The 144179-nt window shown below is 38.2% G+C and overlaps 2 protein-coding genes and 1 long non-coding RNA gene across 3 annotated transcripts; 2 read left to right on the top strand and 1 right to left on the bottom strand.

Moving 5' to 3' along the window:
- Positions 1 to 55549: 55549 nt before the first annotated feature.
- On the top strand, positions 55550 to 59146 carry fgf19 (fibroblast growth factor 19). Its single transcript, XM_028792404.2, has 3 exons — positions 55550 to 55876; positions 56230 to 56333; positions 57567 to 59146. The coding sequence occupies exons 1-3, from the start codon at positions 55636 to 55638 to the stop codon at positions 57897 to 57899; spliced, it is 678 nt and encodes a 225-aa protein (XP_028648237.1). The 5' UTR covers positions 55550 to 55635; the 3' UTR covers positions 57900 to 59146.
- Positions 59147 to 59262: 116 nt separating this feature from the next.
- Positions 59263 to 103356, bottom strand: LOC114645894 (uncharacterized). The gene is made up of 3 exons (XR_003715219.2): positions 103258 to 103356; positions 85765 to 85917; positions 59263 to 59344 (listed from the first exon to the last, which is right to left on the bottom strand). It is a non-coding gene; the product is annotated as an uncharacterized LOC114645894 (long non-coding RNA).
- lto1 (LTO1 maturation factor of ABCE1) lies at positions 82852 to 91173 on the top strand. The gene is made up of 5 exons (XM_028793795.2): positions 82852 to 83048; positions 87189 to 87294; positions 87818 to 87888; positions 88431 to 88548; positions 90283 to 91173. Exons 1-5 carry the CDS (start codon positions 82990 to 82992, stop codon positions 90349 to 90351), a joined length of 423 nt encoding a protein of 140 aa, XP_028649628.1. The 5' UTR covers positions 82852 to 82989; the 3' UTR covers positions 90352 to 91173.
- Positions 103357 to 144179: the final 40823 nt, after the last annotated feature.

Below are 144179 nucleotides of genomic sequence, written 5' to 3'. Positions count from 1 at the left end.
TACTTTGTCTATGACTTCTTATGGATACTCATCCCATTGTACAACATAACATGCTGCTACCCTCCACCTTCTAATTCACATAGCCATCATACATGGCACTGTCAAGTAAAGAAAGTCTAATATTTAGTATATTTCATTGAATAGAGGAAATACAATTCAGAAGACAAGAAAATCAATATTTAACTGCACTTGATTTGATTGTTATTTTTAAAATTTAAGACTTATTAGGGCATAATATAACTCCATCCATCCATCCATTGTCTCCCGCTTATCCGAGGTTGGGTCGCGGGGGCAGCAGCTTGAGCAGAGATGCCCAGACTTCCCTCTCCCCGGCCACTTCTTCTAGCTCTTCCGGGAGAATCCCAAGGCGTTCCCAAGCCAGTCGAGAGACATAGTCCCTCCAGCGTGTCCTGGGTCTTCCCCGGGGCCTCCTCCCGGTTAGACGTGCCCGGAACACCTCACCAGGGAGGTGACCAGGAGGCATCCTGATCAGATGCCCGAGCCACATCTTCTGACTCCTCTCAATGCGGAGGAGCAGCGGCTCTACTCTGAGCCCCTCCCGGATGACTGAGCTTCTCACCCTATCTTTAAGGGAAAGCCCAAACACCCTGCGGAGGAAACTCATTTCAGCCACTTGTATTCGCGATCTCGTTCTTTTGGTCACTACCCATAGCTCATGACCATAGGTGAGGGTAGGAACATAGATCGACTGGTAAATTGAGAGCTTCGCCTTGTGGCTCAGCTCCTTTTTCACCACGACAGACCGATGCAGCGCCCGCATTACTGCGACTGTCGATCTCACGCTCCATTCTTCCCTCACTCGTGAACAAGACCCCGAGATACTTGAACTCCTTCACTTGGGGCAGGATCTCGTTACCAACCCTGAGAGGGCACTCCACCCTTTTCCGGCTGAGGACCATGGTCTTGGATTTGGAGGTGCTGATTCCCATCCCAGCCGCTTCACACCTGGCTGCGAACCGATCCAGAGAGAGCTGAAGATCACGGCCTGATGAAGCAAACAGGACAACATCATCTCCAAAAAGCAGTGACCCAATCCTGAGCCCACCAAACCGGACCCCCTCAACGCCCTGGCTGCACCTAGAAATTCTGTCCATAAAAGTTATGAACAGAATCGGTGACAAAGGGCAGCCCTGGCGGAGTCCAACTCTCACTGGAAACGGGTTCAACTTACTGCCGGCAATGCGGACCAAGCTCTGGCACCGATCGTACAGGGACCGAACAGCCCTTATCAGGGGGGCCGGTACCCCATACTCTCGGAGTACCCCCCACAGGATTCCCCAAGGGACACGGTCGAATGCCTTTTCCAAGTCCACAAAACACATGTAGACTGGTTGGGCAAACTCCCATGCACCCTCCATGACCCTGCTAAGGGTACAGAGCTGGTCCACTGTTCCACGGCCAGGACGAAAACCACACTGTTCCTCCTGAATCCGAGGCTCGACTATCCGACGGACCCTCCTCTCCAGGACCCCCGAATAGACTTTTCCAGGGAGTCTGAGGAGTGTGATCCCTCTGTAGTTGGAACACACCCTCCGGTCCCAATTTTTAAAGAGGGGGACCACCACCCAGGTCTGCCAATCCAGAGGCACTGTCCCTGATGTCCATGCGATGTTGCAGAGGCGTGTCAACCAAGACAGTCCTACAACATCCAGAGCCTTGAGGAACTCCGGGTGTATCTCATCCACCCCCGGGGCCCTGCCACCAAGGAGTTTTTTGAAAAAAACTCCTTATATATTGGTTTACATTATTTTCTCATTCTTGCAAGATCTGGTCTTGTCATCATATTGACACTCCATTTAGGGTCGCCTTCAAAATCCGGGGTCATGGGGGTCTGCTGGAGCCAATTCCAGCCTGCATAGTGTAGTGAAACAGGACAGTGAGGAGAACCCTGCCCAGCTCCCCCCCGGGGCCCTGCCACCAAGGAGTTTTTTGACCACCTCGGTGACCTCAGTCCCAGAGATGGGGGAGCCCACCTCTGAGTCCCCAGGCTCTGCTTCCTCATTGGAAGGCATGTTAATGGGATTGAGGAGGTCTTCGAAGTACTCCCCCCACCGACCCACAACGTCCCGAGTCGAGGTCAGCAGCGCACCATCCCCACCATATACAGTGTTGACACTGCACTGCTTCCCCTTCCTGAGACGCCGGATGGTAGACCAGAATCCCCTCGAAGCCGTCCGAAAGTCGTTCTCCATGGCCTCCCCAAACTCCTCCCACGCCCGAGTTTTTGCCTCAGCAACCACCAAAGCCGCATTCTGCTTGGCCTGCCGGTACCTATCAGCTGCTTCCAGGGTCCCACAGGACAAAAGGGTCCTGTAGGACTCCTTCTTCAGCTTGACGGCATCCTTCACCGCCGGTGTCCACCAACGGGTTCGGGGATTGCCGCCACGACAGACACCGACCACCTTACGGCCACAGCTCCTGTCAGCTGCCTCAACAATAGAGGCACGGAACATGGCCCCTTCGGACTCAATGTCCCCCACCTCCCTCGGGATGTGGTCGAAGTTCTGCCAGAGGTGGGAGTTGAAGCTACTTCTGACAGGGGGCTCTGCCAGACGTTCCCAGCAGACCCTCACAACACGTTAGGGCCTACCACGTCTGACCGGCATCCTCCCCCACCATCGAAGCCAACTCACCACCAGGTGGTGATCAGTTGACAGCTCCGCCCCTCTCTTCACCCAAGTGTCCAAGACATGTGGCCGCAAGTCCGATGACACGACCACAAAGTCGATCATCGAACTCAAGCCTAGGGTGTCCTGGTGCCAAGTGCACATATGAACACCCCTATGCTTGAACATGGTGTTCGTTATGGACAATCCGTGACGAGCACAAAAGTCCAATAACAAAACACCGCTCGGGTTCAGATCGGGGGGGCCATTCCTCCCAATCATGCCCTTCCAGGTCTCACTGTCATTGCCCACGTGAGCATTGAAGTCTCCCAGCAGAACGAGGGAGTCCCCAGAAGGTATGCCCTCTAGCACCCCCTCCAGGGCCTCCAAAAAGGGTGAGTACTCCGAACTGCTGTTCGGTGCATACGCACAAACAACATTTAGGACCCGTCCCCCCACCCGAAGGCGAAGGGAGGCTACCCTCTCGTCCACCGGGGTAAACCCCAATGTACAGGCTCCAAGTCGGGGGGCAATAAGTATACCCACACCTGCTCGGCGCCTCTCACCGGGGGCAACTCCAGAGTGGTACAGAGTCCAGCCCCTCTCAAGGAGATTGGTTCCAGAGTCCAAGCTGTGCGTCGAGGTGAGTCCGACTATATCTAGCCGGAACCTCTCAACTTCGCGCACTAGCTCAGGCTCCTTCCCCTTCAGAGAGGTGACATTCCACGTCCCAAGAGCCAGCTTCTGTAGCCGAGGATCGGACTGCCAAGGTCCCTGCCTTCGGCCACCACCCAACTCACACTGCACCCGACCTCCTTGGCTCCTCCCATAGGTGGTGAGCCCATGGGAAGGGGGACCCACGTTGCCTCTTCGGGCTGTGCCCGGCCGAGCCCCATGGGTGCAGGCCCGGCCACCAGGCGCTCGCCATCGAGCCCCACCTCCAGGCCTGGCTCCAGAGTGGGGCCCCGGTGACCCGCGTCCGGGCGAGGGAAAACGCCGTTCAAAATTGTTTTTCTTCATAGGAGGTTTGTTTAATATAACTCAGCTTATCTCAACTTCAACTGCACTAGTTAACCAATTGAACCAGAGTGGCTTGTTGTTTTTTTTAATTTGACCATTCATGATTATTAAGATCAAGACAAATGAACATCACAATAACAGTGTTATAAGACTTTAAAGTATGAATTGCCAAATTACAAATACAATTACAAAAATGTTGAAGGAAAGTGGCCTCTACAGTAGGCAAATAACAAAAACGGGGTTAGTTGTCAAAGCTAATAGTAAACTAATTGGAGCAGGATATTTACAGTATGTCAGTTTAAAATTCTCATGCAATACTTCAGTAATTGAATTATATTTGGTGCCCCGCATGCGCATTAGAGGACCTCCTCACAGGCTCAGTTGAGGTATGTAGTAACCCACCAAAATTACTGGGGGGCACTTCCAGTAACCTTGTCATTGCCTTCTTTCCCCACAGGTCATCCCAGAAGGAGGCATCATTATTGACCTGCTGGATGGAGGTCTGTTAGCAGCAAAAGCAAACTCTGCGACTCTACTTTTGTTAAGTTCCCGCCCTTAGGATAACTCCAAACACTGCTATTTTCTTTTTGTTTATTTCATTTGTCTAAAGGCAATAAAAGGGATGACCCAGTTGGCACTCCAAACTTTCATTTTGCTTTCCTGTAGACCTGTTTTTCTCGCACCCAGCCACATTGGTAATGTATAATGCAACGTCATGAACTGCTTTTACGACAAATTGAAGGACACTAATAGATGACCCTTAATCAAATGCAACTACTTCAAGACTGTATTGCAGAAAAGACCAAAATGACAAGTAGGTAGGAAAGGTAATGAATCCTAATGGAAAAAAGATAAGGATTTGGAGAAGAATAAGGAAAACATCTGCACAAGGTGTTACTTTATTATCCTTTATTGTAGCCCAGTGAGATGTAGGAATGCTTTTGTTTTGATGATTCCCTCTCATTGTCCTCCCTCTCTGTGCTGCCCATCTGGCTTTCATTTTGTGAGAGCCGACTGACTTGTCAGATATTTTATCCAATGACTATTGAAAATGGGTTCTTTTTTCCACATGGGTAAATAATCAGTCTAATTATGGTGTGAATGTAAAATATAAGGAAACTCTGGCTAATGAACATTAATTTGACATTTTATAAATGTCATAGCCGTAGAGCTTGAAACCTTGTGTATTCTTATGTACAGTATTTCTTAATTAATCAATAATCCTATCAAAAAATCTAAATCCTATCAAAACAACTTTTATTGACACTAATTCCTGTGGTGTTATTTAGTGACAAGCAGGTAGCACTGTTCTCTCACCACTCTTTCGTTCTGGTCTCAAATCTCAGCCTAGACACTGTTTGAGTGGACTTTCCATATCTTGTTGATGTGGTCATAGAATTTTATTCAGGCCCTATGTTTTTCCTCCAATATCCCAAAGATGTAATTAAGTTACATAAGAAATTAGTTAAGTTATGCATATGTGGTTGTGCTAGCCAGTTTTGGTTCAAAGTTTGTAACCAAAGCTCTGAGGGTAACTTCTAGCAACTCACAACTGGCTGAGAAAGGAGGAAAACAAATGATTATTATTTAATAATTTGATTAACTGGACAGAAAACAATAAAACCTTGAACATTTTGTGAGTGAACACCAGTGGTGGAATACTATTAACTGGGAAGTCAGGCATTTGTGTAGCTCTAGAAAGGTTTGTCAAACCAATGTACATTACTGATTTTGGCATCATGTTCTCAACATAGATAAAACGTAAAACGTATCTAAAACTGAACTAAACGGGTGAGCACATTGACACAGTGGTAAGTGCTACATCCCCACAGCTTAAGCAACATAGATGAATTTTCCAACATGCTCTATCCCTGGGTTTTGCACATTCTTACTGCAGGGCAACTCCAGGTGCTGATGTGTTCTACCACATGGTAAACTCTAAATTGGCAAATATGAATGAGAATTGGTGGCTGTGTGCATAAATAATGGCTGAATATGAAATGGCATCCAATCCAGACTTGGTTTCCACCAATGCTGTTATGGTATGTTAAACCAATTTTTGCACTGTGAAAGAAAAAGGCGATTTCATAAAATGGATGCATGGAGCTATGGGAAAAAGGGTTAAATTTAATTTATAATAAGGAGAAGTGATGTAGTTAGCAAGTGATGGCATTCACTCAACCCATTTTATATTTGTAACTTTTCAAAATGGCAGAAATGCAACAAGGAAAAGTAACTCAAGGATTATCTTTTCTTAAATGTGAAAGTATGTTTCCATTTTTCCTCACTATGGCGAAAACCTCTGCACCTTTGATTTGAATTTCTTTGTTCAGATGTACAAAAGGGCCATGAATATTCTAAACATTTGGATTTTTTTTTTAAATTTTATTAATTTTTATCATTCCATACAAATAGATCAGTTTTTACAAAAAAAGTATTGGAAACAGATCGACCCCCACACCAGAGAAAGAGAGCATGGCCAATGCGGTAAACCTTAAATACTTGTAAACATAACTAAATTGATTAGTTTAATAGGGCAATAGAGATGAATGAAGAAGAGAAAAGAATGCGGACATAATTGCTTACTCGATGCTTTAAGAGCTTATTCTAAAATATTATTGATTAGATCCTGCCAGGTTTTGAAAAAGTTCTGTACAGATCCTCTAACTGAGAATTTGATGTTTTCCAATTTCAAATAGTATAAAACATCAGTTTCCCACTACCTTTAAAGAGGAGAATTAGGATTCTTCCAGTTTAGCAAAATAAGTCTGCGTGCCAAAAGTGTAGTGAATGCAATCACAGTTTGTTTGTCCTTCTCCAATTCAAACCCATCTGGAAGAACACCTAACACAGCTGTTAATGGGTTAGGAGGGATTGTGACCCCAAAGCTGTCTGAGAGGCATTTAAAAATTTTGGTCCAAAATTATGTTAATTTGGCGCAGGCCCAACACATGTGACCCAGTGAGGCTGGGACTTGATTGCAGCGTTCGCAGGTTGGCTCTTGCCCTGGAAACATTTTGGACAGTTTTAAGTGAGACAGATGAGCTCGATATATAATTTTGAATTGAATAATTCTATGCTTTGCGCATATGGAGGTTGAGTGAATTCTCTGTATTGCTATTTTCCACTCCTTTTCTGATATATTGATTAAAAGATCTTTTTCCCAATGTCCTCTTGGATCTTTGAAAGGGAGGGACTGTAAAATAGTTTTATATGTTGCAGAGATGGTGTCTAAGTCCTTGAAATTGAGCAATATTTTTTCCGGCATGGAGGAGGGTGCAAGATGAGGAAAATCGGGCAGGTTCTGTTTAACAAAGTTCCTAATTTGAAGATAGTGAAAGAAATGTGTAGCTGGAAAGTTAAATTTGGAATGTAATTGTTCATAGGATGCAAAGATGTTGTCTATATAAAGATCTCTAAGCAATTTAATCCCAAATTTTTTCCAGATATTAAAACATTTGGAAATTTAACGAGCTCCACGAAAATGTTCATGGTCAGGCATCTGAGACTACTGATATCAGAACCTCTAAAGAAAAGCAGGAAGCTGTGTTACACTTAGCATTCTTCAACAGCCAAATGTCCCAAAATACAACTATCAAATATAAAGTTCAACAACAAATTTTCAGTGTCCGGACTGGCGTTAGGAAACAGCACTTTTGCTTCTGTGATAAATATGATGTTAACAAGAAAACTAAGGTAATGTATGAAGCCATTATGTAATCTAATGTAGCAAGACTGAGGTTACCACTCATTATACCCCAAAAAACTCATAAGAGATTTCATGAGCACTACATACAAAGATTCTCTGCATCAGCTGGAAGGACTATTACACCAATGGGATTGTTCTCACCAAATGTCAAAAAGAAAACCCTTCTTGGGTATCTAAGGGAAAATCTTATTGTGTGAATTTGTGCTTGAAACTTTTATGATTTTTTTTTTTATTTTGTTCTCTGATAATAATTTAACATGAGAAGTGTTGTTATATGAGCCAGATATTTATCCAAGACTTTAAATCTGAATCTTTTACTGAGGAGAGGCTTCTGTTTGGCCACTCTGTCATAAAGACCACATTAGTAGCATGTTGCAGTGATAATTACTCTTTTGGAAGTTTCTCCCATGTCCTCACAGGTTTTTTGAAGCTCTAACAGAGTGATGTATAGGTTCTTGATTACCTCTCTTACCAAGACCTTTCTCCCCTAATTGTTCAGTTTGGCTGGGAGGCCACCTCTAGAAAGAGCTGTGCTTATTCCAAACTTCTGTCATTTAAGAATTGTGAAGGCCACTGGACTCCTAGGAATGTAATGCTGAAGAAAGGTTTTCATAGCCTTCCCCAGATCTGTGCCTCAACAGAATCCTGTTTCAAATCTCTATAGGCAAACCCTTCAGCCTCAGCGCTTGGTGTTGCTGTGGGATATTATATAGAATAGTCCAATCAACTGAATTGACCACAAGTGGACTCCAAACAAGGTCTAGAAAAATCACAATAGAACAGAATACGCCTGGGCCAAATTTAAAGGATCATAGCAAAAGCTCCAAATACTTATGTCTATTTTACTTGTGTGCGGCTGAAGGTCGCGGAGGTAAGGGCACTGACTGCCATATGTGCCTATGCACCAAATGTCACCTTGGAGCACCAGACCTTCTTGGGGTCACTGGAGGGGATCTAGGAAAGGATCCCAGCTTAGGACTCCATAGTTCGGCTGGGAGACTTCAGTGCTTGCGCAGTTAATGAGCACTGATGATTGTTTTGTGCTTCTCTGTTTCTGCTGCTGAGTATGGTTTTTATTTTATATTTATGATTAAACCCAATTATTAATTTCTATATTGAAAGATGAAAATAGTTACATAGAAAAACATTGTACAAGGAAAAAAAGGAAAACTAGAAAAAGGAAATATGTCACACCTTCACTTTCTATTTCTACAATCTAAGTGAAGCAATCTTGAATGACTGCAATGCCATTTTTGTTCTGCAAAAGGTCATTCATTTTCAACTGCATTCCTTTGAAATGTTTGCAAATTCGCCAATCTGATGAATCAAAAGTCCTCATTATTTAAATTTGGCAAATAGACAAACAAGGAATTGTACATAATGCGTTCAGAAGTTCTGACACAAAGATTCAATCTTAAACAAAGTTTCCCAACATAACTACACCATGTAATCAAAATGAAAACACAAGAAACTGACAGTATATAAACACCACAAATTATTTAATTATTAGGAGTTGGGACACTTGCACAAAGCCATTGATTTTGTGTACATTTTAGCCAGAAATGCAGGAAAAGTACTTAATCACAGGAGTGCAGAGTCTGATAATTTAAACGTTTGTTACGATAGAGCATGTTAACAATGCACATCTTATAATGATAAAGACAATCACAGTTTTGTCTTATAAATATTTTAATTGGGAAAGATTTCATTTTCAGAGTAACTCATGATATCTCATATTTTATATGCAAATACAGTGCTTCAGGGGCTATCCCAGCAGTAACAGTACTCAAAAATAACTGAGTGTACTAATAGTACTAGGGTGCTGTACCGTGTTAGCCATTATGAATGTAGAGAAAAGCCAAGCAAAATGACACCTTTTATTGGCTAACTAGAAAGATTACAATATGCAAGCTTTCGAGGCAACTCAGGCCCCTTCTTCAGGCAAGAAACCCTGCCAAATTAATAAGAGCTGTTTGTCATAATCTCTGTTTTTCACCAGCCACCAATGTGGTATTTTATTCTCATTTTTAAAAACTCTACTATGAGTCAACTAAAATATGTTTAAGATAAGCAGGCATCCGTTTAATAAATGGTGTTAGTACTAACCAGGAGATACAGCCTACACTGGCAATCATAATAAGAAGGTAGGAAACAGACCCCCAAGTTCATATGAGACCATCGCAGAGCACACATTAAACAGCCACACAGCTCGCTCACTCACTCACTCACTCACTCACTCACTCACTCACTCACTCACTCACTCACTCACTCACTCACTCACTCACTCACTCACTCACTCACTCACTCACTCACTCACTCACTCACTCACTCACTCACTCAGACTGGTTCAACTGAGAGGCAGCAGTCATCCTACCTGGATATTTCCAAAGTGTTAGAGAATGGCTGAATCCTTAGAAAAATCCATATGAATACAGCAAGAACATGCAAAGGCTTATACTCGAGACAAGAATTTAAGTGGGCACCAGTTTTGCAGACCTACAGTATATTATTCCTTATTCATGACTTTCTGCATGCCTAATTAATGACAGGGTAGAAGAAGGACAAGTAAAATAAAAAAAGAGTGTACCACAGTAGAAATGGAGTAATCGATTTAAAGCAATATGGGAAGCTTTGATATTTGTCACTATCCAAGAATGATCAAAAACAAATGGAGGAAGTTAAGCATATAAAAAGTTGTTCTGCAGATGTGACTGTGCATTAACATAGTAAACTGGCAAAAGTGTGTCCCATGTGCACAAACAATGCACAAGTAAAGGCAATGGAGGGACTAAAATAAAGAAAAGGTGAAGTGTTGCTCCTAAAATGACCACAGAAGATGCAAATCTACTGTATGTGCAAGTCCTACTGTTTAGATGCACTTCAAATGGTGTAAGAAATGCCCTCTCAATCGTGTCTGGGTTAAAAAGGATGGAAAAGAAAAGACTCAACGGGAAATCAAGAATTATCAAGGTTAAATGTAATTGAAAAAGAAATACTAGTTGTTTACAGGTCTTAGGAAGTTCAACTTTTAACAAACATTTTCTGTGAATGAGGGAACGCTATAAATACCCAAGGAGATCCTCTAGTTTACAGCTTACATACACACTGTTATAAATGCTGCATATTTCAAATATCAGTGTACTAAATGGCTCAGGCACAGCAAGCAGATTGACTGGTAACTCCTAGTGGAATACAGGAACTGCATTTGTGGTAGGTGTGCTAAGTTAGGCTCTGAAAGAAGACAGAACTATATATACATTAACCAAGTCAAATACATTTAGGAGTCTAACAAAGCTCAAATATCTAAGGAACTCAATTAACACAACATGACTTCACATTCTCAGACACTTTAAATTTAATTGTGTGCTGCAGGGACATCTATGTGTGTCACAACAACACTAGACATGGTGCCAGACCATTGCAACACATACTTACTGTATGTACTCACCCATGCCCATTTTGGAGTCACAGTTTATCCTAACCTTTATGTCTTTCAGACTGTGATAGGAAAATGTGGGCAGCAGGAGAAAAAAGAATGTAATCATGGGAGGAATGGGCAGACTCTCTGTAGACAACAACTGGGTATAGGATTTGAATCCAGGACCCTAGATCCTTGAGGTAGAAGAGTTAACCACTGTGTTATGTGACTGACCTCTGTTCAGTTAGTAGGGGCTAAATCGTATACCAACAAACCAGATTGTTACAATTTGGAATGGGCCATTTCCCTACTACTAAAAGAAGGTGGGAGTACTTTAGGATTTACAAGCTATTAAACCACTTTGTCACCAGTTTTTCCACTATTATCACACCTTTGTGGCATGTATCACATAGATACTATAGACTTGAGGTAAATTGAGCATTTGCTAGTATAAAAGAGGTGCTGCCCCCAAGCCTAGTAATGAAGTTTTAAGATTTTTGGCTTTTTTTTGAGGGATAGAACTGTTAAATATTTTCATATTCTGAAATGCATGCCTGAGGAGAATGTATGTACCATACAGAAATGGTCTTTGAAGACATCTACATATTGGTATACATTTTATATTTCTTTAATATTTGGCATTTTAGGTTTACTGTGAAAACTGCAAATCTCTGTATTAAATCCCTAAACCAGTCTTGTGAACATTAAAATAAATGTACATGACTAGGAAGCATGCTGAATCTGAATAATTGTGCACACCACATAAGAATTATGTGAAATAAAAACTTCTCATTCTTTTGAGGTGCTATGAAGATTGTAATTATATTAACCGTCTAATATTTAAGAAAATGAATAAAGGAAAATGAAAAAAGCTACCACTTGGCACATCTTTCATGTAGTTTTTCAGATATTCTTATTCCAATGTAGCGTCTCAGGAAGCTTTTATCAATCCAATAACAGGAGCAGAGAAGATAAAATTACTGGATGGGATAATAATCCATCCAAGGACACTCTCAGTCATTCATAACAGAAAACTCTGTAATAGTCAGTCTGTCCTGTATGGGTATAAGATTTTGGAAAACATTAAAGTACCTGGGGAACAGATAGGTCATGGGAAGAACATGACAACATCACACAGACAGTGCCTGGTCCGGGATTCAGATCCAAGTCTCTAAAGCTATGAGACAACGGTTATGATTTTTTTTTTAGTGTGAAATTAAATGTTATGTTTTTTTAAATTTGCAGATACTTTTTTATTGCTTCGTCTCTCTTAATGTGTATACATTATGTTTAAACTACTTTGTCCACAATGAATAAATTATGTTGGCTATAAAAGGGTTAAACCTATTGTCATGTGCTGTAAACTGCATATTAAATATGAATGGCAGAAAAATGTTATCTGCTTAATTTAGCCAAGAATAAATGGTAAGCCCCTGTTCACATTGTTTTTATAAATACTGTCAAGTTGGGGGTCTGCTGGAGCCAATCCCAGCCCACACAGGGTGCAAGGCAGGAAACAAACCCCAGGCATGGCGCCAGCCCACTGCAGAGTTTCCAAAGTCCTGCTGTCTATTGCCATGCTTGATAACTTTTTGCATATGTGTATTTTTACTTGGCCTGAAGAAATACTTTATACAAAGTGGAAAATTTAACTTTAACAAATTTCCAGCTTTGTATAAATTTGCAAAATTTAGTTTGAACACTTGCATATCTTAGTTATTTTGAAAACCAAGATAAATAAAACAAATAATATAGTTTGCAATTGAAGAAAGTATGTTTTGTTTTATACAATTAAAGCATATTACTGAAACTCAGTAACTTTTTGTGACTCCATGTTAACTGTTTGATAATACTCTAATAATTACTGCACACTTTTATCTTTAAAATTTATTTCTGTTAGATTTCCTGTAATTAGGATTGGTTTAGTAACCTTTACAATTATTGATAACTATGCTGTATAGGCTTTCCTTATAACATATGCACCGATCAGCCAGAACATTGAAACCATGGACAGGGGAGGTGAATCACATTGATTATCTCGTTACAATGGCATCTGTCAAGAAGCATGATATATTTTTTAAAATTCATATTGAAATATCTGCACAATATTTATTTATTTATCGATTGATATGAGTATAAATAGTTGCTTTTATGTTTCTGCTGCTGTATGCATCTAAATTTCCCCATGGGATTAATAAAGTTTATCTAATCTAATCTAATCTGATCTAATCTAAATCAGATCAAATTAGGCAGCAAGTGAATAGTCAGTTCTTGAAGGTTATTTGTTAGAAGTAGGAAACACAGGCAAGCATAAGGATCTGAGTGACTTTGGTAAGGGACAGACTGTGATGGCTAGAGGACTGGATCAGAGTATCTCCAAAATGGCAGGTCTTGGGTGGTGTATGCAGTGGTTAGGAAGGACAACCAGAGAACTTGTAACATGGTCATGGGAGCCCAAGGCTCATTGTTGAATGTGTAAAGTGAAGGCTAGCCTGTCTGGTCTGTTCCCAAACAAGAGCTACTATAGCACAGATTGCTAAAAAATGTGATGTTGGTCATCAGAGAAAGGTGTCAGAACACACGGTATAACCAGCTTGCTGTGAATGGGGCCAGGTAGCTGTATACCAGTCATGTGCCCATGCTGACCCCCGTCCTTCACCAAAATCACCCACAATAGGCAGGTGACCATTAGAACTGATCCATGGAGCAATGGAAGAATGCTGGCTAGTCTGATGTAGCAAACATTTTTTATGAATGGTATGAGAGGCAAAGAGTTCAAGGTATTAACTTGGTCTCCAAATTCCACACATTTCAATCCAATCAAACATCTGTGGGATGTGCTGGAAGAACAAGTCTGATCCATGGAGACCCAACCTCACAACTTACTTTACTTAAAGGATCTGTTGCTAATGTCTTGGTGCCAGATACCACAGGACACCTTCAGACGTCTTGTGGAAACCATGCCTCAACATGTCAGAGGTGTTTTTGCGGCTCTAGTGGGATTTACATAATATTAGGCAGGTGTTTTTAATGTTGTAGCTGATTGGTATAAATAGTATATACAACGTTGTAGGTGAACAATATAGTGAAGTTCACAGTTACATGTGCTCATCAACTTGCAATATGACCTTATACCTAAAGGATATTGTGTATCACACAGTTTGGTCCATCACCTTTTCTTCCTAGCTTTTTTCACACTTTCATGCAGGGTCAACTGTGGAACATGCCAGTCACCACTTGTTCCAGTCAAGAGAATCACTGGAATGTTGACTTGCAGCATATAGTCTTTGATTTGGTTGAGCCAGTGTTTTTTCGGGCTTCCTCATTGTCGCTTGTCCCGTGGGCTCAGGCATAAACCTGTCTTCGCCACCGAACTGTCATCACTTCGGATGATGTGTCCATACCATTGGAGCCATGCATTACGTAGCTTCTCATTAATACGCACCATGCACATGAGTTTCCGGACGTCTTCATTCATAACATGTTCGAATCTGATAAGACTGAGTACCCATCACAGCATTCGCATCTACATGACATGCAACACTTGCTCATGCTTGGTGGAGGCAGGCCAGCATTCAACCCCATACATGACCACTGGGCAGACGACCTCTTTATAGATCTTCCCCTTGAGATAGTTCAGAATCTTGTGGTCACCGAGGACACCAGTGACCTGGCGCCACTTCAGCTATCGTGTGTTGAATTGAACTTGAGCATCTGGGAGGATGTCACTATCTGTACAGACTTTCTTAAGCTCTTGTCCATCAACTTGGATGGTCCCATCGGTCTGCAAGCCACACTTTATGTGTTCCGTTTTCTTGATATTCAATCAGAGAACATATTTCGAGTTGTGTTTCCCATCACTGCATAAGATCTTCTAAGGCCTGTCTGTTTGCCTCTGTAAGCAAGACATTATTGACGTACAGGACTGTCTGTAGATGCAGCATCTGGAAATCCACAGTGGTTGTGTCCATGCATAGGTTGAAAAGCATGGACTAAAGTGTCGATCCATGGTGGACACCCATGTTGATTGTGAAGGGTGGTGAGATGCCGGCTGGACACGAGACGATGCTAGTGGTTTCAGCATAAAACTGTTCTTTTGATGTATGCTTCTGTTACATCATGAGTTCAGAGGGCTCACCATATGAGGTCTCGGGGCACTTTGTTGAATGCCTTCTTCAGATCTAGGAAGGTCACATGGAGCTGTTTGTTCTTTTCCTGGTGTCTCTCCATCAGGAGTTGAAGGGCATGTATGGTGTCCTTCGTGCCCCGCCTACTGACGAATCTGCATTGATTGGTTGAGAGAGCCACAATATTTTATAATCTTCTATCCAGCAAGCATCCAAAAATCTTCATGGTATGACAAAGTCTCCATTGTCTTTCCATATCGAGATCATAATGCTAGTGGACTAGGCATAGGGGGGTCTTGCCTTCTGCAAAGATGTGATTGAAGAGTGTTGCCAGCAGATTGGCACCACTATAGGCGAGTAACTTCCAGACCTCCGCTGATCTATTGTCTGGTCCTGTGGCTTTCCCGTTCTTCATCTTTCTGACTGCCTGTTCAACTTCCTTGGTAGTTATCTGGGGAATTGGGCACTCAATCAGGTTGGCAGGTGTGGGAATTCTTCTTCGGAGATCTTTGAGAAGTAGGCATTCCAGTGCTGTAAGATATCGATTGGGTCCCATAGGATTCTCTGGTCTTCTGTCTTAATATTCTTAACTTGTCTGATATCTTGGGTTAATTGGTGATGTGCGTTGGTAAGACAACATAGTTTGTTGGCACTTTCAGGTTCATCCAGCTGGGTATACAGTTCTTTCTAATGTTTGGCCTTTGCTTTGGCCATAGCTTGTTTTGCTGCTGATTTGAGCATTTTATATAATTGTCGATCGTCACCAGATCGCAATTTATGCCATTTCTTAAGCACTATTTTTTTCTCTTTGATTGCCACTTGTACTTGTTCTTCTGACCACCAGGCCTGTTTGTTGATGAATCGCCTACCAGGCTTAATTTTCCCCAGTGTCTGGGTGGCCAGTTCTTGGATCTGATTAATGAGGCCTTCTACGATTTCTACGTGATTACCTTGGTATCCCATTACCAGCCTGAAGTCACAATGCCAGATGATGCAGTCATCAATTTCAGTGGAGCTCCCACCACTATTGTATGTTACCAAGTGTGATGTTCTCTTTCTGTAGAAACTATTGGTGATGACGAGGTCGTGGGCCACTGCACAGTCTAATATCTGGTGTCCGTCGTTGTTTTGGGTGCCGAAACATTGGCCGCCGTGTTGCTTCATGTAACCATCTCTGGTCAATCCAATGTGTCTGTTCTGATTGCCACAGATAAGTAGGTGGTTGTTATTGGGTATAGATTGCAGGAGTGCAGGATTGCAGGAGTGTATCAACACTTTCCCAGAATTCCTCCTTCTTGACTTCTGAGCAGTTGGTTTGGGGCACGTGGCATGAAATAATTCAGAGTGTGGATGTTCTGCAATCAAGTTTGATGGTGATGAGACAGTCAGAGATTTGTTTCACTTCCACCATGCTGCCCCTGAGTTTTTCACTGACTATGATTGCCAATCTATTTCAGGTGGCAATTTGGCCATGGTAATAAAACTTGTAACCGTCTCTGATCTCCCTTGCTTTGGAGCCTTTCCATTTTGTTTCTTGGACGCAGACTATGTCCACTCTTTGTTTCTTCAGTACTTCAGTCAGCTCACAGCTGCGGCTGGTGAACGATCTGATATTGATGGTAGTCATTCAAAACCAGTGATGATGTTGCTGTTGTCGGTGTTGTCTATGGTCCTGGACTAGCTTCTTTAGCCTGCCCCATCCATGGGCAGGTAGCCTTACGGGGAACACCCTAGCATGACCAGATAAATGACGACTGTACGATTCCATAACATGCAATGAAATGCTTCCAGATGTTGTGTCGCAGCACCTGATCTCAGACCCCCACCGTTAGTCAAGTCCCTATAGGGTCTTGTTACCAGCACTGCAAAAGGGTGGTCATGGGATTTCACTGGCCTGAGGAGCTAATACAAAAAACATTTTCCCTAATGTGAATGCCACACAGAAGTGATGTCAAGCATCTACTGAGGACTTCTCCTCCATTTAAGGAATAGAAACATAAAAGAATTTAGCAACAGCGTCACACCGATGTTCTTACCCCTCCATGTGTATGACATTATACAAGAGGAAATGTGTCATTAGATTTAAAACACAAGAACAGTAATGATTAAGTGTGACAGGAGACGCTTTTGATTATTAAATTCTAATTATGTAATATTGCCATTCTCCAAATTATCATATTTAAATAAGTCACTATAAAACAAAGGAGATAAACACATGGATAGAAAATGATAATATCTTAAAGTTATGTATTATTAAAATGCAAGATTATTTGAGCAAACTGAAAGTGCAAAAAGATTTATTAATTGGAAACTCTTGTCTAGAAACAAATTAAAATTATGTCCCAATAAAATAATTTGTAAAGCCAACTATGTTTAATAAGTGAAGACAGAAGGAAAGTAAACTGAATTGTTGGCTTGCAAGAACAAAAGCTTTACAAGAGCAGACAAAGCATTTACCAATTGCAAAGAAACTGTAAACCCTATCTGCCCCCCTTCGTTTTTTGAATTAGGTACTGTATATTCATCTGCCAAAATTTTACAACACATTGTTCTAAGAGATAAAACAAACTGAAACACTGCAGAGATGTTTATGCCATCCTAAACTACTGTGTGAAAAAATACATTACTAGGACTTCAAAGACTCACTAGTATGTGTGAAATACTACACACAACACAGAGTACTTTTAACATAAATGTGTAAGTCAACACCTTGGTGTCGATATGCATATAATCAAAGTGTTCTTTCTGGCAGGTGTATCTCTTGCACCTGGATTTTATATCTCATTTTCAATAACTTTTATTTTGCATTTGGTGACATGGTGGTGCAATGTTTTACACTCCTGCTTCATGGATCCAGCAGCCTAAGGTTGAATATCGTAATAATTTGTTGTTTGTGTGGAGTTTGCATGTTTATTCTGTGTGTCTGTGCTTTTTCTGTGCACTCTGTTTTTCCTCTTATATCCCATATATGCATGTGTCAGGTTAATTTGGAAATTCTAAGCTGAGCCCAAGTGGACTGGCACCTTATCAATAGTGGGTTCCTGTCTTGCACCTGGTGCTGCTGGGAATTGGTCTAGATCCTATATTAGATTAATCCAGTATGAAAATGTGATTCAATGTAATGTTAATAAGAAAAGGTAAGATAATGCGTGGAAAGAGAAGTTCCATAGAGAATAGCAAAATTTGTGAATGTCCCTCATAATTTAAAAAGAAGATTTTTACTTAAAAGCCCAGCACATTATACAATAATTACAAAAATGGAAAGTCCTAAATACAGTATGTGCAGCCTAAACTTAAAATAACCCATTTAAGCAACAGTTAATACACTGCACTTTCTCCTGAGACCCTGAATTGAATTTAAAAAGTTTCTAAATGTTATTTTACTTTTATTATGGCGTTCAGAGTACTGGACAAAAACATTCACAGCTGATGTAGTAAATGGTAAAACAGCAATTCGTTTGAATTTTATGCTTTTGGCATATTTTTGCCATTTAATATGAAGCAATATTTTATACATTCCAAATCAAGGACAAAGGTAATTGTCTTTCAAATAATGCTAACTGGAGTGATTCTGATTTTCACAGAATAAAATGAGCCATTTTATTAAAATATTCTGGTGTTCACAGTGCAGCAATAACAACACTGATGAATATGCTACAAGAAGCTACTCCGGAGAGGCTACGGCACTAATAAGCTTAAAGGAATTGTAGGACTTACTGGCGTTAATTGCCTTCTCCCTGTATGTTTTAACCATTTTGTGCATTTTGAAAGGTTTTTCATTGGAAAAGAACATTCAATCCTTTGTAAATTTTAGAAGAAGATCCATTCTGTCTCTCAGAATAATGTGGGAAAAATGTCTTAGGATTTGCTGAGAGCAAGGTCAAAATTTTTGCTCTTAATTCTAAAAAAATTCTTTTACAGCAGGTCATTACCTAAAAAACAGCAAACCTAATTTTAAGTATGGTGGTGGCAGCATCATGCTGTGGGGTGGATTTTAATTGATTGGGATATGGACTATGGTCAGCATATCAGTGTTTTTTGTGTTAAAACCTGCTTCTCTGCCAGAAAGCTGAAGCTCAAAAAGAATTTTATCTTTAAAGATAATAACAACCTCAAGTAGAGGAGGAGAGGAGCAATGTCCTGGACTGGCTCTGTCAGGGTCTTCACTTGGTTTAATATATTTTGCTGCTGTTGAATGAGTTTGTTGGCTTTTTTAATTAAACTTATTATTAATTGTTTTCATTTTTTGCTTGCTGATTCCTTGTTGTCTTCCTGTTATGCTTTATTTTGCATTTCTAAGAACATGTTCTTGTTCTAGAATGCCTAGAAGGGGCTGGGTGGTCTCGTGGCCTGGAACCCCTGCAGATTTTTTTTTTCACCAGACATCTGGAGTTTTTTTTTTGTATTTTCTGTCCCCCCTGGCCATTGGACCTTACTATTCTATGTTAATTAGTGTTCCCTAATTCTATTTTTTTTATGTATTTTGTCTTTTTTCTCTTTCTTCATCATGTAAAGCACTTTCAGCTACATTATTTATATGAAAATGTGCTACAGAAATAAATGTTGTTGTTCTTGTTCAAATGCGCTGCTGCGCATGCATCTAATGATGACATGTCCAACCTATTTAAGATCCAGGGGTTGCAGTTCAAACTCTGTCTGTACTTTACTTTAAAAAGTAAATAAAAGATGAGATTCAAAAAGAATAAAAAAAGGAATTTGTTTAAAAACTAAAAGGTTAAAACTAACATTTCACACTATGAGTTCTACTTTTCCTGTTTTAACAATCTTTGCTCAATCACTTGATTTTTTCTTGTCCCAAGTCTGTGTCTGCAGTTTATCATTTTCAGATGTCTGTCACTACAAAAAAAATAAGTAGCACTTTGCTTTTTTATATGGAAATGCACTCTTATTCCTTACAGATCCAAGCACAGAGTGGACTTCAAATGTGTAGAAGGAGAATGCTGAACACTGGAAAATCTCTCACAATTTGATTTAACTTGAATTCTTTTCAGAGATGACTGGGTCACAATCCAACTGGGCTGAGTAGAAGGAGTCCTATCGAAAGAAATCTATTTCTATAAGCAAAACAAAAAGGACCTCCGTCCTTTGTGTTAAACGGTGAGCACAGTTATGCTACAGATGGTACTCTGTTCTTAAATATTTTTCTAAAAATGATCTGCTTGCTTTTCAGTTAAGGATCATTGACAATATGATTTTTATTAAACGTGGAATGAGGTCTTATACCATTTGTTTTGGTGTCAGCCTTTACACTAGCAAAAGCTGAAATTTCCATAAGGTTATGCAGACTTATAATATCCGGTACATGTAAAAAGGTATGCTATAGATTTGTACCAAAAGATGTTGAGTATAGCAAAGAAGATCTAAAAATAAAATGCATAATTCAAGTAATGAAAATGATTCATTTGTCCATCTCTGACACATGGAAGAAAGAGCCTGTACAAAGGAGTTGTTGATATCGGTGATAGTGAGGATGTGCAATCCTCAATTACACTGCTTCACTTCCTGCTGCACCCTTAGTCAGTCTTAGTCAGGACCTCACCTCTGACCTTGCTACTATGGGTGGCCCTACCAGGAGGACACAATGGCATCACTCAGGGGATCATTGATCATGCAAACCACTCAGCCACATTAAGGCTCTAACTCAATGGAGGGAATACATAATTACTGTGACATTTTGTATACAGTTATGTTTTCATGGCTAGAGTTTGCTCTGCCTTCTCAGAAGGCAAATGCCAAGATCATGGGGGAATCCCTAAGCAAAAGGGAGAGGAAGTCCATATGTCTCTGAGTGCACTCTTCTCCCTTTAGGTAAGGAATAGAAGCATGTCTAGTGAGATTTAAGAAATTATCCAGAAGGTAGTCTGGTTCAAATAGCCCAAAATAAGAATATGGACCTCATCTTCCACTCAACTGACTTCCACAGTGCCATTTAAAATGAGCTCATCTCAAAGGTTCCTGCTGTTCAATTTCAGTGCCACAAGGGAGAATAACTCTGTTCTGAACCATGTCAAGTGCACATGGAGCTGAAGAAGAAAAGCCAAAAGAAAAGATGGAGACCTCATTGTTTTTCCTGAATGGATTGCTATAAAGATTAGTCGACCAGACCCAAAACTCTGATAATGCAGAGGAGGTGGACTGTTTTGTATGTAATGTTGTATGTTTTGGATTTTTCCAAAGATAAAGGAATTTCTGAGGCACAGAGGTGGAATATCTGTTTAAAGAGTTTGTGTAATAGTCAGGGAAGTGGTCACATCATATACAGTTTTTCATAGCGATATAAAGCAGGCATGCGGTGTGGTGTAGTGGTAAGGGTCTAACCCTGAGGTCATGGGTTCAAATCCTGCTAGTGACACTGTGTGTCCATAAGCAAGACACTTGACTTGCCTGTCCTCCAGTTGGAAAACCCAACAAAATGTAACCAATTGTATCATAAATGTTGTAAGCTCCCTTGGATAAAGGTGTCAGGAAAATGTAAACCTTTTAGAATGATTAGCCCATAAAAAGAAGTGCCTGCAATGATCAATAGCTCTCAAAATATAGAATATATTTTCCAACAATCACAAACAGTGTCCCAATTTCAGGTAGTCTGACCTATATCTTTCACTTTTTCTATTTTGTTGCGGTATTACCAACTTGAGAAAAATTGGTCAGACATGTCTCTGTTTTGTTAGCATAGTCCAGACCACCATTGTGGCCACATTGTATGCATTGTAATTCCATCTGAGTGCTCATTGGTTGTCAGTTCTCATACTGACAAGTGACCAACACTGAAGGCTGAGATTTTGTCTTTGCGAGTCACATGCAACTATTAATGAATTTCTGTGAATTTCTCACAACATGACTTGTATTCAAAACTCACAAAGATTATGTAAATAAAGCGTCATGATCAAAAAAACAAAAATTACTAGTATGATGTTGACCTGAGATATTGAAACTACAACATAAAACTCTTCCTAATAGAAACAGCAACAATTTTATTTATTGACTTAACAATAAACTGCATAGGATAAGACCATTCCATCTGCACTACTGCAGAGCTTCTATTATGTCATTTTTGACCCAGGACTCTACATCTACATGGCTAATTGGCATGCCTATCTGGTAGTCTGCAGATGCTTCTTATACAGTTCTCGGTGGGGTTTACATACTCAAAAGTCACCCAACCTGCACTCCTTACTGTGTATCTCAAGTGACAAAACTCACTTAATGTACATCCTTTACCTGCTAGTCATCTGTCTTACTATCAGCTGAGGGGTCAGGGTACTGGCTGCTACAATACTGATATCCATTTCCAAGGCAAAATGTTTGATGAATGTCCTGAACAGAAGAAAATTGTGTGCCAGTAATATTCTGTGCAAACTGTACCACTCTCTGCAGTGGTTTGTGGTCCTAAGGTAAGCAGATGGCATACCAGGATGTTATGTAGCCAGTGATGATAGATAGCGTGTAGTCTGCCTTCCCTTCTTGAAGTCAGTGATCAGCTATTTGTGGTCACTAAGGGAAATACTGTTGTCTTAACACCTAGCTGTCTCATCATTGTTTGCAATCAGGCCAACAGTGGTGATGTCATCTGCAAAGTTAATGGTGGACTTGGAGCTGTGTCTGCTCACAAGGAGCTGCAGGCTCAACATGAAAGAAGTGATGCTGCCAGTTGGTACACACTTGCAGTCATAAAGTCCAAAATCCAGTTAGTAGTAGTGGGTGGCACAAAGTACCTTGTCCAAGAGCATGAAAAATCTGATGCTGATAAAAGTCTGACAAAAGAAGATGTAAATGCCCCATTCTATATTTTTGAATATGCCACAAGTTGTAAATGTTAAATCTTTGCTGCACTCAGCGCTCTTTGTAGTGTACAAATTTTTAATTTTGTTAGTTTTTTGATGCATTTTCTATGTAAATAGAGCATATGACTAGACCTTCATTTTAAAATTTTAATCTCAAACAATGAAGATTAATTCGACCACATTTCCTATACTGGTTCCTTTCAACTATGAAAATAATAAGAATATATAATGTGATGTGATAAAATGGAAAAGAAATTTCCACCAGAGGGCTGCACAGAAATTTGTATTAACTGTTTAGACTTTATATAAGTGGAATAACAAAATTATTTTCTTTGTTTGATTGTTTTTTATACATTCAATTAAGATTTAGTAATTCTTGTTTGCCAATTTATTTAAGATATTAAGCTATCCACCTTAATAAAAGGACAAGTGTCTGTGTGTCTATCCAGTTGCTATGTGTCTGTCTATACAGTTTAAGCAAAAGATGATTAAGAGGTGGCATGATTGAACTGTTTAAAATTATGAAGGGAATTAGTACAGTGGATTTAAAATGAGTTCATCAAGAACACGGGGACACAGTTGGAAACTTGTTAAGGGTAAATTTCGCACAAACATTAGGAAGTTTTTCTTTACACAAAGAACAATAGACACTTGGAATAAGTTACCAAGTAGTGAGGTATACAGTAATACGTTAGGGACTTTCAAAACTCGACTGTTTTTTTGAAAGAAATAAGTGGATAGGACCGGCGAGCTTTGTTGGGCTGAATGGCCTGTTCTCGTCTAGAGTGTTCTAATGTTCTAATGTCATTCCAACAGATGATGCATCGCAAAACATTAACATTTCTGTTACGATATTGCTGCTACTTCTTTGTCTTGTCTTTGCACAATGTCTTTTCTTGTTTGTGTTTTAATTTTAATTAAAATTTAAAATTTTAATTTAAATTTTAATTCTATTTTTAAATTATTATTTGCACGTCATGTTGTTACACTGTGGACCCTGAGCTTCGCAATTTCGCCTATCTGTATACTTGTATATGGTTGAGATGACAATACAGTTCACTTTGACTTTGACTTTGAATTCCATACCAAATGTCATATAACAGAGATATATGCTTTGCATTTGTCATTCCAACAGATGGCACATTGCATACATTTGTAATAATCCATTTTATTACTACAAATGTTTGTGGAGTGCTGTGTGATGGAATGACAAATGTAATGCATTTTATTACTGCATGCTTTACAAAATGCATTCCAATTGATGGTGCACTGCAAATGCTGACACAGGTTGATTACTTAGATTTCAACCATCTTAGACAGGTAGCACAGCTAGTTTACTTATAAATAGACATGGTCATTTTTGTTTTGTGTTAAATTTGTTACATTTGTAAATGTGTGCATGACTCTAGGTTTTTCAAAGGAGAAATATGTTTTATTAAATATAAATTATTTTAATACTGAAATGGGCATGTTTCACTTTTTTTCCTTAAACTGGACATAACCCTTTGAAATCTGGTAATCCAATTCAAGGGGACAGATGATGGAGTCATTTCCAACAGGATCAACCATAAGGCAGAAACCAATCCTGGACAGGGCACCAGCCCATTGCAGAACTGACCTTCACAAACACCCACATTCTCCAGTTTACAGTCACCAATTCATTTATTACATATATCTTTGGGATGTAGGAGGAAAACTGAAGTACTTGAAGAAAAAATCACAGACACGGGTAGAACATGTCACCTGTGCACAAACAATGGTTGGGAGCCAGATTTACACTTAGGGTTCAGGATATATGCAGCATCAACTCTAAATACTGTGCCACCATGCCACACATATTTAAAATGTGTTAATGTAATGTGTGAATCGCTCATACTGTAAACTGTCTTGAAATAGAATGTATAAAAGGAAAAACAAATCTTAAATTTACTTTGATTTTATTATATTTTTTGAATTGTGTCTTCTATTTTAGATGTTTGAATTATAAAAATGCAATTTTATTGAATGTTTTTTTTTAAATTATAAAGTAGTTAATGTAGTAAAAACTATTTACTGAGTTTTAAAAACATATTCATTTCGTTACTTAAATTGCTTATTTCCTTTCAGACTTTTTTCTGTTTGTAAAAATTCAGGAAATAATAAATGAAAATGTGCCTAAATTAAGTAACAATATCTTAAAAGCTGATGATATGTTAAACAATAATTTATAGTTCAAAATAAATCTATTGGAGGGTGGCACGGTGGCACAGTGGTAGCGTTTCAGGTTCGCTTCCCAGGTCCTCCCTGCGTGGAGGTTGCATGTTCTCCCCATGTCTGCGTGAGTTTCCTCCCATAATCCAAAGACATGCAGGTTAGGTGCATTGGCGATCCTAAATTGTGCTTGGTGTGTGTGCCCTGCATTGGGCTAGCGCCCTGCCCAGGATTTGTTCCTGCCTTGCGCCCTGTGCTGGCTTGGGAATGGCTCCAGCAGATCCCCGTGATCCTGTGTTAGGATATAGCGGGTTGGATAATGGATGGATAAATCTATTGACGAATGAACCTGAATTAAATAACAAATATACCATTTGATATAACTGAGCATCCGAAATTATTGGCAATACAAAGGATAAATTAATAAATATTCTCAATAAATTGACAAATCTGTGATTTGTGACTTTTCTAACACACACAACAGATAGGGGGGCACGGTGGCACATTGGGTAGCGCTGCTGTCTCACAGTTAGGAGACCGGGTTTTGCTTCCCGGATCCTCTCTGTGTGGAGTTTGCATGTTCTCCCCGTGTCTGCGTGGGTTCCCTCCGGGTACTCCAGTTTCTTCCCACAGTCCAAAGACATGCAGGTTAAGTGCATTGGCGATTCTAAATTGTCCCTGGTGTGTGGGTGTGTGTGTGTGTGCGCCCTGCTGTGGGCTGGTACCCTGCCCTGGGTTTGTTTCCTGCCTTGAACCCTGTGTTGGCTGGGATTGGCTCCAGAAGACCACCGTGACCCTGTAGTTAGGATATAGCGGGTTGGATGATGGATGCATGGACACAACAGATATTAGATCAATGGTAAAAAATAAATTAATAAAAAATAATAACAGTGCTGTGGTGGGTTGGCGCCCTGCCCAGGATTGGTTCCCTGCCTTGTGCCCTGTGTTGGCTGGGATTGGCTCCAGAAGACCACCGTGACCCTGTAGTTAGGATATAGTGGGTTGGATGATGGATGGATGGATGGATAATAACAGTGGGTAATAAATTATTCCCCTAATTAACCAGAGACAACAGAAACTGAGGTCTTACATTTGTGTTATTTAGAACCATAGCTAGTGTCATTCAGAATTAGATGAATGACCAGATGAGAACAGTCCTAAGTAACAGAATGTTTTGTTTGCCTCATTGTTGACCACTGGTTCAGTGTTCCAGTGTTGAGACTTGTTCTTTACTGCAGATCCACTATCCCAGCCCAGTCACATGTGGAGTCTGCAGGCTCTCATGATTTTAATAATAATAATAATAATAATAATAATAATAATGTTTTATTCATGTAGCACTTTTCATATACTCAGGGATACTTTACAATTCAATAAACACATTAACAAGACAATAGAAATTACATACAAGAAAATGAATAATACTAATTGATAAGATGTGAGTTTAACAGGAGTTTGAAATGAATAATAGATTTTTCCTCACTAAGGCTGAGAGGAAGAGCATTCCAAATTATAGGGGCTATCACACCGGAAGCTCTGCCACCCATAGTTACTAACCTGTATTTAGGTACAGTCAGTAAGTTAGCATCCGATGATCTTAATGCACGAGCAGGAATGTAAGGAAGCAGCAGCTCAGACAAATAATGAAGGGATAAACCATGAAGGGCTTTAAAGGTGAGAAGAATAATTTTATACTTGATTCTTGAATAGACTGGTAACCAATGCAAATCATAAAGTACAGCAGTGAAGTGAGCAGATTTTTTTAGTGTGTGTAAGTAGACAAGCAGCAGAATTCTGAACATATTGTAATCTATTGATATATTTTGCTGGGAGGCCATAAAACAATGTGTTGCATCGGTTTTCACTTGATATTTCATATTACGACCCCATGCTAAATATTACTGATTAGGTTAAATAACATCTCTTAATTTCCAGGTAATGAGGGTATCCATGGTAAGTTCTTGTCATGAATCTAGTGCTGGAATCCATCTCCCCACAACTCTAAAAATGAAAAAGAAGGTTAGATGTTTGGACTGATTATAAATGAAAGTCTTCTAAAACTGTAATTTAGGATGAAGAGGATAAACTGAAAATTATAAACATGCATTTTCTCAAGTTTACAAAGTGAACTAATTTGTAATTTTCAGCAAAGATGCAGAATACACCATTTTGTGATCGTTTACAGAACCGTTGCACCTCCTAGTGGTGAGGTGGTGGGCAAGGACATTCAAAGTTAAGACATAATAACAGAACTAACTGATTGAGAGTGGGGAAATGGCTCCCTCGTGTGCTTAACAGCAAGAACTGAGAGTGAGAGAAAACAGTTGTTGGCTACGAAAGGCATTTTTGCAAAGCTTGTTTCTTTAATTTTACTTTAATTCAGGTCATAAAGAAGCCACCATGTAGAACTCGGGTCAAATTATTTCAACTTTTGACCTGTCTATCATGCTTGACGTTGAGTTAATTTTACCATTTAAACTAGAGCATATGTAAATAGAGCCTATGACTAGACCTTCATTTTAAAATTTTAATCTTAAACAATGAAGATTAATTCTACCACATTTCCTATACTGGTTCCTTTCAACTATGAAAATTGTAAGAATATAGAATGTTGTGATGTGATAAAATAGAAAAAAAATTTCCACCAAAGGGCTGCAGAGAAATTTGTATTAACTGTTTAGACTGTATTTAAGTGGAATAACAAAATTATTTTCTTTGTTTGATTGTTTATTATGCATTTAATTAAGATTTAGTAAATTATTTTTGCCAATTTATTTAAGATATTAAGCTACCCACCTTAATAAAAGGACAAGTGTCTGTGTGTCTATCCAGTTGCTATGTGTCTGTCTATACAGTTTAAGCAAAAGAAGATTAAGAGGTGAAATTATTGAACTGTTTAAAATTATGAAGGGAATCAGTACAGTGGATTTAAAATGAGTTCATCAAGAACACAGGGACACAGTTGGAAACTTGTTAAGGGTAAATTTCGCACAAACATCAGGAAGTTGTTCTTTACACAAAGAACGATAGACACTTGGAATAAGCTACCAAGTATTGCGGTAGACAGTAAGACGTTTGGGACTTTCAAAACTCGACTTGATGTTTTTTTGGAAGAAATAAGTGGATAGGACTGGCGAGCTTTGTTGGGCTGAATGGCCTGTTCTCGTCTAGAGTATTCTAATGTTCTAATGTCATTCCAACAGATGAAGCATCACAAACATTAACATTTCTATTATGAATCCCATACCAAATGTCATATAACAGAGATATATGCTTTGCAGTTGTCATTCTAACAGTTGGCACATTACATACATTTGTAATAATGCATTTTATTACTAAAAATGTTTGTGGAGTGCTATGTGATAGAATGACAAATGTAATGCATTTTATTACTGCATGCTTTACAAAATGCATTCCAATTGATGGTGCACTGCAAATGCTGACACAGGTTTATGTTGATTACTTAGATTTCAACCATATTAGACAGGTAGCACAGCTAGTTTACTTATAAATAGACATGGCCATTTTTGTTTTGTGTTAAATTTGTTACATTTGTAAATGCGTGCATGGCTCTAGGTTTTTCAAAGGAGAAATATGTTTTTATTAAATATAAATTATTTTAAAACTGAAATGGGCATGTTTCACTTTTGTGAAACAGTGATAGAAAACAGTTGTTGGCTATGAAAGACATTTTTGCAAAGCTTGTTTCTCTTATTTTACTTTAGGTTAGGTCATAAAGAAACCACTATGTAGAACTCGGGTCAAGACAGAGAGAAATTACTTTGAGAAATTATTTCAACTTTTGACCTGTCTATCATGCTTGATGTTGAGTTTAATTTTACCATTTAAACAGGTTTGCCAGTCTGTCATCATTAGTATTTCAACCACTGCTTTAGTTTGACTACTCCTTTGATGATGTCACATCTGTCTTGATCATTCCACTCTTAGTGAAATGGTCATGGCACATATAAATGTAATGAATTATTATTATTATTATTATTATTATTAGTGCAGTGCTGGCAGCTCTGCAAGAAGTGTACTTGACTGTCACAGTGAAGTGGGAACTACAGCAAGTTTTCAAAAGAAACATTCCCTTTACCATTCAGTCTAAACCCTCATGCCTGTTCATATGGACAAACGCTTAGAGTATTGACTGAATGAATGAAATTGCAGGTAATAGCAGTCTAAATTTGCTTCTGGTTTAGAATTGGTTGTTGAGATCAGTCTTTATGACAAAGTGAAAAGCTTTCCTATACAGGAGGTCTTTGGAGTAGAATTGCTCCTTCTCAGGATGGATGGCAGCCAATTGAGGTGTCTCAGGAAAAATGTCTTGTTGATGTTTCACAATGGCAGAGCCCACTAACAGACGGATATATCTCTTCAGTGTCTAATGAGTGCCAGGAAATATCTCAAATGCACCTGGAAAGTTTTGGTAAGGATACAGTTACCTGGTATGTCTAACCCAAAGTGTCACCATCCTGAAAAATACAAATGGATAAAAAAAGAAAGTGAGCAGCAATCAATTAATAATATTTCCCTTACACTTGTTCTCTAGTAACACAAGGCTATGATTTTTGCTCAGAGTAATGAGCGTAGACAGAATTAGGAATAAGTACATTAGAGGGAAAATACAGGTATGCCATTTTGGTGTCAAGCGAGATAAACTAGACTGACATGGTTTCATGCAGAGGAGAGATGAGGGGTACATCGGGAAAAGAATCCTGAGGATGGAATTTTCAGGCAAAAGGAAAAGAGGAAGGCCAAAGAGGAGATTTATGGATGTGATGAGGAAGGACATGAAGGCAATTGATGTGTCAGAAAATGATGTAAAAGACAAGAATAGAAAGAAACGAATGATCCGCTGTCGCGAACCCTAAATGGAAGTAGACAAAAGAAGAAGAAGACGAAATCAATGTATGAAACAAAGCTAATGTGGCTACGCAATTGGTAGTGCCATTTTTGTTTTTGAATATGTTCAGTGCAAAGGTTTGTGTAACATTGAATCACTCTTGCACAAAAGTAGAACTATACAGAAAAATGATGCATGTGTTCCAGATAGTTCTTGTATTTTCTACATTGCCATATATGTCACTTTGTCCTTATTCAAAGTGATAGAGTGATAGCATAGCGAGTTAAAGTAACACATCAGGTATTGCTGTTACCTCAGAATGCTTGAACTTCAGTTTGATTCTGGCTTAGGGTGTATTCTGTGTAGAATTTATCCACAATTATATCTGGGAACACTGCTTTCCTCCTTTACTCCCAGGACACACAGTTAAGTTTAATGTGTTGCTTTTCATTGCATTGATGTTTCTGTGTGATCCTTATGATGGACTAGTAAGCTATTCAGGGTTGGCTCCTGTCTTGAAGTAATTCCTACTGGGATATGCTCTGACTTTCCATGATCCAGAACTTACTAAGCAAAAAGAATATGCATACCTGGATGGACAGACAAATTGCACTGAAGAATGTCACTATGCAGAAAATCTCTTAACATTTATGGACAATAGGGTAATTTTTTACACAAATAAATAGAAAAGTATTTGGAACGCAGTGAATGATAGCATTTTCAGTAAAACGCAATAGAGAACATGTTGTTAAAAGTCACACAAATTTATTTTAAAAAGTGAAGACTATTGTTGGGTGTTGGACTGAAATACAGCCAAGCTCAGCACAGTACTCCCCAGCACATCCTGTTGCCCGACAACATCAGAACTAACACAATTTTATTTCATATTCAGTGTGGCATTTGATGAACAAAAGAAGAAATTACTCATGTAACGTAATAGATGATTATATCATGGTCTGTAATAGGATTCCTTAGTACAGTGTTTTATTGTAGAACTTCAATGAAAATGTCATGTAAGAGCTAAAGTAAATCAAGTGACTTTTTGAACACTATACAGCTTTCTTTATAAATTCTTCATTACTTTTGAATGACACATACTTTCTAACATTTACAAATTAAAAAAACTAAGTTACTAAAGAAATTATAATATCAAGAATCATTTCATTCATTTTTAACAGCAAGGCTTCTGTTACAGCTATGTAAAAACAAATAGTTTTGTAATGAAGGAATTCATTTAGTCTACTAACATTTGTTAATATTGTACTTTTTCAGACAAAAAGGAAATGCTATTAGGCTTCTGTGATTACCTCATCTTTATTACTGCATATATAGATCAATGGCACTTGAGATCATTCTTTTATTTTTACATACCGCACATCGAAATGTCCCTTCCTGTCGTACTTGTGAGGCTTGCTTGCCACCAAGATCTTTTCATCTATGCTGTATGGAGCCTTTAGTTGCCTGTTGGTTACTTCATACTAGGGGCATCCATAGGAAGGGATCCAAATTGACAATTGTGACAATTCAATAAAACAAAAAAAAAAGGCCCTGACTCAACAAGACCAAGATCATCCTCTTGAGTCAGGCCTCCTGTAAGAGTGATACTCACCAGTGAGCTCCTGCTGGCAAGATGACCAATAATAATAATAATTCATTACATTTATATAGCGCTTTTCTTAGTACTCAAAGCGCTATCCACACAGGGAGGAACCGGGAAGTGAACCCACAATCTTCCACAGTCTCCTTACTGCAAAGCATGTGGCCACTTACATACCTTCTTCAGGCACTAGTCTTTATCATCCATTAGTCAAACTGAGAGAGTTTGGTGCAAATTCTGTGCTGCAATGAGTATGACTTATACAAATATTGACTATGCATTGAAATGGAAACTGGTAACTGGTCAGGGGAGGAGCTGATTTGTATACAGAAGCATGAAAGTCATGGGCTAGATATAGTCAGACATACCTGTACATGTATCTATGGGTCTAGACAAATGAATTCCTGGACAATGGTAGTTTTTCTCCTGCTCTTCAGCAGAGGCTCCAGGAACATACTGGGATAGTCACAAACGTGTACGTTGTGTGGTAGAGAAGAAGGGAATCAACATAGTGACTTGAAATTATAAAAAGAAAAAAAAGATTAATTAGTGTGTATGTACATATCAGACATAAGACATAAAACATATAAAATCAAGAAATGTATGTATTTTTAGGACAAGAAGTAAATAACACAAAAAAACATTAAATTGAATCTCAACCCTAATTGATCCAATTCAGAGGTTTACTAGATCCTATCCAGGCAACACTGGCCCATAATATATAAATCAGCACTAGATTTAGTGGCAGTCCTTTGGGGGGGTTGGGGGGGGAGTCCACTCTCTTGCTCACTGTCACACATGTGCAGATGGGAGGCAGCTAAAGGGCGCAAGATAATGTAATTCCCAGTCAGACCTGGGGGGGGGGGGGGGGTTAGAGTACACTAATCCTTTCTTTTATCTCCCTGTAGACCAAATGCGGTTCCCATGACGTCAGACGTCACTTCCGGTTCTGAACCAGAAGACATCACTTCCAGTTCTGCCCAGAAGACATCACTTCCAGAGCGTTAGAAGATCTCACCTCCTAATGATGTAATTGCCACATTCCAAGAAGTCGCAGGCTGATGACTTCATTTCTAGTTCCGGTCCCAAGATCCCTCCTCTTCCTGTTTTTCAACTATATATCTGCCATATTTCCTAACCTATGCAGTTCTGTTGGGGACTCTTGTCTGTAAAAAACATTTCATTAAACTTTTTTCTTGCATCAGCAGCCAATTCTACCCCAAACCTCTTTATTGTGTCAAGGCTTGATTACTTCCACAATACATATATAGGTATCACCAGTTAATCTAACCTGCACAAATCTGTGGGAGGAATACTGTTGCTTTATTTTCAAGTACAAGTTCCGTCCAGTTACTTTCTAATTGATTTACAATGCATGGATTGCCTCCAATTCATTTTATATTTCGTAGAAGATCAGCCTGGCTACAAACAGACACACAGACTCAGAATGTCCAGAACACACACTCTTATTTATTTCAATGTCATGCACACAAAACTGTGCTCCAATATACTCAACTCAACTCAACTCAGTCCTTTCTTCTGCCACCTCCACTCTTCACTGGCAACCTCGTCCTCCTCCACCCAACTCTGACCATCTTGCTGGAGTGAGGTGGCCTCTTTTATACCGCACCCGGAAGTGCTCCAGGTGCTCCTCGATCATGTTCCGGCAGCACTCCTGAGTGTGGCAGAAGTGCTGCAAGAGAATCCGGCTCCTCTACTGGTAGCACTTCCAGGTGTGGCGGAAGTGCTGTAGACCACGGCTCCGGAACTGTCAAGGCACCCCCTGGTGGTGGCCAAGGGCCCTCGCAAGGTGGAGCGTCTAAGCCCCGATGTGCCCCAGGGGGGCTGCCCCCTCATATCCCAGGGGAGGTACTGCTGGTGATATGTCCACTCCTCCAGTCCTCTCCTCAAAAGGGCTTCCCAGCCAGGCAAAGTTCCCGGCCATCTATCACAATTTGTATTAGGAAAAGTCGACATAGAATAAAGATGAATAGTTTGTATGAACCATGCCTATGTGCCATTTGGTTGAGGCAAAGACCAATTTTGCAGGAAATATTGGGACAACTTGGCTTTTAACTAAACAAAGGAGTTTGATGTACTAATTGGTCAGATATTTTACATTGTAATATATACAGAAAATGCTGGGTCATTTCATCAAGGAGCCATTACACTCTATAACACTCTAAAACAGTTCACTCAACACAACCTTTTACCTTATATGATAAGTGCTAAAAGTCCTTGTTCAAACTGGAAGCTGAGATTTCAGGTAATGAAATATGAAGATGAAAGAGAGAGATATATCACTATTATTTCATAGTTAATGCAGTATATTCTCACCTCTCAGTTTTCTTTCTATATCCTATGCAATTTAAACATTCCATTTTCTTACAAAATCTCTTAAAGATGTTATATCGCTCTTTATGTTCAATACATGTGCCTGCTTTATTAGATTGGCCTCTTTATTTAAATCCCTGGCCCTGGTTGTCCACAAATGTGTCCACCACTTGCATACACTTTGAATTTCCTTGCTGCCTCTTGTGCACCGACTTGTATGTACTCTGAACTCTCTGGCTTTCTCACATTTATTTTGAGTTTCTATATACACTTGACCTAGTATCTTTATTATTTAGTTTATTAAGGTTTTCATTCTTAATTTCTTTGTACAGTCTCTTTTTTTGTAGCTCCTATAGTGTTTTTTTGTGATTATGTCAATTTCTTTAGAACCTATAGGAATGAAGAATCAAAAAAGAGATTTCCTTAATATGTTTTAGGTTTTTCCTAGACAACAATGAAATCAGAAAGAAATAAAATGGAGATGTTTCTTTTGTCTCCTGCTTCTTAGATTTTTCTCCTGAGCAAAAATACCATAGTATACTCACAAGTGTCTTCTCTTGAGTTTCAGCAGAGATCTCAGAAAAGTCACACAATGGGCGTCTTGACCTTCTTTTTTGCAATTTGAAAGTATTTGCATTGTGTGCTCAATAATAGCTGGTGAAATGTATGAACAGTTGTTTGTGGTAATAAAACACCTTACTGTGATTACAAAACTGTAGTCCTTGCTTCTGAGTAATACTATTAGTTGCTCTAATTTATATTAATGTGCTCCAATTAGATCATGTTCATTCTAGAAGAAAAGGCAGGCAATGCAGCATAATAGTATATGGCGTTGGATTTCAAATCCTGAGATTGTGAGTTTCAATCCTGCTTCTGACACTGTGTGACCATGAGAATATCACTTCATCTGCCTGTGGTCGATTGTAAAAACAAAAGAAGTGTAACTGATTGTAAATCAGATGTTATAAGTCACCTCGGTTAAAGGCATCGGTGAAATAATAAGTAAAAAATAGGAAAGAGATTAAAACAAGTGTAGAAAGAGATCTTACAAAATGTACCGAGCTTTTCAAAGCAGTTCTTAATTTTGACTCCTTTTACCTGACATGAGTTGTATTGCATGTCTCATGTTTGTCTAAAGCTGTTTCTTCTGAAGAATTTTAGGAGCAACATCTGAGAAACAAAGTTGATTCTTAAATGAAACATAAATGAGAAGATCAACCTTTGAGTAGTAAAAGTTTCCCAAGGGGATGTGCATTTTAGATGTTCTGATTATTTTTCTGTTAGAAATGTATATTTCCACTCTGCATATTTGTTTCTTTTGGTTATTATATTTTCATTTTTGTTCTTTTTTTTTTAGGTCTCAACACACTTGCATGCTTCTTTTCCATTATATTTCCTTGCTGATTATACTGTTTATTGATTTGATGGTCTACTCGGTTCTCCATGTTTCAGTATGATAAAGAGAAAACCCTTGCATGATTTAGCAAGAATTGTAGAAGACTTAAATCCGAGATCTAATGTACATAGGCAAGGCAAGTCATCATTGTAAGCAGAGCTCAAGGTACAAAAATGCAGGGTTTTAGTAAGATTTTCATTTTCCAACAAGTCTTTACTTGTTTACAATGAAGATGAAAAACAGAAACAGCATCTCCCCCATATAAAAAGACGACAACAATAAATGCATTCGCAAATACCAACAACGGCTTCCTGTCTGACAGCCAGTTCAACAACAAAACTGATGTCACTGGTGGAACACCCAGAACATAAGAAAATAATCTAAATAAATTAGGAACAAGCTAAACAAAATAACCTTAAATTAATCTGACACATTCAGTGAGGCCTCTGCTGAAAATTATATGTCAATCCTACACTGAGCTATGTGTCAACAGAGTATTGCACTGTCAAAAAATGTAAATTGTTTTTCTGTAATTCCAGCAGATTTGATGTGCTTTCACTCTATGAAAATAATATTACAATATGCAATCCCTGTATGGTATTGTGTCAAATCAATAAACATATTAATATGACTGCACAAATTCTTACCAAGTTATTTAGAGGCCCTTGATATTACCTTAATGATTAATTTGTGAAGAGATGTGAACACATCGAGTGAAATTGGCAAGATTATGTTAAATAAACTAAAAAAAGAGGATAAAGTGTTGGGGTCTCTAGGAATACCCCACTTAATGTTCTGAATAAAATAAAAATAATTCAAATAGGTGCAGTGCAACAAGTACAAAGAAGGAAACACTTCTCTCAGGTAGGAGCTCTGTTCTGACTGGAAGCTGGTTTGACACCAAATGCTATAACTTTCAAGGGGATGTTGGCTTAAATTCCAAACAAGAATGGGTGGAGTCTGTTTTGTTTGGGCAAAAGTGACATTAGACGTCTTCCAGTGGCTTTTCCTCCATTTTAGATAAAGAATTGAATATGTGGTCAGTGTTTGAGTAGCAAATTTAGTCTTACCCCATTTGTACTTTGTCATTAAGATAAACCCTGAAAGTTGCATGTGTGACATCTGTTGAATTCACCTAAGTACTAGTCCATTTTTTTCAGTTAGGCAGCAGCTTTCAAGAAAAAACATGTATAATAGCTGTAAAAGTAATTTATTGAAAACAGATGCCACTTGTCATCAAAATTCACTTATTTAATATATTACAAAATGTAGTGTTAAAAAATTTTAATGTGAGCGTCAGTAGGCTTTGCGCCCTAGGAACCAAGTCACCTGAACTATTCTATAACATTTCAGTAATTATTTTCTGCTCTGAAGCTGATTTTTCTGATCATGAAATAGCTGATTTTGATAGCAATTGACGAGAAAAATTGAAAATTAATTGCAGAATTATGGTATTTGAGGGTTCCTCTAGAGTGCCTCTTTCTCTTGCATGATTTGGCTCAAAAACTAATCAGCACATTTGTCATCCCATTAAGCTTTAAGTTTTGAGTGTGATATTTTTCTGTCCAATTGTTTTATCTCTAGACTGTCCTCAAGAAACTGTAACACACAGACACAGACAAACGCACTCATCACCGAGATATCAATGTTTTCGGTATCAGGGGACCCTAATACGTTGAGATCTGAGATTTAATTTTTTCACAAATCTAAAGCTTTCACTCCTACCCTATAGATGATAGATTATAGTGGTGGAGGGCGTAAGGCAAAAATCATAATTCGCGAGTAACCTGTTGAATTATTGTAACAGTTTCTTTCTTACTTTGTTGAATTGGATACTCATAGAGGACAGCATGTCATATTCTTTAACATAAAAGACACAAAAATATATATTTGATAAAATAAGAAATGATCCTGTGGTCTTACTATTGTGGTGAAGCACCAAAGCGATTCCAGAGACATGGATGTACCGCAATGGCTTCTTTCACAAGACTTTTTTATACTTACATTGTTTTATTTCATATTGTAGAAGCAAGCCTGTATGTGTAATTTAATGGTGAAATCAGTTAAATACAGGAAATGTGCACATTGCTCAACAGTTTGTCAATTCCTGGCATATGCAATTTAATTTAGTCCTACAGGGGTTACAAATAAAACAAATAAAATTATTTCTTTATTATATACACAATGACAAAGCACCAAATAAATAGGACTTTTGTGATGGTCACTAATTTTATAATTTTGGGACTATACTTTTTATATTCATTAAAATTTTACCTTCAGAATTTGAAGGTGTCTATAGATTTAGTGTGTCAGCCAACAGCATATCATATATATTATAGGTCTGCATGGGTTATATCAACATTCTGTGATTTTGTATTATAAGACAAATGCAGAAAGACGTTTACACGATTTCTTGAAAGTGCAATAATAACAAACAACCAAAAGTGTTTTTCCTTCCCAAACTCTGCAATAAATGTCATTTTTCTATCTAGGAGTCAAATTCTTCTCACCTCTCCTTTGTCTTCTTTTACAACAGGGGTGTCCAACCCTGCTCCTGGTGGGCTGCAGTGGCTGCAGGTTTTCATTCTAACCATGTTCTTAATTAGTGACCAGTTTTTGCTGCTAATTAACTTTTTTGCCTCAGTTTTAAGTAACTTGACTCAAACCTCTTAGTTGTTCCTTCTTCCTTAATTAGTAGCCAAACAATAATAAGACACAAAACAAAATTGGTTGGAGTTTGAAGCCCCAATTTAGCTGGTCATCTGTTAGTTCGTTTCATGTCTCGTTTTTGTTTGGCTGTCATTTAATGAAGAAACAAGTCAATTCAGAGGAGTGAATCCTTAAAAAAGGGCCATTAAAATGAAGGGAAAAGAATTAATTAGCAGTGAAAACTGGTCACTGATTAGGAAAAGGGTTAGAATAAAAACCTGCAGCTACTGCGGCCCACCAGGACCGGAGTTGGATACCCCTGTTTTACAACATACAAATAAAAATCAACATATTCTTCAAAAGCAACAGTGTAATATGTTTAATTGGGACAACTGGAATAATCATATTCTGCATTATTCTAATATCTCTGCTAATTTATAGTTAACCTCTGTGTTTTGATTTTTAGAAAAATAAAAATGAGTTGTGATATGCTTGACTGGAGAAATTGTTGAACTAAAAGTTTAAACAATTGTCATATAAGGGCTCGTTTATACTTCACACTCAGAATGCGTATGTGCACATATCATGGCTGTCATGCATTCCCAGCGTTCATTTGATGCCTCCTATAAGCACATCATCAGAAATTAATGTGACGCGTGCATGAGTTGCAGTACCAGCAAAAAGTCGAGGGGCGCAGTGTGATAAAAGTTGGAATGTGACGTCAGAGTCTCTGTTTACTATCTACATGTAACAGAAAGCCGCTATGTGGATCCTCTAGGATTGATTTGCGTGCTTCAATGTTTAATGAATGGTTCGATGTGGTAAAGCAAAATGCCGACATACAAATGCATTCGTGGTGCTTTACAACAACAACAACAACATTTATTTATATAGCACATTTTCATACAAAAAGTAGCTCAAAGTGCTTTACATAATGAAGAAAAGAAGAATAAAAGACAAATAAGAAATTAAAATAAGACAACCTTAGTTAACATAAGAAGGAGTAAGGTCCGATGGCCAGAGTGGACAGAAAAAACAAAAAAAAAACTCCAGAAGGCTGGAGAAAAAAATAAAATCTGTAGGGGTTCCAGGCCACGAGACCGCCCAGTCCCCTTTGGGCATTCTACCTAACATAAATGAAATAGTCCTCTTTGTAGTTAGGGTTCTCACGGAGTCACTTGATGCTGATGGTTATACAGACTTCTGGCTTTTAATCCATCCATCATTGTTGGAACATCATGGTGCTTTGGGTAGATGGTGGTGGCACAAGCCACCACCAATAGGACACCGGAAAAGGAAACAGAAGAGAGAGTAGGGGTTAGTACAGATTTTGAATGGTTATTATAATGAATTGGATATACAGAGTGTCAGGATTAAATTACAGTGAAGTTATGAGAAGGCCATGTTAAAGTAATGTGTTTTCAGTAGTTTTTTTAAAGTGCTCCACTGTATTAGCCTGGCGAATTGCTACTGGCAGGCTATTCCAGATTTTTAGGTGCATAACAGCAGAAGGCCGCCTCACCACTTCTTTTAAGTTTTGCTCTTGGAATTCTAAGGAGACACTCAGTTGAGGATCTGAGGTTGCGATTTGGAATATAAGGTGTCAGACATTCCGATATATAAGACGGGGCGAGATTATTTAAAGCTTTAAAAACCATAAGCAGAATTTTAAAGTCAATTCTGAATGACACAGGTAACCAGTGTAGTGACATCAAAACTGGAGAAATGTGTTCGGATTTTCTTTTCCTGGTAAGGATTCTAGCAGCTGCATTTTGCACTAACTGCAAACGATTGATGTCTTTTTTGGGTAGTCCTGAGAGGAGTGCATTACAGTAATCTAGTCGACTAAAGACAAACGCATGAACTAATTTCTCTGCATCTTTCGATGATATAAGAGGTCTAACTTTTGCTATGTTCCTTAGGTGAAAAAATGCTGTCCTAGTGATTTTATTAATATGCGATTTAAAATTCAGATTACAATCAACGGTTACCCCTAAGCTTTTTACCTCCGATTTGACTTTTAATCCTAATGCATCCAGTTTATTTCTAATAGCCTCACTGTATCCATTATTGCCAATCACTAAGATTTCGGTTTTTTCTTTATTTAATTTGAGAAAGTTACTATTCATCCATTCTGAGATACAGGTTAGACATTGTGTTAGCGAATCAAGAGATTTAGGGTCATCAGGTGCTATTGATACATACAGCTGTGTGTCATCAGCATAGCTGTGGTAGCTCACGTTATGTCCCGAGATAATCTGACCTAATGGAAGCATGTAGATTGAGAAGAGCAGCGGACCCAGGATAGAGCCTTGTGGAACACCATATAGAATATCATGTGTCTTTGAGTTATAATTACCACAACTAACAAAGAATTTTCTCCCCTGCCAGGTAGGATTCAAAACCAGTTTAAGACACTGCCAGAGAGGCCCACCCATTGACTAAGGCGATTCTTAAGAATATTATGATCAATAGTGTCAAATGCGGCACTCAAATCTAAGAGGATGAGAACAGATAAATGGCCTCTGTCTGCATTTACCCGCAAGTCATTTACTACTTTAACGAGTGCAGTTTCTGTGCTGTGATTTGTTCTAAAACCTGACTGAAATTTATCAAGAATAGCATGTTTATTGATAGTCAAGATTTGCATATTCCCCAAGCATAATGACATGATACATTTTAAAGTCTCACATTCTATCTTCTGTGCCTTGCACCTTCACAACAGCATCAGAATGTAGGCAGCATATTTGAGCCATACAAAAAAATAATAAGGGCATGGTGAAAGGGTCTATTTTGTGATTAAAGTGGAAATTTCGGCTTTAATCTCAAAATGTCCACTTTAATCTCGTAGTTTACTTTTTCATTAAAGTAGGCCGTCGTAAACGTCATCATAAAACCGACCCAATTGTAATTGCTACATGCTTCTGAGGCTTCCTCTTGAACTGACAAGAGCAATCGCCACACACAGAACACATTACGTTTATGATATTCCAGCTCTCTGCCCATTTAGAATCCTTAGATTTACACTTGATATCACTTTCATGATGAAATGCATTAAAGTATGTATGTTACATGTTACAGATAAGTCGTTAACTTCATTTAAATAATGAATACTGATAATAATTACACGTGTTGTGGTGACACAGTGGCAGAGTGGTAACGCTGCTGCCTCACATGGAGTCACGTCCCTGGAGTTTTCATGTTTTCCTGGTGGGTTTACACAATGTGCTCCGGTTTCCTTCCAAAGACATTACGTTTTGGGTATTTGGTGATCCAAAATGACTCTAGTTTCTGTGTGTGCTTGTGTTCACCTTGTGATGAGCTGATGCCCCATCCTGGGATTTTGTTTCTTTCTTGCGACAGATGCTTGCTAGAATGGGCACATCCCTGTATTGATGAATATAATCATTAAACATTCTTTTCAGAAATATTGTGGCAAGGTGTCCTCAGAATTTAATGGATGTCTCAGGCAATTCACAACACAGCGAAGCCGAACATTTTCTCACCGTAACGATATCTCACACTGCCACCTGGTGGATTCTTCCAGATTTACGTAAAGTATGTGCACAAGTATAAACAGTACACCGCTTGCATAGCAGTAGCATCCGCTGGAGCACGCATCGCAAGTTGTCAAAACCAATCAAATCTTGGACATGTTTAATGGATGTGGATAGTTTCCACTCCTGAATTTCCTTAACCGTATCATTAACCATACATTACCTTGAATGAATAAACAAGAAAAATGGCAGATTACTTGTGGAATTCCCACTTCTTGGTTTTGGTGACCAAATAATTTTTTCATACATGGGAAAGAAGCTGGTATACATTTCAAACATGTTTTCCCATATAGAAGATACAATTAGCATTTCATTCATACATAAAAGTATTTAAACCATCAAATTGATGTTGATTGATTGATTGATTGATCGATGTTGTTATTAAGGGATTTAACTAACACAAGTCTTAGGACATTACAAGGTATTTGTAATTCCCAGTGGAGGTGTTAAAAGTAGTTTTCTAATTTATCTCCAATACAAATGTTAATCAGATTGAACTGTATTTTCTGCATAAATTGTCTTTAGTAGACACTGCTGACCTGGTCACTTGATTTAACAATGATGAGATTATCGGGAGTGGGTAGTCATTTTTACACCTTAATTTTATTAATTTCTTAGTAATCAAAACAAGATAGCAGCAGGCCATTTCTTCCTGACAAAGACAAAATGGAGTCGATTTGACTATTAGATGGGTTGATAAAACCACCAGCCCACTCCTGTTTTTGTGTATTCATCCATAGTCACATTTAGAAAGTGCATAAATTTCCTTTTCAGGTAAAGATGCTCCATGTAATAAATCTATGGCACATTCATTGAGTTGACATATGAATAGTTCCAAACACTTCTATTCGCTGAAAATGTTAACATATTGTTTTTATTTTCATAACAATGTTTCATCTGAATAAAAAGGCTATTATTGGACAAATTAATTGAAGGTAAATGCATTTGTAAGCTGGGAAATGATCTCTGGCTCAGGTGTTTGAATGGTGACATAATAGATGATCTCTTTGCAATGTCTGGAGAACTAGGGTGTTGTACCGTGTTAGCCATTATGAATATAGAGAAAAGCCAAGCAAAATGACACCTTTTATTGGCTAACTAGAAAGATTACAATATGCAAGCTTTCGAGGCAACTCAGGCCCCTTCTTCAGGCAAGATGTAATCAACATTACATTACATTACATTACATCTTGCCTGAAGAAGGGGCCTGAGTTGCCTCGAAAGCTTGCATATTGTAATCTTTCTAGTTAGCCAATAAAAGGTGTCATTTTGCTTGGCTTTTCTCTCCAATGTCTGGAGATGAAGTTACAGATATGATGAATTCAAGTAAGCCATTACATTTTATTTATACACATATTCATTTAGCAGACACTTTTATTCAAAGCAACTCACAGATTAGGTCAACATAATTGAGTTAACATCAGTTAGAGGAATGTTTTGAAACAAGTGCTACAAGACTAGGTTACAAGAATTGAAAACAAGTGAAAAGTGCTCTAAATGTTTTAGATAAACAGCCATTAAACCAATTAAAGCTCAAGCTTAGTTAGCCTTATCTTAGCTACAAAAGAACCTCACATCAAGACCATCAGCAATTAGGAAGGTATTCACAAAAAAGGGAAAGTCTTCAAGTGCTTCTTAAACTCATTGGACTTTCATCAATTGAAAAGATATGTAGCTTAACTCTTAGTGGAATTTTGGGAATTTGTCATTGATGGAGGAGGCTTGAACTTAAAAAATCAGTGGCACCAGAGCCAATTAATGTGAGGAAATTCATAAATTAGTTTATTTGGACAGGCACCATTAAATTGTTCTTAAAATGTATTTTTTCTGCCGAGATGAACTGTGGCAGGCTGAAAAGACAAACAGAAAATGAATAGGAGATAAAATTTAATTACTTTAATGCGTGCAACATCTTTGGGGCAAATTTGATCCATTTTTTTGTTTCAAATCAGTAAAAATACCCTAAATTTTATGTTTGAAACTTTATGACTTTTACTATATTTCCTCAAATTGATTAAACCCTAAATAAAAATGTTAAACATTCCATAATTTGTACAGATGTTTACCATGTGTAAGTGCCATGGAGGAAGGATAGGCATCCTGGCCGGTATGGAGGATGATTTATTTTCTGGCCAGGAGGCCGTAATAAATTGAAGGATGGCGGGAGTGGTGATTTAACCAAGCAAGAATGACTTACAATCTTTGTCCCTGCTGGGAAAGGAAATAAGAATAATGAATGGAATGGGTGAATGTGGATACCAGGAGCAGTCCAATCCACCACAAAGCAGGTGCCAGTGTTCCTCTGGTCTGAATCCAATAAGGACACGTGCAGGGTGGCGTGGGAATTAGAGTCCAGAAGCACAGCCCTGTCAAGGTTCTTGTGCACTGCCAGAGGAAGCTGTCAGGGGAAGACTGCCATATGACACGGAAGAGCTGCAGACGACCAAAGCTGTGACACTAGAAGCAGTCACAGGTCCAATTCAAAAGAAACCTCACCTCAGAGAGTCAGAGATGGGGGGCAGTGGGCAAAACACACCAGAAGTGTGGAAGTAGAGAAAGGAGCATTTATAATTATGTATATTTTTGGATGTGTTAACTGAAGAAGTTGTTGGAGACAAATAAAAATCCTTTATTTGAACCCAGAGTTTTGTTGTGGTTTGGGGCTTAGTGACAACACCTTGTGGCTACACTTTGCCATGTCTTTTATGTTAGTTTTGACCCACCATTGACTTAAAAAGATCTATCTATCTATCTATCTATCTATCTATCTATCTATCTATCTATCTATCTATCTATCTATCTATCTATCTATCTATCTATCTATCTATCTATCTATCTATCTATCTATCTATCTATCTATCTATCTATCTATCTATCTATCTGCCTGCCTGCCTGCTTTAGTGTATTTCACTTTCCATTTTTAGTGTCCTTTACTTACCATATAGGTTGCTGTTTGTTTATTTCCCATAAAAACATTCTAAATGTCATCTGTTCTAAAACTTCAGAGTATCACTACTCAGGTTAGAGTGGTCAATCAATATAAAATAGATTCACACTTAAAAATCTGACATCCTGGGCACCTAAAAAAGGGGCATCAGAATCAAGTCAAAAAAGACCTGTAAGGTGCAGCATTGAGTCAGCAATCAAAGAGTGTTAATATAATGCGATCATCACCTAGTAAACCGTTAACCTTTACCAAAGCCCAGTTCATAACATGACATTTGTGTACAGTAAGGAGCATTTTCCCCTGGGGATCCAGGATCAATACTGTGCATCTCAGTTGGTGCCACGTCAAAGTCACAAGGTGATAAAATAATGACAACAACAACACAAATCAATCACAACCCAAATAATAAGCTTATACTTGTATTAAATAAAATTTCATCATACAAAAGTCAACAGAGATGAATGCTCTGAACATTGTGCTCTTCAGGCACTGTGTTAGCATTGAAAGGTTTGGAAGATGGAAGATTATGGAGGACTACAGTCCAAAACTGATTGAGCAGATGAGCAGAGTGCTCAGGACTAGCTGCTGTAGAATTTCAAATGCTAATGCACAGTAACCAGTGATAAGCGAACCTGGCTGAATCACAGAAATGTTTGCAAACTTCGACAAACTCAGCATTGAAGTCAATGGAGATGGAGGACCTGAACCTGTTTTGGGTACATTATAATGGTGCAATGATCTGTTATGTGTTCCTGAGGACTAGAGAAAAGTATGCCAACAATTCTGGACTGATTATTGTGACCAGATATGAGATCTGAGCTGTGAGGCAGCAGTGCTAACCACTACACCACCATGCCTCAAACAACAAAAGACACAGACGGAACAAATACCAAAAACAAAATGCAGCAAACTGTCACATGCTAGCAATAATTAAATAAAATGTAGATCATTGCACTGAGAGAGTGCTAATCTTAAGGTACACATTAACCATGCCCCAAAGGGGTGGCGTGAGACAGTCTTGTTCTACTGTTTGATGTCAAGCTTTTTTGTTTCCCATGTATCAATGCAGATGCTTTGCATTTTGTTCTTCCATAAAGAATAAAGTAACACATTGCAAATAGTAATAAATCTTTTGTTTTTGTTATTTCACAGCATGTCCTGTCTTCAGATGAGGAGTGGGAGAGGTGAAGGGCTCCTTTCAGGCTTAGTTTAATATGCTGCTGAGTACATCATTAATTTTCATACATAATTAGCCATGTGGTGCTGTGTTGCCAGCGCGCAGTGATCAGTGTTATAAATCCTTTGGCCTTGCTAGTAATAATGCAAGTTTTTCTTTATTTTTTTTAAAGAACGCAGAATTGAAATCTGCCAGTGTTTTTCAACCTTTGTTGTTTCAGGTCCCATTTATACCTTTTTAAGCTCACTGATGACCCATGTACAACAGAGCCCATGGGAGCCAAAATGACAGCAAGTGGAAGAAATGAGGGGGGTTAAAGATGGGAAAAAAAAAAACTGGTGATTAGTGTTCAGTGGACGAGGTAGGAGGGAGTGGTTTTAGCACATCCCATTAACTAAAACAGCTGTTTTGTTCTTAGTATCCTTGCGACATAGCAATGGCCAAGTCAGCAATGATCTTAGAGTACCCATGCTTGAAAGTTCTTTGCATGCCTGCTACAGCTCTGTGATTTCATGTTGGCCTTGCAAAACATCATGGGGCGCCTGGAAAAAAATGCTCACCTAAGAAGGCTGCATGATGAATTTCCTGGAAAATATTTTGTGAACAAGGTCACAAGGAAAAACAGCATATTCACTGTGAAAAATGCTTTGGCAAATTTCATCAATCAACGCTAGTGGTAATACTTTTTGTAAGTTTATGGCTGCCTGCATAAATTGAAATTTTCTTGCTGGGTTATGAAAATTCATACTTTGAGACTATGGATCTGGTATGTAATTAAAGTTACTTTGCGCCCCCCTAGGGGTGCTCGCCCCACAGTTTGAAAACCACTGCTGTATGCTTTGGTTTGCTCTCCTGCAAATAATAGCCAATAGCAGCCTTACCACATTCACGTCAGAAGAGGTTATCCACCTGAGACTAAGCATGTTCGAGCCCAGCAAGTACTTGGATGGGAGACCATCTAGGAAAAGCTTGGGTTGCTGCTACAAGAGGTGTTGTCAAGGCCAGCAGGGTGCACTTACCCTATGGTCTGAATGTGGATCAGTGCATTCCTTCAGATGAGATGTAAAACCAAGGTCCTGACTCTCTGTGGTCATAATAGATCCTTAGGCATCCTTAATAAAGAGCAGGGTGTATCACGATGTCCTGGCAAAAATCCCCACCGTGGTCTGGTCGTGTCTCTAAATGGCTATGTCTTTTTCAATATTTTTAACATCTAATAGCTAATGTGTGGTGAGCATATTGGTGCAAAAATTGCTGCCGTCACATTATTATTAGTATTATTAGTAATATTATTATTAACTAGCAATCTGGTTGTGCATTATTCACTTAAAATAATGGAACCAATGTAGAAAACACTTTTAAGTTTGAAACTGTGCTTTCTTCAATGCCCGTGAATGATAATCATAATTTCCAGCTTCATTACCTCACACAGTATTTAGATCATGGAAGTTGTTAGATAGTCGAACTTTTAGGTATATTGATAATGTTAATGCATCCCTTAATCAGAAAAATATAGACTTCAGCAGTGCACTCCTTTTTAACGTACAAGCTAAACACTTTCTCAAAGTGAACTTGTTCAACTTCCTTAGTCTTCCACTTGTGTTTTAATGCAGTCTGGCTTATACTTTTCAGCTCATAATGGGTAGATAGTGATAGAATTTCTTAACTTTATCAGTTGATTTTACACTGTGCTCCTCTTTATGATCTTAGGCAAAAATGTGAAAGAGGCATCCTCATTAAAATCTTAAAATTGTCCATTTTGCCTTAAAAGTCTATTGTGAAAGAATTCTAATTGTGAAAATGTCTTTATGCATTGGGGTTGTAGGTTATTAGCCAGTAGTCCATTTCTAACCTGCTTAGTCCAGAACAAGGTTGTAGGAGGTGCTGAAACCTATTCCAGCACAAGGCTGAAACAAACCCTGGAAAGAACGTCAGTCCATCGCAGGGCGAGCACAGACACACAAACGCCCCCCCCCCCCACACACACACCCACACACGCACGCATGTACACACACACACACACACCACACTAAAGCCAGTTTAGTATCAACAATACACCTAACCTGCAAGTCTCTGGACTGTGTGAGGAAACTGAAGCACCCAGAAGAAACTCACACAGACATGGGAAGAACATTCAAACTCCACACAGTGTGACCTGGAACGCGAACCCCAGTCTCCTTAATGCAAACCTACAGCAATACCCCTGCTTGTGGGTCATTAGTTTTAAAATTTTGTCACATTAAGACCATTTCTGAATTTTTTGCTTATTTGTTTAGTGTTCAACTCGTAATTACCACTGGTCCCCTAATACTTTTATTTGGAGTAACACCAAATAACATAAGGTTACAGAACAGTAAATCCAATGTGATCTGCCACACTAAGTTGCTTACACCTCTAATAATTTTACTCAGTTGAAAGAATCAAAACTATCTTTCATAGCTCAATAGAACAACATTGTTTTATACTTTAAAAAAATCACATTATTCTTACCAGGAACAGTGTACCACTTATGCAGAATTTGGCAAGCATTCATTATTGAGCAGCCAAATCCCCATCTCTTTCTCCATCTTTTTCTAACAAACTTTATATTAGAAACTACAGTATTTCACTTTTTTTTGCCTACAAAGCTCTGCAGAATTGCAGAATAGGGATGGGGTGTCCCAATTTTAGAATGCGATATTGACCTTATTTTAATTGAATTGTGTTTTACTTATTGATATGTAATTTTAAGCTTATTGAAACTAATTAATTATAATAAATAAAGTGCTTAAAGACCTACTGCAACTTACTGCACTTGGTTGTACTCCTCTCTTTTTAGACACATGCAGGATTTGACAGAAAAACTAAACTTCCCATAGGCTTTTTTTCTGGGATTGTGGTTCAAGGTTTAGTTCTTTGTTTAATATCTGCATAATGCCTCTGAGATAGCAATTGAGACTCATAACCTACTTATAGGCAAATGTTGGAGACCAACTGGAAATGTGTGTCTAGTTCAGTTTAAGTTTTTGAGCTGTTTCTGTTTCATAAAAAACTCTTTATATGTGTACATAATTAAACTCATTTAATGAATTTCATGCAGCATGTTTAGAACTCACTCTCACAACACGGACAAGTGAGTGCTGATGTGTGTGAGGGTGGCTTGGATTGGTCAGTTCCCATCTGGGGTTAGTCCCTTCCATCCACTGTTTTTGATAGGATATGCTCTTTTACTGGATAAAATGGACTCAAAGAATACATTCATTTCTGACTAATGAATATGCACATTGATAGAATGATTTGCAATATATTTTACAATTGAAAGTAATAAAAGTATAAGGTAGTTGTCCAGATTTGGAAATACTCTGTTAAGATGTAATGAATCAATACTTTCACTATTGTAGTATTGTCATTAACTAGGAGTCACTAAGTATGAAGTCCCAAAAACATTTCCAAAAATGCTCAGTAGAGGGGGATATCACTGTCAAACCCTGGCTAGTTATAGTGGCAAACACAGAGTCTTTATAAATAAAAAAAGATTTATTCTTCACAATAAAATGTTCTTCCACAAGAGTGCGGCTCTGTAAATGGCAAAAAAGAGTTGCCTATAACACAAAAGGTAATCCAAGCAAACAAGTCCCAAAACAAATATACAAAGAATAGTAAAAAATGGAACAATAAGGCCAAAAAGACTTACAAAAGTGCAGAACAATACAAAGATGCACTCACCAAACTACCAAGCACGTTTCAAATGAACCACCAGGAACTGCAGGAGACTCTATAGATTTATGGGGCAGAGGGCAGTTCCTGGGGAAACACCAATAAAACACATGGAATGTAACACAAGCAGCCTGTATACATAGTCAAAGTCAGAAACAAAGCATAATGCACCTAAATAAGAAAATAAAGAATGAACAAATCAGATATAACACAAGAACTTGAACCTTGGCTTTGAGGAGAATGGAATCCTGGCAGAAATATAACTGTTGTATTTAACTATATAACATAATTCCACAATTTTTAGCATTCACTTTTAATCCATACATTTTGTAAAACCTTATTTTCTGTGCTACATAGATGGTTTATTTTGCATTTGTTTCATTGTTCTGTGCAAGTAAATGCATATTTGAGCTGTTTATCTGTTGGAGGTGTAGGCCACTGCTGAATCTGACAGAATGGTATAAAGGTGTGCAAAATGAGTGGCAATATTTATAGTGGCTTCAACAAAAGACAACATCAGGTTCAAAATACAAAATTCTGGCAAAAGTCTGACATAATATTGAAATCTCTGCTTTCAATTTACAAAACTGCTAATTCCATCAGTTCAAGTTAATGTAATGTAATGCAATGCTATGCACCAAAGACTTTTTGAACCTTAGGTTTTTTACTTTTCCAAATATTCTCAGTAGATACTGACACGGCTTCTTGGCTCCTTATCTCTGTTATCTCCTTCCTAGGCCTGCCCGTGAAGCTTCATCAACAGTTACACCTAGTGATGAGCGCAACAGGCAAGTTTTGACTCTCATACACATTCACAAAACTGATTCTAAAATTAATTTCTTAGCTGATTTCAAAATTGTGAAATGTGAAACTCACTAAAGAGTTGTTTTCAAGTTTCTAAAGGTTATTTTCTGGGTTGGGAAACAAGGAATATTACTCCCTAAGCCTTGGTCACAATTTTTGTGTTTAACTGTGTTCTTTCTGCTGCTGCATAATGCATGTAATCGCTGGCACAGCAATCAAATCGCTTTTCAAATGATTCACATCTCCGCAGATGAGTGCAAATCATTTTTTAGAAATGTGACATGTTTAAATCATACAAGTTATACATTTAAAAGTTAAAATGTATACTGTATAGTTTACTTATTCAGACAATATATTGTTACTTTTCCCTGTAAAATAAATTGAACATTCAGAGATTTTTCTACTATCATGCACATTACTGTATTTCCTCCACAAAAAAATGTCCCCTTTTTCTGTTTCTTGATGCCTATGGAAGCGGGTTACAATATGCACTGTCTAAGTTTTCCAGTTTCTTCTCTGTCTCTGATGCCTGTTTAGATTTGCAATTGCCAATACTGTAATCATATTTGGCAAAGCTGCGAGGTTGTGCAACACACAACACAACACATCTGGCATCTCAGCCAAATGTCTGCACATGCCATTAAATGAGTCTGGTGTTTTTTTTAACTTTCTCGTACATTAAGTATAGGGAAAGTATTATAATCGTCCCAAAATTCAACCTGAAATTTGAAATTGTCATTACAGTCATTGAACAGCTTTTGTGCTATTCAGAGCTTTACAGTAGTTGTCTCAGAGCATTTTTGCTAAAACTATTTTTTTTACTTTGTAAAGATTCTTTGAGGTACTTTTTGTGTTTAGCCGGGACTTGGTTTTTGGAAGTGCTTTTGGAACTTTTTAAAAGAACTTGGGGAGGCATGATAAAGAAACTGAACATCAAATCAATGTTGCTATCTTTTTTTTATTTGATGTAAAGGATGTAGTCCATATTGATTATATCACACAAAAGGCCTACCTAACCAGTCAATGTAATACAATACAATACAATACAATACAATACAATACAATACAATTTACCTCTTGACAGGCCCCCAGCCTTGGCTCTCTAAGAAGACAAGGAAAAACTCCCAAAAACAACCCTTGTAGGGAAAAAAATGGAAGAAACCTTGGGAAAGGCAGTTCAAAAAGAGACCCCTTTCCAGGTAGGTTGGGCGTGCAGTGGGTGTCAAAAAGAAGAGGGTCAATACAATACACAGAACAGAACAAATTCTCAATACAGTATAAAAAATAAAAAATGTACAAGTATGGACCAGAATTTAACAGTAGATGATATCCCATAATATGATTTGGATTTGTTTAGAGTCCTGGAGACCTCATCCATCAAGCTGCCTCCCCCATATGGCCATTCCACAGCTGAAACATTGCTTGGCCAGCCAATCCGATGAAAGGACCCCTCTACCCGACGATTCCTGTGATCCTCCATCAGGGATGACTTTTAGGCAGGCAAAACAACTTGGCAGGTGGGCCATGGCACCAAGTACCATGTTTGAGTACCGAGAAGAGAAACAAAATAGGTGAGGGTTAGTATCCAATTATAACTTATCATGTTAATTATGTATTAGTGCTACTGACTAACAACAGAGATGCAGTCTGTACAGTTAATCAGCAGCTCTAGTAAGGATATGCTAAACTGAAGTAGTGAGTCTTCAGCCGGGATTTAAAAGCTGAGACCGATGGGGCATCTCTTATAGTAGCAGGCAGACCATTCCACAGTTTAGGGTCCTGTACCTAAAAGCTTGACCTCCCATTGTTATTTTATTAATCCTTGGAATCATAAGCAGACCGGCATCTTGAGATCTTAATGTGCGCTCAGGTTTGTAAGTCCTGATAAGTTCAGACAAGTAAGCCGGACCTCAGCCATTTAATGCTTTATATGTTAAAAGGAGGAATTTGAAATTTGCCCTAAACTTAACCGGGAGCCAGTGTAAGGATTTAAGAACTGGTGTTATGTGTTCGTACTTTCTTGTTCTTGTAATAATTCTTGCAGCAGCATTTTGGATTAACTGGAGGCTGTATAAAGAACAGTTTGAACATCCGGTGAACACACAGTAATAGTGATATGCTTTTGCATTTGCTCCAATTAGTCAAGGAAAAGTGAAAAGCAAAACTGCCAAACTTTTTCTTTCAAAAAATACTGCTGTTCACCCTGCCTGGATTTTATAGGTTGCACTGCAAAATGGGGGATCTGAAGTGATGCCAAACTCACCCATTTGTCCACACCTGGCCAATGTAACTTCCACCTTTTGCCCAACCTAAGGGCTACCTTCATGGGATGTTTTCTTCATCTATGAAAGATTTCTTGAGCAAGTAAAACAAACCATTTAATTTCAGTGGTCTCTGAATATTGTATTAAGTGCATTAGTTTTTTTGTTTTTTAATCAACCTTGGTATGTCTAAGAGCAGTACTAGCAGAACAACTAACCCTCAAAGCAGGACTTGAGATAAGACAGGGATAGATGTGGGTGGGGATTGACATCAGATTCCTCCCATGTAGCATTATTCTCATTTGCATGGCTAGATGTAGGTGGGTCATAGCGGAGAAGACACAAATCCAATCCTGTCCTGCCTCTGTAGGGAGTTTTTCTCAATCTCCCAAAACATTTTGTTTGTTTTCCCCACCACAAAATGTATATGAAAACAATAATTGCTAATGTGTCAATGACAAAAGATGATATAGTTATAGATAGATAGATAGATAGATAGATAGATAGATAGATAGATAGATAGATAGATAGATAGATAGATAGATAGATAGATAGATAGATAGATAGATAGATAGATAGATAGATAGATAGATAGATAGATAGATAGATAGATACTTTATTAATCCCAATGGGAAATTCAGGACTGAATACTGTTTTTGTTAACTGTTTTAATTATTTGTTTCATTGGGGTCATTGTACATTAATTTAAAATTTTCTTGCCATTTACTTTGCCATTTGTTTATTTGATTTTTTCTGACATAAATTAAAGAAATAGATTGATTTACTGGAGTTACTGCTCTTTTTCTTAACTGTTTAAATCTGCTATTCCAATGGAAGTTTAACGAGAATTTAACTACTCCGTGAAGTATATGTTATATCAGACATGTAGTGTATGGCTCTACTTTTTTCCCCACACAGAGACATATTAGCCTTTATGCTAATAATGACCAGTCACGTCCCTATGTTCATTCCGGTCGGCACCCCTGCTCTTTATACCACTATACTGCAGAGACATGCAGAGCAGTTCACTACATACAGAAACACCTGTTAACATCAAAGTAAGAACAAGTAAACAAAACAAAATAATCAACAAAAAACATAGGCTGGTTGATGCATGCGAAATGCTGTATTTATCTGTCTATTAGACAACCTGCAAAGTTTTACATTTCAATCCCAGAGTTCAGTTTCATTTAGGTCAATACCTGATTTCGTTTTGAAAATGTAGGCGTACCACGCAGTTATCTGTTTAAAGGAATTGTTAGATATAGTTGCCGTAAAAAAAAAAATAATAATGGTTGCGAAATGTATAGTGATTATGTCATGTCATGATCTTCTCAAACATGCTCAATCCTGTTTGCATTCTGGGGAGCCATAGCGTGCCGTTCAGGGTGCAAGACAGGGAAGAGTCCTGGACAGGGCGCCAGGTCACTGTAGGGTCCACTCATACATGCAGTACTCTTTATAAACAAGGAAAATAGAAATATACACTTCATTTACTCATATAAGGAAAGAAAACTGTGTATAACTATTATGGAAATGTATAATTTTTCCCGTTAATTGCTTGGAAAGAAACAGTATCTCTAAACGCCAGTCTTAGCCGCATCCCGTGAACCGCAGCGAGGACCTTGTCAGTGGAACAGCACATGAGCCACACTACGAAGTAATAACACTTTGGAAAATCTTTAACAGTAGCCGATTGTGAGAAACAGTTGCAAAGTCAGAATGGTTAAATTCTCATGGACCAATTTAGTTCACTTACCTTTAGTTTCACTGATAAATAATGATAATAATAAATAGAACCATAAACACCTCGGTAGTCACATGTATGAATTGAACGGATTGTCCAACCACCACCGGCAGCCGCGGGATCTCATCTGTTTCAGCCAATTTGCGCCAGTGTCTAATCGGACTGCAAGGTTCTCCCTCCTTCTCAGGATGCTAAATATATATATATATATATATATATATATATATATATATATATATATATATATATATATATATATATATATATATATATATATATATTTAAATTTGTTTCGTTAAATATATATATTTACAAGCTCATAAACAATTAACTATAAAAAATATGTACATTAACTAAAGATTACCATTTGAGACAGAAAGGACAGCTCTTCTGATGTCATTGTAGCTAAAGGATGGACGAGTTTTAAAATGTAATGGATTCTAGGCAAGATAAACTTTAATTGGATTACTACTAATATGAAGTTCATAAAATGAGAATGTGATGTCAGTAAAAAAGCTGCACGAGAGTAAAAAGGACATTCAAATTTTGACCATTCGTATTTCAAGCTAATTTCTTCTTGCATCGTTTAATTTCCTGAATTTATTTTATTGTATTAGACTATCATAAAACAGACAAAACTAAAGTTCCTCTAAAATAACAGTGTCGAGTTACAACGACCTTTGGACATTTGTAAGCTATTATATACCAAAAAATAAAACAAATAAAATATATTCCGCGATTGAATCGCTGCTAATATGAAGTTCATGCAATCAGAATATAATGTCAATTAAAACACTGCACAAGAGTAACGAAGGGATTCAGAATTAAACCGTTTGTATTTCAAGTTAACTTCTCCTTGCATGTTTACGTTCTTGTAATGTATAAAAAAGAAATGTATTCGACTATTATAACACTGACAGAACTCAATCATGTGTAGTATCGAGTTACAACGATCTTTGTCATTTGTAAGCTGTCATATATACCGAAAAAGCTAACAAATAAACGAACAAATAAATAAATTCTGCAGCGTTGTTGCTCATTTTTTAATTTATAAAAAGAAAATTGCAAATAAAAATCTTGCAGTATTGCAGTTGTCAAATGTTAATTTGTATTTGTTCTTTGATATTAAATCATATTATAACAATTAAGGTAATACAATAATACTGTCTTATCACTTCGCAACACCATACATTTAATAAAAATTAGGATGTTTTCCAACCCCTAAAATCCTGTCTTTTTCATGATATTCTTCTAGTAGATTTTTCGTTATAATTGAATATGGTTTATTTATTTATTTTTATATGTGTAACATTATAAACTTAAAATATTTCGGACCATCTAAAGAAAACTACTTGGGAAAAATAATCTAATTCATAAATTTCTTAGAATGAACAGGTTTAGTTTTTCAAAAAATAAATGACGAGATCATATTTCAAAGACAAATGAAAAGCTGTTTCCCACGGCTCTGCCTAAATGACAGGGGGAAATGTTCCTTTAGAAGTAAATAATATTCTGTTGAAGGAAAGACATCCTCTGAAGTCGCCAATGCGTGTTTTTCAGCTTCTATAGCTAACTGCACTGGGAGCGTGCTTATCGATTGGCCTGATAAGGTAAGGGTTACATTTAAAAGGCAGTTCTCTTCAGTCCGCCTCGGGGTCTGCTCACTGAAGCGCACAGAGTGTGGCTACCTCTGGAGAGCGCTTCTGCTTAGCTGGCATTTTATAGATGAAGGATCGTGCGGAGTCGCAGAATATGTGGCTCGCCTTCTGCTTGTTCACACTTTGGTTTTCCGTGGCCGGACACTGTCTACCTTTACGGGACTCCGGTCCGTTGATTAGCAACGGGTGGGACAAACCTGTCCGGTTTAGACACCTATACGCAGCGAACAGACAGGGGCTCGCCAGTTACCATTTGCAGATAAATGAAGATGGAAGGGTGGAAGGCGCTCCGCATCAAACTTCCTTCAGTAAGTATGTAAGGCTCATCTCCGTTAAAATGTGTTCCTCCTTCCATCTTTCGTAGGGGGGTATTTGACAGAATATTACGGTACAAACCGAACTAGTGTTTTACTGCCTTCACTTATATCCAGTCGTGTCAGTTCCCACGATTATTTGCACATTAAGCACTAATGAAGGGAAGATTGTTGTGTTTCAGTGTCCTGTACATTAAAATCATTTCACAAGAAAGAACAGGTAAAAACTGGCCTGTGAAATAATGTTTTTATGTCGGGAATGAATTAGTGTCATTTGTATTTTCTTGTAACCTTTAACCTAAAAAAAAAAGCAGGTTCTTTGTGAGTCTGTTTACTTTCTGTTTTAGGTCTCTTGGAAATCAGACCTGTTTCCACTGGATGTGTAGCATTCAGAGGAGTTAAAAGTTCACATTATCTCTGTATGAATAAGGATGGGAAACTGCGAGGACTGGTGAGATGAATTTAATCTTTTATCTGCTCACTTTCACGCTGCTGTCTCCAGATACTGTGCGCTTAGGCGGTACAACTGTTTTTTTGTTTTGTTGTTTTTTTTTTCTTCCACTAAGCATGTCAACCAGTCGTCATCACTTCCAAAATTAACTGAATGTTTTTTCTTAATATCAAGAGCACAATGCTTTATTGTAATCAGACAGCCGTGACTTTGTTAGAATGTACGTGCCGACAAGCTCCTCTATTCCCTTAACCCAGGGTTCATTCACCGGCTTTACATGAGCCAAAACAGACATAGTTTGGACAGCCCTTTGATTCAAACAGCTGTCTTGTGAACCCCTTAGGTATGTGTGTGTATGTATATATATATATATATATATATATATATATATATATTTGTGTGTGTGTGTGTGTGTGTGTGAGTGTGTGTATGTATGTATATTTATTCATATATATCTGTGTGTATGTGTGTGGGTGTATGTATGTATATATATATGTGTATATATGTATATATATATATATATATATATGTGTGAGTGTGTGTATGTATGTATATATATATCTGTGTGTGGGTGTGTGTATCACACACGCACACACACACACACACACACACACACACAGATAGATAGATAGATAGATAGATAGATAGATAGATAGATAGATAGATAGATAGATAGATAGATAGATAGATAGATAGATAATAGAAATTAAAAGCGTTATCGAGCGCGTTGACTATTACGAATAGCGCCTTCTTTGTTTTCCTTGCTGGAACCTTATACTGCTCCACGATTAATGAAGAGTTATCTAAACACGTTCAGTTTTTCAAAATGCATTTGCCCGAACGAGAATTTTTTAAACACTGCATCAGATTTACCAGTTTCAAAAATCCTAATGGATATTTTGTAAAAGAAAAGAAGAATCCCAATGGATTTTCTTGTCAATGGTATGGTAGAAGGACAAATGTGGTTTGCTGCAAGACGTGCCGAAAAATTCTATGGTCAAGAGTTTCAGACTGCAGTAATTCGATGTTATGTCTTTCTCATATTTTCAGTTGTGGGTCTATCGGTTCTCTGGCAACGAAACCCTAAAAGCTCTGCTTGTTGTTTTTAGGTATAATTCAGTAACGAGTTTTATGCTAAATCTGTAATGTCCCAGGAATTTTGAATACTGTTGTAAAAGTTTATCAAGTGCACTGTATATTGAAAACGTATCCCCTGTATTTGCTTTTACACAGCAAACCTATAAGGAGGATGACTGCTCTTTCATCGAGCACATTTTGCCAAATGGATACAGCCTATATACATCTGAGAAGCACAAGGCAGTTGTGAGCCTCAGTGGAACTAAACAACGGTTTTATTCCCAAGGGAAGAACATTCCCCCTTTATCCCAGTTCTTACCTATGGTCAGCACTATCTCCGATATTGATCTTGAAGCTGGAGACCAGTCCTCCGTAGCAGAATCAAGATTTCCATCTTATCCAGAAACTGACAGTATGGATCCTTTTGCAGACAGCTCTAGAATTTATATTCCGAGCCCCAGCTTCCACAAGAGATCACTTAGCAGTTAAAGAACTTTCTTCAAAGGTGATGCCATTGTGTTTTCTATGTTTACAACAACAGCTTAATTGATTGCATCCCACCATCTGAATAATAAGGGAATTAATACAAGCTTTCTCAGTCATGTGGGTGAGAAAAACAAACAAAAAAATCTTTTTTTTTTCCACCGTCTTGTCCATTCAGAGTGGATACTTGAAAATGCTGATTGTAATTTTTGTTTAGCTGTAGCACTTGTTTATCAAAGAAATATTTATAAATAATTTATTTAATTTAAACATATATTTTTATACAAAATATTTATTTTTACATTTTTTGACATGTTACGGATTATTTACTGAAGTATGACTTGTAAATGTTTTCTATTAATCACTGTATTCATGTTGAGTGCTTTTTTTATCTAATTAAATGTTAGTTTTCAGTTCCATGAATCACAAATAAACAAGTCTGAATTAAAAATGTGTTTATTCAAAATTAGATGTTGCATGTGCTAAAGTACTTATCCACTCTTGAGTCTCTTAATTTTTGTGAAAAGTGCAAATTATAATACAGTATAAAGCAGTTAGACCTCTATGTCTTTGTTATAAAACTGTCTTTCTTGTCTCAATATACTCAAGATGATTACCATTAAATAAATTACCATATGCAAATGTATATTGTCACTTATAAACCTTTGATGAAAAAGAAAAAAAAAGATATAAATATTAAAGAGAACATTTACTGTTTGTAAGGTGATTCAATTTCAAGTTGGCGTTCCCGCTGCATAGAGTTTTCTTGTTCTCCTTATGTTTTTGTTCACTTCCCCTCCATAAGCCTGAATTTGTCGATAGCTCTATAACAGTGTAGTTGTTCTCCATTTTTTGAGAATTAGTTACAGTTACAGTGAACATAATGTATTTAATCTGAGCAGTTATGGTGAAAGAGTTGACATTTTAAAAATAACTTTATAAAAACAGTATTTTATTAAATAAATTAAAATAAATTAGACACAAAAGCAAAAATTCACTGGATGCTGCATCCACAGATTTATATTTGATCTGAAATCAAATCCACATTACAACAACAACATTTATTTATATAGCACATTTTCATACAAAAAAGTAGCTCAAAGTGCTTTACATAATGAAGAAAAGAAAAATAAAAGACAAAGTAAGAAATTAAAATAAGACAACATTAGTTAACATAGAATAAGAGTAAGGTCCGATGGCCAGGGAGGACAGAAAAAACAAAAAAAAAAAAACTCCAGACGGCTGGAGGAAAAAATAAAATCTGCAGGGGTTCCAGGCCATGAGACCACCCAGTCCCCTCTGGGCATTCTACCTAACAAAAATGAAATAGTCCTCTTTGTATTTAAGGTTCTCACGGAAGGACTTGATGATGATGGTCATGCAGACTTCTGGCTTTTAATCCATCAATGTTGGAACATCATGGTGCTTTGAGTAGATGGTGGTGGTGCAAACTGCCACCACAAAGAAACCAGAAAAAGAAACAGAACAGAGAATAGGGGTTAGTATGGATTTTAGAGCCACCATGAATAGTTATTATAATGAATTGGATATACAGAGTATCAGGATTAAAGTAAAGTGAAGTTATGAGAAGGCCATGTTAAATTGATGTGTTTTCAGCAGTTTTTTAAAGTGCTCCACTGTATTAGCCTGGCGAATTCCTATTGGCAGGCTATTCCAGATTTTAGGTGCATAACAGCAGAAGGCCGCCTCACCATTTCTTTTAAGTTTTGCTCTTGGAATTCTAAGGAGACACTCATTTGAAGATCTAAGGTTACGATTTGGAATATACGGTGTCAGACATTCCGATATATAAGATGGAGCGAGATTATTTAAGGCTTTATAAACCATAAGCAGAATTTTAAAGTCAATCCTGAATGACACAGGTAACCAGTGTAGTGACATCAAAACTGGAGAAATGTGCTCGGATTTTCTTTTCCTAGTTAGGATTCTAGCAGCTGCATTCTGCACTAGTTGCAAACGATTGATGTCTTTTTTGGGTAGTCCTGAGAGGACTGCGTTACAGTAATCTAGTCGACTGAAAACAAACACATGAACTAATTTCTCAGCATCTTTCAATGATATAAGAGGTCTAACTTTTGCTATGTTTCTTAAGTGAAAAAATGCTGTCCTAGTGATATGATTAATATGTGATTTAAAATTCAGGTTACAGTCAACAGTTACCCCTAAGCTTTTTACCTCCGTCTTGACTTTTAATCCTAATGCATCCAGTTTGTTTCTAATAGCCTCATTGTATCCATTATTGCCAATCGCTAAAATTTCAGTTTTCTCTTTATTTAGCTTTAGAAAATTACTATTCATCCATTCAGAAATACAAGTAAGATTAGCAACGCTCATGTAGAGAATGCGGAGAACAAAAAGCTTGACATGCATTGGTCTCATGCATACTTTGTGTGTTCAAACATCAAAAACAGGATAACAAAGGTCCATTGTTGGTGTTAATAAACATCAATGAATTCCACTACATTACCTTTTCTATGTGCAAATTAAGAAGAACATTCGTTTGAAGTACAACTATGATTTGCTCTTTTCTAAGTTAGCCAGATATTTAAGATAACTTGACTTAGTTTGTAATTTGGCACCTACACTAATGTGAAAATCTTAGCATCAACTACTATTAACAAAAAACTGTATACTAAAGAATTTCCATATACATTTTTACCTTACTTTTTGGTTATCTGTGCTGTTAGCTATCAGTGATGAATGACAACCAAATGACCTATAACCCTGGCTGTTTTCTAACCTCAAGAATGACAAGGAATTTTATACATTATCATCTTCACCTTTTCAGAAAGAATGTGCAGCGTGAGAATGTGAGAGTTGCATAGAATCAGCCAAGCTCATCTTTTAATCCTTTTACCAAAAGTGTTGTCTTCCATGACAAACAGACAAGTTATTTCACATGAATTTTACACTGCTTCATGAGAAACAGTCTGCAGTTTTTAACTTTTCTCACATGTATTCATCATGTATCTTATTTACCGCTTAAAAGGTGAAAACACAAACAAAAAGAGAAATCTCTGCAAAAGTAATGTTTCATTCCAAGAAGTCAAAAAAGTTCAACATTTTCTTACATGCACAATATTATATGGCTTCAGAAATGTTACTGAATTAATGCATTAATAAATGCTGGGTAATAAATATTTAATTATATAAAATTCCTAAAGACAGCTATAAATATAAGACCTTTAAAACTTGTGTTTCATCCAGCTAGCTAAAATAAAAGTAACTGAACATATTTAGTATGTTAGTGTTTGCAGAGTATTATTATAAGCAGTTTCCTGTTTAGTTTTGTTTTTTTTTTTTCAGAAAAGTTAAATATCTATATGTTTTTGTTTTGAAAGACAAATAAATGTTTGTATTATTATTTTACATATTATTGACAGTATTTAATTTTGTTCAAAATATTTATTTAGACAATGCTTGTGTCATGCTGAAATTTTAATTCATTGATGTACTGTACATAAAAATATATGTCATATATTATAAGGAGTAGCAGTTGCCATTTGCTTGACACTGTCAGTGATTTGTTAAATAAAGAGACTATAGTATAGTATAGTATAGTATAGTATAGTATAGTATAGTATAGTATAGTATAGTATAGTATAGTATACACTTCAAATGGGCTTGAAGCAAACGAAAAAAGTGATCAAGCAATAAGAGGTTTGCAAGTTTATAAATTCCTTTTCTTTTTTTTTTATATTTTATTTATTAATTTTTATTGTAATCATTCCATACAAATAGATCAATCTATAACCTAACAAAATTGAAGACATATCAAACCCCACCCCTGAAATTCCTTTTCTAAACTGAAGTATCACTGAACAATGTGCTGTACATGTGAATACATATGTAAGTCCATTTAGATAGATAGATAGATAGATAGATAGATAGATAGATAGATAGATAGATAGATAGATAGATAGATAGATAGATAGATAGATAGATAGATAGATAGACAGACAGACAGACAAATAGATAGATAGATAGATAGATAGATAGATAGATAGATAGATAGATAGATAGATAGATAGATAGATAGATAGATAGATAGATAGATAGATAGATAGATAGATAGATAGATAGATAGATAGATAGATAGATACTTTAGAGCTTTTCTTTTTCTAATTGTTTATACTCTAGGCTTCGAGAATGATGGCAATACCTTCAGTAATGCAGCTCCTTGTTTATTGCATTACCCACAGACCAAAACAACCAGATAAATAACAGGCACACGTGCAGCAGCTTAACACGAGATGACCCATCATAACTCACATACGGAGCACTTCATAATAAAAATACTTTACATTACATTCTCCTCTTCCTTTTTCTTTTTCTTCTCCTACTATTGATGTACTGTCAGATAGCTGATCTCTTTTACTCATTATGTGTCATGATTTTACATTTACTACACGACTGATCAAAGTGTGCTAGCTTAGCATTACAAATGTATTGTTAATTAAGAGATCCAATAAATAATCCATTAACTGTAACCAACTACATCATTTTAAATGTTGTTTTCAGCTTCAATGTTTTGTATTCTTTCTTCATGAGTTTTTGTTGCTTTCAGTGTCCAGTTACCTTTTCGCCATTATGTATCCTCAATTAAAAAATCATGGTGGCACTGGGTTTTTTTTTGGCAATCACTGGTAAGTTCAAATGATCGCACAATGTCAACCAACTACACATTTCTTGAAAAAAAAATAGCTCTGCACACAACTGTTAGTTTGACTAACACAAATTTTACTACTGTGATTTTAATATACTGTAAACTGTCCATCTTGGAAGCGGTTTTACAGTTATTGTTTTCAGTTACATTATAAAAAACATTATTGCACATCTTATTGTCTTCTTTAAACTTATCAGATATTCTTTATTGATACTTGGAGTCTGTCATGTCTATAGATTATTCACTTGCCTGACTTGGAAGCTTCACGTCCTTGCATTCTGTTGTGGCACATAAAACACAGGACTTCAGACAGACAAGCCTCTCTTCTGTTTTCAAGGTCCAACACACCTGTGTTCTTCATTCCTGTTGCTGCATTATATGCATTGCCTTTCAGAGTGAGTGATCATTGGTTGTCAGCTCTCTCATACATGCCTACCACTGGGCCTTAAGACAAAATCAAATTGGAGCAAATTGCAGACGTGATGGACTGAGACACTGGGTATGTCAGATTATACAACTGTTGATCATGGGAGCGCACTGAGACTCCTTCTGACTCATCAAGATTATGTAAAGGAAGTGTGAGACTGAAAATCACTGGAAACATCAACCTCAGGTGAAATTAATATCTTTTTGGATTTCATTGGGTGGAGTATTTGGACATTAACTTTCTACGGCTTTGACAAGTGGCTCCAGGATCTGTGGACTTCTAGTCTTCACTTAAATGAAAGAAAAGCAACGTCTGGGGCACTGCAAGTTCCTCTTATGTTTCCCCCAGGTATACCTCTGTGGAATCTGTGCTGTACCTTGGGAGCAGACACAGTTCTTGGTAAATGATGCCAAAGAAAATTAGCAGTTTACTATATAAATGAGGTAAATTAATATAAATTTGACCTAGCATTTTAGACCTGAGTATATTATATTTAGAAAATATGTAAACACAAGTATACTACAATATAAATTTAACAGTGCAGCCTAATTATAAATATGTTAATTGCTTAATGGTGGCTTCATTTTACAAACAGAATATCTTCTGTCTATCCATTTTTCAAACCCACTTATCCTGAGCAAGGTTGTGGGGAACCTGGAGCCCATCCCAGCAAGCATCAGTTTTAAAAAGCAAAGTAAACTAATAATGTGTTAATTTAAAGATCTTTACAATTATAAAAATATAAATTATCAAAATTCAAAATGGATTTTTTCATTAATCCATATTCAAATTATTCATTAATTCAAATTCAGAAAAAAATTTCTTTCAAACCTATTGTTTACCTAGTGGATGCTTCACAGTCCAGTAATAAGACTACTAGGAATTATATGAATCATTAAGACAAGTAAAGAGAATATTATAAACACAGAAAATACAGCATAGTAGTATATATATAAAAATATCCATCCATCCATCCATTTTCCAACCCGCTGAATCCGAACACAGGGTCACGGGGGTCTGCTGGAGCCAATCCCAGCCAACACAGGGCACAAGGCAGGGAACCAATCCAGGGCAGGGTGCCAACCCACCGCAGGACACACACAAACTCACCCACACACCAAGCACACACTAGGGTCAATTTAGAATCGCCAATCCACCTAACCAGCATGTCTTTGGACTGTGGGAGGAAACCGGAGCGCCCGGAGGAAACCCACGCAGACACGGGGAGAACATGCAAACTCCACGCAGGGAGGACCTGGGAAGTGAACCCAGGTCCCCAGATCTCCCAACTGCGAGGCAGCAGCGCTACCCACTGCGCCACCATGCTGCCTACATAAAAATATACACCATGCAAATGACTGCTATGTTGTATCATAGGGCTTTTTATACTTTCATGAATTTCACATTACTACTACTACTACTACTACTAAAAATAGTACTAATAATAATAGTTAAAAGTATAGTAATATAAAACAGTCATAATTTACATGGTATTAAATCTGTAATTCAAGAAATGCAAAAGGTTGTAAAGTGTATGCTGACTAGTCAGCGATTAGATGGAAATCCAGCCTTGGAGTTTTTTTATCCTTTGTGCAGCTAAATATAGTCAGGATTCATAACTAGCACAGAAACAATTCTTCTAATGCACTGTGATTTGCAAAATAAATGAAGAAATGGAAAGAAAAATGTAAGTATATATCCAAAGTCTATATCAAACCTATGTCAACATAAACATAAAAATTTGTACTAGAACAAAAGTAAAACTACAAAGAAAATTTGCACCTGAACATATATATATATATATATATATATATATGTTTATATATATACTAGGAGGCTTTGCTCCCACTTGCTTCGTGAGCCCACCCCCTCCTCTTCACCCCGGGGCGTGCCACGCACCAGCCACTTTGTGTCTCTGCCGCTCGCGTTGTGAAAGGGGTGGCTGAACGCATGATTTGGAGATGCGGATGGATGACCTGCTTGCTTACTGCTCCTCCTGCCGTGCTGCGCGCCGATCATTTCAAAGCCTGTACAGCAGTTGTCCTCACTTTGCTCGCTTACTGCCCTACCCCCCACCTCATACGGGGTGCGCTTAGCGCCTGCCACTTCGCATCTCTGCCGCAAGCATTGTGAAGGGGGGGGGTTGAACGCAAGCTAAGGAGATGCGGCCGGATCAGCTGCTGTCTTTCTGCTGCTGAGCTGCGTGTTCTGCTTGTCGCGCTGCACATCGATTACTTAAAACCCTGCACAGCAGCTGTCCTTTGGTCTCACTGCTTTGTCTTGTGGGACGTTAAAGTGTCTCTTGCAGGAAGTTAAAGTGTCTCTTGCGGGACTTCCGGGCTGATTATTACTTTCCTTATTTTCTGAATTTGCACATAGATTATTATTGTTCTCTTGTGCATCCTTTTTTGCCTTCTTTTCTCTCCAACGCTTTCGTGTCTCTTTTTGACGTGCTGCTCTTTCTTCTTTGCTTAGTCGTTCACGTGCCATCTAGAACGTATAACATTTTAAGAGCTGGGAGCAGATGAAGTGTGTCTGCCAAAAGCATGCCAACAACTGCGAGGTTAAATGTCCGTGAACTTGTTTTTAAATTATTTGTAAGTAGGGCATGACATGGAAAAGTCACTGTCTCACGGGTCTTACATCCTGAGGTTTTAATGTCTAGTGTCACGTGATGTCAAAGTGTCTCTCCTAGATGATCATGTCTTGACCCAATATTTTTTTGTATAATAGATAGATATAAAATCCAGCATGTGTCTTTCTGTCTGTCTGTATGTCTATCTGCTTTTCACGAGAGAACTACTTAACGAATTTAAATCACTTTTTTTTCTATAATTTGCTTGAACATTCCGGTTAATTTTGTGACTTCTCTCATCGCGCTTAGTATCATAGTTTGCTTGCAAGAGCGATACACTTGCGCTAATCCAAGACAGAGGTTGTGGGCCGAGGGGAGGGGGAAGCGTGACGTCAGGCGTGGGGAGCCGGGCAGGGTTCCCCTCACTGTCCTGTTTCACTACACTACGTAGGCACAGCCACGGGGAATGCCCTGTGTTGGCTGGGATTGGCTCCAGCAGACCCCTGTGACCCTGTAGTTAGGATATAGCAGGTTGGATAATGGATGGATGGATACAGCATATATATATATATATATATATATATATATATATATATATATATATATATATATATATATATATACAGACATTGTAAAGAGTGTCACTGTGAAGCTGAATAGGTGCATCCCCGGATTTTGAAGGCGACCCTAAATGGAGTGTCAATATGATGACAAGACCAGATCTTGCAAGAATGAGAAAATAATGTAAACCAATATATAAGGATTAATGTGAGATTGAGAGTCATATTGAATCCAAGTGTTCTTAAGTCAAGGTATGTATTTTTTGAAACAATGTTGCCTCTAAATTGTGCTGCATAATTGCAGTATACATGGCAAAGACTATCACCATCTATTGGTCCAACTGGTGCTTTGTCAGTGCCAGTGTGGGTTCTCTCTCTACTAGAAACTTCCTGAGACTTGACAACGCTGTGTGACATCCAGATGTGCCCTTGTCATTAGCAATCTCATACCAGGCATATATATATATATATATATATACTTTACATAAATGTATATAGGGATGAAGTGAGAGGGAGTGAGAGATAGAGAGAGAGAGCATTACACACATAGACAAAATATGTACCAGCACTGTATGCAGTGAAATTTGAACACTGGTACTAATGGTCAGAAGGCTATCTGAGTAATCTATGCACAAATGCTTCCTATTTACACAGCTGTTATTTAAGTGAAGGTGAAGTTTAAATCTAGGTAATATTGTACCATGCAAAACTGTTGCATAACGACTGAAGTGATACTCATTGTTTGTATAAGCTCTGAACATCTGCACAATACAAACAACTGCTACCAGAAAAATTTGCACAGGTGTTTTGCAAGTTGTTCAAAGAAATATCATCACAGGGGAGCTGAAAATAGTTGTAATGCAAGGAAAGCAGCATTTATAACTGTGACAACCAAAGCTAAACATGAAAGGTCCTTCTGAACTATTTAAGATCTATTCCTTCATGTTCTGAATGCACACAGTCAATACTGGAATTGCAATGTGCAAGTGACCATTACTTGGCTTTCACATTATGTTTCATATTATCATTTTATACCCTGGCTTGTTTTTTTTTTATTTTTTTCAGAAAATAGGTCAGCTATCCTGCTGTAAAATCTGTATATGTCTTTCCTTATAACATTTTCAGTCCAAAACATTACCATTAATAAAGAACAGCCAGGCATACAATATCCATTAAAAAGTGAATCCCAGGTAAACTCATCAGTAAAAGTTCTTCAGGACTGCTACATGAAAAGCAAGAATAGTTTAAATAAAGGGAAGTAGAATGTGAAATTTGAAAATGACAGTAGAAATAGAAAGTAACTATTACAAAAAAATAAAAATATATGTTTTGCAAGGGCTGAGGGAGGAAACTGTCAGAGATAAGTGACATTCGTCTAGGATGCAAACACAGGAAAAATAATTTTTAACACAGAGAAGCCAACAAATCATGTCATAGTCCATAGTGCAAAGTGTATTTGTCAACACAGGAACACGAAAAAGATGAATATGAAGAGATTGAGCTGTACAGGAAAAACAAAGATTAAACTAGATCATAATTTAGCACTGATGGAAGCAACTTCTATTCAGGAGATCATATTGAGTAATATATATTGCCGCCACTAAGGAGCACATCAGACCATAGACACCACTGTGAAAACACAGTCCTGGGATCAAATAAAATAGTTGTATTAATAGAAAATACCTTCAAACAGGTTTTCTCTTTCAAAATCAGCACAATTTTCATCATAATCTTTCTATCCCCTCCACTCCTTCCAGGTGGGCGTTGTTCTCTTCTTCCTCCAACTCCACCTGGGAGTATATCCATTACCAAACCATTTTCTGCTAGAAGCACTTTTGGGTCAGGCAGAGCCCCCCCTTGAACAGTTGATCTATTCCCTGAAAGCTGCATATGCTGGCCCCCATGGAACACAGTAGGGCAGCCCAGTGGATCCAGAATTCCCATGCATTTCTGTGGCTATCCAAATAAGAGCCCACCACAAGGAATACTGACACCTGACTTGAGCATGGGAGGAAGACACCTATGGTTCCTCCTTTCTTCTTGCCTCCTGATTGGGAAAGGGACTACTAACCATCTCGGGCTGAGATGCCACTCCAATGTCAGACATCACTTCTGTCATGCTCCCTGAAGTCCCATTCCGTCCAGTTCTTTCACTATTTAAGCAGCACAATGACTGTCATTCCAGAGCTAGCTTCTGAAGAGGATGGACCCTCCTGAAGAGAAGTTCTGAGAATCGTTTATTTGTGTTGAATTGAAGGTTTCTTCCTTTATGTAAAGTTTTGTGCCTGCCATTAAACAGGGTATCCGGTCTTGAACCAGAAACACTTTGAGAGTTTACTTCTCTGTTATTACAATGCTTTGAATCTGAACCTCAGTGATGACTATGATCATTCAATTTATTCTTTTACCCATTTTTCTGAACTTAGACAATACAATTCAAATTTGGAGACTATTCCTGCAACAATTTACAGGCACACTCACACTCCTCCAGATCAAACCTACTTTGAATCTTTAAATAACCTAACAAGTATTTATTTGGGATCCGGAAAAAGAAAGAGCACCTGTGAAAAAAAAAACACACAGGCATAGGGAATAATCAGGCTCAGGATCAAACCCAGTCTCCAGGAGCTCTCAGATAGCAGCACTAACTACCACAGCACTACCGACTGGACACTGTAATCCAAGATACACTTTTAATTCTTAATTTACTCTTTCCATTGTCTAATAGTTTCTGGTTGATAACCTGACAGTGAATTCCTGCATTTTATTCCTAATTCAGAACAAAAGCCCTGCCAAAACTGAGAAAAAAAATGAAGACTATGAATAGAAACAAATGATTTAAGTAATTGGAAAATATTTCTGTTATAAATGTATTTTTGTCAATTCTTGAGTGAATTATGGATTTTTTAATAGTACACAACTGGTAGCTTTATGAAGTTCTAACAACAAAAAGAGAAGTATATTCTTGAAAAGGTAGTAAATCTGTTCCAAAATTCATTGAGAGATATTCTGATGGTCTGGTCTGTGTTCTGATGGCAATGGTTAGAGTAGACCTGCTGGGTTGTGATAAGTGAAACGATTCACTTAGTGTTTCAGCTTGCAAAAAAGAATTAGTGTGCCAATCATTTTTTCTATAAACGAAAACCGAGCCCCAAATGCACTTTTTCAAGGCAGATGTATCCAATTGCTACATTTTACTCATCATAAGCCTTCACTGCCTTCTTTTATAGTCCAGACAATGCATGTAACCTTCCTTTTAACAAAGGAGCTGCAAGCAATGTGTCAGAGACTATGTCTTGGAGTTGGGTGGCTTGGTGGGCATTCTGTTACGATTCTCTAGGGTTCATCTTCATAATGTTTTTTTATCCATTATTTTGTGTTTGTCAAGTATTTGTTTAGTCCTTTTCCTTTGTCATGTTTCTACATTATGCAATTATTCTGTTAACTAACTAGAGCTGCAGTGCTGGTCTTTGTCAGGGTGGCGGTTTGGTTCCTAGAATGCAATGACCTTAATTTGCATGATGAAATAGTAATTTTAGCATTGCACGCACAAATTTAAGTCCATATGCCTTAAGAAAAGTGATTGTTCTGCATTATGATGGCCAGAAATACAAGATGGTATAGCTTTTGCTTGCACATTGTGTAACCGTTTATGATGCACCTCATATACTTAAGACATGCACATGCTAACTGACAGAATTCTACATATTTATTGAAGATTTCAGTCTTCATCTAACTGATAGGGTCCTCTGATTACCATGGATTATTTCATACACTGAGCATATGTCCCACAATCTCAGCCCTTCACAAGAAAAAATTGTGAGGTTCTCACTGTTAAACTGAATTAACAAAAATGATTTAAGGGAGTAATGGATTAGCTTCTAGTGCTCAAAGACTGCTAAATTCATAAGTCACAGGAAAGAAAAATAGCCTTTGTTCTTAAGCAGGTTTTGATTATTTATTTCATATCAACCTGTATGATGAATTTTAAGGCAGGCATATTGATACATGAATTTGTTGTACAACTATTTGACAAGCTCATCATTTCGTTCTTCTGTATTTTGGGATATGATCATTTATTCTAAAGAACACCATCCAGCAAGTTCACTTTTCTGTTTGTACATTCTTTTCTACAAGCTACTGTACTACAGTTGTTTAAGGGTTAAAAATTAACTCTGCAGGTTACAGCAACAGTAATGATGATGGCCAGCCCTGACTAATATAATCATATGGCAATGTGCTCTGTTTCATGTTTTCCTAAACTCAGATATCAATGATATCATAAAGTCAGATATCAATGTAATCTAGTGTATGATTGCATTTCTACAATGAACTGCAACCAACATGGTGGTCTGCCTTTTCGGAAGGCAGAAGAAACCATCTTCCACATGAAAGATTTTTGTTCAGAATGTTTTGAGTTTGTTTCAAGTTTATTTTTACATTTCTGACATATACTGTAGGAATCCTATTTTCACCACTTCTCTCAGTAATGTAATTAAATAAGAACAGTATTCCATTAAACAAAGCATGTCACTGGTGGTTTTGTTTATTTTATTTCATGGGTAAGAATGCATACACTGCAATCAGAATGGCAAGTCAGGCTATATGGTCAGTCGGTCAAGTGAGCTTTCTTATATTGGACGAAACCAGAAATCATTGTCAAAAAAGCAAAGAATTATTAATAGAAGTCCTGGTCATGTATATTTTTATAATTCTTTAGACTGTGAGGGCCTTTGGCTTTATCTTTATGTAAACGTGCAAAGGGTTAGTTCCTGCAGCACATTTTTCTTAAATAGCTTGACGTCTAATACAGTATGTCTTCAAATGATACATGGACAGTGAGCAAGATGAAATGGAAATGCATCCCTAGAATCAAAAAGCAATGTGAAAGCATAGTAACATCTTTAACATCCAACCAAAATTGCATACACAAAAAATAAAAGCAACTTTATATGAAATAAAATATGAGCAAATTAACTAAAAGGAATAAAGGGTAAATTTAACATGCAAAAATATTACATTATTGCACATTAATTATTGAGTTATAACGGTTGCCGTTATCATTATGCACACATGTGTTTCAGTGGTCTAGTGACAGCTATTGACATAGGTTAGCGTATCAGATGACAAGAACTGAACAAACATTTTTTTGCATACATTTACTATTAATTTAGCTTTAAAGCTGAGTAGATTTATTACATATGTTTTAACACAGGAAGAGTGGTAGCACAGAGCTGTCATTCCTGCCTCACAAAGGCTGGGTCTGCATGGAGTTTCTGTGTTCTCCCTTCATTGTTTGGTTTCAGTGAGTGTTCTTAACTGCATAATATTACCTGTTTAACAATGAATTCTGGAAATGTTTCCGTAATGCTTCTCAATTAGGAAAACATCTTTAGTTCTTCATGTGCTATGAAGTAAATAACATCCATCCCTTTTTTTCCATCTCCAATTCAAGGCCCAGGAGATTCATTGTATGAACACTGGCTGCTGTACAACCAGATCACATTGTGTCAATATATACTTTATATTTATAGTTTTTTGGTACGGAATTGAACACAGCACGCTCTTCTCTGCTTGGCTGTGCAGTTGTGGAGCATTGTACTGTCGACCATGTTTGCTTCTTGCCTTACACCCACTGCTGATGCAATAATCAGTGGCTCCATGTGTCCCTAAACTGGGAAAATTAAATGTACCCCTCAATCTATAGAGGATTATATGCACAGTATACACCTAAAATTTTTTTCAGTTCGTGTCTCTTGATTGCATTCTGCGCACATGCATAGCCACTTCCTCAATAGCTGCCTATAGACGGCTGGAGCGTGCGTGTCTACAATGTTATTACTAAATCCAGCAGGAACTATCTTTGAGAAAAAAGGCAATACTTTTGTGAATTAACAACATGAAATTATTGTAAAATAATGCCATGCTATTCCCAAAATAATCCAATTTTTTTTTTAGTTTGTGTATATAAGCTTCCATGCAAAAGTTTTGTCCAGTAGAACTTTGTGTTGTTTATTACTGACAGCTGCAGTGGGTGAAAAAGTAGGAGTTTCATTTAGTGGACAGAAAGTGGTTTGCCTTGCTATGATGTGCTCATTGCTTTCGAAGAGCTTGTGAGTACTTCCAGAGCTACGGATATCAATATGAAGCTTAATTGCCACCTCCAACAGTTAATAGAATATATGAATTGTGTGACAGTCCGGATCAGCTCAATATTCTAAGATAGCTTCCGGGAGCCACTTGGGACTGTGCAGCAGACCCAGACCGTCACAAATGGTTGCAGAGGTGAGATGAGCCAGTGGGAATGAGGAACGAAAATTGAAGAAGAAATAGGAAGCGGGATTGGTGACTGACTGTTTTTATGAACTTACGCATCCATGCCTGAAGAGGACTTTTTTAAAATTATGAACTTTTAATGCAGTGTTTATTTATTGCTGATTTCATCTATCCATCCATTTTCCAACCCGCTGAATCCGAACACAGGGTCATGGGGGTCTGCTGGAGCCAATCCCAGCCAACACAGGGCACAAGGCAGGAACCAATCCCGGGCAGAGGGCCAACCCACCGCAGGACACACACAAACACACCCACACACCAAGCACACACTAGGGCCAATTTAGAATCGCCAGTCCACCTAACCTGCATGTCTTTGGACTGTGGGAGGAAACCGGAGCGCCTGGAAGAAACCCACTCAGACACGGGGAGAACATGCAAACTCCACGCAGGGAGGACCTGGGAAGTGAACTCAGGTTCCCAGGTCTCCCAACTGCAAGGCAGCAGCGCTACCCACTGCGGCACCCAGCTGATTTCATTGTCATTTTAAAGTTTTTACTCTTTTAATGTCCTGTTTTTAGAGGAGTCTTAGGCTTTGTTTTATTGTGGGTTTATTTTGAATGCTTTTATTGTTTTAGTGTAGTGCTAGGACCACACCACAAGCCTTGGTCACCAACTGCACTGGGTTGGGGGGAGAGTGGAGCCATCCCGTGTAACTGGCAGCTTGTGGGGATGGTGTGTGTTAAGAATTCTGTATCAAAGCTTGTTTTTTTTTTAAATAATTGATTGCTGTAATTTGCAGACTCTGAACGGATGCAAGTGTATGTGTGAGCGACGCACGTTGCTCCAATGTTGATTGGGATGCAAATGTGAGTGGATCATTCAAGTTGTTCATTCACTGGTGGAGGACAGTATCTTCACTGAATCTAGGTTATAAAAACGGAGCCTGCGCGGCTGGCGGGGTGTATTCCTAGGTTTCAGATCAAAGAAATCATATCAAAAAGAAAAGAGGAAGAAGGAACAGAGGTTAAGGGTGTGAGAAAAAGGAAAGACTGAGGAGTGAGGTACATAGTGGAGGCAGATGGGCGGGAGTATGCCACAAGGAAGCAAGAGGCAGGCCTGCACTTGAATATGAGGTTGGAGCGCAATGCAGAGGAGTAGGAGCAGCTCTGTTATATGGCATCTCCCTCTTGAAGCAAAAGGACTGGCTAAGTGAGACGTAAGTGGGGTTTGGATTGGGAGTTCTATGGACACTGATGGACTGGCGGTAAGAACCCAAAGCCAGGATTAATGGAAGACTGCATCTGTTGGCGTAAATCTCATCATGCTGCAAGGTTCTGTTTGAGATAAACTGAGGAGATGCCAGATTTTAGGAATAGGCATTGGGGCTTGTGACTGTTTTAACAGAGAAATCTGCCTGGGATTTTGACCTTGTTTTAATGGAATTATTTATTGATTGTTTTTAACCTCTTTAATGGATTATTATTATTATTATTAAATAACTATTTTTGCACTGCACATTTTGGAAACTGTTTGGTTTTAATAAAAGCACTCTACCACTTTGCACCAAACCTTTTCTGACAGTGTGTGTCCTCATTTGTCCAGCTCATCCTTGTGTATGTTATCAATGGTTTCAGGTTCAAGAGGCTCCCAGAAGCAACTAGGAAACGTGGAGCAAACCAGGAACTTCACACGTGTGTCACATTTAGACTTTTTGCAAGAAATTACACATCATGTGGTATTGTACAATAAATACAGTTACCTTGTTTTTTTTTACTTAGTTTTGTGTTTTCTCTCCATTGATTACTGTTTCTTCTACCATTATGCTTTCTGTTTTGTGACATTTTCTTTTTTCAAGAAAAGTAAACTTTACAGTAAATAATTCAGTGGTAAAATCAAGTGTCTTATATATCATAACTGAAATATTATTGATATGTTTACTATATATGTAATTGAGAAATTCTTATCCTGGGGGTTTACTTTATCTTAAATGACTAAGCAATATTAAGTTCATTTGTCACTGCATGCATTTTTTTCTGAGCATATTTGACACTGTGTGCTTTTGTCATTGTGCCATGATTTTGATTACACAACTTTTGCAGAAATTCAGGTTTCAGACTTATCAAGTTCAGGTCTCCTGATGGTGAGGTTAGTGGTTGTTAGGGATGGTCGACGTCCTTACCCGGCTGGGATGCCCTTAAGATGGAAGGACAGAGGGAGACAGCACGCATGGGGCATTGTTTCCATCAGACTTTTCACCTCTGTCTTTTATGAGTCTTAGTCTTTTACAAATTATTATGGGTCTAATGCATGTTTCCAGTGCAATGTATACATGTATTTAGAGATTTTTGCAGTCAAGGAACATTTCTATCTATTCATGCTACTGAAATAAAATGTATTAATATTGGTTATTATTTAGCCCTGCCACAATACCATTTGTTTTACTTACAGGTGTTGCCATTGCATTGGTTTTATCATCAGCTGCAGAGGGGCTTGGTCTCAAACATCACTGTGTCTGGCGTCATAGAGGAGAAGCTTTAAAAACTGGCAAGACAGCTTGTTAATTATCAGTAACTGTGGATAAAAACAACTTAGTTTCCATCCATCCATCCATCCATTTTCCAACCCGCTGAATCCGAACACAGGGTCACGGGGGTCTGCTGGAGCCAATCCCAGCCAACACAGGGCACAAGGCAGGAACCAATCCTGGGCAGGGTGCCAACCGACCGCAGGACACACACAAACACACCCACACACCAAGCACACACTAGGGCCAATTTAGCATCGCCAATCCACCTAACCAGCATGTCTTTGGACTGTGGGAGGAAACCGGAGTGCCCGGAGGAAACCCACGCAGACACGGGGAGAACATGCAAACTCCACGCAGGGAGGGCCCGGGAAGCGAACCCGGGTCCCCAGGTCTCCCAACTGCGAGGCAGCAGCGCTACCCACTGCGCCACCGTGCCACCCACACAACTTAGTTTAATTTTCATTTTTAATCCTGGTTTCAAAATCTTTAGGTTTTCTTTTTGACTACGATTTTAGTTTAAGCAACACATTTAATGTCTATTTGGTTGATCTTTCATGATTCGGGGCTTAGATTCACCGCCTGGTCTGTTATAATTATTCATTTCAATTCTAAGCCTACGGGCAGAACACCTGCTCGACTATGGGTCTGGAAAACAAAGGCATGCAATATTTCACCTTACAGCTGGCAACTTCTTAAGATATTGCACCTGCACGATATTTTGCTGGACATTATATAAGATCAGCATCTCAAATTTGATTAAAATTTTTTGGGTAGTTTGCATATAATGCGAGAAGCACCTACTGCAATAATTTGCCATGACCAGTAGTTATGGTAAGTTAACCATAAAAGTACAAAAAAGTCACTTCTCTGGAAATGAATGGAAAAGCAAAGAAATTACTCGTATATAAGACTAAATTGACTAAACTAATATTACCTGCAGATTATTATTGTAAAGGACAGATATTATCAAACTGCATCTAAATGGTTTTGAATTAATTGCTTACACCAGAAATGTGCAGTTCCCCAATGTGAAATAAACGTAGGATGGGTTTAAAAAGGGAAATGCAGTAGATCTGCAGCTAAAAGATAGGCGCTGCTGGGCATGCAACAAAGACTAAACTATACTAGACAGCTTCTGCAGTGCACAAAATAGCTGACTGTGCTGCAAATAGCAAGGACAAGGCACAATTAGAGTTTAAACCATGCTCTAAGAGTCATTTAGCAGTAAAATATATGACAAAGACCTAGGCAGGGTTACCATTTATCCTTGCCTGGAGAATCGCTTTTGTTTCAGTGTATCTTCAGACTGGAATTAAAATCTTTAAGATAATTGTCACCTTTGGTATTCATGTTATACAATAAATCATTTCTTTTCCAAGACTGTAATTATTATTTCAATGAATTACAGGATTTTTTGCAATATCAACAGCTAAGATGGGAAATTTCGCATTGACAGTGGTTTTATATTAGTATTTGTCATTCATTATTAATAATTATTTTTCTTTTGGTAATTATTAAGTACAACTCAATTGAGTATACTTTCCAAAATTTTTAAGAGAACTGAACTCCTCTGCCACTAATACACTTCAATCTGTGCTACTTTTTTATTTATGAAAACTATTGAGCCAACACAAGCCTATTTAGGTTACATTTTTAACTACATGACATTGTAATGTACTGTCGAAAAACATATTTATTGCAGTCTACTAACACATTGTGGTCACCACCGGGCACTGCAGCTTCCCAAACTCCCAACACAATAGGGTCAGATACAAGTTCTAATGAAAAGAGGTTTTATTGTGTGAAACTCTTAGATATGTAATCATTTACCACAGCACAATCTCCATTCTAATAAGCAGCATCTCTCTTTCTATCTCTCCTCTGCTCCTCTCAGAAAGCTTCATCCTCCTCCTCCTAACTCTGGCTCCTAGATTGAAGCGGGGTTGTTTCTTTAATCCTGCTCACAGGAGTATTTCTGGGGATATGAAACTGGGGATCAGAAGCAGTTCCAGGTAAGGTTGAAGTCCCAAAGAGTAGGGATTCTCAATCCCTGCAGCTAACCCCGGCGGACCCCATGGAACCCAACATGGCTGCCCCACTGAGACTACAATACCCAGCTCATCCTGTGGGTATCTATATGGGATTCCTAGCCTGGGTAGGCTGAAATCCAGTGTCTTGTGAAAGGAACCAGCACAAACAAACTGTTTTCCCCTGTCCTTCGATTATAATGGCCTCCCGGTTAGGTAAGGATCTGTGTTCGGTCCCAACTGGGATGTCCACCCATGCAGGATGTCCCTCACAACATGTAACTGAATTAAAAAAATTGTGAAAACTGGAAACTTGGATGAAGTAACTAAAACGTACAATGCTCCAAATTTTATATCAGTTAACCTTGTCTTCAATTGCACCTAATTGTTTCACCATGTATAGATTTTTTAACTTGTTACATATTATTATCTTCCTGGATGAGTATGTTCATGGATAAAGTCTCTGGTAACAATCTTGTTTCCAGATAGAACAGGCCAGTCAATGTCTAGAACACTAATCCATTGCTGTAAGTCCATTTTTGATCACTGAGGGATGAAGACTGACTGATGTTCATTTACTAGTTAAAAGCTTTATGATGTAATAGAAAAGCCATTCATGTTCATCATGAACAGATACACTTTCATGATAATACAGCAAAAGTAAAAGAAAGAAAGAAGATAAAATCTACATGAAGACAGATGATATGTCCTTGAAGCTAGGACACTACGATGAAGAGAAAAGTGCATTTGATCTTCACTATTGACTCACTCTGCAGCCTTGAGCAAGTCATTTATGTTAGATATTATAAAAATGTAGAGATATCAAAGGAGTTTCAGTAGACCTGTAAAGTGCCCTGGAATCATGATAACGTTTAAAAGGTACAATACAAAATAAAGTTTGCATGATTACATTTCTTCTTATAACTTTTTCCTAACATGGTTACCATTCTTTCTGTATACATTAAATGCTTTACTGTATTTATATCTTAAATAACTTTGTCAAATATTTAACTGGCTTTGCTTTATAAATCACATGTAGAGAAAGTTCTGTCAGAAAGCATTTAACAAAACAAACAGAATCTCGTGTATTTCAGAAATTCACAGAAAGTTATCTTCCATGGGTTAAAAAAGCACCAAAAATGCAGACAAGCCTTTTCTGATAAGAGTGAATGTGTTTTAAATCAATAGACAGCTCCTTCAGATTCAAGAGGTACTGTATGATTACAGCATGCCTATCATGTACAACTCTCATGAGGGGTCAAGGCCCTTAATGTGAAATGCCACCCAAGGATCCTTTTATCTACAGAGTTGATGATCTTTAAAAAAAAAACTCCATGACATAATGCAAATGATCCTGGAACTATCCTCAGTTGAACTCTGCCTTCAAATTACACAGAGTTAATTTATCAGCAAGAAAGCAGCTAAAGTCAATGACAGAAAATCCTTCACTCCAGCAGTGGCATTCAGCACTTTCAGAAAGAATTGCATGCAAGTGACATGTGATAACATATTTTTTTTTAAAATAAAGAAGTCACTTCATCAAGATTCTTTTCTGTAATTATTCTGTCTTTTCACAATCTTATGATCAGGTTACAGATACTGACAATCGAATATGTATATATTACAAATATTTACAAATATGCATATTTGGCACACACCTTTAGCCAATTAAACTTATAACAGCATAATATATTACAAATGTTCACATCTGTTCATATTTACTTATAGATAGTGTGAGCATAAGTAAGATACCATGTTGGAAACAGGAACAGAACTGAACTTGCAATGCTAAAAGTCTCCCTTGCTTGTCAAACATCTTATGGTCATACTGCTTAGCAGAGTGTTTAACTGAGATGTATATTTTATATAGTATAATTACACAACACACATAATCATTTCTAATTGGTTTCAGGTGATGGCATCAGTGTTACAGTGATTATTGGTGCCTTCTGATCCCCACAAACCAATGCCATGCTAGGTCATGTGATGCCTCTAAATTGGTCTGGTGAGGGAAAGTATGAGTGTACACATGACTGTGTCCTACCAAGGACTTATGTTCAGGTGGCCATCAATGGTAGGGCAAGACCATGTCACCTTCATTCTGAACATAATAATGTTAAGAAAGAAAGCAAAAAACCTAATCTTGGCATGATAAGAAAATAAGAACCATTTTGAGAACAGGCCATTCAGTGCAACAGAGCCTGTCCATTACTATTTGTGTAACTTCTGCATAGCATTGTCCAGTTCACTTCTGTTTCTGGTAAAATGCAAAACACTGAGTGATTTGACCCTATATTACAGATTTCTTCCAGTTATATAAATCACTTGCTGACAGATTATGATAGTATTCTGATGCGAGAGACAGAAAGTACCATTAACACTCTATACTGAAGGTGAAAAAAGAAAAAACTTAAGTGCCATTGCTTGAGTAGCACCGCCACCTGGTGGTAGAAGTTAGTAACTAGCATCTACAACTTTTTACTAATCTTGTGCACACATACTTTTTTTTTTTTTTTTGTTCTTTATTTCGCCTTATACAATTTCTTGTATTAGGAATTTGTTAGTTTTCACATACCCCTTGGGGTCAGAGCGCAGGGTCAGCCATTGTACAGCGCCCCTGGAGCAATTACAGGTTAAGGGCCTTGCTCAAGGGCCCAGCAGAGTAGGATCTCTTTTGGCAGTGACGGGGATTCGAACCGGCAACCTTCGGGATACCAGCACAGATCCTTAGCCTCAGAGCCACCACTCCGCCCTACTGTACTGTAAATAGAAGCTTTTGTTAGCTCAGTGCTCTATTTCATTATGCTGTAGCATTTTTTGTTTGACAATGAGTAAGTATTATTAACTTATGTTCTGTGCATTTTTGTTTCTATTTGCTAAGCTTTTTTAACTAAAAATATGCATCATCTAGAGTTAATCTAGTTATGCACTTAAATAAATAAATACATACATACAAACATATATACATACATACATACATACATACAGTACATACATACATACATAAATAAATAAGGAATAATATTTCCACACTGAAAAAAATAGAAAAAAAATTCAGAGACAGAGTTTTCCAGCTGTACAGCCTTTATCTGGAATGCTATACAGCCAATTAATTTTCTATTTTTCCATTGTACAAATATTTTTTACCTATTTTTAAATATGTATAGCTCTGTTCTGCTTTTGAACTCACTTAAACTACACTACCTGGTCAAAAAGAAAAGGTCACACACTTTAATATTTCGTTAAACTGGCTTTAGAATTTGTCATGGCATTGGTTCAATGCTTATGCAACATCTTAACATCAACCCCTCTGTAAAGTCTTCTCCACCATATCCTAAAGCATTTTAGTGGGGTTAAGGTCAGGACTTTATGGTACCTAATGCATGTGTAAAAATGATTCTTCATGCTCCCATAATCACTCTTCACAATTTGAGCCCAATAAATCTTGGCATTGTCATCCTGGAATATGCTCATTTGGTCAGGGAAGAAAATGGTCATTCAATAGATAGATAGATAGATAGATAGATAGATAGATAGATAGATAGATAGATAGATAGATAGATAGATAGATAGATAGATAGATAGATAGATAGATAGATAGATAGATAGATACTTTATTAATCCCAATGGGAAATTGATAGATTCAGGTACTCAGCTGACTTTGCTATATTACTGCATAACGTGCTGCACAACATTGATCAGACTAATTGACACAGCCCCGGATCATAACACAGCCTCCAGAGACTTGTACACTGGGTACTATGTATGTTGGATCCAACACATCGCTCTGAAACTGGGTAAATCTGGTCTCATCAGAGTACAGTTCCTTCTTCCATTGCTCCACATCCCAATCTTTAGGCCCCCCTAGGAAACTGAAGTCATTTTTTCCTGATTACACTCAGTAACAAGTGGTTTACCATGAGGGGTCAAATAGGCCATAAATTACAAATTTTTGTGCAAAATCTATGGGTTTTTCTGTGTACACTTCTGTCAAAATATTCCACACAAAAGTATAAAAGGTGCTTCAATTTACATGTTTAAAGTCTAAATATTCTTAATTTTAATATACATTTGTCTTTTTTCACCGTAGTAAAGGATAAAAAAAATCAAAAATAACATCATATTCATAATCACTGACCTTGAAATATTCTAAAATTATATGCCACATGATTATTTTTGACATTTGTAATTTTTAACGTTATGAGAGTGGATTCTGAGAGGTCTAGGACCACCGGTAAAGAATCAAATATCAAAAATATTTTCATGTTCGTTATCAGCAACATCGAAATAGCATAAAACGACACTGCACATGCCTACATTATCAATCCCCATTGTTTCAAAGTCTTATGAAAAGAAGTAATTTTGACCCCTTGTATCCCATTAGGGTCAGGTGAGCTCCTCGGGTCACTTGATGTGACATGCACAATCGAATCCTTCTAGTCATTTTTGCAGAAGACATCTATTGTTTTACTCTTTATTTATAGGGGCGTAATTTCCAGCACAAAAATGTGGTCTAACATTCCTAAAGAATTAGGTTGTTTCGGTTCTAGAGGGATAAAAGTAAGGATAATCCCAAAAATCTCAGCATTAAGACAAGTCGAACATTTATTTTATATGTGGTAGTGATATGCAGTGAACGAACGACCTTGTTCTTTTGTACTTGTCTTGGTCTCTGAACAAACGTACTGGTTCACTGACATTAAAGAACAAATCTTTCCGAGGCATGCACATTTTATATTGCATTTAGCGACAGTCTGGAGCTATCATCTTAACTTCACCTAAATAGCTGCTGTTTTCGGAACATAGCCTATCAGTAAACTGTTTCAGTAAAACAGTCATGACGACAACTAGCCAATGACTGACTTGATAGATGACACCAAGCACCGCAAATTGATCAGTTCACTCTGACTGAGTGACTATGACCATCTCAGTACACTGACTGATTGACTGAACCAGTATGCCCCCTACTGATCTTGAGAACCATTGCAAGTTGGTTCATGAAATGCAGATAAGGTCCTCACAGTACAGTACACTGAACTAGTTAACCAAAAGAATCAGTTCATGTGCTGAACTGAGGAACAAATTGCAGACGAGTGACTTGCAATACACTGAATCACAGTTCAGTTCACTGATGATATATGTACGGCAGATTGCATCAGAAATGATGGGATAAAAAACAAGTAAATTATGGGAGATTAAAACTAAAATAATTTTATTCAGTCATATTTCGATGTTTTAACAGTTTTATCATGGTGTGTGCACTAAGGTTGTACTTGTATGACTTTGTTAATATTGAAATTTTATTTATTGTCAAATTCAATAAAGATTGTTATTATTATATTACTATTATTATGTATGAATTACTTATTTTGTTGCTTGCGTTTTATGTAGTTTGTATTGTTTGGTAGGTAAAGTTGTTACACAGTTATGATACTATTCTACAGTTTAAACTAGAATATAGCTTGTTGTTTTTGAAGTGAACAAATCAGTGATTCTGAGATTCGAATCATTTTGGTGAACTCAATGAAATGAATCGAATCACTAAAATGAATTGTTTTGCACCTCACTAATGTAGTGGGGTACCGGTAAGTCAGTGAAAAAAGTGATTTCAAAACGTTCAAAAGTAATAATAATAATAATAAATTTTATTTATATTGCACTTTATAGTAATTCTTATACACTTTATTTAATGTGATGTCCTTTATGTTTGCTTCACCGTGAGGTACTTTAAACCACGTATTTCATTGTGTCTTAGCGCTGCTAATCTAGTACATTGCTGCGGTCGATCACTGTTTAATTTTCAGGAAATTGTTTTCTACATCAAACCAAAAAACGTGCAAACAGTAAGCACTGTATCTTTAAGAGACTGCTGCTATGTATTCCAACAATGCAAAGCGTGGACAGGAAGTTGTAGTTGTTTGGAGGCACGTGATTGTCCTCGAAGCCGGAAGAGAAATTATCTTCGTCGATAGAGTTGTGTTACCAATAAATGTAATTATTACAGTGTTGTTTTGGACATGGCTGGTCCAAACAGAAGCGATGATTTGTTCGACAGCATCTTGATGGCCGATGACAGGTAAGTGGCGTTAGCTGACATGTTTTAACAGTTTCGTGAAACTGTAACACAGCGTTCAACAGTGCAGTGTAACTTGTATCTCATTTTTTAAATACTGCACCTGATCATCATTTTTTCTGCTTCTCATAATGCTTTCGAAATAACTAATTTCGACAAAGCTGTTAGATACTTATTTGCTAGTTACGTCGTTGCAATTGCACTTCGCTCATTTGAAAAGTGTTGTTTTATGCGGGTGTGGAAATCTGTAAATTTGAGTTCTAAGTTAATATATCCTGACCACACCGCGAGTTGTGAAATCAGCCATCGTGCTGGTTTAAAATTTCACTGCAAACGTTAAGGACCAAAAATAGGATGAATCCAGTAATAATAATAATAATAATAATAATAATAATAAATATTATTATTAGTTATTTACATTTACTGTTGGATCCATTGATTCAGTTTTAAGCTAGAGGAATGTTGGAGTTTATTCACTTAATAAAAAGTACAATATCAAACTCCTTGAAGATCGGGGAACATGGACTTTCTGCACATGTCCGGTGTATTGCTCTGCTGAGGACTTTGTGGCCATTGTTTTGGAGTTTTATATACCTGTAAATGAACTACGACTTATTTTCGGTAAGCAAAACGGTTATTCACTAACTCCTCCTGAAACTGGTGAAAATGCTTTCTTGGTACTTTTAAAACGGTATACTGTACTGTAGAGAGGGGCTTCAATATGTCTGATACACCTGAAGCAAAAACCTTGCCAACATTTAAGAAGTACCTGGATGAGCTATTGAGGCAAATTAGCTGAACAAACGAGTTCAGTGGATTGAATGGTATCTTCGTTTGTTAAACTGCTTAGGTTAATGGTTGCAGGGAGCAAGTGTTAACGGTTTTGGAACTCAAGACGAGAACAGACACGATAGGACGAGATATCTATCTATCTACATATTCAGTCTGGTATAGTTTAGCAGTGGTTCCCAAACTCTGTCCTGGGGAACCCCACCCCTGGCTGCAGTTTTTGGTCCAACCAACTTCCCTTTTTCATTGGCCACATAACGTCATTAAATGATTCAGCATTTCTCACTTTGTGTTTGGGATCAATGAAAAAATCACAAATCTAAGTTTGGTAGATTTTTACTGAAAAGTACTAAGCAGTTATATGGGAAATGTGTTTTTATGTTAACAGCTATTTTCGTCTTGATTTACATTCTGCTTTTCCAGGTGTTCTGATTATTTAACTGATTATTTACTTATTAGTGGGTGTGAATCTCAAGTACTTGGACCTTTCCTCATTCCAGTTTCTGCTTTGCTTGTTGTCATTATTTGGGTTAAATAAAGAGAACAAACTACACAGAAAAAGGAGAAATAATAGGAAAACAGTAAAAGACAATTAAGCATTTATATCTTTAGTATAAATACATTTCTACGTATGCTGTAAATCTAAAATCCATACTGCTGTGGTATTCTGTGGTGTGCTGGGGAGGCAGCATTAAGAGGAAAGATGCCTCACGCCTGGACAAACTGGTGAGGAAGGCAGGCTCTATTGTTGGCATGGAGCTGGACAGTTTAGCATCTGTGGCAGAGTGAAGGGCGCTCAGCAGGCTCCTATCAATTATGGAGAATCCACTGCATCCACTAAATAGTATCATCTCCAGACAGAAGAGAGCTTCAGCGACAGACTGCTGTCACTGTCCTGCTCCACTGTTAGATTGAGAAGATCGTTCCTCCCCCAAACAATATGCGACTCTTCAATTCCACCCGAGAGGGTAAACGTTAACATTTAACATTATACAAAGTTATTGTCTTTTTTTCACCTGCATTATTATCATTCTTTAATTTAATATTATTTATTGTATCAGTATGCTGCTGCTGGAAAATGTGAATTTCCCATTGGGATTAATAAAGTATCTCTATCTATCTATCTATCTATCTATCTATCTATCTATCTATCTATCTATCTATCTATCTGTCTATCTGTCTATCTATCTATTCTGAATGTAGAGTAAGAGAAGTGAAAAGAAGACTAGCTGATTAAATGAGATCAGTTGTTATTATTAAGACTAATTGTGAATTTGGTTGGAACAAAAACCTGCAGCCACAGGTGATCCCCAGGACTGAGTCTGGGAACCACTAGGTTAGAGTGATCCGTTAACCCTTTGTGTCATTTTGGATACTTTTAAAAAAAATACGTGTATCGGGGGATTAAGTAAACTCGCTGTAGAACTTTGGGTGTATAACTTCAAAGAAATGTTACAAGTAACTAGTCGCTACTTAATGTTTCAAGTTCCTGGTCTGGAATGTATCCAGATTGTGCAACTCTCATATGCCAGTCTTTCACTAATCCTAGGAGCCGTTTTAAGATGATGGTTTAGTTCACAGTGATGTCTGTTGTGGTTAAGTATATAATACAACTTATTTTTTATAGTGCTTTTCACTAAATGCAGGTGCAGAACTCTGTGAACGTATTCTTAGGTAAGATGCAAGCATAGATTATCCTAATTACTAAATATGCAATTATTACATATGAAAATGCAGATTTGTTATAACACAAAGAAAACAAATTAGAATCCGATTAAGCATAAATGGAAACCAACAATATCTGTCCATGAATTAATTGTTGAACTATAGCCAGATAACAATGGAGGGTATTAATATTGTTAAAGAGTAAATCAAAGACAAAGTCAGATATGGTGACAGACCTGGGACCCTCGGCCAGTTAGCTGCCTACCTCGTCCTGGGCATTATATAGTTCAGTCTGCTGGCCGCTCAAACTGAGAAGAGAATCTTTTCATTCAGTGATCCCAGTGTACCTTTATCTGAGATGATTTTTCCATATGCAGGAGAGCAGCAAAGCAGTGGCACCAAGTGCCATATCCAGATACTAACAAGAGAAGCAGAATAGAGGTAGGTTAGTAATGGTTTATATATATTGTATTACTTAAAATTTCTGTATAAATGACTAAAAAACAGAGATGCAGAACAGACTGCTGTCACTGTCCTGCTCCACTGACAGACTGAGGAGATCATTCCTCCCCCACACTATGCGACTGTTCAATTCCACCCGGGGGGTAAACGTTAACATTATTCAAAGTTATTGTCAGTTTTTACCAGCATTTTTATTACTGTTTAATATTGTTTTTGTATTAGTATGCTGCTGCTGGAGTATGTGAATTTCCCCTTGGGATTAATAAAGTATCTCTCTCTCTCTCTCTCTCTCTCTCGCCTCTCTCTCTCGTGCGCGTGCCTCTCTCTCTCTCTCTCTCTCTCTCTCTCTCTCTCTCTCTCTCTCTCTCTCTCTCTCTCTCTCTCTCTCTCTCTCTCTCTCTCTCTCTCTCTCTTTCATTCATTCATTCATTCATTCATTCATTGCCAGGGTATGCTACAGAAAAGTACTGTGAATTCATCCTGGATTTGAAAGCGGAGACAGATGTGGCATCTCTTATATTAGCAGTCACATCATTCAGTAGCTTTAAGCTTCACCGCACCATGTTATTTTTTATTAATCCTTGGAACCTTACATAGGTTGACATCTTCAGATCTCAGCTTGTATATGCTCTGGTTTGTAAGTAATGATTAGTAAGCAGAACCTTGGCCATTTAAGGCATTATATGTAAAAATGAAGATTTTGAAATCTGCTGTAAGTTTAACTGGGTTGAATGTGCAAGGACTTGAGAACAGGTTGTGTTTTTGTATTTTCTGGTTCTTATAATAATTTTTTGCTGCAGCATTTTGAATTAACTGAAGACTGCATAAAAAAATTATATGAACAGAAATTGAATAGCACATGTGTCCATTATATTAGAAAAAAAATCATGAATTCTTTTCCCAATATCATGCATATTTAGAAAGGCCTTAATTTTTCAATATTTTTAAGATGGAAAAACATGTTTTAGATATGTTTTGCAATGTGTGTTTTAAATGAAATGCTAGTGTCAAAGATGCCTCCAAAACTGTGTTGATTCAGTAAAAGTAATGTAATTTTAACTGAATTGCATCCAAAATTTTTTTTTCCATTTTGTGATTCGGAATTGTTTGATACTTTTTAGTGTAATGTATCTTAAAAATTTCAAGATCCCCTTTTATTTATCAGTACAGATTATCTTCTCTTCCTATGTGGGAAAATATAAAGTTTTATGATATTGTTCATTTTAGATTCCGTGGGGAGGGCTACATGGAAGGTTTTGAGGAAGGTGAAAGAATTGGAATCATTGAAGGGAGATGTCACGGGGCAGTTCATGGCGGAAAAGTTGCATCTGAGGTAAGCTTTGTATTAAAAGTGAGATTATGCAGATGCGGTATTGTGTTGTAAAGGCTTTGACATATATACATCAGAACATTTTTGAACGTTTATATTTTTTAGAGGTGTTTCCTCCTTGCAACACAATAATGGAAACGGCAGGTTCAACAAAAAGATGTTTGTTTTACACTAATGTCATTTGTGATTGTATATTTTTAGTAAGGAAAAACTGGTGCTTTTGTATTTTAGTACAATCTTTCCTTTTAATATTTTTGCTAGTTTAGTCATTCTTCCATTCCAGTTGCTGAATTATGTAAGAACTTATTTCAGCAATATGACAGTGTACCAAAGACCACTTTGTTTCATCAATTGTTGATGATTGAGACAAATTGCCAGTTAAGTAATACTAACTTCATTTATTTTGTCATCTCAGAAAAATCTGATGCACCTATGGCAGTTTTCATGGTTTTCGAATACCCATTGAATGATCATGCATTTCTGTTTATTTCTGTATTTAAAAAGTGTGCTTTTCCTTTTTAAACAGGTGGCATTTTACTATGGCTTTGCATTTACCTGGAAATGTCTTCTTCAGAACAGCACTGATGTAAAAGCTGGGTAGGTGAACAAAGTATTACTTATTTACTTAAATTGCAAATGTTTAGTTAAGTGTTTTAATGAAAAAGATACTTTTAGCTAAAATTCCATACCAAATAGGTAAATACCCTGTCCTAGATTGTTATCTTCTTTTCACCTAACGCTGCCAAGGCAGGCACCAGGTTCATGCTACACTAAATTGGATATGTGTGTTGGATAGTGGGATGAATAATTATTTAAATTTTGCATGCAAAATGTTTTCTTGTCTATATGAAGATAGAAGAGGTCTGAATAAAGCACACTTAGGTTTAATGGATTATTATTTTAAAATGTTTGCATATGTGTTGACATAGATATTCAGTGTATACTTTTTCAGTTATAATTTACTGCAGTTTTAACATCTTGCTAAATGAATTATTGTATAGCTGAAGGGTCTGTGTATATATTGTGGGTAGGTTATGTATAAATTTCTTTATGTATAAATAAGAATGAGTTTAATGTTCTAGTGTATTGTATAGTGTAAGGGTGTATTTTTGCTAATAGTGGACTTTAATATGCCCTAGAAAAAGACTGAAGACTTTAGAAACACTTATTGGAATGATTCAGAGTTTTTCACACAGTGACCCAGCTAGCACAACACTACAAGATGACCTTGACAAAGTCCGGTCCAAGTTTCGACAGGTATAAGTATCTTCTAGTTACTAAAACATTTGAAACAGTTTTTAATTAATGCACTTTCCACATTAGGATTGTATGAGAATTTGTTTTCATTACATCAGAAGATTATGACATTGTGTTTTCATTTTATTTAAAAAGTCAAATTAAATATATCACTTTGATCTTATTTGTTTTGATATTTTCCTGCAGTATTTCTTCATAATGTGGTCCTCCCTTCCCTAATTGCTAATGAATGTGATTACCCATGTTTAAGGACAGTGTTTTATTAGTGAAGAAATTTACTACAAAATGCATATTTCAGATTATTGCATTTAATATATTGTGATGAAATGGCTTGGAGCAGACAAAGAATAAATGAGGCATTTTGGTAACACTTTGTTAAAATGTAATTTAAGCAAAATTTTTGGAAAATAATATCTGTATTTATTAATATATAGTGAGCTGCTTTGTGTACAAAATAACTGTTTTTGATTTTATGTCATTTTGACTGTAGTGTAAAAAAGGTTTTGACTGGTGTAGGGTGTGTTACTGAGTGGGTTGAATTTAGAAGTAGGGTACAGGGCCGTGTGCAAATTCTAAACAGGAATGCAAGTGGTTACTCAAAGTTAAGAGTTTATTTTTATTGAGTAGCACCAAACCTTCATTCTGGTAAGTCTTTATGTGTTTGTTTGGTAAAAATCTCCAAACTCAAAATAAAAGTTTGTAATAAGAAACTCTTTATAATGTCAAATAAAATAAGAATGTTTAAGTTTTCTGCCAGGGCTACCCAGAAACTTTTTTCTTTGCTGGTAATTTAATTGTAAAATTGTTACCACACGCTCTTAAGCCAATATCACATTACATAACTTTTAATCAGAGGGCATGTCAAACTTGACGACTGTGGTTGCTAATTCTGTCGCTTAAGTGTCAGATTACATGACTAGAAATCACAGAGTTATTCGATGACTGTGTCATGACTTTCCAGCACAGTTTTCACTTTTTGTGACAGCCAATAATGTGCTGTCTGATGGAGCCGGTGCCTGTTTGAAGTCTTTACAGGTAGGGTGAGTTCGACAGTTACAGTCTCTGTTGACAGCCCCCCAACCCCCCCTTCTGTCAAACAGGGACAAAACATTCTTGTTCCTTATTGCTCAAAGTTGCATCATATGCATTTTACTTTAGGGTGACTGCTTGTTATCAGCTCTCGCACACACACACAAGCCTGCCCATTCAACATAAGACCACATCAAACCCGTGTGAATACACCTCACAGTTTTGTAATTGACTGGCATTGTAAAACCCAACGTGCACACATTTCTGAATATCTTTTGGTTTGAAACACATAGCACAGTATAACTTCATTTTAAAGGCCAACTGAGCATGCAACAGAAAGCCGATTAGTTTGTGATACTGCAGTAGCAAACGGGACTTTCCCAATTAATTACAGAATATTTCGCTGATACTTCCTCCTTATTTTGACTACAGGAAAGTACTGCAAAATTGTTCAAGTACCATAATACATAAAATAAGGATATTTTATCTAGGTTAGGAATAATTCAGCATTTTTGTATTATTTAAGTGAACCCATTGGTCCATTGTATCTTTTTCTTACTTCTGCCTCTCAAGTGTGTAACAAATTTTGATATTGGCCATGGAGGTATTGTTTATTTCTGTAATCTAATAACATGCGAGGTATGTGTGTGATGAGTGTAGCAAATTGATATATGTAATTAAAGATAAAATTCTTGCATTTTTCAGGTTTGTTCTCTTTTTAGTATCCCTGCAGACTTCAGGCAGTGCTTTGAGCATTCTGGAGTGTCTTTCTGACTTGAAATCTATTCTGCAAGAACAGTATAAGCAATCTGTCTTAATTTGTGTTTCAACTGACCTTCTGACGCTCAAGTAATGCAGAAAAAAGATTTTCATTGAAGATGTGAATTTGAGAGTGGAAGCCAAATGTTTTTAATACTTTAATATGGACTATTCAGGAAGAAAACAATTTGCAGAGAAACATGCTTGTGTGCCTGTAGTCTGATAAGATTATTTATTTCTTATGCACAAGTGTCTTAATATAACTTTTGTGAAGTTAATGTAACTTGAACTGTTTTCTGTTTTTTGAATGTTTTTATTAAACTAAATTGAAAAATACTATTGAAATGTCCACTTTCAGATGTTCTCTCATCTTCCTAGCAGCAAATAAGTATATGTATGACAGTAGCAAAAGGAACTGTGATGGTGTGAGGTATACAGACAGATGATGCAAAGATCTGGTCTGTTCCTGAGTCATCTGTTTTGGACTTCACCTTTTTATTTGCATTGTGTGCTGCATTCATGTAATGCTACTTTACACCTCTGCACAGTCAAAGACATGCCATGGTTGATACTCTAATCAAATCAGCCATTGTGCACTTCTATACTATTAAGCCACTTTTGCCCAAGTTAAATCAAGGATGTCGAAGCAGCTTCTTACTGGTTTATTTTTTCACAACTGCTTTGGATTCTAGCATATTGTGGTGTTCTTGCTAACTGCAATGATATGCAAGATGGAAAGGTGGTTGAACATTAACTAAATGACAATTAAAAAAAATACTTTGGTGTAAAATTGTCAAAAATAAATGTCTGTTAAAATATAGATACCATGCCTATAAAGAGTATTCATCCATTTGAAATTTTTACATTTTGTTATAGAACAATCCCCCCTAAAAGAATCATGGTAAATCACATGATTATGTAACAGAGATACATAGAACTTATTCCAGACATAAGCACTTACTTTGTTTGTAAATGTACTCTTCAAAAAAAAAAAATAGTAACAGTGGAAACTGTTGTGCATTTCCTTAAGGCACAGCTACCTGTAGTTGTCATTGATTGTGTCTATATATCAACTTTTTGATGTAAGTAAATTATTGCTTAGTAGAATGTTCCCATATAGTGTTTGTATGAAAAAAATATTGTGTGCAGCGGGGGGAAATAAGTATTGAATGCATCAACATTTTTCTCAGTAAATATATTTCTAATGGGACTATTGACATGAATTTTTCACCAGATGTCTGTAACAACCCAAGTAATCCACATATACAAAGAAATCAAAACAAATAAGTCAATAAAATAAGTTATGTGTAATAAAGTGGAATGACACAGGGAGTAAGTATTGAACACGCTTACTGAAATTTATTGAATACATAGTAGAAAAGCCTTTGTTGGTAATGACCGCTTCAGGACGCCTCTTGTATGGAGAAACTAGCCACATGCATTGCTTAGGTGTGATTTTTGGCCCATTCTTCCACACAAACTGTTCAAATCTTGAAGGTTCCAGGGGTCTCTTCTGTGAACTCTGATTTTCAGTTCTTTCCATAGATTTTTCAATTGAATTCAAGTCAGGTGATTGACTGGGCCATTCTAGCAGCTTTATTTTCTTTCTCTGAAACCAATTGAGAGTTTCCTTGGCTGTGTGTTTGGGATCATTGTCCTGCTGAAATGTCCCCCCTCATTTCATCTTCAGCATCCTGGTAGATGGCAGCAAATTCTTACTGAGAATGTCCCGGTACATTTCTCCATTCATCCTTTCTTCAATTATATGAAGTCTGCTAGTACCATATGCAGAAAAACAGCTCCATACCATGATGTTCCCACCTCCAAACTTCACTGTTAGTATGGTGTTTATGGAGTGATGTGCAGTGGCATTTCTCCTCCAAACATGGTGTGTGCAATGACAACCAAAGAGTTCAATTTTGGTCTCATCTGACCAGACTATATTCTCTCACTATTTCATTTGCTTGTTCAAATGTTGTGTAGCAAACTTTAAATGAGCTTCAACATGCTTTTTTTTCAGCAGTGGAGTCTTGCGTGGCGAGTGTGCATAGAGGCCATGGCGGTTGAGTGCATTACTTATTGTTTTCTTTGAAACAACTGTATTGGCTAACTCCAGGTATATCTGTAGCTCTCCGTGAGTGGTCCTTGGCTCTTAGATAACTCTTCGGATTATTCTTTTGACTCCTCTTGTCAGAAATCTTGCGAGGTGCAACTGGTCGTGGCTGGTTTATGGTGAAATGACGTTCTTTCCACTTCTGGCTTTTGCCCCACTGGAACATTCAGAAGTTCAGAAATATGTCTGTAACTAATGCCATCAGCATGATTTGCAACAATAAGGTCACGCAGGTCTTGAGGAGAGCTCTTTGCTTTTACCCATAATGAGATGCTTCTTCTGTGACACCTTGGTAATGAGAAACCATTTTATAGGCCATCAATTAGGACTAAACCAGCAAATATTAATTTGCACTGGCAGGGGGCAGGATTGCTTTCTAAATCCTGACAGATTTCAGCTGGTTTCTTGGCTTTTGCACCCCCTTTTTCATCATGTGCTCAATTTGTTTTCCCTGTGTCATTCCACTTTATTACACAGTTTAATTTATTGACTTATTTGTTTTGATTTTTTTGTATGTGTTGATTACTTGGGTTGTTACTGACATCTGGTGAGAATTTCATGTCCATAGCCCCATTAGAAATATATTTACTGAGAAAACTGTTTACGTGCCCAGTAATTATCCTCACTGTATTTGGAAATACATTTTAATTTCATATGCCCTTTAACCAGTATAACTGATGTGAAAGCACCAATGCTATATTTAGTATGTGGGTTTACTTATTTAATATTTGTGCTTTTACATTAAGTATATTGGTTTATTCGGCTTTCTTTTAAGTCCCTTTGTCCACTTTTCTTTGGTTTGGGTGCATTCTGATGTGAGAGTAGATCTTTTTGTGTGATCCTCTGACTACTCCACATATTACATTAGGGATTTGTCTTTTAATCCCCATTAACTGGTGGTTGTCCGTATTTTTGTCCACCTACTCAAACCTCCTCAGCCTTTTCTCTCCTCATGTTTTGATGTGTTATCTTTGTCAGTCTCTTCCATCAGCCCAGCTCTCCATGACTTAATATTTTCCAACTTCATGTTTAATGTTCCTCTATCATGTGCCAGTCCCATACTCACCCTCTGTGTAGCCTTTATAGAATCTTCCTTTCATTGTTGGGCAATTGCCACAACCAAAATCGTATAGAAATAGTTTTATGTAATCAAAAGACATCTCACATTTTAGTAATGTTATTCTCATACTGTTGTGAAAAGGCTTTTTGACTTTTTAATTTACAGAGTGTTCATTAATGATTTTTCTGGTTAAAGTATGTCATTTAGTGGAGAATGTTACATGTGTCTCTAGCTTTTTTTTAAACATACGCTTGAGACACTGTTACATAAAGAGAGTGTCTGCCACAGAGCCATATCTGCTGTAAGCATCCAGAACAAAATGTAGAAAAAGAGTCCACCTAATGTGTAGTTGATCAAATTGTGAAATACTGAAACTTTATAAAAAAAAAAATTCCTGCTGCAAAAATTTCTGTGGCTACCAGCATTAATTACAACATTATTGTATACTTTAATCAGGTTAATAATTTATTGACACAGTAAATAACTGCATTTTCCATAAAACCATATTTACAGGGTGCTTCTAGTTAGGCACATACACTGTTGTGTGGCAGTAATATCTTTATAAATAATTAACAACACTCAAGCAACATGGTTGCTAAGCCAGAATTGTGTTATTGTATACACTCAATCCAGCTTGTGTTGGAGATGTTCTGATCTGTAAATCTGGAGTTTAATGTTTGTGCCTTACAGCAATTAACAACAGAAGTTGCATTGCAGAGTGACAGCATTATAAATATTGATGAGGTAGTAAGTATGGTAGCACAGTGGTAAGCTCTGCAGCCTCACACTCCTGGGTCTCATTTCCTGCTCATGTAACCATCTGTGGAGCATGTGCACCTTTTCCATGTTTGCACAGTTTCCTACAAACATTTTGATCTACTCCCAAACCTTTTCAGGCCTACATGTTAGGTTAATTGTCTTGTGGACTTTTGTAAGTTAATTTAAGTAATTACTATTCTTTATTTAGCAAATGTCTTATAGTCCAAAGTGATTTACTGTACAAAAGCAAACCATAGTCCATCCAAGTAATTTGAATGATTATAAAGTAATGAGAAACAGATTAGAATGAGTGTAATAGCACAGTTCATCTCCATGCTAGATGAAAAGCTCAAATAAAACAATAAAACTTTGGGTCATTAAGTTGGTATCACTGCAGTCCTGTTATGCAGTCTTCAGGATGTGAGGACTTGGATCAGATTGGATGGCTTGGGCACAAGGACTGAGAAGCATCCTCTAGGTGTAGCTCACCTGGTGATTGAACACTTATTACATGGTTGAGTAAGGAGACCAGAGACTGGATGTACTGGTGTTTTGAGCCATGAGCCTGAGTACCCGCTGCATCTGGAAGCCAGCGAATCAAGTCAAGTAAAGGAGTAATACGTGCAAAACAAAGAACTGAAGGCACCAGCCATGCAGCTGCTTTCTGAAGGAGCCAGAGAGGTCTTCTAGCTGTTTGCTGGGAACTCTGCTTGGAGGTGGCAATAGTATGTTACCATCAAGTGCTTAAATGAGTTTCATGGTGTAAGTGGAACAGTCGGAACTGTTCTTGCAGGGTCACTGCAAGATTTGTTACCAATAGCTGATGAAAGGAGGGTGATATCATAAAGGACAGTGCTTTTAAAAAGATAATGGGTGCAGAATTGGATAAGTTAATTCATCCCAGCTCTGATATGTTTAAGCTCCTCTTGAACAGGTACGTAAAAAATATGGTTTGCAAAAACAAATAATGGATAAATACTTAACAGTACCTAAAAATGGAAGATTGGGCACAGATGTACTATTCAGGGCTGATATACTATTTGAATGCTGAAATGTGACAAAATTCTATCAATGCAGTCTTCCATCCATCCATTTTCCAACCCGCTGAATCCGAACACAGGGTCACGGGGGTCTGCTGGAGCCAATCCCAGCACAAGGCAGGAAACAATCCTGGGCAGGGTGCCAACCCACCGCAGGACACACACAAACACACCCACACACCAAGCACACACTAGGGCCAATTTAGAATCGCCAATCTACCTAACCTGCATGTCTTTGGAATGTGGGAGGAAACTGGAGCGCCCGGAGGAAACCCACGCAGACACGGGGAGAACATGCAAACTCCACGCAGGGAGGACCCGGGGATCGAACCCAGGTCGCCAGGTCTCCCAACTGCGAGGCAGCAGCGCTACCCACTGCGGCACTGTGCCGCCCCAATGCAGTCTTAGTAATATAAAATTCCATCTGGATGAGCACTTGCACCTCACCATCTAGCAACCAAGAGAGCTGAGCCTGAAATGGCTGCTTATACTGTGTGTGTTAAGACAACTGAAAAGTTGTAGCAGACACTTGCCATGTTTATTGTAGAACAGAATTAATGAATTCTGGAAAAAAAAATATGGAGAGTATTTAATTTTTTCCTCTTTTAAATAATATAATACATCACTTTCCCATTGAGATATTGCAAGTGTTTTAGGTTTTTTTCAGTTAAAATGGGTCTTTGTGCATGCAATATAGTGTAGGATAACACAAGAAGTATTTCATTGTGCAGTGCCATCCCATATTCTCTGAATATTCTGTGAAAGGCCTATGTGTGATGTTAGAATTGTGGTCATCAGACATATTTAAATGTTTCTATTTAATTATACAAATACAGTACGTAACTTCCCTCTGTACCTCCCCTGGATATGTGGGTTAGGATGGATGAATGAATGCATTGATAAGTAAATAACACATTTAGGCTTAAAAATAATCTTAATTACTGTATGTTGTGTAATCCTGCCAGGTTAGCTTTATTTTAAGGTAACTTAAACATGCGCTGTGTCAGCAGTTAGAAAGAGAACTAAAAATGTGGCAGGGTCCCTCTAGTGACTACAGTGTGGAACTGCAGTTGAGTATTCAGAAACATATAAATGAATTTGGGACAAACTACTCCCCTCAGTCCTTGTGCACACTGGCCATCTAGCAAGCAATGGTGTAATTATTCAGCCGTTTTCTTTTTCTCATGTTTTGTTATACTTGTGTGCTCTATTTAATTCTCTGCAGTTACAGTTGTGCTTGAAAGTTTGTGAACCCTTTAGAATTTTCTGTATTTCTGCATAAATATGACCTAAAACATCATCAGATTTTCACTCAAGTCCTAAAAGTAGATAAAGAGAAACCAGTTAAACAAATGAGACATAAATATTATACTTGGTCATTTATTTATTAAGGAAAATGATCGAATATTACATATTTGTTAGTTGCATAAGTATGTGAACCTTTGCTTTCAGTATCTGGTGTGACCCCCCTTTGCAGCAATAACTGCAATTAAACGTTTCCGGTAACTGTTGATCAGTCCAGCACACCGGCTTGGAGGAATTTTAGCCCATTCCTCCGTACAGAACAGCTTCAACTCTGGGATGTTGGTGGGTTTCCTCACATTAACTGTTCGCTTCAGGTCCTTCCACAACATTTCGATTGGATTAAGGTCAGGACTTTGACTTGGCCATTCCAAAACATTAACTTTATTCTTCTTTATCCATTCTTTTGTAGAACGACTTGTGCGCTTAGAGTGTTGTCTTGCTGCATGACCACCTTCTCTTGAGATTCAGTTCATGGACAGATGTCCTGACATTTTCCTTTAGAATTCTCTGATATAATTCAGAATTCATTGTTCCCTCCAGCGTGTCCTGGGTCTTCCCAGGGGCCTCCTCCCGGTTAGACATGCCCGGAACACCTCACCAGGGAGGCGTCCTCGAGGCATCCTGATCAGATGCCCGAGCCACCTCGTCTGACTTCACTCGAATATACTGAAACAGACACGCTGGATGGACTATGTCTCTCGGCTGGCCTGGGAACGCCTTGGGAGAGTTAAGTCTGGGCATCTCTGCTCAAGCTGCTGCCCCCGCGACCCGATCTCGGATAAGCGAAAGAGGATGGATGGATGGATTGTTCCATCAATGAAGGCAAGCCGTCCTGGCCCAGATGCAGCAAAACAGGCCCAAACCATGATACTACCACCACCATGTTTCACAGATGGGATAAGGTTCTTATGCTGGAATGCAGTCTTTTCCTTTCTCCAAACATAACGCTTTTCATTTAAACCAAAAAGTTCTATTTTGGTCTCATCCATTCACAAAACATTCTTCCAATAGCCTTCTGGTTTGTCCATGTGATCTTTAGCAAACTGCAAACGAGCAGCAATTTTTTTTTTTGGAGAGCAGTGGCTTTCTCCTTGCAACTTTGCCATGCGCACCATTGTTGTTCAGTGTTCTCCTGATGGTGGACTCATGAACATGAACATTAGCCAATTTGAGAGAGGCCTTCAGTTGCTTAGAAGTTACCCTGGGGTCCTTTGTGACCTCGTCGACTATTACACGCCTTGCTCTTGGGTGATCTTTGTTGGTCGACCACTTCCGGGTGAGTGTAACAATGGTCTAGAATTTCTTCCATTTGTACACAGTCTATCTGACTGTGGATTGGTGGAGTCCAAACTCTTTAGAGATGGTTTTGTAACCTTTTCCAGCCTGATGAGAATCAACAACTCTTTTTCTGAGGTCCTCAGAAATCTCCTTTGTTCGTGACATGATACACTTCCACAAACGTGTTGTGAAGAGCAGATTTTGATAGATTCCTGTTCTTTAAATAACACAGGGTGCCCACTCACACTCACTGAGTTCTAATTAGGACACTGGCTGGGAATGAAAACACGTAGCCACTGCGGCCCTCCAAGACCGTGATTGAGGACCTTGGTTTAAGGCACAGGTGTCGAACTCTGGTCCTGGAGGGCCGCAGTGGCTGCATGTCTTCATTCTAACCATCTTCTTCATTAGTGAGCCATTTTTTACTGCTAATTAACTTCTTTTTGCTTTAGTTTTAATTAACTTGACTCAGGCCTCTTAATTGTCTCTTTTTCCTTAATTAGTAGCCAAACAATAATGAGACATCAAACAAGCCACCATATGACAGAAAAAACAGAAAAATCAACAGATTTGGAAATTGCTGCTGTAGCAGAATGAGAGCAGCAACAAGCCATTGAATTAAATAATAGGCTTAATTAACAGCAAGAATCAGCTTCTCATTAAGAGACTGGTTGGAGTTTGAAATCCCAGTTTAGCTGGTCATCTGTTGGCTCGTTTCATGTCTCATTTCTGTTTGTCTGCCATTTAATGAAGAAACAAATCAATTCAGAGGACTGAATCCTTAAAAACTGGGCTATTGAAATGAAGGGAAAAGGAGTTAATTAGCAGTGAAAACTACTCAGTGATTAGGAAAAGGGTTAGAATGAAAACCTGTAGCACTGCGGCCCTCCAGGCCGGAGTTTGACACCCCTAGTTTAAGGGATCTGTCCTCCCATCATCTGTTTTGAGGTGTGTGTGTGTGTCGATGTAACACTTGGCCTACAAGCTAAAGGAATGAAGTACCCCCTTGTTAAATACGTAGCTTATGTTTAGCACAAATGAACTATCCAGCTGTGGATACCTTCAGATCCTTTCCAAAAGTAGGAGTTGGAAGTGCGAACAGGGAGGAAATGACAGAATTCCGCTTCACATAGAAAGCTCTAGTGAGAATAGTGGCAAGATGGAGAGCCAGCCTAGGCCTAATTTCTAAGACACCATCCTTATCAGGAGCATATCTGAGCAGCTGTGGAAGAACAAACAAGCAAACAGGATGGTGGAACTTAGGTAGCATGGACAAGACGGAAGGGTGCACTGTGTGAGAACATCTGGCAGACAGACCCCCCGTCGCATTCACTATTTTTTTTTCCAAAGCTGTCTATAATGTCCTCCTAAGACCTACAAACCTCCACATACAGATTAAATGCAAGGCAGTTGCTTGCCGTTGCTGTGCTCAGAATGAGTCTTTGGGAAAACCTTCTTACCCGCTGTGTAAAGGCAGTTCAAGGTGGCCATGACCAGGTGTGCTGAAGGCAGTTGTCGACCATGTAACCACTGCAGTCAACGCCATCGTCCACCAAAGATTATCTTCTTCATCAAGGCAGGAGAGAAACCCTACGCTCAGTCAAAATCTAGGGCTGGTCTTCTCACCACATCCTCTAACTGGCAGATTAGAGCAGATCTGGGCAAGCAGCTAAAATTTCCAGACACCACCACATAACCAATACTCAGCCCAGATGTGATTATTTTTTCACTGATCGTGTTCAACCTCACAGTGCCCTGAGAAGAACCCGTGGAAGAAGAGGCTAATGAATGAATGAAAGAAACAAAGCAAAACACCAGGAGCTTGTAGAGGAGTGCTGGATTAGTGGTTGGTGGACTTTCTGTGAGCCGAGTGAGGTAGACTTGTTGGGGCTCTGCAAGTCATGGTCTTGTCTGGAAATAATAGGAACTGCAACAAGGAATGCTGTGACAGAAGCCATGGAGGAAGCCAATAGGTGACTATGGATCAAGAAAACGGATCCGATGAGAGCCGGCACGGGATCAAACTCGGCTGGTTTACCTGGGCAAAAGGGTATATATGATTTTGAAACACCTGAGGACCCCAAGAACATCACTGATTAGGTAACCCAATGCATACAAAAGGTGTGTCTTGCAATCTGAACATCTTATTAGTGAAATTGCAGGCGGTAATAGAGGAAAAAGAACTTTAGTTTTCAGGTTGTGTTTTATTCGCTTTGATTAAATTTGTCAGTAGGGCTACCAGAATGGCAAGTTCTATTTTAATCTACATCTGTATGCAATTAAAAAAAGTGCACAATTGCACTTTCATGTCTTTCACATAATCTTGAAACCCTGGGAGATTCTGAGCAGCAACTTTTATTGTAAACGGAGAAAGTGACAGGTAAAGAGTGGGAGCTGAAACAAGAACGCGTTCCTGTGAGACGGCCATGGCAGCACAAACAGGCGGATGGCTTCTGTTCAAATCCACACTCCTTTATGTGACTTACTTTCTCATGGTTGGCTTAAAAAAGCATGTGTTGGTATTGTGACATTTCAAAACGATGGTGGTGTTCTTCTGGGGGAGAGCTCCTTGTTAGTGGGTGAAGCACCTTTAGTAGGTGAGCTATAAAATGAAAGCCATCTTATCTGTTTTTGGGTCACCATCCGCAAGCTCATTCCTTAATTTGGATACAATATTTTGATCAGACACATTTAGTTTTGAGACAATGTCATTGTCATGTCTCCTCAGAATAGATTAGATTACATATAACGTATTAATCCCCAAGGGAAAAACGCAAACCTGCCTGATGACAGCAGGCAGAAATGATCCCTGGACGTGCTTCTTATTTTACCATGGAGGTACGAGTCTGTGGCTGAAAGTACTCCAAGAAAGTGCCTCACGGATGGGGATGAGCAGAATCTTTCATGATGCCATTCAATTTTGTCTTCATCCTCTTTTCCACAAAAGTCTCCATAGTGTCCAGGGTCAGTCCTGTGACAGATCTGGCTTTGGTTTTGTTCAGGAGACCACAGCATAGAACAGTACACTGGCTATAATTAATGGCAGCAATGCTATATGAATAAAATGTATCATTATTATTATCATCAGTCATGTACAGTATGTCATGATGGCTTGTAGTCTTATCTCTAAAGAGTGTCTTGTGGTGGTCCAAGTTGTAAATGTTGCTATGTAAAATTAGGATAGAAAGACGACTTAAAAGTGGCGTAAAGAGAAAAACACAAATTACTGGAATTAACACCGAGGTTATGTAAATGCAAAAGTGTTCATGGGAAGTTGCTGATTATCTTCATTAGATAGATAGATAGATAGATAGATAGATAGATAGATAGATAGATAGATAGATAGATAGATAGATAGATAGATAGATAGATAGATAGATAGGAAAATTTGGCTTTTAACAGAAGCACTTTAAATAATTCAATAAATAAATAAATATATACACACGCTATCCTCTGAACAAATAACAGAATGACAAAAATGAAATAAAACCTCTGACTTGGCAGTCATAGTAAAGCCTCAGCAAACAAACTGACATTGGGCCATTATGTGGGCAGATATACTGGCCCCCTATGTGGGCAGCCAACAATGGCCCTATTGGGATTTACACATTGGGGCAACATTGTCCCTAAAACACTGGCCCAGTGTAGGCACACGGGCAGGGAGACTAAATTTGCTAATGAACCTGGAAAAGTCCATCCATCCATTTTCTATACCCACTTATCCAGGGTCAGTTGCCAATCCCATGGACAGGACTTCTGCCCATCACAGCCTGAACACACACGCGAGTCAATTTAGCCCCACCAGTCCACCTAACCTGCATGGTTTTGGACTGTAGGAGGAAACTAACAAAGATACGGAGACAACATGCAAACTCCATGAAGGGAGGACCTGGGATGTGAACCCTGGTCTCCATTACTGTGAGGTATTACCACTCCCAAAGAACTACTCCTTACTTCTCCTTGCTCCTTTCCTTAAAATTTTCTTTAGTGTTTAGTTGTTTTTCTACCAATTAAATTATGTGTAATTAAGATTTACAATTTAATAATTAATAAGAAAGGGAATTTAAAAAAAAATGTATTCATTGAAAACACAAACTCCCTTTGTGTTTACTGGTATGAGTCCAGCTTTATTTTTTTATTTTTTGTTACAATCCTGGACACATAATCATTGCAAATAATGTACAACAAGTTGTGCAATTGTAGCCAATATAAAAACAATACTTTTTAAAGGAGTTCAAAATGTTATTTCAAAGTTCTACAAACAAAATCTAAAACCCATGGAAAATACTCATTCTCTGAATTACTTGCTCAGTGATGACATTATAAGGTAGTGGTTACACTGGCCAGCTTTACCAACTATCACTGGGTCAATTAGGGCCTTAATGAACTTGTTCTGCTGGCGATTAACCCATTTTGGGCTACCAGAGGAATTTTGCTAAGGGGCACCTTGTAGCGGCCTCCACACTGGGCCCGTGCGATATTTAAGTGGGTTTACCTAGTCCAAACTGCCCATGGACTACCCACTGGGGGCCAACTGTGTGCATGTTTGCTGGGCCAGGCATATCGCCAATGGTATAAAGGAGCCCCAGCAGCAGTTATGGACACACTTCTGCTGCATATTGGCTGAAAGTCCTCAGTGTTAGTGTATCAGAGAGAGAATGTGCAGCACTGTTCATAACAGCACTCAGTCATTAACCTTGAAATATAATCTGCATATGCTAATAAGTCTCTCTTATAAATGATTATAACAAATTATTAGTCTGTACTTCGCACTAATAAATTCACCAAATTAATGAAATAGAAGGTCCTGATCAAAACCAGAGTCCCCAGCCGAGTTATCTCTAGAGGCCAGCGCCTTTATTCTGTCGGCCATTTACTGGACAAGTGAAAAGACATTACAGTCTGTGCGTGGTAAGCAAGTATTAGTCTATGACCTGAGATTTTAAACACCCTTTTCTATATTTACTAGAAATAACATTTATAGAGATTCCAACATTTGTTTGCTTAACTTGCCAGCGTGTAACTGAGCTATGATGATACGCCATCGCGAAAAAAATATATTATTCCCCGAAGCTTCATTAGATCAAAGGAAGGTGAGAGATCAGCCTGACCTCGGAACTGGCTAATTTTAAACAGAAACTTACCAGATAGGCAATTCTGATAGATTGCGCAATGGATGTAGAAATCAACTTTTATAACAATATGAAAATAACTTGTTGGTTTGCACAGACCTGACAGACGGATGTGATCTCAATCCGGTCACCCGTCTTTGATTTTTAGAATTCGGGTTTGTATGTGCATATATTATAAAGGGTACGTTTCGGTTAGAAAATGTGTAGTCAAATCGGAATAAGCAAGTCTCTTACCTGTATAGCGACCTCGGTATTTGCGCTTTACTTTAAAGCAGGGGTCGGCAACCCCGCGGCTCTGGAGCCACATGCGGCTCTTCAGCCTCCTTGTAATGGCTCCTTTTGGACTTGACCAAAAAAAAAAAAAACATGAAAATGAATAACGGCAATTTCTTAATTTAATTTGTATATAATATATGTAATATATATATAATGTTTATTTACTACTACTACTGTTATACACTTTAACATCTAATTTTTATTTTTATTTATAATTTGTCAACTAAAATATGCGTCACATCTACGTCTATAGCCCTCGCCTTTACCTGCAGGTGGCTTCTGGAGTGTGCGACCCCTGCACTAACCATGAATAAATCCCAAAAATGAAAAATCCCAGAAGAGAACAGAGAGTTTAATTCTGCGTGGACAGAAGCATTTGCCTTCACCGCCAACGACGCTGGCTTACCGGTGTGCTTAATATGTGGCGATAAATTATCGAACAACAAAAAATGTAACGTTGAAAGACATTTTCGAAACAAGCACTCAGCATTCACTGAAAAATACCCAAGTGAAGATGAGCGAAAGAGAGCAATTTCGGAACTGCAACGGAAAGCTGAACAGAGCAAACATACTTTCAAAAAGTGGATCACTTCTCCACAATCAACTACAGCTGCTAGTTTTGTGGCAGCTCAAGAGATCGTAAGGAGGGGTAAGCCGTTCACAGAAGGAGAATACATGAAAGAATCGTTCATAAAAATATCAGAGCATCTATTCTCTGACTTTAAATGTTTTGGTGTTTGAGCGCATGATGACAGTGTTTGCCAGAGATGTACAGAAAGGTACACTCTCTCACTTCCCCTCCCTGAGAGAGTTCAAAGCAGTGAACATTCACATAAATTGTGATTATTTCCACAGTACAATTATTGCAATGCAAGCTGCATTTAGAGAAAGATTCAGTGAGTTCAGAAAGAAAAAAAACACTCTCTCCTTCCCTGGACATCGACCCATCCCTGCTGAACACATCCGCATTCACAGGAGTAAGTAAGCCCGATCTAGAAATTGAACTGGCCGCATAGCGGATAAAGATTTATGGGTGTCCAAGTTCAAATGCCTGACAGCGGATCTTGAAGAAGTCGCCCGTCAGAAGGCTACTCTCGCTAAAGAGCACAAATGGACTGATATTGAAAACCTCCCCAAACCCGACAAACTTGTTTTCAATACATGGAGTGCCATTCCCGAAACATATATGAACATGAAAAAATATGCATTTGGAGTCCTGTCCATCTTTGGCTCAACATACTTATGTGAGCAAGTTTTCTCAAGAATGAACTTCATAAAGTCCAACTATCTCTCCCACCTCACACATGAGCCTGCAGTCCTGTGTGAAGGTCAAAGTCACATCGTATAGCCCCGACATAGAACAACAACAACATTTATTTATATAGCACATTTTCATACAAAAAGTAGCTCAAAGTGCTAGAGATGATCTGCAGCGAACTTCAGAAACAGAAGTCACATTAAACAGGTGAGAACAATAGCATTTAATAGGCTAATATTTAAAAAAAAAAAAAACACATTTATTTCAGACCCGGAGCTGATGTAGGTTTTTTTGTATGTTCAGGTGCTTCAGTTGATTGCTGGCTGAGAGGGAAACCTGAAGAGGATGAGATAGATAGATAGAGCACACTGAAATGGAATTTTATGTTTACTTTTTTAAAGCTGCTAAGCTACAGCTAAATGTTTTATTTATATTAAAGTGGGCTAGTTTTTATTTTAATTTTATACAGGTATAGGAAGGACTCAAATAGGCCTGCAGTTCAGTTAAATTTATTTCAAAGTAGGCCTACACATGCACACTGCACTTCTGTTTGTTGTATTCCGTGGTTGTAACATGTAAAATCTAAAAAAAGATTAAAACTTTTAAAAGTTTATAAGCTGTGTTATGTTTTGCGGCTCCAGACTATTTTTCTTTGGAGGAAGAGGGAGCAAAATGGCTCTTTTGATAGTGAAGGTTGCAGACCCCTGCTTTAAAGGAACAGCGCACCCAAAAACTAAGTGGGCTTGGGTTACAGAATGAAATGCCTCCGCGACTTTATTTTCCTTACTCTCCATAACCGTAATTGAAGACGTGAGTTCCAAAATCTGCTAATTACACCTTTTGGTAAAATTTAGTGAGCACGTGATCGTGACTTTTCATGCAGTTGGTCATGCGCCGAAAATATGTTTGAGCTTCAAAACCTGCTAATTGCAACAGTGTAGCGCTAGAGTTTTAGGGATTTAGTTTCAAAATCTTCTTACGGACCCAGATTTTCCTATTTATCTCCAAAATTTATCTTTTCTACTTAGCTGATTTTGGAACTGAGTTCTTCAATTGCAGTCGGAAGCATGGAAAGTGACACACTGCTCAGCGCTGTTGTCTCTCTGGTTCGCATAGTTTCCTTTTTCCCCCCCGATGCTCGACTTCCTCCCACATTCGATAAACTTGCACAGCAACTCAGCATGATCTGTGTAGGTGTGTGCGTGAACGTGAACGTGTCTATCGAAAGGCTGTTTGCTTGTCTAGTGTTGGTCCCTTGTGCCAGGCAGGCGCTGCTGAAACGGACAACAGTGCTCCGTTATGCGATGATAAGAGGTTATAGGCTACAAATTGAGGTAAGGACACGCGTGTGAGTGAGCAGTTCCCTGCTTTGTATTAGATGCTTTCAGAATAGGAGAATAGGGGGCAGCCCCAGTCATCCTGCAATTTATTAGGCGGACTTGGAAAACGAATGAATACGATCGCAAAATATTGTTAAACTGAGCGAACGAGACTGGTCCGTTGGTATGTATAAAGAATTAATTCTTACGCCACCTGCACTTTAAAAACACTTTCTTATTACTGTAGTCTGAACAGTACGGGTCCGTCATCTTGACTGTCAAGCGCCGGATCCAATGGAAGTGAGTGTGGGCGTGAGTGTCCGCCAGCGTTGTTGCCCGCCTCCTTGTGACGTATGCAGTCAGAATTGCGAAGGCTCTAACTACAAGCAGGTAATACCTATCGTGACTCACCTCAGCGGCCTGCACTTACACTCTGTTGTCGGAATTGGCTTCTGCGCCTTTTTTTTCACCTTATACAATTTCTTGTATTAGGAATTTGTTCGTTTTCGCATACCCCTTAGGCTATGGCAGGTTCACCCATTGTACAGCGCCCCTGGAGCAATTGCAAGTTAAGGGCTTTGCTCAGGTGTTGAGCACAGAAGGGTCACTTTAGTCTAAAGTCTGAGCACACCAAGAAAGTTTCATATTTTTTAAGCAAATTATTTTTTTTATGGAGATACCAATAAATTAATATAAAATAGAGCCATTATTTATGTTGCTAGTGGCTATAACTGGTTTAAATGTCAAATTTGTTATTTATTATTCACACATAACAAATTTCCAGCAGCCATTCCTTCAGAGTCTTAATGGTCACCTCCCTTAGCGTACGATTGATTACTCATTTGAAATCCTAATTGGTTGTAAATGTATTATCACTACTGAAACCTGGTATTCTCAGCACTTTAGTTGCAAGGTGCTGGAATTCCTAAAGTTCAGTTCTGGGTTCCAAAAAGGTCAAAATGAAACAACCTTTTCAAGAAAAAATTCAGCCTGTTGTGTTTTGAGAATGATGGCTCAGAAACTGAAGATTTCATGCAAATGTGTATTACTGTCATGAAAGGAGAGGGCAAACTGGAGCTTACATGGATGGAAAAAGAAAGGAAAGTCCAAATGTGTAACTACGTAAGACGATAAGGTTGTTGACAAGCAAACAACATGCATAAAGTTCCTCAGAACGATGACACAGGGTAACCATTTTTGGGTCCTAAAAGACCTATCCATATGAGGGGTTCAGAAAGTAAATTTATTTGTTTAGGTTTGTAAACAGGCTCCTTTCAGTTAATATCCATGAATAGATGGTAACAGATTTATGAAATAGCAATGGGTCATGATTTTAAAAAGACTCTTGCTATGGCAGTTAGGTCCATAAATATTTGGACAGAGACAACTTTTTTCTAATTTTGGTTCTGTACATTACCACAATGAATTTTAAATGAAACAACTCAGATGCAGTTGAAGTGCAGACTTTCAGCTTAAATTCAGTGCAGTGAACAAAACGATTGCATAAAAATGTGAGGCAACTAAAGCATTTTTTGAACACAATCCCTTCATTTCAGGGGCTCAAAAGTAATTGGACAATTAGAAGCTATCCTTAATCTGCGAAAACAGAAAAAAAACCCATCCGAGAAATTGCTACAATATTACGAATGGCAAAATCTACAGTTTGGTACATCCTGAGAAAGAAAGCAAGCACTGGTGAACTCAGCAACGCAAAAAGACCTGGACGTCCACAGAAGACAACAGTGGTGGATGATCGCAGAATCATTTCCATGGTGAAGAGAAACCCCTTCACAACAGCCAACCAAATGAACAACACTCTCCAGGGGGTAGGCGTATCGATATCCAAGTCTACCATAAAGAGAAGACTGCGTGAAAGTAAATACAGAGGGTGCACTGCAAGGTGCAAGCTACTCATAAGCCTCAAGAATAGAAAGGCTAGATTGGACTTTGCTAAAGAACATCTAAAAAAGCCAGCACAGTTCTGGAAAAACATTCTTTGGACAGATGAAACCAAGATCAACCTCTACCAGAATGATGGCAAGAAAAAAGTATGGAGAAGGCGTGGAACAGCTCATTATCCAAAGCATACCACATCATCTGTAAAACACGGTGGAGGCAGTGTGACGGCTTGGGCGTGCATGGCTGCCAGTGGCACTGGGACACTAGTGTTTATTGATGATGTGACACAGGACAGAAGCAGCCAAATGAATTCTGAGGTGTTCAGAGACATACTGTCTGCTCAAATCCAGCTAAATGCAGTCAAATTGATTGGGCGGCGTTTCATGATGCAAATGGACAATGACCCAAAACAGACAGCCAAAGCAATCCAGGAGTTTATTAAAGCAAAGAAGTGGAAAATCTTAACCCAACTGAGCATGCATTTCACTTGTTGAAGACTAAACTTCAGACAGAAAGGCCCACAAACAAACAGCAACTGAAAGCCACTGCAGTAAAGGCCTGGCAGAGCATTAAAAAGGAGGAAACCCAGCATCTGGTGATGTCCATGAGTTCAAGACTTCAGGCTGCCATTGCCAGCAAAGGGTTTTCAACCAAGTATTAGAAATGAACATTTTATTTCCAGTTATTTAATTTGTCCAATTACTTTTGAGCCCCTGAAATGAAGGGATTGTGTTAAAAAAATGCTTTAGTTGCCTCACATTTTTATGCAATCGTTTTGTTCACCCCACTGAATTAAAGCTGAAAGTCTGCACTTCAACTGCATCTGAGTTGTTTCATTTCAAATTCATTGTGGTAATGTACAGAACCAAAATTAGAAAAAAGTTGTCTCTGTCCAGATATTTATGGACCTAACTGTACATACAGCAACTCAGGCTTCATTCTAATTTTTTAGTCTGTTGGTGTCCTGCTAGGTAGCCTACCATGCACTAAAGATTTCAGTTTTTTTCTTTCTAATTCTACTTATTAGGAAGTTTTTCAGAGCACAAAGAACCAAATTAATATGTAAAGAACCAGATTGAAATGGTGCTTTGTGAAGCAATAGTTCTACAAGGAAACACAGGACCCAGCAAAGAACCATAAAGTGCCATTAAAGAACCATTGTATTTAAGAATGAGCAGGTCCTCAATTGGCTTCTTCTGTAAAGACACACCAAATACCAGTGTCACCTGCAACAGCGATAACAAGTCTGAATTAGTATAAGCTGATAACGGATGGATGGATGCCTATAATTTGGAATGTTAATAAGAAATGTAATGATTAGCTTACATCATACACAACATCATAAACAACAATACATCATAAACAACAATAGTTGTATCATATATTTAAAGTATTGAAATGTGTGTTTCAATTTAAATGTTTAAAGTCAAAATATTGACAATTGTAATAGAAATTTTGTCATTTTCAATTTATGTTAGAAGTCAGTAAGGGTTAGAACCCTGTATAGGATCAGAAATCAAAAAGAACCTCATATTCTTAATCACTGACCTTGAACTGGTCTAAAATGACACTTCACATCCCTGTATTACCAAAGCCTTATTACTGAAGTTTCATGAAAATGGAGTCATTTTCACCTCTCCTATCCCATTAGGAGGTGAGGTTGGTTGATGAGGCATGCACAACTTACTGTAAGTCCTTCAGATCATTTTTTGCTAAATCCCTTATTGGTTTACTCTTTATCGTAAGGATGTAATTTCCTGTGCAAGTATGGCCTAAACATGAAGGTTTTTGGGTCTAGAGGGCCAAAAATAGAAGGGGATCTCTGAAAAGCTCTAAATCAAGCATAATTAGACATCATGGGAGTATCATAGAATCAAGAGACAAAAAAAAAAAAAAAAACCTGAAGTGATTTCAAAGCATTCAGAGGTCTGTGACATGGAATAACCTTCATTCTGTGAAAAAAAAACAGACTGACACATTTCTTAAATAAGCTGTTTCATTTTGGCCATTTTTGAATTAAGAAGTGAACTTTAGGCATATGGGGCAGCACAGTGGTAGCGCTGCTGCCACCCAGTGAGGAGATCAGGGTTCACGTCCCAGGTCCTCCTTGAGTGAAGTTTGCATGTTCTCCATATGTCTGTGCGGGTTTCCTCTGGGTGCTCCAATTTCCTCCCATAATCCAAAGATTCAGGCAACACCAAATTGGCCCTAGTGGGCGATTGGGATGTGTGTGTGTGTTTGCTCCATGATGGACTGGTACCCCATCCAGAGTTTGTTCCTGCCTTACACGCTATGCTAGCTGAGATAGGCTCCGGCAGACCCCCACAACCCTATTCAGGACTAAGCAGGTTAGAAAATGACTGACTGACTTTAGGAATGCTAGTACTTTGGAAGCCAAGTGAACAAAATAATGGGTTTCAGTGGCACTAATGCAATTACAAAGGTTTCTCTAATCTTCTTCTTCTTTCGGCTGCTCCCGTTAGGGGTTGCCACAGCGGATCATCTTCTTCCATATCTTTCTGTCCTCTACATCTTGTTCTGTCACACCCATTACCTGCATGTCCTTTCTCACCACATCCATAAACCTTCGCTTAGGTCTTCCTCTTTTCCTCTTCCCTGGCAGCTCTATCCTTAGCATCCTTCTCCCAATATACCCAGCATCTCTCCTCTGCACATGTCCAAACCAACTTGAGCTGACCCTCTAATGTACTCATTTCTAATCCTATCCATCCTCGTCACACCCAGTGCAAATCTTAGCATCTTTAACTGTGCTACCTCCAGCTCAGTCTCCTGCTTTCTGGTCAGTGCCACCATCTCCAACCCATATACCATAGCTGGTCTCACTATCGTCCTGTAGACTTTCCCTTTCACTCTTGCTGATACCCGTCTGTCACAAATCACTCCTGACACACTTCTCCACCCATTCCACCCTGCCTGCACTCGCTTTTTCACCTCTCTTCCACAATCCCCATTACTGTGTACTGTTGATCCCAAGTATTTAAACTCATCCATCTTCGCCAACTCTACTCCCTGCATCCTCACCATTCCACTGACCTCCCTCTCATTTACGCAAATGTATTCTGTCTTGCTCCTACTGACCTTCATTCCTTTCCTCTCTAGAGCATATCTCCACCTCTCCAGGGCCTCCTCAACCTGCTGCCTACTATCGCTACAGATCACAATGTCATCAGCAAACATCATAGTCCACGGGGACTCCTGTCTAATCTCGTCTGTCATCCTGTCCATCACCATTGCAAATTAGAAAGGGCTCAGAGCTGATCCCTGATGTAATCCCACCTCCACGTTGAATGCATCTATCACTCCTACCGCAGACCTCACAACTGTCACACTTCCCTCGTACATATCCTGTACAACTCTTATGTACTTCTCTCCCACTCCCAACTTCCTCATACAATACCACAGCTCTTCTCGAGGTACCCTGTCATATGCTTTCTCCAGGTCCACAAAGACGCAATGCAACTCCTTCTGGCCTTCTCTAAACTTCTCCATCAACATCCTCAGAGCAAACATTGCATCTGTGGTGCTCTTTCTTGGCATGAAACCATACTGCTGCTCACTAATCATCACCTCACATCTTAACCTAGCTACCACTACTCTTTCCTATAACTTCATGCTGTGGCTCATCAATTTTATCCCCCTGTAGTTACTGCAGTCCTGCACATCCCCCTTATTCTTAAATATCGCCACCAGTACACTTCTTCTCCACTTCTCAGGCATCCTCTCACTTTCCAAGATTCCTGTCACAGGTGTCTGGTCACACTTATAGGTAATCTAACTTAGACACCATTAAAATATCCGACTACGCCACCCAGTTTTATTAAGAGACTGGGAACTCCTGAAATTTACCAATAATAGCACACAGGTTTCTTTAAATTGGGCGGTGAGTAAACACACAATGAAATACACAACAGTAATTTAGAAAAAAGTAACAGTAAGTTCTATTGTACAAGACAATATAAGGTACATTAAAAAGATAAACGAACATAACAGAACCTAAACGTATCAGGATTTAATGTCCTTTTTTTAAAAGGAAAATACACAGTCCACACTCTAAAAGTCCATAAAAACAAGAATTGTAGGATACAACCTTTAGTGGTGTAGAGTCCAGTTTGGGCACTGTGTTACCCCAACACTTAATTGTTCATGGATGCACTCTGTTCCCCGGCAGAAGTTGTGTCAAATTGTTGACTCCCTGTCAGCGTCTCTTCGTTGTTCCTTTTTCTTCCACTCTGGGCTCCTTCTGTGGCTGGGACCTAGGCACGCCTCATTCCTCGTCTGTCAGCTTCGCTTGGTCCTCTCATGCGGCTTCCCTCTTTCGCTGGACCCACAACTGGCGTCTCCTTGTGGAGCTGTCTCTTCTTCCCTGGAAGTATATGTTGCCGTCCTTGTGCCTCACGTCGTGCCAGCCAGGTACCTTTGTCTGCCTGCGAGGCCCCTGTGCCCTGTCCGAGTGTCTTGGCAGCGTTAACCTGTGGACTCTCCCTCCTGCCTTCTGCTGGCCAGCAGTTTATATTTACTTCACCCCTCTGTTGTCAGTCCTGGACAAACAGTCTAATCAATGGCACCTCTAAATTGCCTGGGTTTAACAATTAATAAAAACATAAGTTAACAAAATGTATGGTTACCAAACATTAATAAGTTCAGATATGCTGATTAGGAACCAATATTTCCAAGCCAGGTAAATACAAACATTCTCTAAGGTCAGACTTCAAAGCAGTGATTCCCTTGCAGGATAGCAAATACCATTAATAAGTACAGATAGCCTTTTAACTTCTCACCCCCCAGTCCCCAACAGTGGGTGCCTAATGGAACCACCCAGTGCACAAAAAAAATGTAAAAGTGTCCCCCTCTGACATTCCATTAAACAATTTGGTTAAAAACTCCACTGCCATCTCTCCTAAACACCTCCATGCTTCCATAGGTATGTCATCTGGACCAACGACCTTTCCATTTTTCATCCTCTTCATAGCTGTCCTTACTTCCTCCTTGCTAATCCGTTGCACTTCCTGATTCACTATCTCCACTTCATCCATCCTCTTCTCTCTCTCATTCTCTTCATTCATCAGCCTCTCAAAATACCCTTTCCATCTGCTCAGCACACTCTCCTCACTTGTGAGTACGTTTCCATCTTTATCCTTTATCACCCTAACCTGCTGCACATCTTTCCTAGCTTGGTCCCTCTGTCTAGCCAATCGGTACAGGTCCTTTTCTCCCTCCTTAGTGTCCAACCTCTCATACAACTCATCATATGCCTTTTCTTTAGCCTTTGCCACCTCTCTCTTCACCTTGCACCTTATCTCCTTGTACTCTTGTTTACTTTCTGCATCTCTCTGACTATCCCACTTCTTCTTTGCCATCCTCTTCCTCTGTATACTCTCCTGTACTTTCTCATTCCACCACCAGGTTTCCTTTTCCTCCTTCCTCTTTCCGGATGTCACACCAATCACCCTTCTTGCTATCACCCTTACTACATCTGCTGTAGTTTCCCAGCTGTCTGGTATCTCTTCACTGCCACACAGTGCCTGTCTCACCTTCTCCCTAAACTCAACCTGGCAGTCTTCCTTTTTCAAATTCCACCATTTGATCCTTGGCTCTGCCCTGACTCTCTTCCTCTTCTTGATCTCCAATGTCATCCTACAGATCACCATCCTATGTTGCTTAACTACACTTTCCCCTGCCACCACTTTGCAGTCTTCAATCTCCTTCAGATCAACTCTTCTGCATAGGATGTAATCTACCTGTGTGCATCTTCCTCCACTCTTGTACATAACCTTATGTTCCTCCATCTTCTTAAAATATGTATTCACCACAGCCATGTCCATCCTTTTGGCAAAATCCTGTATTCTCTGACCTTCTTCATTCCTCTCCTTGACACCATACCTACCCATCACCTCCTCGTCTCCACTGTTCCCTTCACCAACATGTCCATTGAAATCCGCTCCAATCACCACTTTCTGTCCCTTGGGTACACTGTTCATCACTTCATCCAACTCACTCCAAAAATCTTCTTTCTCACCCATTTCACACCCAACTTGTGGTGCATATGCACTAACAACATTCATCATCACACCTCCAATTTCCAGCTTCATAATCATTACTCTGTCTGACACTATTTTCACCTCCAAAACACTCTTGACATACTGTTCCTTCAGAATAGCTCCTACTCTATTTCTCCTCCCATCCACATCATAATAGAACAATTTGAATCCACATCCGATCTACCTGGCTTTACTCCCTTTCCATTTAGTCTCTTGCACGCACAATATATCAACCTTCCTTCTCTCCATCATATCTGCTAACTCTCTCCCCTTACCAGTCACACTGCCAACATTCAAAGTTCCTACCCTCAGTTCCACTCTCTTTACTTTCCTCCTCTCCTCCTGCCTCTGGACACATCTCCCCCCTCTTCTTCTCCTTCTTCTTCAGCCAACAGTAGCCCAAATTACTGCCAGAACCCTGTTGGCTAACAGTACTGGTGGCGGTCGTTGTTAAACCAGGGCTCGACCGATTCGGTATGGAAATTTGTATTGTTGTCTGCATATTGATTTGGCAAAATTTTACACTGGATGCCCTTCCTGACGTAACCCTCCCCATTTATCCGGGCTTGGGACCGGCACGAAGAAACACACTGGTTTATGCATCCCCTGTGGCTGGGTTACAAAGGTTTCTCTAATAATCAAATAGTATTTAAAATGACTAATTAATGATATAAGCTAAAAGAACTGACCACTGGGACAATGAAGGAATGGCTGCTGGAAATCGGGCTTTGCAGTTATATGTGAGTAATAAATTAAAACTCAATCATTTCAAGCAGTAATAGCCATTAACAACACTCAATCAATTCAAAGGTATCAAGATATAAATAAAACATAAACTTCACTTGGAGTGTCCAAACATTTGACTGGTGTTACATATACATTGACTTTGTTTATCTGGAAAACAATATTAACAAGATGTAGCTTAGTTTTATGGTGTCCTGACTGGCGTTGCTTGCTGTTTTGCACCTGATGCTGCAGGAATAACCTTGCTAGCCCCTGACCTGAATTGTGCAATCGAGTATTATAAGGTTTGGACCCATCTACTGCAAATTCCTACTTTGCTCCTCCATGCAGACAGGGTTGGCTCCAGTTCCTTCAAGTCTGATATTGGACAGATGATTTCATTATCTTTAGCCCAAACTGCAGTGGTAAGATTCGGTGCAATCGAGTTTCGCAGATGCGTATGGACATTAGGCACCCCCTGTAAAAAATGTACAATGAAACATTCATAAGTGTATAGTGCTATGAATATGGGAAAGGCGCTATATAAATAAAACTTATTATTATTATTATTATTATTATTATTATTATTATTATACAGCATGTAGCATATTGAGGGGAAGATACATTTTCCAGTGCCATTGATGCGTCATTCCTAACCTGCTGCTTTCTTCAAGTCATTCCCCAGTTCGGGCCCTGTCTTGCTGCCGCCTGACATGTATAATGGTGCCATTCAATTCTGAACTTCCTTTTCCTCTTTAATATCTTTTATAACGTACAGTACATTGTATAGCATATGTGCGATGTCACTTACGTTCCACTTACAGTTTAGTTTTACACGTTATTGTGCTAAAGCCTTAAAAAAGATATCTATCTATCTATCTATCTATCTATCTATCTATCTATCTATCCATCCATCCATCTATCCATCCATCCATCCATCTTCCAACCCGCTGAATCCGAACACAGGGTCACGGGGGTCTGCTGGAGCCAAACCCAGCCAACACAGGGCACAAGGCAGGGAACCAATCCCGGGCAGGGTGCCAACCCACCGCAGGACACACACAAAGCGCACACCAGGGCCAATTTAGAATTGCCAATCCACCTAACCTGCATGTCTTTGGACTGTGGGAGGAAACCGGAGTGCCCAGAGGAAACCCACGCAAACACGGGGAGAACATGCAAACTCCACGCAGGGAGGACCCGGGAAGTGAACCCGGGTCCCCAGATCTCCCAACTGCGAGGCAGCAGCGCTACCCACTGCGCCACCGTGCCGCCCCTATCTATCTATCTATCTATCTATCTATCTATCTATCTATCTATCTATCTATCTATCTATCTATCTATCTATCTATCTATCTATCTATCTATCTATCTATCTCAGCGCCTGCTTTTTAAAAATGTCTGCCTATTGGTTGCAGTGTCTTTCATGATCTATCGATAAAAGTCCAGTTCCATCTCAATAACTGTATTGTACCCATTGCTGGTGGGATTTAGCTAAGTAGGACTATTAAAGACTATTAACCAGCATTCTTTGTGTTTTTTGGCCCTGAAACAAGAGGCGGCGAGTTAAATAAACGCGGCACGGAGAACGTCAAAGAGGTGGAATGCGCATCATGGTGCCGCAGAACGTACAGTACATCTCTTCGCCTTTGAAAGCTGTTTAAAAGTGAGATCTCGACGATAGCCGCATCACTTCTGTACCTGGCGAGTAATGGATACGAAGGGCAAGGGCACGAAATGATCTGTTTAGCGTCGCCGCCCGGCTGGGATGGGCCCGCTTTATCAGCGCTCGCACCTCACCTGCTGCCATCTGCATATGCCATCTGTTAGACCTCTGCCCCTTTCTTCTTGTTGTTCTTTTTTTTTCGCTTGAATTTTGATATGTTTATGAGCAAGAAACGCTGACAGCGAAAGCAGGGAAAAAAACAAATAAACTTGCCTTTCCAGGTCTCGCCCTATAGCGTGGGTGTTGTGGCTGCTGTTAACCCCACCAATTGCGAAAAGCCCACGATGGTTCCCTTTTCTCCTAATCAGATTAACTACGGTGTTCCTAAAGTATAGCGCCTTTCATGTTGACATTTGTGTGTAATAAAGTTACTCGTCTAGCTGCAGGACTGTATTAGAGGGAATTATTAACAAAATAAGGGAAGCGACCCGTGGGATTTGGGATAGTTGGCAGTTGTGAAAGTGATTAAAGTTTTATTTATATAGAACTGAAATTTGCATGCCAGAGTGTCATCGATAGATAGATAGATAGATAGATAGATAGATAGATAGATAGATAGATAGATAGATAGATAGATAGATAGATAGATAGATAGATAGATAGATAGATAGATAGATAGATGAATGCACCATAACAGTAGACAGACCATAGGCAATCAAATCAGTAGGTAGATAGGTAGACAGTTAAAAATCACTATAATCAACAGACACATGAAAAAAACTATATAATAGATAAAGGCACTACAACCAATAGATAGATAGCTAGTCAGCTGAAAATCACTTTAATCAATAGAAAAATGGCAGGCACAATAATCAATTGACAGGCACATGAAAGGTACTATGATAGATAGATGAAAAGCATTATAATAATAGATAGATTGTACTCATATCTACAGAGTAAAGGGGGGTGAAAGAGAGTTGAAAAAGAAAGTGAAGGCAGGGTGAATTGGGTGAAGATGAATGTCAGAAGTGATTTGTGACAGACGGGTATCAGCAAGAGTGAAAAGGAAGGTCTACAGGATGGTAGTGAGACCAGCTATGTTATATGGGTTGGAGACAGTGGCACTGACCAAAAACAGGAGACAGAGCTGGAGGTGGTAGAGTTAAAGATAGGATTTGTATTGAGTGTGACGAGGATGGACCGGATTAGAAATGAGGACATTAGAGGGTCTGCTCTAGTCGGACAGTTTGGAGACAAAGTCAGAGAGGCGAGATTGCGTTGGTTTCGACATGTGCAGAGGAGAGATGCTGGGTATATTGGGAGAAGGATGCTAAGGATAGAGCTGACAGGGAAGAGAAAAAGAGGAAGGCCTAAGGGAAGGTTTATGGATGTGGTGAGAGAGGACATGCAGGTAATGGGTGTGACAGAACAAGATGTAGAGGACAGAAAGGTATGGAAGAAGATGATCCACTGTGGCGACACCTAACAGGAGCAGCCAAAAGAAGAAGAAAGGCACTGATATCAATAGATACAGTAGGCAGACAAACAGTTAAAAATCACCATAGTCGTCAGACACATGACAGGTACTATAATCTACTGATGCATGAAAAACACCATAATAAAAGGCACTACAACCAGAAGGCAGATAGACAGACAGCTGAAAGTCACTATAATCAATAGAAAAATGACAGGTGCAATAATCGACAGACAGGCAAATGAAAAGGACTATAATCTACAGATAAATAGATTGGTGGATAGATGAAAAGCACTCAGATCAATAGGTTTATAGGTAGACAGTTGAAAATCACTAAAATCAATGGATAGGTGACAGGTGCTGCAATCAATAGACAGATGAAAGCACTATAATAGACTCATAAAGGGCACTATAATAACTGGATAGATGAAAAGATAGGCACATAGATAGACCCAGAAATCACTAAAATGGTAGATGGATTGTAAATTAATTGTAGATAGATAGAGGTGCTTTAATCAAAAGATACAGTAGCTATTGGATTAAAGCTACAATAAATGTTAGATATAGGAAAGAAACTATAATCAATATATAGACAGCAGGCCCAATAATAAACATATTGAAGGAAAGACAGTTTAAAATACCTGAAATCAACAGAGAGACAGATAATCATGAAAGGCAATATATTTAAAAACACACTCTTTATTGTAGGTACATAGATGATGGAAATACAAATTTTTGAAATTATTTTATTTTTGTAAAGTGCGCTTCATTGACTGCAGGTTCAAGCCTTGTAAAAAGTTCATAAGTAAAATGTATTTACAAGTAGATAAATTGATAAAAGCATTAAATAAGTAACAAAGCGGCAGGTGGATTAAAAATAAATAATTTTACTCCAGATAGATTAATAATTAACAGAGACAGACATAGATATTTTGTTCTCTTCTTGAATACACATTGAATTAATAGTGAACCAAACTGAGGCACAATCAAAGTTTAAAATGTCCTGTTTCCATCTTCCTCAAAATAGAGGAACTGGAGTGTATCTTGAGAGCATCAGACGCAAAGCAGAAATCAGCCCTGGATAGTACTCCAAGCAGCACAAAAGTGTGTACACACACACACACACACACACACACTGTACTTGCAGTTTTAGTTGCAGGTTAACCTGATACACGACAACAGCTATTTGTGAGGGTGTTAAACCACAGGTCCCTGAAGCTTTGAGTCAGCACCTTATAAAACACCTGCCTGCCAATCCAGTCTGTTAATCCACATCTCCTGACAAGGCCTATGATGAAGATATAATGGAATCAGAAAGTACTGAAATCTCTTCATTTTCTTTACACTTTATTGTGTTGTAGATTTAATTTTAAAAGGACAAATGTCCCATATTTACTCATCAAACTACACTCAATATACATTAAAAAAAAGTGTTCAGAAAGGTTTGTAAATTTATTAAAAATCAAAAGCTAAATTCTCTCACTCATTAATGTATTCAGACGCTTTGCTGTGACACCAGATGCGATCAAGTACATCCTGCATGCTTTAATTAACCTTGAGATGTGTCTAGAACTTGACTGGAGTCCATCGGTGGCAAATTGAATATACTGGACATCATTTAGAAAGGCACACGTGTACCTGTGTAATAAGGTCCCACAATTCACACTGCATGTCAGGACAAAAAACAATCCATAAAATCCAAGGAACTCCCTGCAGACCTCCGTGATCAAATTGTGATGAGGGATAGATTAGGACAAGAACACAAAACTATTTCTAAAGCTTTGAGTGTTCCCAGGAATACAATAATTGAGAAATGGAAGAAGTGTTAAGCTAGAGTTGACCATCTAGCCAAAGCGAGTAACCAGGCAAGAAGGGCTTCAATAAAGCAGGTGTCCAAGAACCCAACAGATGTTCAGAAGCCCACTGCTGAGATGGGAGAACCTGTCGGAAGGATGATCATCTCAGCAACTCTCCATCAGTCTGGCATTTATGATCAAGTGGCTCATCCTCGCTTGGAGTTTGCCAAACAGCACTGAAGGAGTCTTTGACTGCATGAGGAAAATGGTTCTCTGGTCGACAGGGAAAAATTGAACTGTTTGTGTGGAACTCCAAGCATTATGTCTGGCGAAGACCAATCACTGCAGTGAAGCATGGTGGTGGCAGCATCATTTTAACTGAATGAATCTTAGTGGCAGGGATGGGGTAACTGGTCAAAATGAAGAGAATGATGAATGCAGCTAAATACAGAGAGGTCCTTCAAAAACCCTGCTCCAGAGTGCACACAATAGTTTATATTTCAGTGTGACAATGACCCAAACCATATAGCCAAGATGATGCTGGAGTGGTTTTGGGACAAGTCTGAATGTCCTTGAGTGGCCCAGCCAAATCCTACACTTAAACTTCGTAGAACATCTGTGGAGACACTTGATGATGGCAGTTTACAGGGACTTCCCATCCAGTCTAACAAACCCTGATAGGATCTGCTAGGAAGAATGCGATAAACTCCCTAAATTCAGGCATGCAAAGCTGTAGAGACTTACCAAAGAAGATTCTAAGTTGTAGTGTCTGCCAAAGGGGCTTCTACAGAGGCTTAAATTAAGGATCTGAATACTTATATGAAAGTTTTTGATATTTAAAACCATTTTTAAAACATGTTTTCACTTTATGATTACATGTTATAGAATGTAAATTGATGAACAAAAATGACAAATTTGTCCATTTTAAATGAAATCTACAATACAATAAATTGGAGTTTGAATAGAAGAAGGCATTGCATTTATAGAGTGCTTTTCAAGAAACTAAAAGTACTTATCATATAGATTGTAGAGACCACCAATGTGTAGCATCAATGTGGATGATGCAATGGCAGCCATCGTGTGCCAGCACGCTCATCACACATTAGTTATTAGGTGGTTAAGAGCTGAGAGCCAATGCAAGATGGGATGATTAGGAGGCTAGAATGACCAGGCCATGCTGGGCAATTTAGCCTGGACATCAGGAAACACCATATATTTTATGAAAGATGCCCAGAGATCATTTAAGAACACAGAGATTCAGGATCTCAGTTTTATGTCTCATTTGAAGTAAGGTGCCATTATTGCAGCACAGTGTCCTCATCACTACACTCTGACATTGGGATCCACATTTAGACTGTAGGGTAAGTGCTCCCTATTGACCTCTCCAACACCTCTTCCAGCAGCAACCCAAGCTTTTCCTAGATGGTCTCCCACCCAAGTACTGTCTGGACTCAAACATGCTTAGCTTCAGGTAGATTACTTGTTCTGAAGTGAATGTGGTATGGCTGCTGGCTATAGTTCTTGAATCTACTATAATTTAATGTTTAGTATCACAAACTACTAAAAGTTTCTCAGAATGCATTTGTTTCTCCCAAATCACACTCTTGTACCTTATCTAATGAATTCTAAGACAGTAGTACCAAAAAAATATATATAAACTAGAAGAATTCAACAAGACCTGTATAAAAACTGATGTCATTGAACATAATGATGGCAAGCCACAGAGCATCGTAAAAGATTTCACTTCCTTCGGTATGAAGTAGTGATTTTTTTCCTGCATTGTTATCAATCTTTAATTCAATATTGTTTTTTGTATCAGTATGCTGCTGCTGGAGTATGTGAATTTCCCTTTGGGGTTAATAAAGTATCTATCTATCTATCTATCTATCTATCTATCTATCTATCTATCTATCTATCTATCTATCTATCTATCTATCTATCTATCTATCTATCTATCTATCTATCTATCTATCTATCTATCTATCTATCTATCTATCTATCTATCTATCTATCTATCTATCTATCTATCTATCTATCTATCTATCTATCTATCTATCTATCTAGTGATATAATCTATTCTTGCATTTTGCCTTGTAGTTTATACTCTTGTATTGAATTCCTGTGGTGGCCATGATAGATTGGTCATCTAGCTCTGTGAAGAGGATTATTTATGCTATATTTTTGTGTTGTATTTACCCTAATTTTTTGATACCCATTGCATGCCCAACCTACCTGGCAAAGGGGTCTCTCTCTGAATTGCCTTTCCCAAGATTTCTTCCATTGTTTTCCCCCTACAAGGGTCTTTTTTGAGAGTTTTTTTTCTTGTGTTTTTAGTAAGTCGAGGCTCTGCCAAAACAGGGCCTGTTAAAGTCCATTGCACCACTCCTTGTGTGATTTTGGGCTGTGCAAAAAATTTGTTGTTGTTGCATGGAGCCATGTAAATATGAGAATCATTTCACATTAAGGGTATGCAGAATGTTCAAATGAAATGATTAAGGAATATACAGTATTTATATGAAAAACAAGAAAATTGGATGCAGGGTACATCAATGGGAAATGTTGGAGTGAGTATGGAGAAAGCAACTATATAAATGACAGTTAGTGTCACTTCAGAGATCTTCTGATCCAGGCTCAAAATAAGTTTATTCTAAAAAGCAATATAACAAAAAGATTAAAAAATCGACCAAAATGGAGGAGCATTATTTAAAAAAGTACAACTGAAAAGATCGCTGTACAAGAAATTTTTTAAAAAGCCAGAGAATTCAAAAAAAGCATTCAAAACATTAGAAGCGAAACTGAAATAAAAATGGTTTGAGAAGCCAAAACGAACAGCGAGTAATTTGTTTCAGTACAACTCCAGTAAAAAGATGATAAAAGAGAATCTAAGAAACAACAGGGATATAAATAGAGAAAACTTTGAAAATGAGAAGGAAACAGCAAATAAATTGAACAAATATTTGACCCAAGTATTTATGAAGGAATTAATTCAGGGGAATGCTTCATGCAGAAGAAAAAACGAATTCTGAGTTCACAGATTTTAAAATTGATGTGTCAGATGTGCTTCAAACCTTTAATATGTTGAAGACTAATAAAACCCCAGGAGCTGATGGGATCTTACCAATTATATTGAAAGAAATGAAAGATGTCATCTGTAAACATTTATAAAATACTAGCTGTGTAAGCCCGTGCTGTAAAAATCCCGGGGTCCTAGAAACTATTGAAATCATCAGAAAATAAATTGAAATGTAGAGATGTCAGGTAATGGAAAGGAAGTACCCTGGGCACCTCTCTCCTAGGAGGATTCGTTTTGCTGACGTGCTTGCCTTGCTTGTGTATTAACGGCGGGAGGAAAAGTACAAGAGATACCGCTTTGCCAATGTTAGCGGCAAAGTGACTTTGTCTTTCTTCTGAGGTTTCGTTTGGCCTTGCTTGTGTTATTAGTGGCTAAGAGAGTTTTCTGTTTCCTCCAGGGTGGAGCCCTTACCCCGACTCCACCTCTCGCTTCTGGGCCGGACAGACAGACACACTTCCACACGTAGACGTTTATATACAGTATAAGATATTTCAGCAGTCACTTCAGAAAGGAGAAGTACCTGAGGACTGGAAAGTTGCAAATGTGACTCCAGTTGCAAAATGGATCCTAGTAATTACAGGCCAGTTAGTCTCACTTCTGTGCCATGCAAAATTATGGAAACTGTAACAAGAAATAAATTAGAAAATAACCTAAACAAAGATAATATTCTAAATAGAAACCAGCATGGGTTTATGAGAGGAAGGCCTTGCCAAACCAATCTTTAAGATTTTTTTGAAGAAGCAACCAGAGCAGTTATCAAATACAAAGCATACAACATAATTAACCTAGAAAGCACTTGATACAGTCCCACACCAAATATTAATTCTGAAACTGGAAGCTGTAGACATCAGAAGTAACCTACAAAACTGGAACTTTAGTTGGTAAACTGGCAGGAACCAAAGAGTACAGATAAGAGGAGAACACTCCACGTGGAGCAAGGTTGTCAGTGGAGTCTCTTTTTGGATGTACTTTTTCTAATTTTTGTTAATGACATTAATTCTGGTATAGTTAGCAAACTTGTGAAATTCACAGATGACACTAAAATTGGAGGGATTGCAGACACTGAGGAGGCACCAAAAAGAATTCAAAAAGAACTGAACAACTTTCAGAACTGGGCAAACACCTGGAAAATGCTAATTAATGTAGAAAACTTCTACACGTGGGCAAAACGAGCATCAATTATGAATATATGATGAGAGAAACTGACATACAGAAAACAACTTCTGAAAAGGATATAGGGGTTTATGTTGACACAGTATTTTCATTGACTAAGCAATGTACAGAAGCAATGAAAAGGGCAAATAAAATGTTAGGTTATATCATAAAAACAGTTGAATTTCAGTCAAGGAACATTATGCTCAAACTATATAGTGCACTCGTAAGACTGAAGTATTGTGTTCAGTTCTGGTCACCGCGATACAAGAAAGACATAGCAGCCCTTGAAACTGTGCAGAGGAGATCAACTGAGTGCATCCCAAGATTTACGGACATGTGCTACTCTGACAATCTCTGAGAGTTAAACCTGTTTAATCTCAAGCAGAGGAGACTGCATTGGGACCTAATCCAGGTACTTAAAATCCTCAAAGGCAGTGATAAAGTAGATCCAGCAAAATTCTTTCAGCTTAAGGGCGAATCATGTACTCAAAGAACATCGGTGGAAATTAAGGGGAAGTGCATTTGAGACTGAAGCCAGGAAACATTTCTTTACACAAAGAGTTGTGGGACTCACTCTGGAACAAAACTACCAAGACATGGAGTTGAAGCAGAAACCTTGATAACATTTAACTGGATGAGATGTTGGGACAGTTTACCTATTAGCTAAACAAATGGTCTCAATGGACTGAATGATCTCCTCTTGTTTGTCAAATTTCTTATGCTCTTATAAAGCACTACTTTCTTACCTATGAGCTTTGTAAACTGAAAATAAAACTAAAAACAAACAAATAAAAAAATGAGCAAACATAATCAGTGGAACTGTAATTTGGCAGTCAGCGGACACAACTGAATTTGTGCACAAAGCTTTAATGATGTGAACAGCAGAAGAGTCTGAGAAGTGTCTCGTGATATGGGAAGTCCAGCTTGTTGAGTATGTTACAAATACACAGCCATTGATGGTCCATTTTTCTTTTTGTAGGGGAATGCCGGGTGTGCCCTAAGCTTTTACAGTTGTGAATTGGATTATACTGGTTCCATAATAGATGTATGGAATATCTCAAAGAATCTTTTACATTGTAGAGAAGTGGCTGCATCGTCCATGTTTTAGGCCATACACAGTTTCAGCTGGGTAGAATTTGTGACTGCTTGGGTTGGAAGTTAGCAGTTATGGTCTTGAGGAATGCCATCTTCACACCTCTGGTGTCCTTGCCCCCGAGCACCTTGACCAGGTTTCCTGCCTGTACTTTCTGCCAATCTGAAACACCTCTTCTCTTCTCTGTGCTGGTACCCTTGGCCCTTGTATCAGTGACCCGTTAGTTGACTTTCCCCAATTCTTTTTCTCTGTACCCCGTTTCCACCAACTTCCACCAGTCAAGAAGACCCCACCTCACCTGAAGCAACTCCTTTTTATTCTAAGGTTATTTGCACATCCAGACATACTGGAAAACAACTGATTCAACCATCTGTGTCCTCATAGCCCATTGTCTCTCCTAGCTTCCAGCAGTTCCGAATATCATGGGATGACAGCTACAGGTTCTTTATTAATCATTCCACTTGACACTACAATGTATCGATTTTGAGAAAGTTAACCGTATTTTAAGGCACTTTTCACTTGTCTTACTGGAGATGCAAGAAAAGAAATTTTAGGATTTTCAAGAGGTCATGCTGTAAGAATATGATTCCATTATTGAATTTTTGGAATAGCAGAAGTATTTTTTAGAGTCCTTGAGAATCCTATTGCCTTAGTCCATCCTTGTTTATGAACTACAAGGTGGCCTGTAAAATGAAAGGTGCCAGTGGGCTGCAGGCACAAAGAATCACAACTTATTTGTGTATGTAACAATAGAAATGAATGGTGAATTTGTCATTTTCCACTATGAAAAAGTGAACTGTGTGCCTTTCCCCACAGCTTCCCTTTGTACGTCCTCAGTCTCAGCCGTAACTGGAATGAGGGTCCCACCACTGGAACTGGACTTTTGAGTGGCCAGTGGCTGGGTGAATCACAGTGAGTTTCCACTTAACAAAGCCACATGGCATGAGTATGTGAGCTCACTATTGGGAAAGTGAAGACTCTTAAAAACACTTGAGCGTGTTCCAACTATGGAGAGACTGTAACACTGTACAACAATTTTTTTGAAAAGTCTTGCTTCTTGAAAAGTTTTTGCTGATTGTGACAGGTACCTACTGGGTATGCACAAATATAGTTTTGGTTTCACAGCATCAAGTAGGAACTCTGAGAAATAGACATTTATATGTTTACTGACAATAACGTATTTAGTCACATTTATGTTTCGCATAAGCTATTAAACTCAACAGAATTAAAAGTGTTTTGCTCCTGATTTTCTTTTGTAATCAATGTCTGGTGCATCACATTGCAGTGTCCAACAGTAGTTAGCAAGCATTGACGGATTCCAGTTTCCCTGGTATCGTTTCTCCATCGTAGCAATGTCCTGGGGAAACCTTTCACCATGTTTGTCACTGACAGCACCGAGATTTGCGGGGAAGATGTCCAAGTGTGAGTGGTGGAAATGAATCTTGAGTGACATGTTGCACTTCATTGTCTTGTATGCTTTGAGAAGTTTGTCTACCAGCTGAATGTAGTTTGGGGCTCTGTAATTGCCCAGAAAATTGTCAACAATGTCTTTGAAGGCTTTTCAGTCAATTTTTTCCAGCCCAACTAACAGATCTTCAAACCGCTTGTCACTTATAACATGTCAGATCTGGGGGCCAACAAAAATGCACTCTTTGATCTTGGCGTCAGTTATTCTTGGGAACATCTGTCTTAAATAACGAGAACCTTCGCCTTCCACATTCAGTGCTTTCACGAAATTCTTCATGAGTCCCAGTTTTATATGAAGAGGAGGCAAAAATATCTTTGCCGGGTGGACAAGCGATTCATGTGCCACATTTTTCTGTCCTGGAACTAACTTTTTACGGAGTGGCAAGTTCTGTCGAGAATAGTGCGACTCTTTTGCACGGCTGTCCCATTCACAGATGAAACAACAGTACTTTGTATAGCCGAGCTGCAGTCCTAGTAACAGAGCAATGACTTTAAGATCTCCACAGATATTCCAGTTGTACCTGCTATACTGGACGTGCTTCAGCAACAGTTCCATATTCTCATATGTTTCTTTCATGTGTGCAGCATAGCCAACAGGTACTGAAGGATAAACATTGCCATTGTGTAGCAGAACAGCTTTCAGGCTTAACATTGACGAATCAATGAAGAGATGCCACTCTTGCAGGTTGTGATCACAACCCAAGGCAGAGAACAATCCTTCAATGTCACAACAGAAACAGAGACTGCTGACTTGTGCAGAAAAATTGTTTATATCATGATGTCGGCCTCGAAACACAGAAATTTTTGTACCTGGTGACAGCAAACACCATTCCTGCAGTCTCAAACCCAGCAGCTCGGCTTTTGCTTTTGACAGACCCAAATCTCTGACCAAATCGTTCAATTCAAATTTTGTTATCAGATGTGGATTGCCTGATGAGCATGGTTCAAAATCTGGGTCAATGTCACTGTCAGTACCCTGCATTGCAGTTTCTTCATCTGGTTCGTCTAAGGTTCAATCCTCTGGTGGTTTCAGAATTGGAAGACTGTCGTCATGTGGCACAGGTCTCATTGCTGAAGGCAGATTAGGATATTCAATTGACTTCTTGTTTTTGGCAGAAAAACCAGACACATTAGTCAAACAGAAGTAACAGTCCATCACATGGTCTTTCTGTTCCTGCCATATCATCGGAACAACAAACGGCATCGTCTTTCGAGTGCCTCTGATCCAGGCTCTCAGACTGACAGCACATATCACACAGCAAATGTGAGGCACCCATTCCTTGTCTTGATCACCAATTTTGCAGCCGAAATACAGATGATCAGCTTTCTTCACAAGAGCAGTCATCCAACGTCTCTGAGGCGCAAGTGTATATTCGCCACAGATATAGCAGAATGTATCGTGGCTGTTACGACATTGAGGAGACATATCGCCCGACACCAAAATGTCTATAGCATCAAGCTTACTTACTGTTATATTGCTACAGATACTATACTTTACTATACTGATACTATACATACACACTATGAGCAGGACCGGTGTATGCAAGCCGCCTTTATAGCATGCTGAGACAGCGTCAAGATCGATCAGACCTGCCCAGGATGTCAACTTCCACAGAACAGCTTCCAACCTGGCCTGATTCCATGCCTGGACATGCCCAGGCTGCACAAACCATTGTTGATAAGTCACTTACAGGAGCGAAAATGTTTGGATACAAATATAAGAAAAAATCATGAGAAAACTGAAACGGTATGTTTTGGGTAAATTTTGGTGTGATATTCGTGATCAGCACCCGAAAAACTATAAGAAACACCCAACAGTTTTCAAGAAGCAAAAACTTTGTTGTGTTGTGTAGTGTAATCTTTGGCCTTCGCACTACTGCTTCTGCCAGGATGTTAGAACAGAGAATCTCATTGACAGGCAAATCTCCTATTTTACAGGAGCAATGCAGATTATTTTCTAGCAATGAAACCACAGACCAACTCTTTGTATTTACATTGATGACTGAAGGGTCACAAGGTCTCTTTGGGTGCCCTGAACGATATAAATTAAAGGAATATAATGACACAGTGTCAACTACTAAGTATTTTCATTGGAACATGTATATTGGTGGCCTACAGGGAAAAAGCTTTTATCATCGAGATCATAGGAAATACACCAGAGAAAAATACACATAAAAATTCATTGTTGTCTTCACTAACAGGAAGTTTATTCCTGCCACTCAAAAAAATTAATTGTCCTCACTTGCCCTTGTTGAGCCTTGGTTATAAACTACAAGGTCCTCCAGAAAACAGAAGGTCCCCATGGGCGGTAGGCACAGAGCATTATAATATGTGTGTGCATGTAAGAAGAGAAATACACAGTATATAACCAATACCATTATATCAGATAAAGTCACAATACTTTTCTAAGACTAATGTGTTATGCATAATAAAGTAGAGAAGCTATTCCTTCAATTCAAAAAAAAAAAATTGCATTATTTTGCAAAAGTATTGCCTGGTGTGGTTGGGGTGATTGTGCAGGTGTGTGTGTCGGACATCCTGTGACAGCTAGTGAAGGATGTGCGGAGAGTGCAGTCAACTGCAAAATACAGTAACGCCATTTTAACAGTAGATATACAGTATTACTGACTGTATCTTAATTCAATGAGGTAGGCAGTAAGAGGTTTACAGGCTTCCCTCGCTTTATTAAGGAGCTCATCTATTCCTGAAAACTCCTCTGTAAAATGAATTTTACTAATGTGAACACCTAACATTTTAAAGCATTCGCTGACCTCAACAGGTAATTAACAGAATGAGTTTAATAATAACATTAGTCAGCAAAACAAATCTTAATAAGGCATTGCCCTTCATTAAACATTCTACAATAATAAAATTGTACTGTGAGTGTGTGTGTGTGGGAGTGTGTGTGGTCCCTCCAAGCAATCTGATTGGCCAGTTTGGCTTTGGTCCGAATGCTCAGTGTGGCTTGGTGGCTCAGTGGTATGAATGATGGCATGATACTTTACGATACATAGTTCAAATCCTAATTGTGGCAACTCTTATTTATTTTTACAAAAAAGAAATGAAAATGGACCATTTCAACAACAAAAAAACAAGTAACTTACCAAGTTATGTTGGTTCACTAAATATTAACAAGATGCAATCTGAGTCACCTTTAAAGATAATACGAATAAGAGTGATGTTTTCACAGTGGGTAATTAGGGCCCATCCAGCATTGGTGGTAGTCAAAAACTGGACAATTGTTGAACAAAAATGACAAGTTTAAGAAGCAGGCTTTACAGGATCACAGTCGAGAGAGGAAGTGTCTGTCTTTGACAGGGAAGAGTATGTAGTCTACCTTAATAAAAGCAGTAGTGTCTATGTTTGTGTATCTGTGTGTCCACCTGGTTAATGTCTCTGTCATTCCAACAGATGGCACATCACATATATTTATAGTAATAAAATGCATCATATTTGTCATTCCAACAAATGACACTTCACAGAAATTCATTGTAATAAAATGCATTGCATTTGTCTTTCCAACAAATGGTGCATCACAAACTTTTGTTGTAATGCATTTTATTATTACAAATACTTGTGATATGGTATCTGTTGAAATGACAAATGCAGTGCATTTTATTACTACATACATTATAAAATACACTCCAATAGATGGTGCACTGCAAACACAAAGGTCTACATTGTTTGCCTAGATTTCAACCCGTCTTAGACAGATAGCATAGCTAGTGTTTGGTAAAGCACTTTACCCTCGACTTTATCACATCTACTTTTACATTTAAAGGAATGGTCTTTTGTTTTTGTTATTTTTTTTGTAACTCATTCACAATCCATTTTGGACCCATGATACTCAGGATAATGTGAGAACACATGTGTCAAAGTGAATGAACTACAGCACATGAACACCCAAGTACACTGTGCAACAACCTGAAGATCATCCCTACCCCATTTGGCATTCTGCCATGAGGACAGTATCAGCTGTGGTAACTGAGACTGGGACTGCACATCTCCAACTTTCAGCCCCTCCCCAAATGTCCAGCTCCACCCCGTTCTACAGATGCAAAGATGGCCAGATGATAGAGATAGTGGCACACATTGGAAAATCATTCCAGATTGTTTGTATGTGCAAAATTTGCCTAAAGCAGGGGAAGTCTGTATTTCAGATAATTGTCTGAGTAAAACATGCATATTTGCATAGAAGCTTTGTTTTCTAATTTAACAGAGCAGTAACAAATGTGTCTGGCAAAATATACTAGTATAAATGTAGCCATTTGCCTTTCCAAAAGTAGTGAAATATAACCTAAAGTAGGCAGAAATGTGTATTCTGAAGTAAAGTAGAAAAGTTCTCAGAATACATAGGTACAGAAACAAAATTCTTCTGCTTTCTTACTATACAACGCTGCTTCCCACAACTGTTTCATGACCCTTTCTCCTTCCCTCCACCGGTAAGCTAGTGTCCTGTCTGTCATCCCAACTCTAAGCTCAATGAAGTTTTAAATCCTATCTCAGTGTTGCTTACAAATAAACCATAGAATTAGCTGCTGGAGTAACTTCAACTCACACCATTATTAGAGGGAGATCCATCCTGGTGTCCTTCTAACCCTGAGTAGCATTAAAATACACACTTCCCAAATGCAGTGTCTTCTTGAGTAGACAACACAACCCTCTTGTTCAATTAAGTGTCTCCACTTATTGGGCTGAAAAGAAATGGCTGACCTCCTGAGAAAATGCCCCCCTTCCTCAGACATGTTAGGGGAACCTGGTTACAAATTGCTTGGCCAAAGGCTATTTGTGGTGTTAACCAATCTGACAGAAGATCTCTACCTTCCTGCCTAATCCTCCTTATCCTTGCTCTATGCCTTCAGGTAGATTATTTTTGGTATCCTTATTCCCGTATTCCTATTGCCAACGTGGGTTGTCCTTTTCTCCCTTTAGACCACTACAGACCCTTCTCTTGCCCCGTTTCATTTTGTTGCAAATTGCTCCTGAGTAGCTGTTCCCATTACATATGGAAGCCAACACAGTCAAATTGTTTGATACAATATGTTACCTGTGTAGTAAAATTTCATCCATCCATTGAGTTTCATAACTCACTACATCTATTCTGGGGTTATTGGGGCCTAGAAGTACACTGCATGGCAACAAACCTCTCTCTCTTTTTTTGAATATATTAAAAATAATCCAAAGTTATTGCTGTGCAAACATGTGCTATTAGGTTTGGCTAAATATTGCTAATACTGTATATGACACATATATTTTTAGTAGGCACAGGGAAAAGGGCATACAGTATATGCTGTCAATATAACAGTATTAACAAATAAATGCAGTTACTGTTACTTACTGGCACTTTGCAGAAAGATTCTTTCTTTCTTTCTTTCTTTCTTTCTTTCTTTCTTTCTTTCTTTCTTTCTTTCTTTCTTTCTTTCTTTCTTTCTTTCTTTCTTTCTTTCTTTCTTTCTTTCTTTTCTCAAATCCTTACGAATGGCAAATGTTATTTTAGAAGTGCCAACGAGAAGGGTTCTGTGTAGGCATCTGTTCTCTTTAGCAATTTACTTTGGATTGTAATTCAGGCTTCTTTTTTTCCATTGAACATTTGTCATTTTTTTATGTCACCAGTGGCCACCTGCTTCTGAAATTCCTCGGCATTTACAAAACAGAGCTGAAAAGAAACCTAAGACTGCCCCTCAGCTGCCCCCTCCTCTTTCTATTTTTCCTCTAAGAGTTTTGAATTAGTTACAGATCGTTCTAGTCTTAGGATTTTTTTTTTGCCTCCATTGTGAAAAAGACACAAACTCAACCCTGTACCTCCTTGGGGTCAGTCAAGTGCGGAAGCCTTTATCTACACTGCAGTCTTTACTGCAGCTCCATTAAGATCAGGTACGGAGTATAAAAGGTAGAACTGTATTGATGCCACTCATTTGGTTTTACACTTATTGATACCTTAATTTCATTTTTAAAAAAAATGGAAATGTATGAAACTGGGACAAAGGTCATGTAGTAAATAATTACACCAATATGATAATGGTGGTTTTCATTGGTATAATGAAATTATTATTCCTTTGTAAGGGAGACACCTGATTCAGACTTGCTAGCTGAAGTCTGGTACTTCTAACTTTGCTTTTCTTATTTTTCAGCTTGGATGTCACCTTCACTTATGCTTTCTCTTCCATAAATTTGTATGTGATAAGCGGATGCTGAAAATTGTTTGTCGGCTGACTTTGTTTTCCCTTTTGCAGATACATAATGATCTAGCCCTTCACTAATTTCAATAAAGTATTCTTCGATTGACTGATTATTTATTGATGTAGTAATTCTTCATTGTAAGAAGCTGTGAGTTTTTAAATGTATATACTGGCTTCTTTCTGTATATTGTGGAGGCCCTGACTTATTTTACAAAATGTATACTTTTCGCCCCTTGTTTTTACTATTTAATATGAATCTTCTTCAGTTTCTCTTTCAGAGTCACTGTAATACTCATTTGAGGAGTACACCCCCGTGACTTCAGATATGATACTAACCAAACTGTTATTCCACTTGGCAATTCTTAACAAAGATACTGTAAGTACAGCCAGTTGAAAACTTTTTGAGATGCAAATTTAGGTGCTTAATTAAAATAATATACAGTACAGGCAAAAGCAGCATATTTTGTACTGTACTTAAATTTGTCCTTGTCCTGTTTAACTTTCCTGTGGCCTCAAATATTGTATGCTTCATACAAAAAAAAAATAAAAATCCATCACTCACTTTTAGAAATGTGCAATATGGCTTTTCAACAAGAGACCCTTTCCACTTCTCTTAGACACTTCCACCATATGTCACACTAACACAGAGCTTGACCTTTCAGATAATATAGTTTTTGATCAGTAGCTCTTAAATGGAACTTTGGATAGCACTGATTCTGTTCTTTTGAAAGCAGCCAAGTATGTGTTTCCGTGTTAGTGTTGGACAAGTTATGAATTGATTGATTGAATCTGAAGCTGCCTTTCATCATTCTTACATAGGGAAATGCAGACTAAATGATGCAGATGATAGTTTCAATTTACATCTTTTTAATAATACTAAAAAGGCAAATTTAGAGACATTAAATTCATGGAGGATTTTTATTACCCCGATATTAACTGGGCTAAGCTTATAAATAGTGGAACACAACAACAGTTTTTGAAAATAAGTAAACACAGTATGTTTAAAAACCAATGATGGGGAAGCTATCTAGATTTAGTATTCTGTAATAATAAGGTGTGGCGTACGGCTAGGGCCCTTACCCAGCCAGGACGCCTCTGTGCTGGAAGGACCAGGGGAGAGAGCTTATCCAGGACATTACCTCCCCCAGAACACTAGAGGGCAGTCCCCCTGGCTTGGGCCCGAGGTCACTGCCAAGGGGCACCTGGAGAACTGTTAATCTTATATACTGCTTTTGTATTTGTGGAAACTTTATGTTTTACTTATTCACTGCATTTTTTTGCCTCCCAATTCCCCAAAATTATGTATGCCAAGTGTTGTGCCTTGGAATGAAAACAGCATGTTGTTAGGGCTTGATAAAAGGGATGAGGAGATAAGACGAGTGATGTATGTATCCAAAAGTCAAAATTGTAATACATTATAACCAAGCGTAAAACTCAAAATAAAATCCTAATTCAAAGTTGAAGAGAACAGAAACTGGTCAGAAACCTTTAAAACACACTTGCTAATATCTTTAATTTCTTTTTATGCATTATCCACAAACTTGGATGATGTAGTAGTCTTAACCGCCATTCTTTATACCATCCATCCATCCTTTATCCAACCCGCTGAATCCAAACACAGGGTCACGGGGGTCTGCTGGAGCCAATCCCAGCCAACACAGGGCACAAGGCAGGGAACCAATCCTGGGCAGGGTGCCAACCAACCGCAGGACACACACAAACACACCCACACACCAAGGCCAATTTAGAATCGCCAATCCATCTAACCTGCGTGTCTTTGGACTGTGGGAGGAAACCGGAGCGCCCGGAGGAAACCCACGCAGACACGGGGAGAACATGCAAACTCCACGCAGGGAGGACCCGGTAAGCGAACCCAGGTCCCCAGGTGTCCCAACTGTGATGCAGCAGCGCTACCCACTGCGCCACCGTGCCGCCCATTCTTTATACCTTTGACTAGAAATGTTACGCAGTGTCATCCATAGCAGCGTCCTAGAAACCCTCACAACAAGCCCGCACAAAACAATGAGACCCAGCAATACCAAAATGGCGTCACAGGAAGACTCAAACATTTTTGAACCTCTAAAATGTCAGAATCGAATGATTACTAATAACAGAAATGGATTCAGGGTTTCAAAAAAAAAAAAACCTGACCTTTTTCAGGGTGATAGGGTCTGTTCAGGCTGATTCCTGCCTTCTGTCCCCCAAAATCATGAAATGGAAGAAGTGCGTTTGATAATGTGAGGTTATGGCCTTTTTTTCTCATCGTGATCTGCAGATATACCACGTGTGTTGCAATTTACAATAGGATAAAAGAACACCAATACAAAATACTTAATAACAATGATAAGAAAAATGAGTGGTGGCTCAGTGGTTTCAGCTTCTGTAGGCTGATCTTAAAACAGCCTTGTCACTGCCTGTGTAAGGTTTGGATGTTCTCCCTGTGTCTGCCTGGGTAATCCAGCTTTCATCCCACACTTCAAAGACATGTAGGTTAGGTCATCTGGTGACCATAAAGTGACCCAGTATCAGTGTGCGGTTTGATTGCAAGCGTATCTTGTCAAGGACTGTTTCCTGCCTTCTGCATAATGCTGCTGAGACTCTGCAATTGGAGAACATGAGCTCAATATGTTGTTAACAATACTACTACTACTACTACTACTACTACTACTATAGTAATAATAATAATAATAATAATAATAATAATAATAATAATAATAATAATAATATGGCCGGATAACCAGATTAGGATATTAGCAATAAACAAACAAGCATGCTTTATCTGTAATACAGGAGACAAGAAGCTGACACATTACCAAACATTCCTGTATTTTAAATCCACATCTGTGAAAGCAAGATGTTTTTAAAAGTTCAAGGAAAATGTATGCGTAGGCAGGATTATCACTGAAATGTGACTCTGAAATGTTCACCTAAGTTCAAAAACAGCCCTTGTCGCCTTTCTGATGTTTGAAGTCTGCCGTTTGCTTAACTTTGTCCTTTGAACAATGTCGGCAAATTTTAGTATTGGCAATGATTGCTGTTGAGAGATGTTGGGTAAAATGGTGGATATTACAAAATAACAGATAATAGTTCCTTTTTAATTACATTAGCAGTAGGATCTGAAATATCCACTAATCACAAAGTACACATTGAAAGCAGAACCATTCCTGAATAGAGATAAGTTCCAGAACTATAAATTACTGTCTTTTATGACAAGCATTTGTTTGTTATTATTGTAAAGGTAGAGAGTGTAAAGAATTTTATACTGTGAAACATAACAATTCTGATTCAACATTTATTTTTAAAGAATTGGGGGCTTATAAACTTTGATTTCCTTCATTGTCTATTACCTGCAATGGGACCAAAGAACCTGAGAGATGAGAAAATATTCTTTCAAAGCTGATTCTGGGTTTGTGAATGATTTCAGTGGATCCGTATAAAGTGCTAGTAGGTTGCTATGGGCATCTAGGACATACCAGAATACATAATATTATATGAAAACAAGCAGTGATCAAGTACAAATTAATTCTATAAGAACTATTAAATGGGAATGCATTAATAAAGTGAGCTGGCATTATCAAACTGAAGTTCAAAATCAGAAATGTACCACAAATGGAAACCTCAGCTTCATCACTTTCCCTCATAAATAATAAATACTTTATGTACATCATTCTAATCACATATCCTATTACCAACTCTTCCATGAATAAGTGTCAAACACTTGCTGTGTGTATTTTATTTATAGGGCACTTTACATTAGCAGTAAATCTCAAAGTGCTACATTTGCAAGTTAAAAATATGTCAATGTGCCAGAGAGAGGGTGTGTATGCTCCTGATGCTCTTACAAAAGCCTTTAGCCAAACTGACCGAAAATGTCCAAATGTTTGTACCTTGGAACTATAATTGATATAAATCATATTTTAACATTGAAACTACCTAGGAGGAACGGAAATAATTGCACATAAATGCTTAGCTGCTCTTTACACACAGTTAAGTAAGCAGTTGCAATGCTAAAATGTCATTCCATTTTCCATGTTTCTCAGGTTTAGCATGTATTATTTAATACCAGTAATGGCGCACTGCACGAAAATGTGCAGTGAACACACTTGACTTGAGCATTCCTAGTTTTCATCCTCCTTCTCTGTACATTTAACATTTGTTTGTTCAGAGGTTGATGCGCTTGCTGTTTCCTGAGCAGCTCTTCTTTTCTCCACCCTAGCGGTCCACTTCTTCTCTTCTTTCGCCGGCATCTTTTCGCGTTAAGACTGATTAAGTCAGTGTTTTGTGTTGCAATTACTTAGTATGTTTTCTTTAATTTTTCACTTAAGCTGGCACTTAAGTGTTCAATCTGCCTCAAGAATGATTTAAGATATAAAGAGGTAGGGATGAGAACGGTGCCCGTATGCATGCGTCGCACTGCTGCCCTGCTGGTCAATGCTGAGAGTTGATTCTACAATAAAATAAAAATAAAAAGAGGAATAACCTTGAAGGTCAATCATCTCCCAGGAAACAGATAGTAGACGTCACGTAGTATATGTGTACAAATTTCCGGTCTATAGGACAAACGGTTTGCGAGCTACAGCTGATTTAAAATCCTGGACAGACAAATGAACAGCCATGGTAGCGTATTATATATAAAGATAATACAGCATAATGTTGGTCAGGACACCAGAGTGGTTCCATGTTATTCAGATGTTGTTTCGTCAAGGAATTACACTGGGATCCATGTAGGTCACACATTTTGCACTGTTGTAATTGCTGGTTTTTAGTCGCAAACCCTCAATATCTGAATTACAAAGGTCCTCAGAAGCAATTTCTCTAAAGCGAAGGCAATTTTAGGACTTCCATTCACTGTCACGCAGAGACTGCCTATAAACAGTGCAAATGCAGTGCTTCCTGGTGACATCAGCTGAGCTGTCTCTTCTCACACAGACCTCACATAACTGGTAACTCTAATTTCAATTCTACTTTGAAAACCTGTATTGCGATCACAAACACATTTTCATTTTCATTCTTATTCTTTAGCTCTTGTATGATAACTTTTCACAGCTTTTCCTCTCTGTTTCTATCACTCCTTATAGCTCACTCTACCTGACTATTTTCAACCAGACCTTTGACCTCCAGAGTTTTTTTTACCCTCCATATTCCTTATACCAAATCTAAAATCATTCTTAAATTATTTTGTGCTGTTTTGTCGTTTGTTCATCACTGTCTTTAAAACTATAACACACTAAATTTTCTCTTCATTTGAAGCCCTTTTTTTCACCCACAAGCTTCCAGACATGGAGGCATGTAACTTTCCCACACTCTCATCGTTCTAATTTACAATCCTTACTGAGGATGTAGATGTGGGGATATGGCCCACACCTCTTCTGGGAAGTGACCCTTTAGCACTGGCCCCAGGATATTCAGTAAAGTCTCAAACAGGAAAGCAAATATTTATTACCTCCACAATAATTGTGGTGGATTTGTGTACTTTTGTCTACTACCACCACTTAAAATGGGTTTACTCCATAGTCTAAAGACCATCAAAGAGAAAAAGGCATCCTCCAAAGTAAAAAAAAAAAAACAAGAGTTCTACATAAAGCAGCGAAAGAAGAGGATCAGTAAGAAGTAGTGACTGGACCATCTATGAACCGGATGAAGATTTGTAACTGATAGCTTTGTGGGTTGGGATATGTGAAGATAGTAAAAAAATCCAAAAGCAGGAAAAAATAGACCTTATATGGAGAAAAAGTACTAACACAACTTGTATATGAGTAGTACAATTCAAGAAGAAGATACAAAGGAAGCTTCATTCTGGAGAGAAACAAAGTAGTTAAATGCATGCTGGGATAGGCTCCAGCTTCCTTGTGACCCTGCCCTGGATAAGCGTATTAGGAAAATGGAGGGATGCATGGATGGAAAACGTGTGCTTGGTGCCATGATATAAATTATTTCATGATTACTATAAGTATGTGCCCTGCGGTGGGCTGGTGCCCTGCCTGGGGTTTGTTCTTGCCTTGCGCCCTGTGCTGGCTGGGATTGGCTCCAGCAGACCCCCGTGACCCTGTGTTAGGATATAGCGGGTTGGATATTGACTGACTGACTGACTATAAGTATGGGTCTTTTCACTACAAATTAGGGTGAACAGTTATTATTGCTGCCATAGTGTCTATTCATGTGCTGTGATATTGATGTGCCACCTAGACAGAGAGCTTATCACATAGTAGAAACCTGGTGTTTTTGTGCCAATTGTCTGTTATTGTATTCAAATTCATTCAATAAAGTAAAACTATTAAAATAAATGTAAGGTGTTTCTGAGAAGTTAGAGGTCTCTTAAATTTAATTTATTAAAAAACTCTCCTCTAGCAGAAGCTGAGGCAAGACAAACAAAACAGAATGAAGTCACTCACTGCCTGTTCATGAGTTCTACAGATAGGATGGTAACAAGGGAGTTGCCAACAAGGTTGAAGATTGTCTGGCTGTGCAAAAGAGATAGAGCCAAGGGAGCAACCACCTGGTAGTGGGTCTGGCAGCTTCTTCTGTGGAACTGACTTAAAAACTGTTTCTACCTAAACTGAGAAGGAAAACTAGATGGCTGTACAGACACAAAAGAGAGACTGCCTTGCTGGAGAGCTAACATTAAAACAATTACCACCTTGTTGACCAGAAAGAAACAAACATCTGGCTTAGGTAGGTAGGTAGGTAGGTAGGTAGGTAGGTAGGTAGACAGACAGACAGACAGACAGACAGACAGACAGACAGACAGACAGACAGACAGACAGACAGACAGACAGACAGACAGACAGACAGACAGATAGATAGATAGATAGATAGATAGATAGATAGATAGATAGATAGATAGATAGATAGATAGATAGATAGAATAAAACAGCTGCCACTTGGTAAGACCTGGTCATCTTAACCATACCTAGACAGAAGCCATTCTGTGAGACATGTTAACCTCTCAAGAACAAGAAGAATGGCAGCCATTGCTAAGTGACACTCAGTTCTCTTAACAGGAACATATCGCTTTCTACATAAGACTCAATCTGATATTTCTCTAGGATTGGTGTTCATACCAAAACTCTAAGTTCATTATGTAAACTTGATCTAACTGTAAAGAATCCATTGGTAAATGATTTTAGAGTATTGTGAAAATGTGCTGTTAGTCACGTTGGATAAATAAGTCAGTCAAATATAAAACACTTGTCCAGCCTAGCGAAAAATCTGTGGGACAGTAATCAAGAAATGAGGTAGTCTAAAAATGGTCAACGGTCTGGTTGTGGTCAGAAAAAATGTAAGACAAATTAAACTAACTCACCAAAACCCAGTATGTAAAGTAAAAATAAAAGTCATATTTCTTCAGAGAACTCAGTCAATTCCCTAAAGGTTTATAGAAACACTAACTTGCAGCTTTACAGTCGCAAGTCAACAATACAAACTCTTGGATTCTGGAAGATGCCTGCAGGTCCCCTAGGAGTGGTGGCATCACAATATCTAACTTCAAGCATCAAATAATAGTAACGGGAATATATATTTTATATACAACATGACTGCCAGATTTGAAAATACCACAAATTGGTGATGGAAGTATAAATAAGAATAACGATAAAAAATCACAACAGCAGGAACTTAAGGATACATACAAAAAAGGTACAAAAACAAAAACTAAGTTGCACAAAAACACAACATCATTACAATAATGATTAATTAATGATAGCAGGGAAGTCAAATAAACACTCAAAACAAAGTCAAAAGAAAACTGAATCCCCAAAATCCTGCTAGCACTGCAGTTTTGGTAAACCCATTAATGGCTACTCTAAACCTATAAAACAAACAGAAAGGAAATTCAAATAAAAACATTAAAATAAAAGCGATTCATATCTGATAAAGCAAAAGACATGGTAAACATCTGTCAAAAATGTTTGTGCAGAAACTTTTTGCCCTTTACAAAATAACCAAAGGGGTTTCATAGATCAAGGAACAAAATGGTTTATTTTCTGTTTGGATACGTTTTTAATGTAGTTTAAAAGTAAATTCATTTTGTGATGGTACCATTTTGTGTAATTTGTTTGGTCTGGTTACTAAGCAGTTGCTACGGAAGGTCAACCAGAAGTGTCAGGGGGATAAAGGTCAGCGCCATGCACTTCCTGGTTTGACCAGGTTTGGGGAATACAACAAAGAAAAAACAGCATCCTCATTAATGTTTCGGCCTGATTTTTGGAAACAAATTCTTTTGTTAATGTGACTTTGACTTTCATCTTAGATTTTGGCTCTAGTTGTGTGAAATTATTTTTTTGACTCCTCTGGTATGTTCTTTGATTTTCAATTTTGGTATCAAGTTCCAGAATTATTTATTAGAATATTCTTTTCCTTTTATCGACCTTTGCCTATTAATAAAACCACAATCCGTCTTCTGATTACATTCTTATTTTAATACTGCTGCCACCCAGGGAAGTCAAGACAATGTCAGCTTAACTTCAACGCATTCAGTCTGCACCTAAATATGGCAAGCCAAATTAACATTTAAAGATATCTGAAAATGCATTAAAAATATCTTAAAATGAGTTATAATCATAAATGCATCTATTTCAATATATCTTAAATGCATTTTGAGATATCTCATTTCAAGACATCTCAGAAGCATCTCTCAAAATATCTTCTTATAAAATTATCTGTTTTAGATGGGACTTTCTGTCTGTTTTAAGATATCTTAAAATGATTCGAAAGATGTTAAAATGAACAGGAGTTTATTTACAAATACTGTATCTGAAAATGAACAGGAAGTTTTTTAAAGATATCTCAAGATATATTTTTGATATGTCAAAAAAAGTCTGGATCTTACTTTAAGATACCTGGAAATGTAATCAAAATGTCTTAAAATGCTTTTCAGATATCTTCATATTGACTCACATTTCAGATAACTAAAATACATTTTTTAGATATTTCAAATTTGTTTCATGATAGCATAAAATGTGTCTCTGGTCCATTTCATTCATCTAAAAATGTCTTTCAAGATATTTTGAATTTTATTTCATAATAACTGAAATACATTTTAAGATATCTTTAAAAAGACATGACCTTACACTATTTCAAGATATCTGAATATCATTTTCAGGTACCTTCAATTCAATTTAAGTTATCTCCAAATAGCTTCCAGCTGATTTTCGAATATCTGACACAGATTTTGACTTTCGACTGTTTATTTTGAGATATCTCACATTTCAAGACATCTTAAAAGAGAAAGTTACATTAAAAGAATAGGGTATCTTATAGGAAGTGACTTTGAGATATTGGGAAATGCATTTCAAATATCTTAAAATGCATGCAGGGTCAATTTGAGATATCATGAAATGTATCTGGGATATCTTGAAATGCATACATACAGTATATGGCAAGCCAAATTAACATTTATAAAATGCACTTCAGATATCTTGAAATAGATACATTTTCAGATATCTGCATTTCAATTTGATAGATCTAAAATGCATTTCCTGATACCTTAAAATGCATTTTGAGATAGCTCTAAATGTTAACCTGCAATTGATCCATCCTGGGTATGACGTTAAGCTGCATCCAGCCCTGCATGTTGGTCCTCCAGCCTGCAGGGAAAACCTGGTGGTTGGTGGCAGAATTGGCACTCCAGCCACCATAAAAAACCTCACATTGGTTTCATTCCATCTGAACTAGTGTGGTGCTGTTGCACGTTGCATAGCTGTACTCGGGTCCTAATCTGGGATCTTGAGTTGGTTCATCATGTGGTGGGTGCAGCAATGCGCTGTATCACCGTGTGCTCCTAACCCCTCTTTCTCTAACTAAATGTTAACTTGGGTTGCCATACTACACACAGTTATTTTGAGATATTTACAACTGTATTGGAGATTCATTGAGAAGCATTTCTCAAATTAGATTGCAGAAATCTTATAATATAAAGCATCATATTTTGAGATATTGTCCTGCCCGGGGTTTGTTTCCTGCCTTGCGTCCTGTGTTGGCTGGAATTGTCTCCAACAGACCCCTGTGACCCTGTAGTTTGGATATAGCAGATTGGATAATGGATGGATGGATGGATTTTGAGATATCAGGATATGAGTTATATACAGTATACATATCTTAAAAAGTAAACTGCATTTTAGGATATCTGAAGTTTATTTTGATATCTGTCTAAATCGGAATTTGGCTTGCCTTATCTAATTGCTTTTTGTTTTTCTAATTTTTAAACAAACAAGTAAAGTAAGTTTGATCGTATCTGGACCCGATTTATGCCAATGATGTTTCTCAACCCAGCTCGTTGGATGGCTATACTGTTTACCCCAAATACAAGATAAAGTTGCCTCTATTATTCAGATGTACATATTGATTCAGAGTCATCCTTTTCTGCCTCGGGTAGATATTTGTCCAAGTTTTCTTTCTTATTTTTGTTAATTAAAATTAGATATGAAATGACTGTGAATTAAATGGAGCAGGTAGAATAATTGGTGATGATGATTATGATTGCCCCATAACCTGTTCCTCCGTCATATGTCTAATACACAGAGTTTAACCCAGAATAGGCTTGTATGCTCCACATTCCATGTTAGGCACCATTAAGCAATCAAATATCCCTGAAACCACTCGTTTGGTATCTGCAAGGCTCTGGAGACAAAATATTACTTGTGTGATGCTAAAACAAACTGTTCTTCATCCCCCTGCCATGACCGTGGGCCCTCTATGACCATTTGAAACCCGGTAGTTGATCAATAACCCTATGGCGGCATTCAGTAAAGTACAAGGGAGCTATTGTAACTAAAGCAATGAGCCATGTGGCTTCTATAAAGAACAGTGGAATACTTTTCAGTGCTGTTATGAAGACATGAAAGTCAGTGGCTGAACAGAAACAAGCAATGAATAACGTGTGTAGTACAGAGAAAACCATGGATGTTCAAATGTGCTTTGTATTATCAGGAAGATTTTTCTTTTGTTTGTTGCAAGCTTTCAGTAAAATAACAGAATGAGAAAAAGAAAGAATTAATTGGATTAGGTTTGTTCATGGGCTTAATGGGTGGCTGAATGTTTGTTCGCAGACTGCACAAAATAATTAGATCTGCTGTCTAAACCTGAATCTGGTGAAGATTCTGCTGATATTTGATCTTTTATTCACCATTGATAATTAATTTAATGTGCCTGTATGGGTTGTAAGAAAGAAGCTGGCATCAATGTCAAATTCATGTTAAATGTGAATTTCACAGGTGAGGGTCTCTGCCTTTACCAATTTGTATTGTATATTTGGCTAACGTGTTTATCCAAAGTGACTGCATGATGCTTTACAGATGTTTGCTATAGTTACACACAGGTTAGGGGTCTTGATGTGGGTCACACAATGTCACAAAATGTAGAAATGAATTGGCAACCTTGTGGTTTAAAGCCCAGTGACAAGGCCACTACACCACGCTGAACTTATTGACTGCTATACCTAGACAAAAGCGTGTACACTTTGATCACAGAATTTAATCTTTACTTATTTTTTCCCTTGCTTTGCTAATTATGTGTATTCACTTATGGAAAAGTCATGCAGTTCATTGCTTCCCCAAATGAAAGGCAACTAGGCAAACGTTGCACTAAAGTGACTCCTGGAAACTACAAAATGACTTAACAAAAAAGTCTGCTGAAGTGCAGCCTGAAAAAGAAGCACTCAGTTCGACTTGGACTTATCTTTCCTAAGTCAGGCGCTTGTGTAGGAAGCATCTGCAAATGATCT

Source organism: Erpetoichthys calabaricus, chromosome 2, assembly GCF_900747795.2.
Source record: "Erpetoichthys calabaricus chromosome 2, fErpCal1.3, whole genome shotgun sequence".
NCBI classification, from domain to species: Eukaryota; Metazoa; Chordata; class Cladistia; order Polypteriformes; family Polypteridae; genus Erpetoichthys; species Erpetoichthys calabaricus.
This window is presented reverse-complemented; position numbering and strand designations above follow the sequence as displayed.

Excerpts from the sequence above, each read along its gene's own strand:
- lto1 (XM_028793795.2), top strand. The coding sequence starts at position 82,990 with ATGGCTGGTCCAAACAGAAGCGATGATTTGTTCGACAGCATCTTGATG. Across the intron at positions 87,295-87,817 it reads GCGGAAAAGTTGCATCTGAG|GTGGCATTTTACTATGGCTT; the intron begins GTAAGCTTTGTA and ends CTTTTTAAACAG. Across the intron at positions 87,889-88,430 it reads AGCACTGATGTAAAAGCTGG|AAAAAGACTGAAGACTTTAG; the intron begins GTAGGTGAACAA and ends AATATGCCCTAG.
- fgf19 (XM_028792404.2), top strand. The coding sequence starts at position 55,636 with ATGAAGGATCGTGCGGAGTCGCAGAATATGTGGCTCGCCTTCTGCTTG. Across the intron at positions 55,877-56,229 it reads TCCGCATCAAACTTCCTTCA|GTCTCTTGGAAATCAGACCT; the intron begins GTAAGTATGTAA and ends TTTCTGTTTTAG. Across the intron at positions 56,334-57,566 it reads ATGGGAAACTGCGAGGACTG|CAAACCTATAAGGAGGATGA; the intron begins GTGAGATGAATT and ends GCTTTTACACAG.